General features: G+C 44.3%; 1 protein-coding gene and 1 non-coding gene across 2 annotated transcripts; both read right to left on the reverse strand.

Moving 5' to 3' along the window:
- Positions 1-18,509: 18,509 nt before the first annotated feature.
- EDEM3 (ER degradation enhancing alpha-mannosidase like protein 3) lies at positions 18,510-107,567 on the reverse strand. Its single transcript, XM_056523658.1, is given in 22 exon segments — positions 18,510-23,903; positions 26,999-27,046; positions 33,294-33,479; positions 40,487-40,652; positions 49,653-49,847; positions 52,800-52,953; positions 53,904-54,058; positions 56,360-56,525; positions 58,139-58,263; positions 58,797-58,880; positions 59,349-59,432; positions 62,276-62,401; positions 64,678-64,775; positions 67,836-67,941; positions 69,385-69,519; positions 71,371-71,524; positions 74,686-74,798; positions 82,733-82,772; positions 84,368-84,407; positions 84,410-84,467; positions 92,735-92,780; positions 107,246-107,567. Coding segments are annotated over 22 exon segments (2,787 nt in total). The 5' UTR covers positions 107,377-107,567; the 3' UTR covers positions 18,510-23,526.
- On the reverse strand, positions 39,221-39,408 carry LOC130277943 (U2 spliceosomal RNA). The gene has a single exon (XR_008845646.1). It is a non-coding gene; the product is annotated as a U2 spliceosomal RNA (small nuclear RNA).
- Positions 107,568-125,473: the final 17,906 nt, after the last annotated feature.

Consider the following 125,473-nt stretch of genomic DNA (forward strand, 5'->3'; position numbering starts at 1 on the left):
TCTTTAGCAGAAATCGTCCTTTTCTAATTGAATTCACTTTGTAACAAGAACTAATGATCGGCCTGTGGTTATACCATTGTGAATCTGCTTATTCTATTATGTAGATGGTGCCGCCATCTTGTTTCCAGTACTAAGTATACAAGTCCTATACATCTATTCTACCCATAATATTTGAACTTTTGATGATTCTGTGAAAGTTTCCGTCCTGTCTTAAAACGTACATACTTCTTACTACTGTACAAGAAGTTTGCCTTTTGGTATAATGTTGTGTAGAAAACGTTGCAGCTTAATAATGAACACCATAAGAACCCACTTTCCCCAACCCCCCGGTTTCTTTACATTTTTATAATCTTTAGATAGTTGGCAGCTGAACGGTTATTTGTTCATTTCTTCCGATTTCCCCCATACACATGCGTTCTAGGCCAAGCATGTATCTCTTCTGAGTGGGGATGGAAGCCATTGGCAGTCACCTCTGGTGTTATCTCCCCTCAATCCAAAAGCCCAATTTGGGGAAAGTTGGTACACCTCCATACACATTAGATGGTTGGCCAGCCCTGCTGATAGTGGTGTATTTGGGCAACAGTAAGGGGCGTAGTAGACATCCCTGTGGGGAGAACCGCATGAACCATCGCTAGACCATTTGTGCAGCCCTTAGTGGCAATCAACCATTGTCTGCACATCCCCTATTTACGGGAAGATGAGCAACCAATATCTTTCTTCTTTTTTGTGGGTCAACACGACCTGATCAGCTGACATTGGGGCCTTAACTTTTACACCATTTCCAATGGCTTATAATACATTACAATCTGGCCACAATCTAACCAGTAGGACAATATTTAGGATATGCCAGTCACTGGTAGCACATACAGTGGAACAACCACCAAAAATTACCTGTATGCACAATATATGGTGCCATAATGGTCAAGTTAATCTAATCTGGATAAGGGGGTGGTCTTTCGGAGAGACGTCACTGTACATGTAAAGGTTTGTGCAAAAATGGGATAGTGTTTTCTATGTGAAAGAAATTCAAAAACTGCAAATATAAAATTTAAAGGGGTATTCCGGGCAAAAACATTTTATCATCTATACAAAGGATAGGGAATAAGATGTCTGATCCCGGGGGGCCCACTGCTGAGACCCCCCTCAATCTCCCTGCAGCACCCGCATTCTATGCGGGTGCTGAATCTCCAGTTTCGGAAACCTCCGTGTTTCCGGGACTGGGGACGTGACGCCACGCCCCTTCCATTCATGTCTATGGGAGGGGGCGTGACGGCAGTCACGCCCCCTCTCATAGACATGAATGGAAGGGGCATGGCATGATGTCATGACCACCCCAGCGTTCTAAACATACTGTACGGAGATCGTGGGGGTCCCAGTGGCTGGACCCACATGATCAGACATTTTATTGTATCTTAGGGGATAACATGTCTTGGGATGGAGAACCCCTTTGAAGCATTGAAAATGTTCTTTCTGTGGTTCTAAATAGAGATGAGCGAACTTACTGTAAATTCGATTCGTCACAAACTTCTCGGCTCGGCAGTTGATGACTTTTCCTGCATAAATGAGTTCAGCTTTCAGGTGCTCCGGTGGGCTGGAAAAGGTGGATACAGTCCTAGGAGACTCTTTCCTAGGACTGTATCCACCTTTTCCGGCCCACGGGAGCACCTGATAGCTGAACTAATTTATGCAGGATAAGTCATCAACTGCCGAGCCGAGAAGTTCGTGACGAATCGAATTTACTGTAAGTTCGCTCATCTCTAGTTCTAAAGCAAATATAGAACCATTATCGCTACTGATCTCTATTGACAGTCAGCTTTACTGGTTAAATCTATGGCTGGTTAAATTTGGCCATTTGTTACCTCCCGAGGTGTCACTCACATTACATAGTCATCCATTTCCAGCTTCTCTACGTCTGGTATATGTTGTTTCGAAGGAGAGCGTCAATAAAATGAGAAGTGCGATGTTTTTAAATATGCAAATGCTATAGATTTATATATATATATATATATTATAGATTGTACAATGTAACAGAGAGAGGTTTTGTGAAAACAGAACATATGTTATATAGATTCTTAATTTGGTTATGAAAAAGCTATTTTTGTCATGTTTTATATTTTTGTTTTCCAATGACACTTACAATAATCTAGGACTATGTAAGCTGCAGAATGGACAGACGTGTATAGGAGGGTGAATATATTTTTATAGAAATATATGTTACAGTAAAGAAAATAAAACCATAACTGTCCATCAATGCGTTCTGCAATCTCCAATAGGCTTGGCATCTACTCAATGTTTGTCTCCTATAGTCTTTGAGGTAGTGACATCAGACAGAATACATACATTGGCCTGAAACTAGATGGTCCAAGGATACCGAATAAAGGGTTAAAGGGGTTATTCAGGAAAAAAAAAATAATTATATATCAACTGGCTCCAGAAAGTTAAACAGATTTGTAAATTACTTCTATTAAAAAAAATCTTAATCCTTTCAGTACTTATGAGCTTCTGAAGTTAAGGTTGTTCTTTTCTGTCTAAGTGCTCTCTGATGACACGTGTCTCGGGAACCGCCCAGTTCAGAAGAGGTTTGCTATGGGGATTTGCTTCTAAACTGGGCGGTTCCCGAGACACGTGTCATCAGAGAGCACTTAGACAGAAAAGAACAACCTTAACTTCAGAAGCTCATAAGTACTCAAAGGATTAAGGTTTTTTAATAGAAGTAATTTACAAATCTGTTTAACTTTCTGAAGCCAGTTGATGTATAAAAAAAAGTTTTCCTGGATAACCCCTTTAATAAATTTAGCGCAGCCTTAGACGTGTATGGTTTTAGTTTAAAGGGGTACTCCGGTGAAAACCTTTTTTCTTTTAAATCAACTGGCTCCGGAAAGTTAAACAGATTTTTACATTACTTCTATTAAAAAATCTTAATCCTTCCTGTACTTATTAGCTGTTGAATACTACAGCGGAAATTCTTTTCTTTTTGGAATGCTCTCTGATGACATAACGAGCACAGTGCTTTCTGCTGACGTTATTATAATAATAAGTCTTTATTTATTTATTTATTTATTGTTGTCCTAAGTGGGATTTGAACCCAAGGCCCCAGCACTGCAAGGCAGCAGTGCTAACCACTGAGCCACCATGCTGCCCTTAGCATACATCTGCTATGCACAGTTGCTAAAATGGACAGAGATGTCAGCAGAGAGCACTGTGCTCGTGAGGTCATCAGTGTTCCAAAAAGAAAGGAATTTCCTCTGTAGCATTCAGCAGCTAATAAGTACTGGAAGGATTAAGATTTTTTTAATAGAAGTCTTTTACAAATATGTTTAACTTTCTGGCACCAGTTGATTTAAAGGAAAAAAGGTTTTCATCGGAGTACCCCTTTAAAGGGGTATTCCAGGCAAAACCTTTTTTTATATATATCAACTGGCTCCGGAAAGTTAAACAGATTTGTAAATTACTTCTATTAAAAAATCTTAATCCTTCCAATAGTTATTAGCTTTTGAAGTTTTCTGTCTAACTGCTCAATGATGATGTCACGTCCCGGGAGCTGTGCATGATGGGAGAATATCCCCATAGGAACTGCACAGCTCCCGGGACGTGAGTCATCAGAAAGTAGTTAGACAGAAAACGACAACTCAACTTCAGAAGCTAATAACTATTGGAAGGATTAAGATTTTTTAATAGAAGTAATTTACAAATCTTTTTAACTTTCCGGAGCCAGTTGATATATAAAAAAAAGTTTTGGCCTGGAATACCCCTTTAAGGCTTGTCTAACTTTCATGGCAACATGAAGTTGGCTTAAAAGGTCTACAACTAAAGACCTTGTCAGGCTGGGTTCACACTACGTTTTGTCCCATACGGGAGCGCATACGGCAGGGGGAGCTAAAAGCTCGCGCTCCCGTATGTGACCGTATGCGCTCCCGTATGTCATTCATTTCAATGAGCCGACCGGAGTGAAACGTTCGGTCCGGTCGGCTCATTTTTGCGCCATATGCGCTTTTACAACCGGACCTAAAACCGTGGTTGACCACAGTTTTAGGTCCGGTTGTAAAAGCGCATACGGCGCAAAAATGAGCCGACCGGACCGAACGTTTCACTCCGGTCGGCTCATTGAAATGAATGACATACGGGAGCGCATACGGTCACATACGGGAGCGCGAGCTTTTAGCTCCCCCCTGCCGTATGCGCTCCCGTATGGGACAAAACGTAGTGTGAACCCAGCCTCATACTGTTCAAAACAGTATACACTTTACAAAATACTGTTGTATGAGTTGTCATCCACATAGACTGCTTAAAGGGGTACTCCGGTGGAAAACAGATGTTATAAATCAACTGTTACCAGAAAGTGAAACAGATTTGTAAATTACTTCTATTGAAAAATCTTAACTCTACTAGTACTTACCAGCTGCTGTATGCTCCAGAAAAAGTTGTGTAGTTCTTTCTAGTCTGACCACAGTGCTCTCTGCTGACACCTTTGCCCATGTCAGGAACTGTCCAGAGCGGAAGCAAATTCCCATAGTGAACCTCTCCTGCTCTGGACAGTTCTTGACATGGACAGCGGTGTCAGCAGAGAGCACTGTGGTCAGACAGAAAAAAAAAACTTCACAACTTCCTGTGGAGCATACAGCAGCTGATAAGAACTGGAAGGATTAAGATGTTTAAATAGAAGTAATTTACAAATCTGTTTAACTTTCTGGCACCAGTTGATTTGAAAACATTTGTATTTTTTTTTTTTTTTTTTACCAGAGTACCCCTTTAAGGCTCTTCACATCACATTTGAGGGCTCCACCATTATATACATTGGAACACCTTTTTGAAAGTATCCTGATGTATATGGTCGATTGAGTTCTGAAAAGTGGTGTAAAAGGGGCTTGAAGGGATTTTCTAAAAACAGACCCAATGCCTATCTATAGGAGAGGAGTTTCTGCTCGGTGGGGGTTGGATCCCAATGGTGCCATGGAGTTACGGTCTACCGTTGCCTACTTCTCTTTATAATAGAATTGGATAGAGCCCTGTTCTTGTAATAAACTGCGGTCGGACCCTCACGGATAAGACTCTCGAGTATCCTGCATTGAAGGCAAATGTGTCCTTCATGGGAAAAGCCGATCTGAATTAAAGGGGATCTGTCACCTGATTTATGCTGCCCAAACTACGGACAGCATGAAACAGATACAGCAGCGATGGCTAAGACCTAATGATATAATCTGAAACGCGCGGGTGTATCAGAAAAATCAAAGCTTAAAAAAGTCAGGTAAGTAGTCACAGGGGGCGGTCTCCGTAGCTGCTTTCCATTCAACTGGCCTTGAGTGACCTGTCTCTTCTTTTATGATCATAGGGAGTGAAGCGTCACTCAAGGCCAGTGGGGCAGGAAACAGCCATTGAGGAACTTAAAAATAACCCCCCCAAAACTTTGATTCCTCTGAAAGCTCTGGGCAACGTAAAGTAGGTCCCCGTTCAAAGAATTCCGTAGTGGAATCAGTCAGAAAAATTCCACTCTGAAATCCTGTTGCAGCGGACTCTCATTGTTTTTAATGGGATTCTGCTGCACCATTCACACTGCAGAAACATCTGCTGCGGAAATTCAAATCCGAACCCTATATATATATATATATATATATATATATATATCCATTTTTTTTTGGCACAGACTTAAACACCACAGTTTTCAGACCAGCTCAAAGCAATTTATAGTCGTAAAATGACCCGACCGCGGTCAACAGGTCGTCAGGCTCATTAAAGTTTATTGTTCCGAACGGCTGTGTGCGACCTTCCGTGTTCAGGGTCGCCCCTCGTGACGTCACGCCCGCCCCCCTCAATGAAAGTCTATGGGAAGGGGGCGTGACGGCAGTCACGCCCCCTTCCCATAGACTTTCGTTGAGGGGGCGGGCGTGACGTCACGAGGGGCGATCCTGAACACGGAAGCCCACACACTGCCGTTTGGGCAGCATGAAAACGGGAGAGATTCCCAGAAAAGGGAATATTTTTAGTCCTAGTTAGATTCTTACCTTATAGGGGGGAGATTTATCAAAACCTGTGTAGAGGAAAAGTTGACCAGTTGCCCATAGCAACCAATCAGATCGCTTCTTTCATTTTTCACAGGTCTTTTTAAAAATGAAAGTAGCGACCTGATTGGTTGCTATGGGCAACTGGACAACTTTTCCTCTACACAGGTTTTGATAAATCTCCCCCCTATAGGGTTTTTTGACAGTATTTAGAATATGTACTGCACCGGTCCCACCTTATTTCTGGTACAACATATACAGGTTTCTATAAATTACCATCTGAGCAATAATATAGTAGGATAACGTGAAATTAAGGTTATTTATTGCTTCGGCTAGACAAGTATTTGGCAGTGTTGTGGTTGTATTTTCAATATACTGTCCTTAAAGGGGTACTCCGGTGGAAAACAAATGTTTTCAAATCAACTGGCTCTGGAAAGTTATACAGATTTGTAAATTACTTCTATTTAAAAATCTTAATCCTTCCAGTACTTATCAGCTGCGGTATGCTTGACAGGAAGTTGTGAAGTTCTTTCCAGTCTGACCACAGTGCTCTCTGCTGACACCTCTGTCTGTGTCAGGAACTGTCCAGAGGTTTTCTATAGGAATTGCTTCTACTCTGGGCAGTTCCGGACACGGACAGAGGTGGCAGCAGAGAGCAGTGTGGTCAGACTGGAAAGAACTACACAACTTCCTCTGGAGCATACAGCAGTTGATAAGTGCTGGAAGGATGAAGATTTTTACAAATCTGTTTTACTTTCTGGCACCAGTTGATTTGAAAACCATTGTTTTCCAGCGGAGTACCCCTTTAAGAGGGCTGTCTAGTCATATTGTGACTAGAGAACTGTTGCACTAAACACTCCCATGTCCATGATTTTAGTCTATGACGACGTTGGGCATTATTCCAGTGATCCCGTAGTGCGGGTGCCTACAGCTGTTGCCATCCTACAACTTCCAGCATGCCCAGACAGCCGATGGCTGTCTGGGCATGCTGGGAGTTGTAGTTTTGCAACGCTGTATGGGAAATGTTGCAGTAGTGTGTGGTCAGAGCTACCAATACCATGCGTGTGTATTTATATATATTGAGAAAACATTTAAAAAAATTTAAAAAAACATCTACAGTATGTAACACCAATTGTACATTGTCCAGTCTCTGCAGGTTCCTCGTAATATTAAAGGGGTACTCCCATGGAAAAAAATTTTTTTAAATAAACTGGTGCCAGAAAGTTAAAGAGATTTGTATATTACTTCTATTAAAAAATCTTAAAGGGGTTATCCAGGAAAAAACTTTTTTTTATAGATCAACTGGCTCCAGAAAGTTAAACAGATTTGTAAATTACTTCTATTAAAAAATCTTAATCCTTTCAGTACTTATGAGCTTCTGAAGTTAAGGTTGTTCTTTTCTGTCTAAGTGCTCTCTGATGACACGTGTCTCGGGAACCGCCCAGTTTAGAAGAGGTTTGCTATGGGGATTTGCTTCTAAACTGGGCGGTTCCCGAGACAGGTGTCATCAGAGAGCACTTAGACAGAAAAGAACAACCTAAACTTCAGAAGCTCATAAGTACTGAAAGGATTAATATTTTTAATAGAAGTAATTTACAAATCTGTTTAACTTTCTGGAGCCAGATGATATATAAAAAACATTTTTTTCTCCTGGATAACCCCTTTAATCCTTCCAGTACCTTTTAAGGGCTAAATACTACAGAGGAAATGCTTTACTTTTTAGATTTCTCTGATGTCATAACCATAGTGCTCTCTGCTGACCTCTGCTGTCCATGTTAGGAACTGTCCAGAGCAGGAGAAAATCCCCATAGCAAACATATGCTGCTTTGGACAGTTCCTAAAATGGACAGCAGAGGTCAGTAGAGAGCACTGTGGTCATGACATCAGATAAATCTAAAAAGTAAAGCATTTCCTCTGTAGTATATAGCCCCTAAAAAGTATATTTTTCCTCTGTAGTATATAGCCCCTAAAATTTACAAATCTGTTTAACTTTCTGGCACCAGTTGATTTGAAAAAAAAAAAAATTTCCATGGGAGTACCCCTTTAAGGCTCATTGGTCAGTACTTCAACGCCCCCCTCCTTCACTGTGAAAGGATTATTATTATTATTATTATTATACGACGATCATAAACCTTTTTAGTTTGCGATGAATTCTATTCTTGTAAAATTTTTGTATTCTGATCTTCTTCCATATGTAGATTGTACAAAATGTATTGTAAAACTGCACTGTGATACTTGATTTAATAGATTTTTACAAACACGGGAAAAAAAAAAATAAATGAGATTACGGTATAAATATATATATATATATAACAGAAACAATGTAATTGTATGAAACAAATGTTAATGCTTATGGAAAAAATCTCATGAAGAAACTTGTGTTTTTGCTTTTATAAAGCGAATGTAATTGGTCCTCCATATTGTTTTAAAGGGGTTCATTTAAAATAAAACTTCTTCAGGCTTATAATAGTCTTTGCTTTGTTTTTTTGTTTTTATTTTGTTTTTCTTTTTACGTGTGTACCTGTTATATCCCATAAAAAAAAAAGTGTCCAAGTACCTAATCCTGATCATGTACATATAATTTTTACGTGTGTAGAACCTATAGTTCTCTCACAAATTCCTTCTGTTGCTTACTTGTTTTGTCATTTTGTGCTTTGGAGGGGGCGTGTCCTCACTCTGCATGACTCATCTTCCTCCATGAGTGTTGGGTCTCTTCATCCAATCACTGCAGGCTGCTCTGTAACCCCCTCCTCCCTGCTGCAGTCTGATAGGACAGGAGTGAGCACAGGAGTGCTAGTCCCACCCACACTTCCTAGACCTTTGTCCCAGCCTGTGCTGCAGCTGGACAGGATTATGTTCTGATGGTATGTGGACCCCCTAGTGATCTTGTTTATAAGCCATCATTTTTATAAAAACAAAATATTTTTTTTTAATGAAATATATAAGAAAAGATATAATATTTTGCCAAGATGTATAACATATAAATAGTTTTTGAATCTGACAGTGCCCATTTAAAGGGGTACTCTGGTGGAAAAAGTTTTTTTTTTTTTTTAATCAACTGGTGCCAGAAAGTTAAACAAATTTGTAAATTACTTCTATTAAAAAATCTTAATTCTTCCAGTACCTATTAGCTGCTGAATACTACAGAGGAAATTATTTTCTTTTTGGAACACAGAGCTCTCTACTGACATCACTAGCACAGTGCTCCCTGCTGACATCTCTGTCCATTTTAGGAACTATCCAGAGCAGCATATGTTTGCTATGGGGATTTTCTCCTACTCTGGACAGTTCTTAAAATGGACAGAGAGGTCAGCAGAGAGCACTGTGGTCATGATTAGAGATGAGCGAACTTACAGTAAATTCGATTCGTCACAAACTTCTCAGCTAGGCAGTTGATGACTTATCCTGCATAAATTAGTTCAGCTTTCAGGTGCTCCGGTGGGCTGGAAAAGGTGGATACAGTCCTAGGAAAGAGTCTCCTAGGACTGTATCCACCTTTTCCAGCCCACGGGAGCACCTGAAAGCTGAACTAATTTATGCAGGAAAAGTCATCAACTGCCGAGCCGAGAAGTTCGAATCAAATTTACTGTAAGTTCGCTCATCTCTAGTCATGATGTCAGCAGAGAGCGCTTTGTGCCAAAAAGAAAATAATTTCCTCTGTAGTATTCAGTAGCTAATAAGTACTGGAAGGATTAAGATTTTTTTAATAGAAGTAATTTACAAATCTGTTGAACTTTCTGGCACCAGTTGATAAAAAAAAAAAAAAGTTTTCCACCGGAGTACCCCTTTAAATAGGATGTCTCCTGATAAATGTAACATACAGTTCTATGGCTGGCGGGGCAGGGATAGGTTTTACAGAATTCATCATACATACCAATCTCTGGTTTAGCAACATCCCTGACGCTCTTTCGCTTATGTTGAAGAATAATGGATCCATTTTGAATTTTGGCACGGACTTCAATGACTCGCAAGGCCCCAATGAAAATAGGTTAAGAAGCGCTGGGTTTAGTTGGTACAGTAAGCTCGAGCTCGACGTTTATTTTGGCTACGAAAATAAAAACTGGCAACACAATGAGGAATGTTTGAGGTTATAACAACATCTACCACGAATACATTACTGACTGCATTTGCAAAATGTAAGGTTGAGATCATTTGTGCAGCTTTCCCTCCCCTCAACTGTTCAACGCTGCAATTTCCATAAAATTACAGCACAAGTTGAATCTCATTGCAACTATACATAACCGAATTAGGTTTAATTTGAATTTTGCTGGTTGTAAAATCCACATCGATTTGTCAGACAAGCTGTTGTGAATCCAAAACTTCCATTAAAGGGGTACTCCGGTGCTTAGACATCTTATCCCCTATCCCCTACCCCGGGATCTTGCACGCCGCACCCCGTTTGTAATCAGTCCCTGGAGCGTGTTCGCTCTGGGTCTGATTACTGTTGATCACGGGGCCGGCGGCGTGTGTCGTCATGGCTCCGCCCTGTGTGACTTCACGCTCCGCCCATCAATGCAAGCCTATGGGAGGGGGCGTGACAGCTATCACGCCCCCTCCAGTAGGCTTGCATTGAGGGGCGAAGCGTGACGTCACACGGGGGCGGGGGCGTAACATCATACGCCGTCGGCCTTGTGGTCGCTGGTAATCAGACCCAGAGCGAACACGCTCCAGGGACTGATTACAAACGGGGTGCGGCGTGCAAGATCCCGGGCGTCCTCAGCAGCGGGACTTCCAAGATCAGGAATCTTATCTCCTATCCTTTGGATGGGGGATAAGATGTCTAAGCACCGGAGAACCCCTTTAAAAGAGAAGTAACATGCCCAAAAACGTATCCAGATAGGGGATACGTTTTAGATCATGGGGGGTCTGGCCGTTGGGGTTCCAGCGGTCGGACCCCCCACAATCTAAAACTTTCAGACATGATATATTTCCTTTAAAAGACCAACTCCGGACAGGGGGGGAGTTATCAACTGGTGCCAGAGTTAAAGATTTTTTTTAATTTCTTCTTTATAAAAATGTTAACCCTTCCTGTACATAGCTGCTGTATGCTCCAGAGGAAGTTGAGTAGTTCTTTCCAGTCTGACCACAGTGCTCTCTCCTGCCACCTCTGTCTGTGTCAGGAACTGTCCAGAGCAGGAGAGGTTTGTTATATGGGGATTTGCTCCTGTTCCAGACAGTTCCTGACAAGGACAGAGGTGTCAGCAGTAAGCACTGTGATCAGACTGGAATGAACTACACAACTTCCTCTGGAGCATACAGCAGCTGATAAGTACTGGAAGGATTAAGATTTTTAAATGGAAGTAATTTACAAATCTGTATAACTTTCTAGGTATGTTGTAGTTTTGCAACCACTAGAGAAACCAAGGTTGGGAAAAGGTGCGTTCACGCTGCATAATTCCCGCAGAATTACGTGCGGTGAACTTTAACAATTCCGCTGCTGAAATTGTTCCGTACAAAGAATGAACATGTTTATTCTTTGAGCGGAATTCCGCGAGCACTGCATAGCCGTCAATGGTGACGGAGCCGTGCCGCACGGTCCTACCGCTGAAGAATCTCGGCAGCGGCGGCTGTAAGGCTGAATCTCCGTTCGCGGATTCAACGTGTATTCCTCAGTGTGAACACACCCTTAGACAGAAGAGACTAGTAAACTAACATGCCTTTGCTTCTACTAACTTGGTATTTACCTACCTACCTACCGTATTTTCGCCGTATAAGAAGCACTTTTTCTTCCCCAAAACTGGGGGGGGGAAAGTTGGTGCGTCTTATACGGCGAATACACCCCTATCGCGGCGGTCCCTGCGGCCATCAACCACCGGGACCCGCGGCTAATACAGGACATCGGCGATCGCGGTGATGCCCTGTATTAACCCTTCAGACGCGGCGATCAAAGCTGACCACTGCGTCTGAACGGAAAGTGACACTAACCCGGCTGCACCGGGAGGGACCTTACCTGCCTCCTCGGTGTCTGCTCCGTGCCGGGATCCCCTGCATTCTCCATCGTCATCACATCGTTGCGCACGCCGCCCTGTCATCCAATAGGAGCGGTGTGCGTAGCGACGTGATGGTGGCGACGATGGAGAGCGAGGATACCGGGCAGCAGAGATGTTACGAAGTGACGGGGATGCGGCGACAGCGATGGAGCGACATCCAGGACAGCGGTAACGGGTTCGGATCGGCAGGGACACGTGAGTATTACCTCCTATGCAGTGGTCTTCATTCTGCGGACCTCCAGATGTTGCAAAACTACAACTCCCAGCATGCCCGGACAGCCAACGGCTGTCCGGGCATGCTGGGAGTTGTAGTTTTGCAACATCTGGAGGTCCGCAGGTTGAAGATCACTGTGACCTATACTTTACATTGTATTCTAGATTTTCCTCATTTAAAATTGTGTGCGTCTTATATGCCGGAGCGTCCTATAAGGTGAAAAATACGGTATTTTAGAAATGAAGAGAATCAGGATTTTAGAATATTTACAGAACTTTAATAAATCTTTACAATCAAGTCAAATTACACAATTATATATACACAAGGATTATATACATAATTTTTTTAAACCAGGCTCTTACAGTACATAATATTGTGCCACTGTAAAATATATATATTTTTTTGTTGCCAAACAAAATGCTTACTGTTTATAAAATATAAAAAGGTGAAAACTAAAAACAATTGAAGGTGTACTAATAATCAATTGCGTAAAATATCCCTTCACACACGGGCGCACACGGGGGTTGGCGAGCTTTAACCTCATTATTAGAGATGAGCGAACATACAGTAAATTCGATTCGTCACGAACTTCTCGGCTCGGCAGTTGCTGACTTTTCCTGCATAAATTAGTTCAGCTTTCCGGTGCTCCGGTGGGCTGGAAAAGGTGGATACAGTCCTAGGAGACTCTTCCCTAGGAATGTATCCACCTTTTCCAGCCCACCGGAGCACCTGAAGGTTGAACTAATTTATGCAGGATAAGTCATCAACTGCCGAGCCGAGAAGTTCGTGACGAATCGAATTTACTGTAAGTTCGCTCATCTCTACTCATTATATGTCCTACGTCAGTTTTTTTTTTCATGTGTCTCCAGCTGTTGCAAAACTACAACACCCAGCATGCTCGGACAGCCTTCAGCGTAGTTTTGCAACAGCCGGAGACACCATATTTGGAAAACATTGTTTTATGTAAATGACAAGTAAAGAAGGTAAAATACTCTATTTATGAGAAGAAAATAAAGATAATGCTAGAAGTGCTTCAATAGGTGCCACGTTATTGCCAAAAAAAAAAAGAAAAGTGGAACAAAGATGTTGCTAAGCTATATATACCCCACGGATGGGGGGAAGCAAAAACCTAAAACTATCCAGGGACCTGTGTAATGCGAGTAACCCCTCATCCAGCCAACACTCAAATCCATGCACTGAAGAAGAACGACACGATTTACGGTTTAAGTCCATCCTAAGAGATATCTGGCAGTCTTTTGTTTTATTTCTAGGATTTCGATTTTCGCAGCAGCTTACTGGAATCCATGACAACAAATTGCGCGCTGTCTTCTTAGATAAAGGCGACTACATTAGAGAGAGAGATGTTAGATGACTGGAGACCATAATACACTGCAGAAGTGTTCCTAACAGCGGCAGTAATAGGTCCTGGTGACTCTTTAGCTCCTCTAGATGTTGCAAAACTACAACTCCCAGCATGCCCGGACAGCCGTTGGCAACAGCTCGAGGCATGCTGGTTGGGAAACACCTCTCTACTAATGGAAGTAAGCTAGAATACAGACCTGGCAGGGTTAGTTCCTCATGACAATCTAAGCATTTGTACACCTGATGAAGGGGCGCCTATGCCCAGAAACAAGTCGTGTTTGATTCTACAATTAAAGATTCTTGCAGTATTATCTATTACTATCTGACAGGTGGATTGCGCCGTATAGCCATTTTTTCTGCTCTCTACCAGACAACTGATTCAAGCGAATGTGTAGTCAATCATAATGAAAGTTAAATGGGCACTGTCATTAAAACTAATCTTTGCTATTGCACTCCTTATGGTAAATAAAAAAAATCTTTCAAATGTACTTTGTTTAAAAAAAATATATATATTACTTTTTTTTTAATGTTTTATTTCTGTTTAAAAAAGCTGCCACTAGGTGTCTCCCTATTTGTCCAGAGCACATTTCCCTCCATCTCTTGCACAGACTTTGGACTCCTGCTGGCCTGGCTGAGGTCCAAAATCAGAAAATGCAGTCTGGAGTGCTGAGAGGGGTGTGTATGTGTTTAGACACCAAACGGTGACCAGGCAGAGAGAAGTACGCAACTGAGTGCTTCACTCCCCGTACTGTACCTATAAACTCTGAATGGGCCCATAAAAGAAGTACACAAAGGTGTACGAAAGCGATCGAAGAAGCTGGAAAAAGTACACGGCGGTGTACGAAGGCGGCTTAATTTTTTTAATGGGTTGTCTGGATGGAATAAAATTGTTTATCACATTTACTATAGATAAACAACAAAAAAACTTATATATCTATAAAAAGTTCATCAACAAAATCCCTTCATAAGGCAAAGTTGATATCTGTGTTGGCGGCACCATTGGAGCTTCTACCGCAGATTCAATGGAGCCCATCGGATGCTGTCGGTGTCATGTGACAGATCCGGCACGCTCAATATTATTGTTCTGCTCAGTGACAAACACAGAGGTGAACATGTCGGATCATTCTCTTCCCAATATCTACCATCAGTGAAGACCGTGCGCATAAGACAATCCCACTATCCTGGCCTTTCATCACTATATCCCAACCGTAACCTCTAAACAATCTGAATATCTGATGAAGGTCAATGTCACCAAAAGGCTATTTGAATTTCTTAAGAATTGCTATTAAATAAATGCACCATATGCAACTAAATTTGTATCAAGATTTCTTTTTATATTTAGTAAAGCCCACCATACATATTAGATTGTCACTTAGTCACACCAATATTTGGTCGAAATGTTTGGCCAGCTTTAAATAGGCAGTGTCCTTGAACAAACTTTGCAAAGATCAATAATACAAGCGAACACAAAAAACCTTTTAATATTTCTTATTAGACAAAAATGCTTCTTTCTCCTGTTATCAAGCTTCTTTCCTTTTCTGTATTTCACTTTGAAAATCAGCTCAGCTTTGTCCCGTGTCTGCAAACAAGCCAATAAAAGTCTATAGAGAGGAGGGAGCTCCGCCCACTAGCTCTGGGAAAACTGCAAATTATAGTGAAGCCTGCAGAGCAGAAATCTCGAGGAAAAATACCATAGACAAGTTATATAAATGGCCAGAAATAGTGCTACTCCTCATGTACACACAGGGCAGCTTATCCTAATAAGTCACCTGAAAGGACAGCTACACTTTAAAGGTATTTGTCAATGTAAACAAAAAAGAATATATTTGATACATTAAGCCAACATTAAAGGGGTTATGCAGGAATAGAAAACCAGAACTAATTTCTTCCAAAAACAGAGCCACCCCTGTTCTCACGTTGTGTGTGGTATTACAGCTTTTCTCCATTCACTTTAATGGAACAGAGTTGCAATACCACACACAACCTGAGGACGGGTGGTGCTGTTTTTGGAAGAAATTAGTTCTGGTTTTCTATTCCTGCATAACCCCCTTTAGTGTTGGTTTAATGTATCTATTCCTTTAACCTTTTTGCGAATTAAAACCAATTGAGGTAAGTAAGAGTTTTCTTTACAACCTCAACCATGTAGATACTTAACCACCTCGGCGGGACTTACTGTAGGTACACTGTCACAAACACACACTACATAAGAGGCTCTTGTGGCAGTAACAAGCTTCATGTCCAGTATTAAGCCTTTATTCTAGTTCAGTCTGTAGTCTACAAGAAATAAAAGGCAACGGGGTTGCGCATGCTGAAAAGTGGAACGTTACAGCACAGCGAAAAAACCTAGAATAAGGTATTGATTCGATGTACAACCGCAGGCAAAGCCAACCTGCAGGCTCAACTCGTGTCATGCTGAACGGGCAAATATAGCCAAATGCAGGCCAAAAATCCATTATCCAGATACATGTGACTATTATAAGTGCAGACGCCGGGAAATAAACCGTGGGTTGTGCGGCACACTACACGCCTACTAGAAATAAAAACTGCTCAATAACAGTACGGCAGAGGCATAGGGACAGTAGAACAGCACCATGCAAAAAATATTACTATCCGGAAAAGAAGGGGGGGCTTTCTTCTTGCGGTAGACATTATGTATAATAATAATATAAAAAAAATTGTAAAGTAATAGTAAAAAAAAATAAAATCCTTTAATCCTTCATTCAATAGTCCAGATCTTAAAAAAATAAATAAAAAAAATCTCAACTATTTTGCTAAAATATTAAAGAGGTTATCCAGGAGATAGAGATATATATCTATCTATTTTATTTATTTATTTATTTTTTTTATTGATTTTTTTTTTTTTTAAATCTGTTTAACTTTCTGGAAGATTATAATATATATATATTCTGGCCTGGCATTAATCCCGATTAGCTTTTTATATTCCGTAACTGGAGCTAAGCTGATACCGGGGAACATTGCCTGAGAAGGTGATGTAATGAGCTGATTTGCATATTTTCTATATTATATATATATATATATATATATATATATATATATATATATATATATATATATTCTCCAGAAAGTTAAACAGATTTGGTTACTTCTATTAAAAAATCTTAATCCTTTCAGTAGTTATGAGCTGCTGAATTTGAGTTGTTCTTTTCTGTCTAAGTGCTCTCTGATGACACCTGTCTCTGGAACTGTACAGGGTAGAAGCAAATCAACATAGCAAACCTCTTCTACTCTGTGCAGTTCCCGAGACAAGCAGAGATGTCAGCAGAGAGCACTGTTGCCAGACAGAAAACAACAACTCAACTTCAGCAGCTGATAATTATTGGAAGGATTAAGATTTTTTTAATAGAAGTAATTTACAAATCTGTTTAACTTTCTGGAGCCAGTTGATAAAAAAAAAAAAATTATGTTTTTTCCTGGAATACCCCTTTAAGATACCATATTTTACAAGTATTTTCCAACCGAGGTGCCTCCTGCTTTTGCAGAACTACAACTCCCAGCATACCCGGACAGCCAAAGGCTGTCCGGGTATGCTGGGAGTTGTAGTTCTGCAACAGCCAACACTGTTTTACATTGTTATTTATATCCTAGGACGTCTTATCCACAATATTTTATCACCAAATTAAAAACTCACCCCCCCCCCCCCCCAAATAGTTAAAAATGCACTTAGATGTATATGTCACACAATAGCATCTAAATAACACAGGGAACGGTTGCAGGAGTGAGTGGGATGGTAGAATTCCCCCCGTGGTGTGACATGTATGTATGACGGCTTGGCAGGAATGTGTGGATTTTTCGAGCGGAGAAACGGCGGTTTCTCACGTGAAACGACACGTGCGAGATTAGAGATGAGCGAACTTACAGTAAATTCGATTCGTCACGAACTTCTCGGCTCGACTTTTCCTGCATAAATTAGTTCAGCTTTCAGGTGCTCCGGTGAGCTGGAAAAGGTGGATACATTCCTAGGAAAGAGTCTCCTAGGACTGTATCCAGCTTTTCCAGCCCACGGGAGCACCTGAAAGCTGAACTAATTTATGCAGGATAAGTCATCAACTGCCGAGCCGAGAAGTTCGTGACGAATCGAATTTACTGTAAGTTCGCTCATCTCTATGCGAGATGAATGGGAATGTATGTATAGTACAGACTGTCGTATGTGAATAGAACATTATGGGATATTAAATTCTTACATTTAGCCAAAGATACAGCACAGGTGACTGCAACCACAGCTACACTATATCTACATTATACAATGCATCAGGTTTTACAGACTCCGGGCAACAAAGAAAAAATTCTCTGTGGTGGTAGGTTCTTAAAAAAAAATAAAAAAAAAGTCTAAAATAATAAAAAATACAATTTAAAAAATCCTACACAACTCATTTTACCCTCATCATTGACGCTTCCATGGTAACACTTCCGGTGAGGTCATGTCTGTGCGGATTGCAAGGATTGACCGGTCGTCACTGGAAGACTGGCGGTGTACCGGGAAGCAACAGGATTTTTTTTGGTACTAATTTGCGTTTAGAATTTTGGAAGATCTGAACTTGCTATGAGTGATGCTCAAAACGTAGGTAGTGACAGGTTGGAATAAAATCTTAACTCGACGACTGCTGCACTATAGTAATTTTTTTTTTAAACTTAAAAGGAGTACTCCGGTGTAAAACCTTTTTTTTTAAATGAATTGGTGGTGCCAGAAAGTTAAACAGATTTGTAAATTATTTCTATAAAAAAAATCTTAATCCTTTTAGTACTATTTAGCAGCTGTATGCTACAGGGGAAATTCTTTTAATTTTTGAATTTCTTTTTTGTGTTGTCCACAGTGCTCTCTGCTGACACCTGATGCTCGTATCAGGAACTGTCCAGAGCAGGAGAAAATCCACATAGGAAACCTATGCTGCTCTGGACAGTTCCTGACACGAACAGAGGTGTCAGCAGAGAGCACTGTGGACAACACAAAAAGGAAATTAAAAAAGTAAAAGAATTTCCTCTGATAGAAGTAATTTACAAATCTGTTTAACTTTCTGGCACCAGTGTGTGGGGTGGGGGGGGGGGGTGTTGGTCATAGCGGTTGTATATGGTGACCGGTGTATCTCATGCTGGTCTAAAGTAAACTTTTTCTACTGCACATCTTGGCAGATTTGTCAAGGCCTACTGTATAGTGACAGGGCCGTACGCAGCATAGGGAAATCTACGCCCGCCCCAAGCTGGTGTAGATTATAGCTGTATTTATGCCGGGTCACTGGTGTACATCTTAATAAATCTGGCAGGCCACTGCTGACAGGCCCTCTTGACACCCCACCCGACACTTTTTGAATAGTGGCAAGCATATGTACATAGGGCATAAATAGCTTGATAAATTCCCCTCTTTGAACTGAGCACTACAGTCATTTTCCTAAATTACTTTCATATTAAAATTGGCGCAAAAATACCTAAACAGAGCGCCATTTCCCACCTCCTCACTGCCGCTCGTAACTTGCCATTAGAAGCTGAGCCACTTGCTCTAGCTTCTAGGTAACCGTACAAAGCACAAGACTGTGTAATGCGATTTTACGGCACTTGGTAAAGCGCTTTGTTCAGGTCATTTAGAAAAATTACTATAGTGAACAGTAGCTGCTCTATAGTTATTTGTCTAAAATGTTGTAGTTAATATTTAAGGGCACATTCACACACAGAATCTGCTGCCGATTTGTCTGCTGTGTAAACACCACTGCAGATTTACTGTAGACCCAGTGAAGTGAATAGGAAATTCCGCAGTGGATTATGTATGTGTGAACGTACCCTAAAGATAGATTCAACATCACTACAGAAGAGTTTTACCTTTTTGTATCAGTCCCATTTACAGGGGCTGAAATATCAGAATCTGTTGGAAGGTTTCCCAATGTGGACGTCTGGTAGTCACTGATTATGGTCCTTCGCTAAGATTAAGGTGAAAGACAAAATAAATAAAATAAATATAGACACCCTTTGTCCCTGAAATACAACTAGAAGGAGATTTATCATTCTTTTCACACGTATGGCTTTTATATGACAATTTTTTACTAACTTACTTTTGCTTACATGCGACCTATTTATCAAATAGTCGCACAACCTTGATAAATAAATCGCACGTAAGCAAAACCTGGGAAACCCGCTTACAAAAGCATTTCTGAAAGCAGAAAAATGTTCCCTTATGTTAATAGCCGAAGTTCTTTATCTACCCTTTATTATCAGTAGCGTTGCTAGAGAGCGATGGGGAGGGGGGGGGGACACGTACCGCATCGGGTGACACCCTGACTGGCTGGCCTGGCACTAAATAGCTGCACTTCCACTATCATGGTACAACCCATCCACCCTCCTCTGAAATAAATAAATATTAAAAGCACACTATGCCACACCATGAATATCCGTACTCTAGAGGCTTTTTTGTTTAATTTTGAGCCCGCATTTTGTAATGTTGGTGGGCGGAGTCTTGTGTCGCTGCGCTGAGGCTGGAGTTTACGTCAGGAAGGAAGACAGCGCAGCACCAACAGGCACAAAAACAATAGTGAAGCCACGCAAAAAAAAAAAACAAAAAAAAAAACGGTATATTACACACCCCAAAATCTGCATCTGCGAAATCTGAAGCTGTATTACTATGGATGATTCTTTTCTTTTTTTTTTTAAGGAGCAATTTTAATGCCACATATGGGTTATTTACATAGTCTGTAAAAATTCTTACACAATTATTTTGTGCCTTATTCTATTTTAACACAACATTAATTTTAAAATGTAGTGGGTACGCGAGCATGTACGTGTCCTAAAATTATGTGCAGTGTGTATTTTCAACTTTTTAATTGAGTTATTAGTTATATAATACATTTTTGGGGATAATTAACATTAATGTAGTAGCTTTGTTTCATGAAGCAGAACAAGAACAGTTGTTAAAGTGGGTGTTAATGTCCTTTTCTGCAGACTTTCTGCAAGCCAGGTTGGACCTGGAATACACATGAGACTTTTTCTCTTCATAAATAGCAATTATCGCATTTGATAAATACATGACCACTGCAAAGTAAAAAAAAAATAAATGTATTACTACATGAGCAGATTTCAGAAACGTGCTTTGGAATAAGCAAAAATCAAAAAGTCAGAGCATGTATAGAAAAGTCGCACGTGCGCAAGTATGTACGACTTTTTTTTATGCAAAAAAAAAAATCTACTACGGAGCTTGATAAATCTCCTTCCTAGTTGGCAGCTTACAAGACATAAAGTAGGGGACAAGATCCTGGGGTAAAATGCAGAAGCACTTTTTTTTTTTCCAGTTTTTTTGCAGTTAGGTTTAAAATGAATAAAATGTATACAACTTTACACCACCACTATCAAAAAGTCCAAAACAATAAAACTCGAATACTTTAAATTTGGGAAGGAAATTGTTTTTCAAAATTGGATTAGTTTTGTCATCACAATTTGCAAAGTTTTCTAAAATTACAGCAACGGTTTTAAAAGTTTTTGTACAAACCAGTTAACATGCAAAATATCCTGATGGTGCTAAATTTGTAAAATTTGTATAAGCAAGGAAGCAAGAAAGCTCCTCCCCACCGATGAGTAGCGATCCTATAAGTTAATGTCCAATCCATACAGACTCCATACACCAGCTGCACCTCCTCAATGAGGGTACTGGTTCTTAAAAGTGTACCTCTTACTTAAAAAAAAAAAAAAAAACTTTTCGCATGTCCTAGAGACAAGTGAAACATTTTGATGGGTCGGGGTCTGAGTGTTCAGATCCCCACCGATCATTAGAAAGGGCGTGTGCTGACCGAGACAATCCCTAAGTTTGTCTCGTCAGCACGCTCTTCTCCCAACATATTTTAGCATTCGGTCAGGGTCTGAGTGATCAAAAGTTTTGACATATCTATACAATTATTATTATTATTATTTTTTTTAAGTGATCGGGCACATTTAGGGTGCGTTCACATGCTATAACTAGCAGCGGGAATCCCGCTGCGAGTTACGCTACCATTGATTTAAATGGGTCCACAGACGCAATAGCGTCAGATTTGCGGACTGTCTGCGGACCCATTCAAATGAATGATAACGTAACTCACAGCGGGAAACCCGCTGCTAGTTACTAGCGTGTGAACGCACCCTTAAAAGGCTTCTTTTCTAGCCAAACAGTACCCTGCTCTATACTATGGAGGGGCAAGAAGTCTGAAACAACTGTCTAATGACGAGTGTCTGATTTGGCTAAATCCTGAGACATGGTTTAAAGGGGTACACCGCCCCTAGATGTGTTACCCCCTATCCAATCGCAGCATAGTCTGGCCGCTGGGACCCCCGCGATCTCTGGGCCGGCGATGCAGCGTTACACTCACGGAAGCCCGGGGCTTCGGTGATCGTGACATCACGCCCCCTCCATTCATATCAATGGGAGAGGGCCTGGCGGATAGTACACGGCTGTCACGCCTCCTTCCCATAGACATGAATGGAGGTGGCGTAGCGGCTGTGATCGCCAGTCATCCTGCACAGAGCTGAGTTTGCTTCGTGCATCGGATAACTTGGGTGCAGTGGCAGAGATCACGGCGGTCCCCTGCGGGCGGACCCCTACAATCAGACATGTTATTCCCTATTCGGTGGAGGACCCCATAAAGGCTTCTTAATGAGTTAGACATTGACTTACAGCATAGCTACCTATAGATGTCACTAGAGAGGTTTTATCCCAGGAGAACCAATTTGCATACCTTTTCCCAAGAAGCACTGCTCTGCATAGTGGATCTCCCTAATGAGAACCAGTAACCCCCCCTAAAGAACTGTATAAGTGAAGATAATCTGGTATTAACCTAAAAAGTCGAAGAATTCACATTTATGGGGAAGTCTGGATGGCACCATTATTTTAATAGCAATGCTACACATACAATTAGATTACTTTTTTTTTTTTTATAGAGGCTGCAGAGGATGTGTAAACATTTAAATATAAACACCTGAAAAACAAACCATCCCCTGCCAAAATTTCTAATACTCTTCGATAGCGCTGTTCCTATTCTCCTGTGATGGTCACCTACACAAGGGGATGGATTTTTTGGAGGTTGTACGACAGTGGTCTTCAAACTGTGGACCTCCAACTGTTGCAAAACTACAATTCCCAGCATGCCCGGACAGCCAATGGCTGTCCGGGCATGCTGGGAGTTGTAGTTTCGCAACAGCTGGTGGTCCGCTGCTTTAAAACCACTGTTATATGACTTTGTAAAATATATTAAAAATGCCTTTGTCCAAAAAACGTGTTGCATGTTGATCGGGAAAGGCAACGTTCTGAAGAACACGGCAAAGTATGGCTTCAAACGAATGAACTGATGATATGCAAAAAAGACGAATATGAGAAAAACTGGTCCCTATATCCAACATCTACTTGACTTATTGCAAAGACCGCTGGGAAAAAAAAAACAAAAAAAAACATAAAGGCTTAATTCACCATCGTAATAAATATGCATTTAGGTTAATATCTAATATTAACACCCCCTCCCCCCCCCCTGACTACGCTTTTAATTTGGCTGTGAAATTCTTATTCTTAAGCAAATGTAATTATTTTTTTTAAATAAATAAACCTAACCACGTCCTCTACCCCACAGTTTCAATTTTAGTGAAGGGAATGGAAAGTGTTTTGAGAGAGAAAAAAAAAATAAAAAATAAAAATAAACCACAGTATAGGCATTCACTTTCTTACTGGAGACAAAGCCCTTAGTAGATCATAAAAATAGAAAAATTCATCTTTACTCTTAATTTTTTTTTTTTGAACCGAAGAGTCACAGGATCCATCACGACATTTGAAATGGACATGCCATGGAGACTGTGCATCCATCAGGAAATTAAAAAAAAAATCTACATAAAGACGATGCCAAGTAATTCTCCTTCACATTAGCTGTTTGCAATGAGCTCTTTCCCTTAGGGAAGGCGGTAATAACCTTTCTATAGTGTATATAGGAGTTCCGAAAAACATTTTTGGTCATAGTTCATCCTTATCCATCATTTCGAACGCCTCGATATCTTCTTTCCAGTCGGCCAATATGGACTCTATAGGTTGAACTTTATTGTCCCACCTCTCCTCCTCGGGTTCTCCTGGGTTTTCTGATGGAGTCTGTGAATCCGGACTAATTTCGCTGTGGGGCGGCTTAGTTTCCGGTAAGGGATCTCCATCTGTAGGGTTAAGTGAATGGTCTCTATCAGAGGAATGGAGAACATCAACCTGAGATATCGGTGAGGAATCTCCTTCAGAGTCCTTTGTGTTCACCAGCTCCTCCTGAGGTATCGATTGTTCTTTCGAAACTTGCTTTTGAGAGTCGTTTTCGGAAGACCTCTGTTCTCCGTTTTCACCTTCTAAATCTAAAACAAAAACAAAAAACATAAAGATAAAATAAATATGTTCTTTGAGAAAAACATAAGTAAAGATTAAGTCTTAACTGTTCTTCAGGACTAAGCAATTTAAGGGTCATGCAATCTACTCTGGTAGGGTCAACTTACCTTAAAATGATGCCACGAGTTCATGGCAAATATAGGTTAAGGACATCTTAGGCCCCTTTCACACGATAAAAATACTTCCGTTATGAACGCCCGTTATAAAAAGCCTGGAAATCGGCAGTTATACGGCCAGTACAAAATCACTAACGGCCATTAGAAAATCCCATTATAGTCTACGGGATTTTTCTAATAGCCGTTTTAACCTGTTATCGGCCATTATTTTGTGACGGGCAAATGAACGGGCGAAATAGTGCATGGACTAATTCTCCCGTTACTATCGCCCGTCACAAAATAATGGCAGTTATTAATAATGGGCGATAACGGGTTAAAACGGCTTAAAACGGCTATTAGAAAAATCCCATAGACTATAATAGGATTTTCTAACGGCCGTTAGTGATTTTGTACCGGCCGTATAACTGACGATTTCCAGGCTTTTTATAACGGGCGTTCATAACGGAAGTATTTTTATAGTGTGAAAGGGGCCTTCTGCATCAAAACTGCATCAGTAAGTGGTAGTGTGGATGCAGGTATGCTTTATGCTTCTCAGCTCTGAGATAGAATACATCCCCGCACCCTACAGCCACAACATGTGAACTTAGCCTGAAGCCATTTAGGACCAGGCTGCTGAATGCCTTAAAAAAAGGAACTTATCACTATGAAAAAACCTATTAGGGCACCTGCACCATATAGCTCTATGGGAAAGCGGAGATCGCGGAGAGCCCCAGCGGTCAGACCCCCCGTCGATCTCAAAAAAATAAAATAAAATAACAAATGTAATTACTAAAAAACAGAAAACTGTTCAACATACATTTACGCACGATGTATATTTACGTCCTGCACCGGCTATTGCCATATAATGCGGGGTCAAGCGGTGGCCAGCAACGGCGTCATATCGGGTCGTCCCGGCGGCCATCAACCGCTAATACCGGATATAACCGATCGCGGTGATGCCCGGTATTAACCCTTCAGATGCGGCAATCAAAGTTGACCGCCGTGTCTGAAGTGAAACCGCAAGCATCTCGGCAGCTCAGTCGGGCTGTTCAGGACCGCCGCGGTGAAATCGCTGCATCCCGTACAGTTTGCAGGACACCAGTAGGATCCCTACCTGCCTCCTCGGTGTCCTATCGCGGAATGACTGCTCCGTGCCTGAGATCCAGGCAGGAGCAGTCGATCAATGCCATGTTAATGCATGGAAGTGATCAGTGTAGGAAATCAGTGTGTGCAATGTTATAGCCCCCTACGGGGGCTATAACATTGCAAAAAAAAAAAAAAGAAGGTGAAAATAAAGTGTTAATAAATGTGATTTAACCCCTTCCCTAATAAAAGTTAAACCCCCCCTTTTCCTATTAAAAATAAATAAATAAATTTAAAAAAAAACCTATGTAAATGAAAATAAATATAAACATGTGTTATCGCCATGTGCGTAAATGTCCAAACTATAAAAATATATGGCTAATTAAACCACGCGGTCAATGGCGTACACTTAAACAAAACAAAAAATCCATAATAGCGTATTTTTGGTCACATTTTATACCATTAAAAATTTTTATAAAAAGCAATCAAATCAAAAATGGTACCGATAAAAACTTCAGATTAATTAAAAATTTGCCCTCATAAATCACCATATGCGGAAAAAAAAAAAAAAAGTTATAGGGGTCAGAAGAGGACATTTTTAATAAGTTTTCCTGCATGTAGTTATGATTTTTTCCAGAAGTGCGACAAAATCCAACCTATATAAGTAGGGGATCATTTTAATCGTATGGACCTACAAAATAAAGATAAGGTGTCATTTTTACCGGAAAATGTACTACGTAGAAACTGAAGCCCCCAAAATTTACAAAATGGTTGTCTTCAATTTTGTCGCACAATGATTTTTTTTCCCCCACGTTTTGCCGTGGATTTTTGGGTAAAATGACTAATATCACTGCAAAGTAGAATTGGTGGCGCAAAAAATAAGCCATCATATGGAATTTTAGGTGGAAAATTTAAAGTTAATTTTTTTAAATGATTTTTAAAAGGTAAGGAGGAAAAAACGAAAAAGCAAAAACTCAAAAACGCTGAGTCCTTAAAGGGGTACTCCGCCCCAGGACATCTTATCCCCTAACCAAAGGATAGAGGATAAGATGTCTGATCGTGGGGGTCCCGCCGCTGGGGACTCCTGGGATCTTGGCTGCAGCACCCCGCTGTCATTACTGCACAGAGCAAACTAGTTCTGTGAGTAATGACGGGCGATACAGGGGCCGGAGCATCGTGATGTCACGGCCCACCCCCTCAATACAAGTCTATGGGAGGGGGCATGGCAGCCGTCACGCCCCCTCCCACAGACTTGCATTAAGGGGGCGGGCTGTGACATAATGAGGGGTGGAGCTGTGACATTACGATGCTCCAGCCCCTGTAACACCCATCATTACACACAGGGCGAGTTTGAAAGAAAGATTAAAGTAAGAGTCTTGGGGTAAAAACGTATTCCCTATCTGCAGATCGCAGTGGATCAGACTGCTGGGGCCCCCCGTGATCTCCTGTAGGGAGCCCCGGCTCTCCCCGGGAGTAGCTCCATGGGAGAGTGGAGGTCGTGATGTGCCGCTCCTGGGGAGAGCTGGAGCTCCTTAGGAGATCGGGGAGAGCCCCAGCGGTCAGACCCCCAACGATCTAAAACGTATTCTCTAACCCACGGATAGGGGATACGTTTTTCACCACAAGACTTCTCCTTTAAGAATGGGACAGATGGGATACATTTGTGTATTTTTTTTGTTTAGTGCCCCTCTAACATGCATTATAACAAACATCAAGATGAGACAATAACATTTTGTTCTTAAACGGCTTTAATGAGGGAAACCTGGATCCACGATTTTTTTAGGGTTTTTATGGTGCAGAGTAGTATGAACAGGCCACGTGTGTACATCACAATATGAATAAACATGCTTAAAAGTATTAGGTCACAAAGAAATGCAAGTACTTACTGCTCTCAATAATGTAGTTTGGAACTATTTTACCTTTAAATATAGTGGCTGAAATCCCAAGTGCAGCAGGTAAAAAGGGGAAGAGACATGATGAACATATAGTAAATCCATTTACCATTCCTAAAGAAAGTGGCAAAACAACTAGTGATTTTAGAGGGCTGTAAATACCAATGTGGACCATGTCTGTCCGCCGTCACCCCATTTTTTATGCCTAGGAGCGTAACAGAGTTAGAACAAAAACTTATCGGAGGAAAAGCTAATCTGCCATGTAGAATATTTTTGACTGTTTTGAATAAAGTTCTTCAAATGTTTGTGCAAAATCAACAGATCTGAATAGACGACCAGACCGGGCTACAGATCACAGACCGATGTCAACCGGTGATTTGTTGTGAAATTAACAGAATAGGGAATAACTATTTGATCGAGGGGATGTCCAACCGCTGAGCCAACTCCTGCGATCTTAAAGGGGTACTCCACTGCTCAGCGTTTGGAATAAACTGTTCTGAACGATGGAGCCGTGACATAATAGCCCCGCCCCCTCATGATGCCATGCTCCACCCCCTCAATGCAAGTCTATGGGAGGGGGCGTGGCGGTTGTCACCCATAGACTTGCATTGAGGGGGCGGGTGTGACATGAGGAGGCGGGGCAATGACATCACAAGCTCCCGGCGCTGGCTCAAGCATTTGGAACAGTTTGTTCCAAACACTGAGCAGTGGAGTACCCCTTTAACAATGGGGACATTAGTCTATTATTAGAATAAGTGGCGGGTCACACATGCGTGCTGCTCCCTCTGTTCATTCTCTATGGGAGCTGACAAACAGCCAAATGCTTCTGCAGCTCCCATAGAAAACGAATACATGTCCTGCCTCTCTATTCTAATGGGACTGGGGTCCTAGTTCTGGAGACCTCAGGGAGCCTGAGATCAGACACCCCACAACCAGCTAGTTTTGGGATTTCACCTATTCTGTGCATAGGGAATCACTTTGGGAAATAGAAAAAAAAAAAATGCTCAGGTCATTTACATGTATGGGCAGCTTTAGGCAAACTAGTGCCAATATCTGCGTGGAAATAAGAGATAGTTTGGTATCTAAGGAGGAAGACTTGGAATGTGAGTGGTGGTCCTGAACATCCTGTCCCATGCACGGATACGTGGGAGCCAATAGGAAGAATTCCAGGATGGATAATCCAGACAAGAAATTTGACTTGTTTTAACCGGTTAGTAATTTAAGAGGAATTTACTCAAGTAATTCCTCTAGAATTCTCCACTCCATATTAATTGACATCTCCTCTGCCCATTGACTTTAAAGGGTACCTCTCATCAAATAAACTTTTGATATATTTTAGATTAATGAATGTTGAATAACTTTCCAATAGCATGTTAATGAAAAATATGCTTCTTTCTATTGTATTTTTCCCGATCAGTCCTGTCAGCAAGCATTTCTGACTCATGCTGGAGTCCTAAACACTCAGAGCTGCCAGCCTGCTTTGTTCACAGCCAAACAGGCTGTGAACAAAGCAGGCTGGCAGCTCTGAGTGTTCTCCTTTGTGAACAAATCAGCCTGGCAGCTCGTAGTGTTTAGGACTCCAGCATGAGTCTGAAATGCTTGCTGCCAGGACTGGTAGGGAGACCCCTAGTGGTCATTTCTTCAAAGTGGAAAATTAAATAGAAAGAAGCATATTTTTTTTATAACATGCAATTGTAAAGTTATTCTGCATATATTAATCTATAATATATCAAAAGTTTTTTTGATGAGAGGTACCCTTTAATGTTATTTCTGCTGTCCTGTTCACACTGCAACAATTCTGCTAGCAGAATTCCGAAGCTGAATTCCTTTCTGCTTGAAGAAAGAACATGTTCATTCTTCAAGCGGAATCCGCGAGCAGGATCCAATAGAAGTCAATGGTAAAAAAAATTCTTCCCGTCATAGTTTTCAAGCGTAATTCCAGCAGAATTCCAGCAGAATTCGAAAAGTAGATTAAATAGCCTCCTCCTTCATTCCGTTCGAATTCCGCTTGATGGAGAAGGCAACAATTTCCTGACCGAAAGGCTAGGTTCAGACTACGGAATCTCCGGGCAGAAAATTTCCGCCCGGAGATTCCGAGTGCGTCCAGTGCTGACTGAATCTCCAATAGACTGCAATGTGTTCCGTGCGGATTTCCGACAGAAGAAAGGAAAACGCCATTCTTCAGGCGGAAATTTCCAAGCGGATTTACCGATCACAAATTCCGAAGTGTGAATTTGTGAACGGAAACCCATTCACTACACTATACATTTTAGCAAGCGGAATTTCCGCCTGCAATTTCAAAATGGAATTGCAGGCGGAAATTCCGTAGTCTGAACCCAGCCAAATTATTCCTCGTGAATTTCTCTTTAATTCCTCAGTGTAAACGCACCCTTAAGGTCTCAGTCATGAACTTACAACCAAGACCGTAACAGGTTGAAACGCGTCAAGCGCTCTGTGTGATGTCATGATGTAACTTTAATACCAAACAATACAGAAGACTTCATTTAGTACTTTATTAAATATGTTACACCTGAACCAATACTATCGTTTCCAGAGTTGGCTCAAGCACATAAACCATTGTATAAAGGGTTTAGCAAAAAAGTAATATAGCCACTTATAATAGCCATCTTACTTATCTATTATTTAACTATTTATTTAAAACTATTGATTTATTCTTTATTATAATCATTAAAAAATAAATCCGGCTCCCAAAAAGTGAAAAATAAATAAATAAACGTATTTGATATGCATTAAAAACAAGGTGCAGGTTGCAACATCACGTAAAAACGTGAAACGCCGACGTGTCGGCGTTTCACGTTTTTACGTGACATGTTGCAACCTGCACCTTGTTTTTAATGTATATCAAATACAATGTAGTTTTTATTTTTTCACTTTTTGGGAGCTGGATTTTCTATATTTTTCTATGGTGTTGCTATCAGCGTGGGATACAACCCACGGCCATCCGTGCTCCTGAATACCCCGATGTCACAGATTGCATCCTATTCAGACTGATTGTGAGCTGTCTTGTTTTTCATTATTATTTATATATTCTTTATTATATCTTGTTTGGGGTTAATTGTCTGTGCACCTAGTGCACTTATAGGTGGCTATATGTTACACCTGATTAACTTGAGAAGAAGAAATAGAAGTCCAGCGCAGCACCCGTATAAAAATATGCTCGTCTTTATTGTGGCCCAGGACACGTCAAGGATAGATTAACACCACAGACCATGACATGTTTCAAGCATAAAACTGCCCTTAAAGGGGTACTCCAGCCCTAGACATCTTATCCCCTATCCAAAGGATAGGGGATAAGATGTCAGATCGCCACGGTCCCGCTGCTGGGGAGCCCTGGGATCCCCGCTGCGGCACCCCGCTATCATTACAGCACAGAGCGAGTTCGCTCTGCACGTAATGACGCGCAATACAGGGGCCGGAGGATCGTTACGTCACGGCTCCACCCCTCGTGATGTCATGGTCCGCCCCTTTCAATACAAATCTATGGGAGGGGGCGCGGCGGTCGCCATGCCCCCTGCCATAGACTTGCATTAAGGGGACGGGCCGTGATGTCACGAGGGGTGGAGCCATGACATCACGCTGCTCCGTCCCCCGTATCGCCCGTCATTACGCACAGAGCGAACTCGCTCTGTGCTGTAATGATAGCGGGGTGCCGCAGCAGCGATCCCCGGGGTCCCCAGCAGCGGCACCGCGGCGATCTGACATCTTATCCCCTATCCTTTGAAGGGGTACTCCGGTGGAAAACTTTTTTTCTTTAAAATCAACTGGTGCCAGAAAGTTAAAACAGATTTGTAAATTACTTCTATTAAAAAAATCTTTACCCTTCCAGTACTTTTTAACAGCTGTATACTAAAGAGGAAATTATTTTCTTTTTGAATTTCTTTTTTATTTTGTCCACAGTGCTCTCTGCTGACACCTGATGCCCGTATCAGGAACTGTCCAGAGCAGCATAGGTTTGCAATGGGGATTTTCTCCTGCTCTGGACAGTTCCTGATACGGACATCATATATGATAAAGCAGTGGTTCTTTTGCTTGAAACATGTCACAGTCTGTTGTTCACCTATCCGTGATGTGTCCTGGGCCACAATAAAGACAAGCATACTTTTATACGGGTGCTGCGTGTGTTGGACTTTCTCCAAGGTGGTCCCTGCTGCAGCTGGCATAATTGGGGTGAGCCGATTCCTTGGACTGTGTTCAGATTGATCTCATACAATTGCCATGCATGCCCATCAAGGAGTTGTCAAATGTACGCAATCTAATACAATTCACCTAAAGTAGTTGCCCCACCAAAAGCATTAAATTATTTTAAGGGGTCCCCATCAATCATGAGAAGGGGTGTCCCAAGCCCCCCATCTAAATAGAGCAGCAGAAAAATACCTCTGACTGATGCCATCTGTTGATCATAGGTTCCCTTGTTAATAAACAAACTGAATTGCTTGAAATAATATAGAAATGCTATAATTACAAAATAAATAACTTAAATGGGCGCTGTCAGATACAAAAACTTTTGATATGTTGTAAAGCATGTATAACCAATAGGTTTTGCATTTGCTTTCATTAGAAAATTTTGTGTATTTCATACTGAAAAGCCAGTTCAAACCTCTGCCCCCCCCCCCCTGACTATCTGTGCCGGCGCCGATAGCCAGGGGGAGAGAAGCGGCGCCGGCAATGGCATCATCACCTATGTCATGGACACACTTCCTTGATTGACAGCTGTGAGCGCAGAGCTAGAGGAAAAATCCTCCCACTGTCAGCTTGTTTCCCGCTACTGTCAGTGAGGACAAGCTGGGAGTTGTAGTTTTGCTAATGCTAGGGGAGATGTGAGCAGACAGTATACTGAGGGAGGGGGCGGAGACCTACACAGTGAGTAGACTAGTGAGCTAAATTAAAAGTGTAATAAAAAATAAATAAAAGGTGCTAGACACAAAAATTAGATGTACATGGTCAGGATTAGGTACTGAGTCATATATTAAAAAAATGTTTTTTTTGTTGGATCTGATGGGTACACTTTAAAGGAAATATCCAGTGCTGAAAAACTTATATAAGTTTCAGATCGCGGGGAATCCGACCGATGGGGCCCCCCGCGATCTCCTGTACGGGGCCCCGGCAGCCTGCGGGAAGGGATGTGTTGACCACCGCACGATGCGGCGGCTGACACACCCCATCAATACAACTCTATGGCAGAGCCGGAGCGCTGCCTTCGGCAATCTCTGGCTCTGCCATAGCGATGTATTGAGGGGGCGTGTCAGCCGCCGCTACGTGCGGTGGTTGACACCCGCTATCTGGCCAGCGAGCCGGGGCCCCGTACAGGAGATCGCGGTGGGCCCCAGCAGTCGGATCCCCCACAATCTGAAACTTATCCCCTATCCTTAGGATTCAGCACTGGAAAACCCCTTTAATGTAAATAAGGACCTGTTAAGGATGCTCACATCTGTATTGGATAATCCTGTTGCTTTTATTTAAAACATGTGGACACAGGAAGAATCTTAAAACTTATGGTGGCGTTTCAGTCTTTTTAAATACTTTGGGAAACTCCAGGTACAAAAAAAATATGATGCTTTCTAGGTAAATCATGGACATGTTTTCTCTTAGCAGCGATGAGATTGTCAAGAATATGAAGGCGCTCCGAGTCCTGTTCTCTATCAAGCACAAAGTTAGGGCCTCCTTGGTAAACATCGGTAGCTCAACTGGTAGCTCTGGACTCTTAGGCCATGTTCACACAGGAGAATGTCTGCCTGTAAAATTTCCGGGCGGACTTTCTGTAGACAGCGAGTGCCAGCAGAATATGCCGGCGCTAGTACCACTCAGACATGTGCCAAAGGCTGTCCAGGCGTCCAGTAGACTATATCCGGTCCGCTTCAATAGACATCTACTTACCTTTTTGTCTGAATCCCATTGAATATTCCCAATGTACTGCCTGAATGAAATTTGAGCCTGACCTAATGTGTACGGCCAGTTTAAAGGGGTACTCCACTGGCAAGCGTTCGGAAGTAAATGTTCCGAACGCTGTTTTTGCGCTGCGTGGGTCGGCCACGCCACTCATGACATCACGGCCACACCCCTCAATGCAAGTCTATGGGAGGGGGCGTGGCGGCCGTCACGCCCCCTCCTATAGACTTTCATTGAGGGGCGTGGCCATGATGTCAGGAGGGGCGTGGCTGACCCCCGCAATGTGAAAACAGCGTTTGGAACATTTACTTCCGAACGCTTGCCAGTGGAGTACCCCTTTAAGGCAGTCTGCAGACTAGATATGTACATATCATTAGATTACCTCTGTCTTTGGCTTTATCAGAGAGAAGAACTTCCACTTCTTGGTATTCACGAATTGCATCAAGAATTATATTTCCTTCCTTGCTGAATAAAAACAACATGGGGATGGTTATGTCATCCGTGTTTTTCCCATCACCGGCCATTTGGAATAGCGGAGCTGTATCACTGCTGCTACCGTCATTGTCATCTGTAAAAATAGGAGAAAAAACCATGTTCAGTTAATGAACATGAGATAAGAAGGACGTCTAGGTCAAGCTGCACCCGAAATAGATATTCATGTTTGCCTCTAAAAAATAACAACAATGAACATATTGTTCAATGTTTAAACAAAAAAAATTTTTAAACAAGAATTTTGTTCCTAAATGGCAGCCTGTGACCCTTTGGAAACCAGAAAGTGGATTGTTACAAAAGACTAATAGAACAGTCTGTAAATACCGTATTTATCGGCATATAACATGCACTTTTTAGGCTAAAATTTTGAGCCTAAAGTCTACCTGCGTGTTATACGCCGATAAGCCGCTGCAGTTCAATGATTTAAAGCGGGCGCTTTAAATCAATGAACTGCAGCGGCTTTGCAGGTGCAGAGACCGCCACCGCTGCCAGCTTCTCTGCCCCTTCCTGTCCTGGGGTCTAGAGCCCTGCTGCCGGCCCTTCTCTCCCCCTGGCTATCGGTGCCGCTGCCCGTTCTCTCCCCTGACTATCGATGTCAGCGCCGATAGCCAGGGGGAGAGAAGCGGCGCCGGCAATGGGGCAGCGGCGCCGACAGACAGGGGGAGAGAAGGGGCAGCGGCACCCATTGCCGGCGCCGCTGCCCCGTTGTCTCCCCCATCCCCGGTTGTATAATTACCTGTTGCCGGGTCGGGTCTACGCTGCTTCAGGCCTCCGGTGTGCCGTCCCCTGCGTTGTTGCTATGCGCTGCACGGCGCAATGACGCCACTCGTCATTGCGCCGTGCAGTGCATAGCAACGATGCATGGGGCGCACACCGGAGGCCTGAAGCAGCGCGGACCCGACCCCGGCAACAGGTAATTATACAACCGGGGATGGGGGAGGCAACGGGGGCAGCGGCGCCGGCAATGGGTGCCGCTGCCCCATTGCCGGCGCCGCTTCTCTCCCCCTGGCTATCGGCACCGGCACAGATAGTCAGGGGGAGAGAACGGCCAGCGGCACCGACAGTCAGGGGGAGAGGACGGGCAGCGGCGCAGATAGCCAGCGGGAGAGAAGCGGTGGCAGCAGGGCTCTAGACCCCAGGAAAGGCAGGGGGAGAGAAGCGGGCAGCGACGGCCTCTCTCTCCCCCTGCCTTTCCTGAGGGTGTATTGGGGTATACACATGCACCCTCATTTTACCAAGGATATTTGGGTAAAAACTTTTTTTACCCAAATATCCTTGGTAAAATGAGGGTGCGTGTTATAGGCCGGTGCGTGGTATACCCCGATAAATACGGTAGTAGTAGTATTTACTTTGGGGAACAGCATCTATAGAGGTAAGTAGTTTTTTTTTTTTATTCTTCATTCTGAAAAACACGTTTTCTCAGTATCTGAGGAAAGGGATTTAGGGGTCATTATTTCTGAAGGCTTAAAATATAGAAAGACAATATAAGAGTAGCAGGAAACATTATTAGGGAGAGGTATTAGCAGTACAGAGGGGAGTGCTCATGGGTGTATAGGGAAAGGTATTAGCAGTACAAAGGGGAGTGCTCATGGGTGTATAGGGAAAAGTATTAGCGGTAGAGAGGGAAGTGCTCAAGGGTGTTTTATATTAGAGGGGCAAAGGTTTCTGTGTTAATATGAGAAAGTATTACTTTACTGAGAGAGTAGTGGATGCATGGAATAGTCTTCCTGCAGAAGCAGTTGCTGCAAATACAGTGAAGGAGTTTAAAGGAGTATTCCGGGATGGGAAAATTGCCCATCATAATGCCGGCAGTAAAAAAAATTAAGAGGTACCGTATTTATCGGCGTATAACACGCACTTTTTAGGCTAAAATTTTTAGCCTAAAGTCTATGTGCGTGTTATACGCCGTTACCCTCCCAGGAAAGGCAGGGGGAGAGAGGCCGTCGCTGCCCGCTTCTCTCCCCCTGCCTTTCCTGGGGTCTAGAGCGCTGCTGCCGGCCCTTCTTTCCCCCTAGCTATCGGCGCCGCTGCCCGTTCTGTCCCCCTGACTATCGGTGCCGGCGCCCCACTGCCGGCACCGATAGCCAGTGGGAGAGAAGCAGCGCCGACAGCCAGGGGGAGAGAAGGGGCAGCGGCACCCATTACCGGCGCCGCTGCCTCCCCCCATCCCCGGTGGCATAATTACCTGGGTCGGATCCGCGCTGCTGCAGGCCTCCGGCGTGCGTACCGGAGGCCTGCAGCAGCGCGGATCCGACCCAGGTAATTATGCCACAGGGGATGGGGGGAGGCAACGGGGCAGCGGCGCCGGCAATGGGTGCCGCTGCCCCTTCTCTCCCCCTGGCTGTCGGCGCCGCTTCTCTCCCCCTGGCTATCGGTGCCAGCAGTGGGGCGCCAGCACCGATAGTCAGGGGACAGAACGGGCCGATAGCTAGGGGGAGAGAAGGGCCGACAGCAGGGCTCTAGACCCCAGGAAAGGCAGGGGGAGAGAAGCGGGCAGCGACGGCCTCTCTCCCCCTGCCTTTCCTGGGGGTATATCGGGGTATACACGCGCACACACGCACCCTCATTTTACCATGGATATTTGGGTAAAAAACTTTTTTTACCCAAATATCCTTGGTAAAATGAGGGTGCGTGTTCTAGGCCGGTGCGTGGTATACCCCGATAAATACGGTACATACCTTCCGTCGCTCCCCCGGTGCCTCCGGTAACCCGCTCCGGCCTCCGCCGCGATCCTCTTCCTGTTTGCCGGCGAGTCATACTGCACTCAGCCAATCAGCGGCCGCAGCGAAGTCCCGCCTCGGCCAGCGATAGGCTGAGCAGCAGTGTGACGTTTTAGGCAACGTTAAGCTTGTTAAGCTTTTGTTTGCAAGAGGCAGTGACCAACAGAGGTAAAAAAGGATTTTTTTTTTTGTATTCACCGTAAAATCTCTCTCGTAGCCTTCCTTGGGGACACCTTACTGATGGGCATATGCTCTTGCCACTAGGAGGCGCTGACACTAAGAAAAAAGTCAGCTCTTCCCTGGCAGGATATACCTGCCCACTGGAAGTGAGGAAATCAGTCTTGTCACAAAGGAGTAGGAGAAGCCAACAAAGACAAAAGTCCGAAGGACCCCGTAAAAGAATCACGGAAAAAGACCCAGAAAAGATGATCCGGACAAGATATGGGTGGGTGCGGTGTCACCCTATGAAGGCTATGAGAAAGATTTTATGGAGAGTACAAAAAAAATCTCTTCAATGGGGGGGGGGGGGGGGGGGGGACAACAACTTACTGATGGGACATACCAAAGCAGTCCCCTAGGGAGAGAAAAACAACCACTAGAGAAAGGGAAACAGTCATACTGAACCCACTAGACTGTAAGGCCTGCGGACGAGACCCTAGGCCAGAGATAACAGACGCCCAGAAACTGAGCTCCCGGAAGAGACGGACTAGGACACCAAGAGAAGAGACTGTCCTATGCAGAGACTAAACCTACGGTCCATATAGAGACAAGAAAAAGGTCAACTAGGCAGCCAGACCGGCCAGAATCATCCCGGGAGGTGGAAGGAATCAACCCCAAGGAACACAGAACCAGACAGAGGGCTAGCGCGGCTGGGAAACAAAAATAGTAAAAGGGCACAACAAGAAAACCCGTCCAGAGTTCACCAATCTAAGAGAGCATAGCGGAAAAAACACCAGGAAGAGCAGAGTACGCCTGAGCAGAAGGAGAGTACCGAAGGTGGAGACCAGAAAACCACTGGAAAAAATAAAAAGACGGAAACTGGCTCTAGACAGGTCTGGTGCACCCCTGGACCAGATGGGAGCCAACTGAGCCATCCTAGACATGTCCAAGGCAACAGAGCAGACGCCTGAGCCTCCCTGCACAGGAAACCAGGAAAATACCTGGAGGCAGAGGGGGGCCTGAACTGACTGTCGCCCCAACAGGCCCCCTGCCAGAACAGAGGCGCTCAACCGTCGCAGGACTTCAGAACAAAATCATAGGAAAGCCCGAAGCACACCACACCGAACAGAAGGGAGGGCGGACTCCACATGTGCAGAGGACCTAGCATACGTAGGGACACAGACATGGTTACCTCACGATAGTAGCGGGGTACCAAACTGCAGACACGAAGGAAACCGCAGACATCTAAAAGTCAGGCAGAATGGAAGACACTCAGCACCCAATTCACAACCATATCCCTAGCAGAGCAACGTGGCACTCTTAGAAAAGGGGAACAGAGTGCAGCTGTAGCCATGAAAAGCCATGGAACCTGCAGGAGACTACCACACCCCAGCTGCTAATGGTGCTACCCACCAGGACTGCTGTCGCAGATGCAAGAGATGAGGGATGCAGTTGGGGCAGGAAACATTCAGAGACATAAGAGCTCCCATGAACCCATAGGAAACTGTGTAGAACTTCACATGGAAGGAGTCACCAGACTGCAGTCATGGGAGCAGCAGGAATGGGGGAGGTGACCTGGTGGATTATAAAGCCATGCAGACATTGTCTGGCTACCGGCATAGGGACCATGGCCACACTGGGTCCCACATCCAGAACCACACACTAAAAGTGGCTACCAGCCTAAAGCCATGAGAGAAGCAGGCATGTGGAGAGGGACCTGATAAAGTAGGAAACCCCACGAGCCAGCATGTGGCACATTGCAGAGGGCCCATGGAGCAACATGGGGAGACCCACTCGGAACAACGCCAAGGCAGCGGTTTACCTGAACTTCCGCCACGCAGTAGGAAGTGTATGGTAGTAGACCCCACGTAGCAGTAAACTACAGGGACAGCTGTGCGGCTGACTGGTGGAGGATTCCTGAGCACAAAGGAATACTCCTCAGAACCCTCCCACAGACAGTGGGGCACAGGAGTGTGGCCAAACTTATGGGCGACTCGGTGGTGTAGGAGACCATGCAGACTAAGATTGGCAGACCCTTGTGCCTGCAGGAACCCTCAGACAGAGTCCTCACACCAACAGTGAGGTACGGGAAGCCACAGCTATACACGCGGGAGCCCAGAGATGGGAGACCGACAGCGGCATAAACTGTGCAGACAACGGTCTGGCGTAATGAGTGGGACAGTGTCAGATAGGGAATAACTATGTCACTTGACGCATGTAGAAAGGCAGTGAAGCCTAGAAGCCATGAATAGAATCCCTGTCACCCTTGGAGAACGGAGGAGGCTTAAGAGCTGTGGATTGTATCCCCTTCGCCCTGCGGGAACTTCAGCCGCAGATACATGAGCCCTTGGAGAAGAGACAGGCAGCAGAGAAAACCACGCAGACCACTGTCTGGCTTACTGGTATGGGTCCATGTAGACACCGGGGCACTCCAGCGGTCACCTCGCACTATTAGTGGGGTACCAAAATCCAGCCGCGGACGCGGCAGCAGTGAGAGGAGTGACAGGTGAGACTACTGTCTGGCCTAATGAGAGCAGGTGCAATCCATGGCCACGCAGGGACACTTCCATGGAGACCTCGCACTGGACATGAGGATCCGAGACAGCCGCTACGGATGAGGCAGCCTGTGGAGGAGGGAAAAATTTATGTACACGGCAAGAACACCTGCAGACATGGCAAACATGTCATGACAACCGGTGGTAGAGGAGAAACAGTCCTGACCTTAATCCTGGTATCTTCCAAGGAATCATGAAATCCCATGCACGACCCGCCACAGCGAGTCACATATGTCTCAGAGTGAGAACCCTGGCGAAAGCAGGTATGCCTGAGGCATACCTCAACTGACTCAATGCAATGTGTCATCAGGTCCCGTAGAGGGTGATGGAGACAATAAAGTGGCCCTCGTATACAGACCCAAAAAAAAGAGCCCAGCAGATATTTTTGGTGCACTGTACCTGAAGATACCATGATAGCGGGTCTATGCATGGGGCGATGGAAGCAAGCTTCGAAATCGTCCCACGTTCTGAAAAATCCATTTACTATATGGTCCCCAGATAGGGGACGTATCGGATATTAAACTGATAACAGATACTACACTTGTTCTTAGCCAATAGGCCGAGAAGCGATAGATAGTACAGGCTAAGGCTGTAATTTTGTGTCCCCAGGTCACAAGGGTACATGGAAAAGAAGGCAAAATTTAATTATAGGCCACAAGAGGGCGCCAAACACCACTAAATGGTCTGAGAGACCAGCAGTAGAGATTCACTTTTTTTTTTTTTTGTGTGTGCTTTCCACCTCCTGGGGGGAGGAGGGAAGGAAGGTGGAGCTATGCCCACTCCCCTACCTCCAAAAGAGCGACCAGCCGGGGAGGGGAAATATAACCCCACTTTACTACTGTAACAGGGGACGGGGGACGGAGATATGCACAGAGTCCCTGTCCAGCAACACAGCCGCCGGCACCTGTGAGGGGAAGGATGGCGGAGCGATGTTTTCACCCCACCATAAAGGCTGCGGGTGAGGAGATAATATAAGAGCGACGAGTCCCGATCTGAAGGAGAGAGGACAGGGGCGGAGCAAAGCTGTGAGGTCCCGTCGTTCCGGACAGGAGAGGGAGAGCAGCAGTGCCTGGCTGGGAAGGGTCCCGCTTGCTAGAAGAGACTACGGCCCTGAACCAGGGAGCTATAGGAGGGATACAGCCTCTGACATCCCTGCAGCACGCCAGTCCGGAGAGCTCGCTGCGGGGAGGAGAGGGGCGGCGCTAAGCTCCTTAAGGAGAGGCACAGATCATTCCCTGTTGGGAACCCCAGGTGCTGACCGTTGGCGGGAAGCGGTTAACGGTGCATACTTTTATGTTCCGTGCCCCTTAGCCACATATGGGGAAACAGGTAGTGCCATGCTCCTGAACCCCCATCTGAAAAAAGGAAACAAAAGGGAATAGAAAATATAACTAAACAGCCCTTACTAGAAAATAATAAAAATCTTTCCTCCTACTGACACTAAGCTAAAACTGATTACCTCACTTCCAGTGGGCGGGTATATCCTGCCAGGGAGGAGCAGACTTTTTTTTTCCTAGTGTCAGCGCCTCCTAGTGGCAAGAGCATATACCCATCAGTAAGGTGTCCCCAATGAAGAGCGACTGATAAACAATAGTTCTTCACCAAGATTTAAAAAGCTTCTATGACCAGAAGTGGTTGACAGTACCTACCTATAACAATTCCTCCAATAGCACCAGATTTCTGCACGTTCCTAGCCTTTTCAGCAAACATACATTGTCCTCGCTGCATCAAAGCAATCTTCCCTCTGATGGCATCAGAATTGGTGATCTCCGAGCAGCCGCTGTAAGGCTCAGATTTGGCTACAAATCCACGACACTGTAACAAAGATGATCTGTCATTAGATTGATCATCATAAAAATTTAAAAAAAAAACACCACATTTTTTATATATTTTTTTTCAATTCAGTACAATTCTATTGTCCAGCGTACATGTGACTAGCTAGCAGCATGGTGACGATATCGTGGTGTCATTTCACTGTTATTGCTTGGTTCTTGTGCTGTTCAGCAGCTATGTGACAAGTGCATCAGTACAAAACATTTCTCCAGGGCTACTTTGCAATTCCTGGAAGCCGTCCCATAAAATCATAGCTCCCAAGAGCGGCATTTCCCAACCTAGGTGTCTCCAGCTGTTGCAAAACTACAACTCCCAGCATGCCCAGGCAGCCAAAGGCTGCCTGGGCATTCTGGGAGTTGTAGTTTTGCAACAGCTGGAGGCACCCTGGTTGGGAAACGCAGCCCAAGAGGCAGCAAGGCAGGGAGGTATTGTACATGCACTTACCATAAGGGCTCCCAATAACACACACACTATAGGAGGAGGTGCGTAAGAGTGTCCACTGCTGCCAAAGTGTGGTTGTGACCATACACATAGGCAATGGACACAACCATGCTGGAAGAAGCTAAAACTAAATAATGGCACATAAAAATGAATGCAAATACACTCCTTAACATTGAACTGCACCGAAAAGGAAAAGTAGCGAATTATGGAAATCACAGGATCCATAGACAAAATAAAGGGGTATTCCAGGAAAAAAACTTCTCTTTATTTTAACTGTCCAGAATGTTAAACAGATTTGTAAATTACTTCTATTAAAAAAATCTTAATCCTTTCAATAATTATCAGCTGCTGAAGTTGAGTTGTTGTTTTTGTCTGGCAACAGTGCTCTCTGCTGACATCTCTGCTTCTCTCGGGAACTGCACGGAGTAGAAGAGGTTTGCTATGGGGATTTGCTTCTAAACTGGGCGGTTGCCGAGACAGGTGTCATCAGAGAGCACTTAGACAGAAAAGAACAACTTAACTTCAGCAGCTCATAAGTACTGAAAGGATTAAGATTTTTTTAATAGAAGTAATTTACAAATCTGTTTAACTTTCTGGAGCAAGTAGATATATTTAAAAAAAAAAGTTTTTTCCTGGATAACCCCTTTAAAGGACATCTGCAGTGCTGGGCAAAAAAACTTTTTTTTACCTCATTTAATAGGTCTTTGAAAGACCTTTCCAACGATGTCTCCCCCATCAAAATTGGCCCAGTCGTTCTCCCGTTATCAGCACATGAATTACTGAGGACAAGTGAAAGAAAAACTACATCTCCCATCATGCCTTGTGCTTACTTCCTGTAAGCTGCTGCCCTCCCCCTGTTCTATCCCCCCCCCCCCCCCCCCCGAGCAAATTATTATATTGTAACGCCCCCATCTCCCTCCCCTTCTGCTCATCTCCCCCTCCCCATGCTGCTCCTGTCCAGTGATGAAGCAGCTGCCTCCGTGCTCACTGTAGTGTGGGCTCTGGAGAGTGGAGAGTGAAAGTAAAAATGGTAAAAAAAAACATAATTGTTTGTCTATAAAACTGTCCTGATATTGGTCCCTCCATCTTTTTCACAACTACAACTCCAAGCATGCCCAGTTATTTTATATGCTGTTCGGGCATGCTGGGAATTCCAGTGGTGCCTCCAGCTGTTGCAAGACTACAAATCCCAGCATGCCCTGTCAGCTTTCTGCCGTATGTGCATGCTTGGAGTTGCAGAGGTGACTCCAGCTGTTGTAAGACTATACATCCAAGCATGTCGTGTCAGCTTTCTGCTGTTTGAGTGTATAAAGGAGTTGTAGTTCACCAACACCTCTACTGTATCAGGAGACTCCTGGGAGTTGTAGTTCACCAACACCTCTATTGTATCTCTGTAATCTCCTGGGTGTTGTAGTTCACCAACACCTCTATTGTATCTCTGTAGTCTCCTGGGAGTTGTAGTTCATACACCAGTGTTTCCCAACCAGGGTGCCTCCAGATGTTGCAAAACTACTACTCCCAGCATTCCCTGGGTGGGAAACACTGGCATACACACACACATAACAGGGACTACAACTCCCAGCATGAGTCATTCAGTAGTCCCCCCCCCCTCTCACACACAGAATCAGTATGATATTTATTCCCTGTAGTCTATACACCCCCATCCCGTGCAGTATAATATGTCTCCTTCACACACACGTCCTCCCCTCCCTGCTCTGTGGTTTGCTCTGTGTTTCCCCCATGAAAACTTGAATCCTCCCCATGATAAGTGAGGTCCTATGTAGACAGAGCAGGGGAGGGGGGAGGAGCTGTGGACGTCCTCATTCTCCCCCTGCTTCAATCTTACAGATAGGGGCGTTTCTGAGGATGAGCCTATGGCTGCCTCAGAAAGCACCCGCTCATGCATATGCATAAGCAGGGAGGAGCTGACAGAGGCTAGGGGGAGCACAAACACTGCTGGGAGGAAGAGATCTCCGTCCCCAAGATGGCGGCTGCAATGTAATGAATAGGGGACGGACGCAGGACTACTGGGCTATGCTGGCAACTCTAATATCTCAGAAACGGCTGCATATAGGTAAATAGGACTAATTGACTGAATTGTATAACTTTTGTTTGGGGAACATTTGTGCAGGGATTTTTGACCACTACAGTTGTCCTTTAATGATATGCAAATCATGAAAACAAAAAATAATGATAAAAACATGTCTATGGATTCGGTGATTTTCACAATTCCATAAGTCTTCATTCTTGGTGTTGCAATTTTAAAAACTAGTAGTGATTTATATAGATAAGGAGATTTTTGTTTACTTACCGTAAAATCTCTCTTTCTCGGAGGATCCATTGGGGGACACAGACCGTGGGTTTATGCTGCTGTCTCTAGGAGGTGTGTGACACTATGGTAATAAAAAAAGTCGGCTCCTCCCAGCAGGATATACCCGCCTTCAGGCTCTGAGCTAATCAGTTTAAGTTCAAGAGCAATAGGAGGAAACCAACAGGTCAAAGAAAAACCCAAAACTGTCCGAGAACCAGAAGAAAAAACATAACTGAACACACCCTCGGACAGAGAACCAAAGGAAAATCCCAAAAAGGGCGGGAGCTGTGTCCCCCAATGGATCCTCCGAGAAAGAGATTTTACGGTAAGTAAACAAAAATCTCCTTTTCTCTATCGGCTCCATTGGGGGACACAGACCGTGGGACGTACCAAAGCCGTCCCTAGGGTGGGCAGATAAGTAATCAGGCAGACGGCCGATCCACTGCCGCCCGCAACACTTTACGACCCAGACTAGCATCAGCCCATGCGAAAGTATGAACTTGTAAAACCTCGAGAAAGTGTGCAAAGATGACCAGGTAGCTGCCTTGCAAATCTGCGAGGCCGAGGCTCTATTCTGGAGAGCCCAGGATGCCCCAACAGAACGGTTAGAATGAGCCACAACCCTGAAAGGAGGAATCTTCCCCTTACAGCGATAGGCTTCCGAAATGGCGGACCGAATCCACCGAGAAATGGTGGCCTTGGAAGCAGGTTGTCCCTTACGACGACCTTCCGTAAGGACGAAAAAGGAATCACACTGACGAAAAGAAGTAGTGATGGAGAGAAGACCAAACAGCCCGAACTACATCCAGCTTGTGTAGTAAGCGCTCCTTAGGATGAGAAGGAGCAGGACAAAAGGACGGGAGGACAATGTCCTCCTTGAGATGAAAGGCCGAGACCACATTAAAGCAAAAATGAAGGATCTGGCGGGAAAACAAACTTGTCCTGGTGGATCACCAGAAACTGAGAACGGCAGGAAAGAGCTGCCAATTCAGACACCCTCTGGATGGAGGTGATAGCAACAAGAAACGCCACTTCCCAAGAAAGGAGGAGGAGAGACACCTCTCGAAGGGGCTCAAAGGGTGTACCCTGGAGAGCACTCAGAACCAAATTCAAGGGAGAGGGTGACCGATAATGAGGAACAGTGTGCGTCACTCCTTGAAGGAAGGTCCAGACATGAGAATTAGAAGCCAGGGGCCGCTGGAAAAGAACAGCAAGGGCCGAAACCTGACCTTTAAGTGAACTGAGAGACAACCCCAGTTCCAACCCCGACTGTAAAAAGGGGAGAAGACGGGGAACCGAGAAGGTTACCGGGGAGAAGTCCTGAGCTTCACACCAACGAAAATAAGACTGCCAAGTACGGTGGTAAATTCTTGCGGAGGAGGGCTTACGAGCCTTGAGCATGGTGTGAATGACTTGGGAAGAGAACCCGCGGGCCCTAAAAACCGTGGTCTCAACCACCACGCCGTCAAATGCAGCGACTGTAAATTGGGGTGGCAAAGAGGACCCTGAGAGAGCAGGTCCAGACAGAGCGGAAGGCGCAGTGGAGCATCGTCCAGGAGCCTGACTACATCGGCGTACCACGACCTTCGGGGCCAATCTGGAGCTACCAGAATGGCGGGGACGTCATCTGCCTTGAGCTTCCTCAGCACCCTGGGAAGGAGCGGAAGAGGAGGGAACAGATAGGGTAGGGCAAACCCCGCCCAAGGAATCACTAGGGCGTCCACGGCCAGAGCCTGAGGGTCCTGGGACTTGGACACAAAAGGACGGATCTTCTGATTGTGCAGGAATGCGAAGAGCTCCACGTCTGGAATGCCCCAGAGGTCGCAGAGCTGCGCAAAGACATCTGGATGTAGAGACCACTCGCCGGGGTCGGGTGAGGACCAACTGAGGAAGTCCGCTTCCCAGTTGAGCACTCCTGGAATGTGAATCACCGAAATGGCCAGAACCTTGCTCTCCGCCCAGGTAAGAATCTTGGTCACCTCGGCCATGGCTGCCGCGCTGCGAGTGCCGACCTGTCGATGTATGTATGCCACTGAACGTGGACAGGACTGAAGATGGGACTCCCAATGAAGACAAAAAAGAATAGCCCCTAATTCCAATATGTTTATCAAAAGAAGGGTCTCCTGGGGAGACCAGAGTCCCTGAACCGTCCAATCCCTGAACACGCCGCCCCAGCCCAACAGGCTGGCATCCGTCGTAACAACCTGCCAATGAAGGGGAAGAAATGACCGCTTTTGGAGAAGAAGGGGGGAGCGGAGCCACCAGAGCAGGGACTGACGGACCCTGAGAGGGAGAACAATCTGACGATCGAGGGACAGAGGAGATCTGTTCCATCGAGAGAGAATAGCTAGTTGGAGGGGGCAGTAATGAAACTGGGCAAAGGGTACAGCCTCCATAGTTGCCACCATCCGACCCAGGACTTCCATACAAGTGCGGATGGGGACTGAGACCTAGGTCCAAAGGGAGCGGACCCCCGACCGAAGCACCAGACGTTTGTCCGGCGGAAGACAAATTCGGGCAGAGGTCATGTCGAATCGAAGTCCCAGGAAGGTTAGAGACTGGGTAGGACGGAGGACTGATTTGTCCCGGTTGACCTTCCACCCGAAGCGATCCAGAGTGTGGAGAGTGACGTCCAGATTCTCCAGAGTCTGGGCTCTGGTTGGAGCCTTGATGAGAAGGTCGTCCAGAAAGGGTATCACCGAGATTCCCCTTGACCGTAACAGGCCCATCACTGGCGCAAGGATCTTTGTAAAGACCCGAGGAGGGCTATGAATTGAAAGTGCCCCTCCGGAACCGCAAAGCGGAGGTACCGATCATGGCCAGGAAATATTGGCACATGGGAGGTAGGCATCCTTGATGTCCACCAAAGAAAGGAACTCCCCTTGTTCGAGGGACGCCACCACCGAACGGAGAGATTCCATTCAGAAGTGGCGGATAAGAAGGCGACGGTTGAGACACTTGAGTTCTAGGATTGGTCACACAGAACCGTCCTTCTTGGGGACCACAAAAAGATTTGAATAGAAACCCCGAAACTGTTTCCCTGGAGGAACGGGAATGATAACCCCCTGGAGAAGCAGAGATTGGAGAGCCGCTCGAAATTGCTTCACCAGGAGGAGGAGACCGGGGGGCCTGGGATCGAAAAAAGCGATCCCTCGGAAGGGAGGCAAATTCGATTCGATAACCGTTGGACATGTGTGAGGTCCAGATGTCTCGAAAAAGCAAGAGACGACCTCCCAGCCGAGAAGAGACCGTGGGTGGGGGCCTCACTTCATGCAGAAGTGGGTTTGCGGTTGCCTGATTTGGGCGCAAAATGGCCGGACTGGTTGGAGTCCGACTTCCAAGACGGGCGTCCCCGGAACGAGGGAGCCTTCTTGTCCCGCCAGGGCGCCTGCCCGGCCCCTTTGCTGGAGCCAGAGGTCCGAAGGACCAAAAGGAAAGAGACTTCCTTTGGGAAGTAGGGCGAGCCTTATTTTGGAGGTAACAAGGAACTCTTACCTCCCGTTGCCTCATAGATTATCTCATCAAGGCGTTTGCCAAAAAGACGGCCACCTGTAAAGGGAAGCTCAGTGAGAGACCTTTTGGAAGCGGCATCCGCATTCCAAGCTTTAAGCCACAGAGCGGCGGAGAGCCGCTAGGTGACCCACAGCAAAGGTAGAACGGGCTGACTGCATGGAAGCTGTGCACAGGAAGTCCCCAGCTTTAGAGCATTGGAGAGCCAGAGCAGATAGATCCTCTGGGGGGAATCCCACTAAGATATCCTGATGGAGCTTTTGGCACCACTCCGACAGAGCCTTGGACACCCATGTCGAGGCGAAGATGGGAAGAAGAGAAGAGCCAGCTGCTTCAGAGGCAAACTTCGATAAGGATTCTACCTTCTTGTCCATGGGATCCTTGAAGGCAGCTGCATCTGCCAGAGGCAGTGTAGTCGCCTTAGAGATCCGGGAGATTGGTGGATCCACTGAGGGAGGGGAAATCACCTTATTGAAAAAGTCCTTGTCATATGGATAACGTTCTTGAATTGTCTTGATTCCCGGGAACCTCTTGTCTGGATGTTTCCATGCAGATTCCAGAATGTCGTCAAAGTCAGCGTGAGAGCTGAACCTTTGAGGTGCTTGCTTAGCACGATGAAAGGATACTCCTGGATTGACATCCGCAGATCCTGGGTCCTCTAAGTGAAAGGTGTCTCTTATGGCTGTCACCAATGAATTCACCGTTGCAATTGAGTCCGAGCAGTCCTCTGAGTCAGATGCCGGCTCGGAAGCCTTGTCCACTAGTTCACCAGGGGAATGTGAATGAGTAGAGGCAGTCCTGGAGGGGGGGGGCAACCCTGACCGGGTACACGGCTCTGGCGTGGCAGAGCGGCGACTCCGAGAACGTCCTCTGGAGGAGCGATGTTTGTGCCCAGATGACAGCGAGGGCCGGGACCCACGAGGGGAACGCTCACATCTATCTGAAGACTCAATGGAAGAGTCAGACGAGGCAAACCTAGTACGCTTGTGAAAGCGTGAAGTATGTTGAGACAAGAAGAGGGCTCTCTCAGAGGCCCTGCGCAGGGAAGACCCCTTCAAGGCAGACACCACTTCCCGGGAGGCCTCAGCCACCGAACGTGAGACTTGGGTCAAGTCAGCCATATACTGGGTCAGGGAAGAAAGCCAGGCTGGTGGAGCGGCTGAACCCACCGGAACCAAAAGGGCATCAGGGGGTACCAGGGGGTCTGGGGGAGCAGGCAGGGCAAGTGGGCATGGTAGAGCCAAGCATTTTGGTACTACAGTGCTTACAGACAAAATAAGTCACTGTCCAGGTTTCTGTTTAGAGGGGGGGGCGAACAGCTCTGGATACGGACATTATGAGAAAAAAGGACAGGAACTTTCTCACCCTAGGCTGTGTCCCCCGGCAGCTGCAGTGAGGAGAACGGCTCCGTGCAGCTAGTGTGAGAAAACAGGCCAGCCAATAGCAGAGGGGGGTGTGCCTGAAGCAGAGGCACTAACTAATTGGCCCCCTTCTGACAAAAAATCACGCCCACGGCGCTGATTGGAGGCTATTTAGCGCCTCAGAAGAGCTCCGACAGCCCTGTGGGCGGAGCTAAGGAAGGCAGAGAAGAAACAGTATGGGCGCCCACTCCTTGTCCCGAGCACACATGTCAGCCGCATATGCGCTCGGGGGAACAGAGCGGGTGGCCGATACGCCGATAAGCAAAAGTAAGCCGGTGCAGAGAGCGCCCGGCCTGAACCAGCGCCGCGGCTGTCAGCCGCATATAAGCCGCTGCAGTCTAAACACCGTACCACACACACACACACACACACACACACACACACACACACACACACACACTAGTGAAAAACATATGCCCCCTCAGATGCCACTGCTCCCCCAGAATAAAGGACCAGAATAAAAGCCCATCCCCAGTAAGCCAGCCTATAACCTTAAAAGGTGGGCCAAAACAGGGGGTCTCCAGAAGTTGCCAGTCCGCACCTGAGGAGAAAAGGGGGAAAGTACTTACCTCAGTCAGAAGAACTTACCTAATGAAGTCTTCAGTGAAGTCTTCAGTCAGCTTTAGTTACCTGCATCACGCCTGGCTGCTATGCGCGAGCAAGGCGAGCAGGGAAATAGGGGGACACGGACCCATGAGGTACCAACCCAGGCGCTGACCGTTGGCGAAGGGGGGTGAACAGCGCATATACGCAATGTCTTTGCTCCCTTACTCGCAATGGGGAAACAGGGAACCGGAGTCCCTGAGTTCCCACCTGAAAACAGAAAAGAAAAGGGAATAAAAAAAAAACTAACACGTCCCTATACTAGGAAAATAAAAAATCAGAAGACCTGGTCTGGAGAATGCCAGACCATGTCCACCTCCTTCAGACACTAAGCTTAAACTGATTAGCTCAGAGCCTGAAGGCGGGTATATCTTGCTGGGAGGAGCCGACTTTTTTTTTTATTACCATAGTGTCACACCTCCTAGAGACAGCAGCATACACCCACGGTCTGTGTCCCCCCAATGGAGCCGATAGAGAAATATAATTTTTTATATGTATTTGCATTATGTGCCATGTTAACTCGGAATGCTGAGCCAGGTAACCCCCTTCGAATGTTTCTATTACTCTTTATTTGACCTGGTTTTGCTACTTTTACCACCTTACTACAATTTTTTTTTAACTACTTTTATTTGGATTCCATCAGCTGACCAGATCTAACCCTCATGTCACACACATTGCAGTAGTCTTAATACTTACCCCAGCAACATTCTTGGATAGATCCATTCCAAACTGTGCAGGCCCTGCGGTTAATACCACTCTTCCATAAAACGGGTGAGACACTATTTGCACCGCACGTGGCGGCAGCTGCTGCTCCTTCTGCTGCTGGCTGGAAAGTTCGATCATTTCCTGCATAAAGCGCAAACCATCTTCTGCATCTATAGAACTCGCGGCCTGAAACAAACAACTTATTCATCCAGCTGCACTTTGCAATAGTAAACATAAGTAAAGAAATACTTATAATTAATAAATAAATAATGTGCAGACCATCTGAACCCCTATGTTGAATTTGGTGAATCTTTAGACTTTCTGGTCTAAGTTTGTGCTGCTTAAGTATTAGATGAATGGGATGCAGGTCCACATAATCAGCATTGACCACAATGTAAGTTAAGTCACATGCAACTTGCAAACTGAAACCAAAAATCTATCAAGTTGGATTTTGTGTGACTGTCGTCTCAGAGTCACATTGTTATTTTTTTTATTTTCCATTTCCATTTATTCAATTTAAAACTGTATTTTTCATTTTTGTGTTCCAGTTATTTCTGATTATATTCTCTGTAATTCAAAGGTACACACAGTCTGTGCTTTGCATTTTTATACATAATATAGATAGGATAGGATATATTATATACATATATATATATATATATATATATATATATATATATATATATATATATATATATATATAAAATGGAAATTTCCGCAGCACACTAGGTAGTAAAATCCAAAAAAGTTTTTATTCCATCACAGTGAGGGTGTCCAGAACAACGTTTCAACCAGCTTTCTGGTCTTTTTCAAGCTCAGTCTGAGCATATAAACATATACATATAACAGTAATAATATGCAGCACACCGAAATGTCATGCAAAGTGCTTTATTCCATGTGGTACAAAAGCGACGTTTCGCCGGCCTCACGCCAGCATTCTCTTGAGAATGCTGGCGTGAGGCCGGCGAAACGTTGCTTTTGTACCACATGGAATAAAGCACTTTGCATGACATTTCGGTGTGCTGCATATTATTACTGTTATTACTAAGGAACCAGAGGACCGTGGCTCCAGCATGCGTGCACCCTGCCTACAGATCTTCATATTTCTTGATGTGCTGCTTATTTTTGGAAATATATATCTCACACACACACATATATATATATATATATATATATATATATATATATATATATATATACATATGCACTATTAGATTTGGAATCTTAGACACAAGCCATCTAGATAGATCTGGAACTCTTGTCTGCTACACATTATATATGTATGATGGAATGCATTATTTTACTAAAAACTGTATAGTTTGTTTCCATAGAAGAGTTTTCTATTTTTCACTGATCCATTACAGGTTTTAGATCCATCCCAGTTGAAAATTGTGACCTATCCAATAGCAATCCTTACTTATAAAAAAGACCATAGCTAGACTATCACCATCATACCTATATTTGCGCTGCTGAAGAAAGGACAGTAGTCCTGAAACGTGTCTAACCTGTTAAACATATCTGGGACAAATTATATACTGTATATTGGAACATTGAGATAACAGATTCTCGCTGGCAAACCACAAGGCTGAGCATTCTGAAAAACGTCGCTCCACGTCAGTGCATCATATAATATTGCTGCTACATAAACTGCTGCTATTTAGATGAACTAAACCTCCACTCCAGCCGGAGCGGAGTTTAAAGGGGTACTCTGTTAGTCAGCATTTGGAACAAACTGTTGCAAACGCTGGAGCCGGGAGAGCGTGACGTCATAGCCCTGCCCCCTCATGGTGTAACCATGTGACGGCTTATACAGACTTAAATTAAAACTCTACTCTTCTGGTAAACTATTTCTTTTTTTTAAATCAACGGGTGCCAGCAAGTTAAACAGATTTTTAAATTACAAGTAAATTTAAAAAAATCTTAATCCTTCCAGTACTTAGCTGCTGTATGCTCTAGAGGCAGTTATTTTCTTTTTAAATTACTTTTCAGTCTGACAACAGTGCTCTCTGCTGACACCTCTGTCCATGTCAGGAACTGTCCAGAGTAGGAGAAAATCCCTATAACAAACCTCTCCTGCTCCTGACACGGACAGAGGTGTCAGCAGAGAGCACTGTGGTAAGACAGAAAAGAAATTCAAAAAGAAAAGATCTTCCTCTGGAGCATACAGCAGCTGATAAGTACTGGAAGGAGTAAGATTTTTAAATAGAAGTAATTTAAAAATCTGTAACTTTCTTGCACCAGTTAATTTAAAAAAAAATAATAATTTTGTTTTCCACCAGAGGACCCCTTTAGAGGGAATCTGTCAGTACTGGGGCATAATCAAAGCTGCTGACAGTGTGATATAACTGCTTGTACAAGAAAGTGAATATTACCTTTGTGGTAGCCGTCCACGTTGTCAAAACAGATCATTGTGGTTTAGATCTTCTTTAAAGGGGTTATCCAGGAAAAAACTTTTTTTTATATATCAACTGGCTCCAGAAAGTTAAACAGATTTGTAAATTACTTCTATTAAAAAAAAATCTTAATCCTTTCAGTACTTATGAGCTTCTGAAGTTTAGGTTGTTCTTTTCTGTCTAAGTGCTCTCTGATGACACGTGTCTCGGGAACCGCCCAGTTTAGAAGCAAATCCCCATAGCAAACCTCTTCTAAACTGGGCGGTTTCTGAGACATGTGTCATCAGAGAGCACTTAGACAGAAAAGAACAACCTTAACTTCAGAAGCTCATAAGTACTGAAAGGATTAAGATTTTTTAATAGAAGTAATTTACAAATCTGTTTAACTTTCTGGAGCCAGTTGATATATAAAAAAAAGTTTTTTCCTGGATAACCCCTTTAAATAATCAAGAGGCGTTCGGCAGCCACATCAGTGCTGAGGTCTGGCACGCACCTCAACAATCCTTTCCCCCCTCCCTCCTTGATTAATTTGCATGGCTCTGCCTCCTGAGCCTCACATCCAACTCTGGCACCTGCACCATTGATGGTTTTGACACCAGCGACAGCTATCACTAATGTACAATTCACTTTATGGTACAAGCCTCTATACGACACTAACAGCCGCTCGGATCATGTCTGTAATAAAATGATAATGGAATACACCATACAATCCCTGTAAGGGACCCTTTATATGACGTACCCTTACCTGATTGGCATGCTGGACAAGCTGAACTCTTCCGTCTTTCAGATGTATCAGACTTACACCCATCTTTTTCAGGATATCCAAATGTTCTTGGTTACTAGCCATAAAATCCCTGGCACGTAATGGCGGCCTGATCCCGTTGCTGGAAATCTCATCTCTGGTAAAGGTTGAAGTAAATTTCATATTAGTTTTGAGGTTCTAAGAGGAATTTAAAGGGGTACTCCGCCCCTAGACATCTTATCCCCTATCGAAAGGATAGGGGATAAGATGTCAGATCGCGGGGGTCCCGCCGCTGGGGACACCCGGGATCTCGGCTGCAACACCCAACTGTTGCGGCTTCCGGCAGCGCTGGAGGCTCTCATCCCAACGACCATGGTGACAGGAGATAGTGACGCCACGACTCCGCCCCCGTGTGACGTCATGCCCCGCCCCCTCAATGCAAGTCTCTGGGAGGGGGCGTGATGGCTGTCACACCCCCTCTCATAGACTTGCATTGAGGGGCGGGGTGTGACGTCACACGGGGCGGAGTCACGAAGTCACGATCTCGGGAGCTGAAGCCTCCAGTCGGGAGCTGAAGCCTCCAGTGCTGCAGCCGAGATCCCAGGAGGTCCCCAGCGGCTGGACCCCCGCGATCTGACATTTTATCCCCTATCCTTTGGATAGGGGATAAGATGTCTAGGGGCGGAGTACCCCTTTAAATGGGTAAATAATGTCATATGCAGCACTTAAAGGGGTACTCCACTGCCCTAGCGTTCGGAAAATTTTGTTCTGATCACTGGGTGCAGGCTGTGGGGGTTGTGACATCACGGTCATGCTCCCTCAATGGAAGTCTATGGGAGGGGATGGTGGCTGCCATGCCCCATCCCATAGACTTGCATTGAGGGGGCGTGACATGACATCACGAGGGGTGTTTGACATCACGGGGGCGTGGACGTGACGTCACGTCACAACCCCCGCAGCCGACACCCAGATCGGAACAAAACAGCAACATGCACATCTACATAAACAGCAATTGTGCTCAGAATATTGTATTACAGATGGACCAACAGCATTCTGAAAGATCGTGGGGTACCAATCCACAATAATTAAATCTTTATCTATACTTACAACCGTGAAGTGGTACGGGGACAGTTCTTATTTGCCACATTTTTTAAGGGTTCCCTGATGCTCTGAGCATACAAAGGATCATTACGAAAGAGAATTTGTGTATTTGGACAGGACCAATCAAAGTTGCTGTCATCAAGCTCTGTGTACTGGGTAGTCTGTAAGAAAACACAACTTATTAAAAATTAACCCGTATAATAAAAAATAAAAAAAATAAAAATCTACTACTAAATGTAACTCACAACCCAATGAAACAGCCAAAGTGTAAAGTCATATGAGGAATACTATTTTAAAGTGTACCTGTCAATCAAAAAATCTTTTGACGTGTCACAAGTTCTGATGAGTCAGCAAGACTGCTCTATTATAAGTCTATGGGGCAGTGAGACAAAGATAGCTGGGGAGTAAAGCATGCTACCACACGTGTCTCTGCCCGTTCTCCTAATCAGTGGAGGGGCTTAAAACTGAGCCCTCGACCGAAAAACTTCTCAAATGACAGGTTGACATTAAGTTAAAAACAAAACACAGGAAAGTGACAGCACATACCAAAGGTTTACTATTTTAACCATTATAAAAATAAAAAATAAAAAAAAATTATTATTAATATATATATATTTAAAATAAAATTAAAATCTAAGTATGGAATTATTACATTTTCAGAATTTTTTATATTCATACACATTTTATACATGTTAATATAAAAAGTTAGAGAGAACCTGTCATCTCTTTTATGGTGCACAGACCATGGGCAGCATGAAATGGGTGCAGTGAGCGGGGTCGCAGAACGCTAAGATTTACTCTGAAATGCTCGGTCACTTCGGAGTAATCATAGTTGAAAAAAAGCCGCCTGGCTAAGGCTGCATTCACCCCACGTTTTTGCAATACAGTTCCCATATACGTTTTCAATGTGAAAACCGTATGCAACCGTATTGAAAACCGTATGCCAAAAGATGCATTAGGTTGTGTCTGTTTTGCATCCTGTACGGTTTTGTCAGTTTTGTACCTAAAAGTCTACCACGGTTTTTGGTCCGGGTGAAAAACTGTATTAAACCGTATACGTTTCGTTTTTTTACATGGGAGTCAATGGGAACCGTACAGAACCAAATGTGTGTACAGTTCCATCCGGTTTGCACCATACGTTTTTTGACATTGCACAGTTTTTTTTTTCTTGGGATTTCAATCGAACTAGTGAAACTTTATTCAAAATGGAGTGAAAAGTTAAAAACGTATACTTTTTTTCTTACAAAACGGATGCAACCGGACACATTTTTAAACCGTATATGGTTTTTAACTTAAAATTTGTACACACGTTTTGATACAGTTTATTCCGGTTTTGAGGAATCGGTTTTACATCAAAAACCTGATACGGGAACTGTATTGCAAAAACGTGGTGTGAATGCAGCCAAAGGCTGGGTTCACACTACGGGTTGTCATTACGGTTCCCGTATATGGCTGGGAGGAGGGGTGGTCGGGGCTTAATCGCGGCGCCAAAGGCTGTCCGGGCATGCTGGGAGTTGTAGTTTTGCAACAGCTGGGGGTACCCTGCTTGGGAAACACTGGTCTATGTAGAGGACAGGAGCTTCTTCGTACAGTACATGCAATGTCCTAAAAAAGTAACATGGAGTCGCCCTCACCTGGTGTCCAAAGGAGAAGCTAACCCTGGTACAGGTAAAGTGTACAGAACATGTAATACCTCTCTGTACTGTAGGGGGCGCTATCAGACACCAGTTAGTGCATACACTTCAGTAATACAGGGGTTTTACCAGTAAATTGCCCATTCTGATTGGTCAGTTCTCTCGGCCATTGACAAGTTTCACAGATCCGGACTGTCTTTGTCCAGATTGTCATTGTATGTTGAGTCTGGTTTCAAGTTACAATGGTCCAGAAAAGACCATTGTATGTTGAAACTAATGTATGGTGAGGCCCATGGTAAGTTGAGGGATCACTGTACTGTCCTGTATTCTTGCCCATCACCACATTCACAATTCTGCTGGTCCCCAATGTGGAGAGAGGACTGGTCATATGTCTAGAGCTGCTTCTACTTTGATTCTGGTGATGGGAAGAGGTCATGCTGGTGGGACGCCAATTGATCGGACACTGATAACATATCCTAAGGTCAAGCAAGAACACCTCTACCCACTTAGCTGTGTTTCCATAACACAGAGGGCAAGTTAGTTTTTCTATAGCATGTTGCTCTAATGTTCTTCTATTGCTCTAATGTTCTTTGTAGAAAGATTACACTTCACAGAACAAAGACTGTCAGTGCAGTACAGACAGTCACTCAGCAAGCAATGGTGGAGTCTGCAGAATTGTGAGTGCAGCTCCGGGATTTAACACACTGGATCAGAAGGTTAGTAATGCAATCTAATTGCCCTCTTTTTATACCTCTATGTACTGAAGGTGGACATTTACTCAAATAACACAAAGATAAAAGGGAATGACAAGAATCATTAAATACATACTTTGTTTCTCTTCCCTTCTGTGTGATTTACCGTGGATAACCAGAGCGGTAATAGATGAGCTTCTGTAGTAAAAATATAGTCCTCTATATCGAAGGTAAGGTCTTCCCTCTCCGAAAAAAGCAAGTACAAGTATTTAAACATCTCTGCCAGGAAAAAGGAGTCCATCCTGGAATGAAGCACAGGTAAAAGGTAAGGAGCCGAACCCAGGAAACACTGATGAGATACTTACAACTAAAATACCATTCAACACAAGCAATAAATAAATTGTTTTTCTTCAACATATTAGAGTTTAAAGAGTTAGAGTTGAAAGTAATTTTTACATTTACGGTACTTTTATTATTCTACAAATCATTTATATTATATAATATATGCAAAGATGACAGATTTCTGATTTTATTTTTAATAAAACTGGTGCCAGAAAGTTAAGCAGATTTGTAAATTACTTCTATTTAAAAATCTTAATCCTTCCAGTACTTATCAGCTTGTATGTTGCACAGGAAGTTCTTTTCTTTTTTCTTTCTGTCTGACCACAGTGCTCTCTGCTGACACCTCTGTCCATTTTAGGAACTGTCCCGAGTAGGAGCAAATCCCCATAGAAAACCTATCCCTGCTCTGGACAGTTCCTAATATGGACAGAGGTGTCAGCAGAGAGCACTGTGGTCAGGCAGAAAGGAAATTCATAAAGGAAAAGAACTTCCTGTGCAACTGTCTGGAGCAGGAGAGGTTTGCTATGGGGATTTGCTCCTGCTCTGGACAGTTCCTGGCATGGACAGAGGTGTCAGCAGAGAGCACTGTGGTCAGACAGAAGAGAAATCCAGAAAGAAATACAACTTCCTCTGCAGCATACAGCAGCTGATAAGTACTGGAAGGATTAATATTTTGAAATAGAAGTAATTTACAAATCTGTTTAACTTTCTGGCACCCGTTGATTTAATAATAATTAATAATAATGTTTTCCAGAGAAGTACCCCTTTAAGTTTTTACAGACTAACTAATGGGCTAGATTACACAGAGAAGAGGTGCATAGTTCGAAAGACAGTGCCTGTATACTGTTCTCCAAGTGAAAATATATGGTAAGAATATCCATGTTAAACCATTGCCTGATAGAGAGCAGCATAAGTCTTTTCAGGTTAAATTCCTGTTCATAATGTCAGATATTTTATTAGTGTGTGAGGGGATCTGTATACATGATCCTCATGAGTATTGAGCCTGGGTGTGTGAGAGGAGCTCACTGAGGACGGATCAGAACTAGAGATGAGCGAACTTACAGTAAATTCGATTCGTCACGAACTTCGCGGCTCGCCAGTTGATGACTTATCCTGCATAAATTAGTTCAGCTTTCCGGTGCTCCGGTGGGCTGGAAAAGGTGGATACAGTCCTAGGAGACTCTTTCCTAGGAATGTATCCACCTTTTCCAGCCCACGGGAGCACCTGAAAGCTGAACTAATTTATGCAGGATAAGTCATCAACTGCCGAGCCGAGAAGTTTGTGACGAATCGAATTTACTATACGTTCGTTCATCTCTAATCAGAACCTTCTGCTAGTTCATTAGAACCAACTACAGGGCGCAGTGCTTCTGAGTGGAGATCATTATATCAGATAGGGCGGAGGTAATAAAGGTCCACTGACTGCGAGAAAAATAAGTTGAGAATAATTTTTTTCTTTTTAGGTGATGTTAGATGTGGGCATTTCTGGATTATACTAATATACAAGTTATAGATACAGTGGATAACACAGACATATACTTCAAAGTGAAATCCTACAGTGTAAATCACAAACCTGTCTTCATGACTTCCAGTCCGCACATCTTTTACAGCTGCAAATCCACATGGGACACGCGCATATTTGTTCAGATTTTCAATGATTGTTTTCCCAACTTCTAGGTAGTAGGGATCGCCGGTTGCCTTTAAAAGTTTAAGAAAAAAAATAAAAAATAAATATCCATACATAAAATTCTTAAAATGCTTAAAGGGATAGGGGATAAGATGTCTGATCACGGGGGACCCCCGCAATCTAACATGCAGCACCCACCTGTAAGCACTGCAGGAAGCGCTGGAGACTCTGTGTTATGCCTCCCGGCCACAGGGACGGAATATCGTGATGTCAAGACTCCGTCCCCGTGTGAAGTCACACCCCGCCCCCTTAATGCAAGTCTATGGGAGGGGGCGTTAAGCCCCCTCCCATAGACTTGCATTGAGGGGGCAGAACATGATGTTACACGGGGGCGGAGTCGTGACATCACAATACTCCGTCCCTGTGGCCGGGAGGCATAACACAGAGTCTCCAGCGCTTCCAGCAGTGCTTACAGGTGGGTGCTGCATGCTAGATTGCGGGGGTCCCCCGCGATCAGACATCATATCCCCTATCTTTTGGATAGGGGATAAGATGTCTTGGGGCAGGAGTACCCCTTTAAGACTACATGGTAAAAAGTTCTTACCTTATACAAGAAGTATGTGCTTTCTGCAAACTCCGGTCTTAATGGATGCTGGGCCCAGTGCACTCGGAAATCAGTAGTGAAGGCCTGAAACATGTATACAGTAATATTACCAATAATTTACTGGACAGGTTATAGGCTTACTGGTAGATTAGTATTACTTATTTATTTATCTTTTAAGCTGCAGGAAGAAAACTAGAACGTAGGAGTTGTATAAAATCCATAATATACAAGAACTTCAGAACAGATTTTCACTGACAGAAAATCAACAGATTATGAAAATTTCTATACTTGATAAATATTAAAGAAAAACACTATAGGGACATTAAAGTTGACCTTATACTTTCAATAGCTGTTTTATGAACAGTTGCTCCTTTTTTAACTACCAATACATGTGCACGCTTGCTTTCGCTGAGCATGCATGCATAATCAATAGGGAGAGAAAATAAGCTGCTGCAGGGCCCCTTTAAGAAATTTTACATGTTAAATTACCAAGTAGCACTAGCCTCAAGTTTTATTTTACTCAATCTGGTATACGAATAACCACAATCTTACCTCTGGTAGGAAATTGTGTTTTTTTAGGACTTGATACAACATTTCATGGGTTTCTATAGCTGGTCTTATATCTCCTTTTAAGACCTTTAAAAAGAAAGGGAAAAAAAACAAACAAAAAATAAATAAAATAAAATAAAACATAGTATTAAACAGTATGAAACAGAGGCTCACAAACTAAAAGATTCAACGATTCTATGTTTTTCAGCCTTAAAGGAGTAGTCCAGTGGTGATTCAGTGGTTTACAACTTATCCCCTATCTTAAGGATAGGGGATAAGTTTGAGATCGCGGGGGGTCCGACCCCTGGGGCCCCCTGCGATCTCCTGTACGGAGCCCCGACAGCCCGCGGGAAGGGGGCGTGTCGACCTCCGCACGAAGCGGCGGCCAACACGCCCCCTCAATACAACTCTATGGCAGAGCCGAAGCGCTGCCTTCGGCAATCTCCGGCTCTGCCATTGAGATGTATTGAGGGGGCGTGTCGGCCGCCGCCTCGTGTGGGGGTCGACACCCGCTATCTGGCCGGAGAGCCGGGGCCCCGTACAGAGAGATCGCGGGGGCCCCAGAGGTCGGACCCCCCGCGATCTCAAACTTATCCCCTATCCTAAGGATAGGGGATACGTTTTTCACCACTGGACTACCCCTTTAAAGGGGTTCTCCGGTGGAAAACATATATTATAATAATTTTTTTTTTAAATCAACTGGTGCCAGAAAGTTAAACAGATTTGTAAAATACTTCTATTAAAAAATCTTAAAATCCTTCCAGTGCTTATTAGCGGCTGTATACTACAGAGGAAATTATTTTTTGGGATTTTTTTCTGTCACAACCACAGTGCTCTCTGCTGACACCTCTGTCCATTTTAGGAACTGTCCAGAGCAGTTGAGGTTTGCTATGGGGATTTTCTCCTGCTCTGGACAGTTCCTGACATGGACAGAGCTGTCAGCAGAGAGCACTGTGGTCGTGACAAAAGAAATCCAAAAAGAAAAGAATTTCCTCTGTAGTATACAGCAGCTAATAAGTACTGGAAGGATTAAGATTTTTTTTAATAGAAGTAATTTACAAATCTGTTTAACTTTCTGGCATCAGGTGAATAAAAAAAAAAAAAGTTTTCCAAAAAAAGTCTGTCCGGGCATGCTGAAAGTTGTAGTTTTGAAACAGCTGGAGGTGCGCTGGTTGGGAAACACTGCCCTGAGGAAAGGCCATCAATGAACTAGTCCTGTAAATCCACGCAAAGGGTATGTCCAGTGAAAAATAACTTAACCCTTATCCACATAAGTATCTGATGGTGGAAGGTCCGACCGCTGGGACACCCTGTGATCTCCAGTGCGGGGCCCTTGCTCTTAGGGAAAGTGTGTGTTATAGATGACACACGCGTCATTTACATCTAGGAGAACACGAAAATACATAAGTACAGCGCACAGGAACACCCAAGGCTCAAAATAAATAAATTAATTAATTTAGTGTTTGCTGTTTACAGCACACGCTCTCTAAAACCCAGAGCCAGGTTCTGGGGGATTCCCAGCAGTCAGATCCACCAGGATCAGATACATATCCCTTATCGACAGGATAGGGAAGGAGTTATTTTTTACCGGACAACCCCCTTAACATAAGATACTTAAAGGGGTACTCAACTGGAAAACATTTTCCATTTTATTTTTTAAATCAACTGGCGCCAGAAAGTTAAACGGATTTGTAAATTACTACTATTTAAAAAATCTTAATCTTTCCAGGACTTATTAGCTTGTATATGCTCCACAGGAAGTTCTCTTCTTTTTGAATTATTCTGTCTGACCACAGTGCTCTCTGCTGACCCCTCTGTCCATTTTAGGAACTGTTCAGAGTAGGAGCAAATCCCCATAGGAAACCTCTCCTGCTCTGGACAGTTCCTAAAATGGACAGAGGGGTCAGCAGAAAGCACTGTGGTCAGACAAAATAATTCAAAAATAAAAGAACTTCCTCTGTAGTATACAGCAGCTGATAAGTACTGGAAGGATTAACATTTTTAAATAGAAGTAATCTACAAATCAGTGTAACTTTCTGGCGCCAGTTAAAAAAAATAAAATTAAAAAAAAAAAATTATATATATATAGTAAATTTGAGTAGCCGTATTAGTCCAGTGATGCAAATGAAAATCATAAAATGTTGCAGTATCTTGTACCTTTTTTATTGGACAAACAGCATTTTGTACAGAAGCTTTCGGGATTCCTCCCTTTATCAAGTCCAAAGCAAATCTAAGCTCACAAGCAGAAGACACAGGTTACATCTCACAAATATGCAAGGATTAATACAATAGATGTGGGGAATTCACACTAAGATGGGACATATAATTTTTTTTTTCCAGTGGAGTACCCCTTTAATAGTTAAAGCATTGTAGGTTCTGTACCAAGCTTAATTGATAAGACTGTATTTTTATGCATCCTCGCCCACACTGTTCTATTAGCAGATGTTCTATTAGGGTGCGTTCCCACCTGGTGTATACGCAACGTATTTCACGCTGCGCAAAATTTGCGGCAGCAGCGGGAAATACGCTGTATATTCCTCGCTCACTATACACACAGGGCGGCAGCCATATGTTTGTAGTGAGTTTTGGAGGCGGAGCCGCGCGTCACAGTCACGCCAGCACCCGGCTCCGCCTCTAAAACTCACTACACGCATAGGGCTGCCGCCGGAAAGCCTTGTGTGTATAGTGAGTGAGGAATATACAGCGTATTTCCCGCTGCTGCCGCAAATTTTGTGTAGCGTCAAATACGCTGCATAAACGCCGTGTGGGAACGCACCCTTAAATGGAAATATGTCTGCAGCCCTCACAGTCCAGACAGCACAGGAGACTTACCAGGGGGACTCTAAAGGGTGAGTAACATTCGCTGCAGAGCAGCCTTATTTATAAATGTAGGATTTTACAATGCGGTTTCCTTATGTATCAATTCATACCTGTAAGCCAGGGAAAAACGCAAGAAGGGAATCCATCCACGTACGAGCTGTGAGCATCGGCTTGTGTATGTGAACATCCAGAAGTAGTGGTGGCTGACTTATATACCGCATAATGGCATCATAATGCTGAACAGTGAGAGAGAATTTGTACAGTGTTAATAATAAATAGCTTTAGCTTTAATATAGATTGAGCCAACACTGACTGGTTGGCTCATTGAACAGATCAGGTAGCTGGATGCCAATATTACAAGTAGTGAATCTATTTAAAACTACTGGGATTTGTTCAAAATGTTAAAGGGGTACTCCGGTGGGAAACATTTTTTTCAATCAACTGGTGCCAGAAAGTTAAACAGATTTGTAAATTACTTCTATTAAAAAATCCCAATCCTTTGAGTACTTATCAGCTGCTGTATGCTCCACAGGAAGTTCTTTTCTTTTTGAATTTCCTTTCTACCTGACCACAGTGCTCTCTGCTGACACCTCTGTCTATGTCAGGAACTATCTATAGCAAGAGAGGTTTGCTATGGGGTTTTGCTCCTACTCTGGACAGTTCCTAAAATTGACAAGAGGTGTCAGCAGAGAGCACTTGTGGTCAGGCAAAAAGGAAATGCAAACAAGAAAATAACTTCCTGTGTATTTTACAGCAGCTGATAAGTACTGGAAGTTATTTTCTTTTTTGCAATTCCTTTTTGCCTGACCACAAGTGCTCTCTGCTGACACCTCTGTCAATTTTAGGAACTGCCCAGAGTAGGAGCAAAACCCCATAGCAAACCTCTTGCTATAGACAGTTCCTGACATAGACAGAGGTGTCAGCAGAGAGCACTGTGGTCAGGTAGAAAGGAAATTCAAAGAAAAAAAAAAACTTCCTGTGGAGCATACAGCAGCTGATAAGTACTGGAAGGATTGGGATTTTTTTTTAATAGAGGTAATTTACAAATCTGTTAAACTTTCTGGCACCAGTTGATTTAAAAGAAAATGTTTTCCAGTGGAGTACCCCAATAAATAAATCGGCTTTGTGCAAATGTTAAATCATATGTGGATCTGGACTCCATTGGCACAGCCTGTCACCCAATAGTGGGGAGCAGATCAGATCCCCAGCAGCAACAATAATGCTTACAGCGACCATTTTAATAGTAAATAGTCGGCAGCGCTGATCGTTCTGTGTTGGCCATTAGCAGTGGCCCTTATCTGCTGAAAGCAGCTAGTTATGAGGGGGCTCGAGTCCCGAGCCTGCTCCATAAGCCCTTAAAGGGGTTATCCAGGAAAAAACTTAGAGATAGAGATATATATATATAGATATATCTATATCTCTATATCTATATCTATATCTATATCTCTCAACTGGCTCCAGAAAGTTAAACAGATTTGTAAATTACTTCTATTAAAAAATCTTAATCCTTTCAGTACTTATGAGCTTCTGAATTTAAGGTTGTTCTTTTCTGTCTAAGTAATCTATGATGACACGTGTCTCGGAAACCGCCCAGTTTAGAAGAGGTTTGCTATGGGGATTTTCTTCTAAACTGGGCGGTTCCCGAGACACGTGTCATCAGAGAGCACTTAGACAGAAAAGAACAACCTTAACTTCAGAAGCTCATAAGTACTGAAAGGATTAAGATTTTTTAATAGAAGTAATTTACAAATCTGTTTAACTTTCTGCAGCCAGTTGATATATATATATATATATATATATAAAAAAAAAAAAAGTTTTTTCCTGGATTACCCCTTTAACAGTCCCATGACGTTCGTATATAATACAATGGGTAAACTCTATATATCTTATGTCAGTGTTTCCCAACCATGGTGCCTCCAGCTGTTGCAAAACTACAACTCCCAGCATGCCCGGACAGCCGAAGGCTGTCCGGGCATGCTGGGAGTTGTAGTTTTGCAACAGATGGAGGCTCCCTGGTTGGGAAACACTGTCTTATGTATAAGGTAACTATGTTTAAAGGATTAATGTGTTGCCATAATATAAATGAACACAGAGCCTTTAGTTGAACCAAGGGCTTATTTTTTCCAAGTCTGTTTATTCTGCCTGTATACAGAATTTTAACTCTGTGTGTGACTGTACAAGAGATACATTTTCTTAGATGAGCACTGGACGTGCAATTTTTCTTTATTTACACACACTTTGCACAGGTTTTGATAAATCTCCCCCAAAGTGTATAGAGGAAAAGTTGCCCAGTTGCCCATAGCAACCAATCAGATCGCTTCTTTCATTTTGCAAAGGCCCTTTTAAAAATGAAAGAAGCGATCTGATTGGTTGCTATGGGCAACTAGGCAACATTTCCTCTGCGCAGGTTTTGATAAATCTCCCCCTTTATATTTTTGTATTACGTACAAATTTTATACATTTTGTTTTTTTTCCAATAAACCTACAAGGTTGGTCTCTTTAATCCACCTACTGTATTAAATCTTTCCAAATAGTTGTCATCACCAAGTAGCACGTACGCCTTCAGCAAATACTCATAGTAGGAATCTATGCCTGCACCAACTCCACTGTCTTAAAGAGAGAAAAAAAACTATTTAAAAATGCACATAGGAAAACAGTGTTGTGGCTACATAAGCCGGCTTCTTACATGACAGCGCGCTCAGCCTATCACCGGCCGAGGCGGAACATCGCTGCGGCCGGTGATAGGCTGACGGCTCTACGACATTCCAGTCCCCAGGAAGCAGGTGAGGCCGGTACCGAAGGGGAGTTAAATTTTATTTTGTTTATCTTTTGCAGCCCGGGCATAGGGATACAGCGTGCATAAGGATACAGCTTGTTCGGGTACCGTTCCCGGAGTCCCGTTCGGCGCTGCAAATAAGGGTGACATCCTCCTGCGCCGTGCGGCACCTCCGCACGACGTCAGGTGACGCCTCACGTCTCCCCAGCAACCACGCAGCCCCCATAAAGTAGCTGCGGCCGCGATACTTTACTGAGAGCTTCCGTGGCCATTCCCCGCAAGGCGCTAACAAATACTGGCCAATGCATGGCTGGTATTTGTCAGCGCATTGCGTACCCCCGCACAACCGGTGGCTCACTCCTAGAGGTACGCGTACCACCGGTTGAGAACCCCTGGTCTAGCGCAACAGCTCAAAGCAAAAAAACTTGCATTTATTAACCCCTTAAGGACGAAGACCATTTTGGCCTTAAGGACGCAGAAAATGTTATCTTAACGTTTTCATTTTTTCCTCCTCGCCTTCAAAAAATCATAACTCTTATATCTTCATCCACAGACTAGTATGAGGGCTTGTTTTTTGCGCGACCAGTTGTCCGTTGTAATGCCATCACTTACTTTAACATAAAAGTATGGCGCAACAAAAAAAAATACTATTTGTGTGGGGAAATTAAAAAGAAATCCACAATTTTGCTAATTTTGGAAGGTTTCATTTTCCCGCCGTACAATTTACGGTAAAAATGATGTGAGTTCTTTATTCTTTGGGTCAATACGATTAAAATGATACCCATGATAACATACTTTTCTATTACTGTTGCGCTTAAAAAAAAAAACTTTTTAACCAAATTAGTATGTTTAAGATCCCCCTATTTTGAAGGACTATAACTTTCATTTTTCCGTATAAGCGGCGGTATGAGGGCTCATTTTTTGCGCTGTGATCTGTACATTTTATTGATACCATATTTGCTTCTATACAACTTTTAATAAATTTTTTATAAAAAAAATTTGGGAATAAAATGTTATAAAAAAGCAGCTATTTTGGACTTTATCTTTTTTTTACGTTCACGCCGTTCACCGTACGGTATCATTAACATTTTATTTTAATAGTTCAGATATTTACGCACGCGGCGATACCAAATATGTATATAAAATATTTTTTTTAACACTTTTTGGGGGTGAAATAGGGAAAATGGGGCAATTTACGTTTTTATTGGGGGAGGGGGTTTTTCACATTTTTTTACTTACATTTTTTACTTTTTTTTACTTTTATTTTTACACTCATAGGGGACTATTTATAGCAATCACTCGATTGCTAATCCTGTTCAGTGCTATGTATAGGACACAGCACTGATCAGGGTTATCGGTCATCTTCTGCTCTGGTCTGCGGAAAGGCAGATCAGAGCAGAAGACTCCCGGAAGGCAGCGGAGGCAGGTGAGGGGACCACCGTCTGCAGTGCAGGATGATCGGATCGCCGCGGCAGCGCTGGGGGCGATCCGATCATCTAATTAAGTGACCGCGATGCTGAAGATGCCGTGATCGGTATTGATCACGGCATCTGAGGGGTTAATGGCAGACATCCGCAGGATTGCGTGTGTCCGCCATTACCGGCAGGTCCCTGGCTGCGGTCAACAGCCGGGACCTGCCGCGCATGATCCGGGCATCGTTCCGATGCCCGCGGTTATGCTTAGGACGTAAATGCTTTAAGTACCGCATCACCAGGACGTACATTTACGTCCTTCGTCGTTAAGGGGTTAAAGATAATAGCACGCAGTACAGCAGGTAAGCATGGAAGTGACGCGTTTCGGTCAGAGGCCTCTAGCTGAAACGAGTCACCTCCTCCATGCTTACCTGCTGTACTTCATGCTATTCTCTTTAATAAATGAATGTTTTTTTTGCTTTGAGCTGTTGCGCTAGACTGAAATTTCTTCTTCCATTCTGTATCTCCGGTGAGGTCCACACCAGTCCCTGACGTGGCAGGCCACGCTGGGAGAAGCTGACTACAACGATCTAGTCTTGCTATATCCTGAAGATATGCAATAAAAAAAAAGCCCCAGAAAGACTAGACAGGCTCTGCAGAAGCAGCAACCTATCTGCTCAGCTGCCTTCATACACCCATAGACCAAAGAGTGACCGAGAAGAACAGGATTAGTATAGGCGTCTGGACGATAAATTGCAGGAGTGTAGCAGGTAAAATAACCAGGTAAGTCTATTCAGCATAGATGAAACGCGTTTCGCTGCGCATGCGCAGCGAAATGCGTTGCATCTATGCTGAATAAACCTACCTGGTTATTTTACCTGCAATTTATCGTCCAGGCGCCTATACTAATCCTGTTCTTCTCGGTCACTCCTTCGTCCATTCAACTTCCAGGAAGGCTGCGGACGACTTGGTTTATACCTTCATACACTAAACATTACAACTCCATATGGTAAGCAGCTGTGGTTGGTTTCCACCCCCCCCCCCCCCCCCCACCTCACTTAACCCATAGGCTGTGTTCACATTGTGAATTTTCGCAGTGTGTTTAAAGGGAATCTGTTCGCTCTACATCATGCTTAGAGCCCAAGAGTCAAGAAGGCAGTGCCAAGCCATAGCATGCATGCATAGAATATTCACACAGGTGGCTGAGCATTTGCTCTCTTCAATGAACATCACTGAATCTACCGTACAAGTGTTCTGGACATAGGTACAGGAAATATAGGCGTGATTTACATCTATCAGTGAGTTATGGCATATGCTGTGGATGTGTCATAAATGTCCAAAGGTGGAATAAGCGCTTTAAACTGTCCTGAAACAAACCCATTCTTCTACTTCTGAACCATAATCTTAACTAATACAAGATAAGGATAAAAGATCCCTTGACCTTTCCTGGCGTATCTGGAGCATACTGTTCTTCATATTTACCTTTACGCACCCAGTCTCCTGTGTGAATGTTTATGGTAACACCAACCAAATTACTGCTGCGCTGCCGCTTCTCCCAGATAAAATCCAGGGCCTTTCGTGCATGTTCCTGTTACAAAATAAAGAACAGGCACAAACAATTTAGTGCTGAAACACATTATATAGTAAATATACTTCTAATATAGTATGTAAAGGATGAAGAGAGTAGTGAAATGGTAAGTGACTGCATACAATAAAGCAGTTATAAAGCTGCTCCAGCCTACACTGTCCATCTCTAACCCCTTAAGGACTCAGACAATTTTATTTTTAGGTTTTAGTTTTTTCCGCCTCACCTTCCAAAAATCATAACCGTTTTATATTTTCATCCACAGACTAGTATGAGGGCTTGTTTTTTTGCGCGACCAGTTGTCCGTTGTAATGACATCACTCACTTTACCATAAAATGTATGGCGCAAATTTTACACTTTAATAGCCCCCATAGGGGACTATTTATAGCAATCATTCGATTGCTAATACTGTTCAGTGCTATGTATAGGACAAAGCACTGATCAGTATTATCGGTGATCTTCTGCTCTGGTCTGCTCGATCTCAGACCAGAGCACAAGACCCGTGGAAGGCAGCGGAGGCAGGTGAGGGGACCTCTGTCTGGCATTCTGGACGATCGGATCTCCGCGGCAGCGCTGTGGGCAATCCGATCATCCATTTTAGTGACCGCATCACTGCAGGTCCCATGATCTGTATTGATCACGGCATCTGAGGGGTTAATGGCGGAGATCCGCGCGATCGCGGATGTCTGCCATTACCGGTGGGTCCCTGGCTGTTATCCGGGAATTGCCTTAACGCACATAAATGTACGTTCTGGTACCACCGCACTAGAACGTACATTTACAACCTGTGTCGTGAAGGGGCTAAGTACCAGGTGTATTCCAATGTGGTGAAGCTTAACAGTGCTCTCCCTTGTCTCCTGCAGCTGCATCTCATAAGAAATGGAGGGCATGATAGCTGTCACGCCCTCTCCCGTAGGCTTGCATTTAGGGGCGGAGCGTGACGTCACACAGGAGCGGAGGCGTGAGGTCACACGCCGCTGGCCTTGTGGTCGTCGGTAATCAGACCCAGAGTGAACACGCTCCAGGGACTGATTACAAAAGGGGTGCCGCGTGCAAGATCCCAGGGGTCCCCAGCGGCGGGACTCCCGCGATCAGGCATCTTATCCCCTATCCTTTGGATAGGGGATAAGATGTCTAAGCACCGGAGAACCCCTTTAAGGTTACTTTCAGTCACTCCACTTCTTTATTTAGCATATCAAACACTGAACTGGAAACCATACCTGGGAGTTACCAAGATTTTTCCTCTTAATGCATCTTACACCTCAGAGCATACAGCAAGCATTGAAAATGTACCCCAGATATTTCTATTGTATTCTTAGTTTAGTATTTTTTTGTAAAGAAGAGCAGAAAAATGTAAACTCCACATCAGTTATCTAGATGCTCTTCCATTATGTAAGAAATATTGCTAATAAAAGTGCAAAGAAACAAACGCTGCATAAACAAACCTCAAATATGGCTATTCCAGTAAAACGGCTTAGCGCAGCAAACTCTAGGATCAGGGTCCCAGCACAGGCGGTACACGTGTCTGTCTCAGTTCCCGTACGAGCTTCCGGCCTTCTCACTCCAAACTTCAGATTGACCTTAAGTAAAGAACATATTAATAAATGATGAATGTGTTATTTCTTTACAAATCAGTGGCTACATTTATAGTGCTAGACGTATTTGTTGTGAACAGGCCAATGCAGTACACTACCATTATTAATAGAAGATTGCCAATAATAGCACTTGCCAAACGCTGCACCCTCTCCAGTGTTAACAAGCACCACAGCCCCTTAAGAATGGCATATGGGGGGGGGGTGCCGGATTTTCCACTGTTCTAATATTAATGGTCTATCCTGGGGATCTCTCCTCTGATGGCCCCTGAGAACGAGTGGTGCTCTGCAAGAGCATCAGTCGCCATTAACACTTTTTCTGACTCACAGCAACCATTATCATAACTTCATCTACTTTATGGCCACATCTGCATCTGGGGGTATCCAAGTGAGGGGTCCAATTTTTTATCCCTGCGCAAAGAATCAATACCAAGGGTATCCCTCTATAATGTCATGGCATCTGTTTTAGGCGTTATATGATGTCACATTTTCATGCCTATTGTACCCTGATTAAACCAACCACGTTAAGCAGGGAAAAGCGTCGGGGAAGGTGTTAGGATGGGATTTGTTTCTTTGGGCCCCAATTTTGAAGTAATCTTTCATATATGGCTGTATGATATTCTGATGTTTCAAAAACTAATCAGAATTGATGACTATTAGTTGTGGCTCTTTTGATCCATAGGTAATATTGGAGTAATTATGAGGACTTTTTAGCTTAATCTATTTTTAAATATATGAATTAAAATACTATGTTTTGAAGTTCACTTAGTCCTGTGCATCTATGCTGAGGAAAAGCCATTCATGTTTTTTAAAGACCCTTTAATCCCTCTAAAAATATCTTCCATCTATGCTACAAAACACACTGTGCGGGATGGTACACATTTTACCAAATGGTATGCCAAGAATCTCTATTTTTTCTCTATAACAGAATTGCAATTAAAATGTGAAACATTATACATTTATCTTAGTGTTAGCAGTGTACTGCTGGAATTTTCTTGTTTACTTTTATGCCGAGATACGAGTTCTTGAAGTTACAGGCTCAAGATGTGAGGAGACATTCTGATAAGAACACACTGCCTTCTGAATGCCGCTCACACGTGGAGACCATATGATAGAGGTAAGTACAGTATATAAGATATATACAGTGGAGCTGAAGGTCTCATCGGGCCATGAGGCTGCAGCGCACAGTTATATCGATCAAAATAGTAATATTTAAAGGGGTACTCGGGCCATAAGACATCTTATCCCCTATCCAAAGGATAGGGGATAAGATGTCTCATCGCAGGGCCCCCGCCGCTGGGGACCCCCACAATCTAGAATGCAGCACTCCCCCGTGAGCACGCTGAAGGCTCCAAGTCTTATACCTCCAGACCATATGGACAGAGTATCGTGACGTCACGACTCCACCCCTTTGTGTCGTCACACCCCGCCCCCATAATTCAAGTCTATGAGAGGGGGCGTGACTGCATTCATGCCCCCTCCCATAGACTTGCATTGAAAGGGCGGGGGAGTAACATCACACAGGAGTTGTGACGTCACGATACTCCGTCTCCGTGGTCGGGAGGCATAAGACTTGGAGCCTCCACTGCTTCCTGAAGTGCTCACCGGTGGGTGCTGCATGCTAGATTGTGGGGGTCCCCAGCGGCGGGACCCCCGCGATCAAACATCTTATGCCCTATCCTTTGGATAGAAGAAAAGATATCTTAGGGCCGGAGTAGCCCTTTAATAATTTTAGGAAATATTCTGGTAGCATGTTAGATTATCAGGCTCATCGGTCGCTGGATTAACAGAATATTACTGTATGGGACCTTTAGTACTGTTATCAGGCTCTGGACTTACTCTTGGATATGGAAGACCACTTGTAGTGTTGAAAGCTGGGAGAAGTTTGTAGCCGAGCTCTTTAGCCATATGTAGTAGCTCATCGTTGTACCACAACATCCGCTCCCCCTTGTCTTTTAGCATGATAGCGACAGAGTGTCCTCCAAGAAGTCCCCTAAAAAAAAAAAAATACAACAAACATTGATATTCCTTACATATTGTTGGAAAATTGTTGTTGGAAAATTATTCCTTGGCAAATTGTTATATCTAATAAAGTAAATATATATAACATACATATTTAAAAGGCACTCACTGAGATCGCCCACATATATAAGGATGATGGGGATCTGACTCCTGAAAACCCCATAGACTAGATGACTGAAGGAAAGACTGTGTCCCCTTCATTGTTTACTAGGCAGAGCTCTATACATTTAGTAGCACCTATACCTGGTATGGCAGCTCAGTCCCAGTCATTTCTAGTAGTATTGATATATACTGAAATATAAAAAACAGAAATCCTCTCCATGTCCCCCTCAATCCTGTCTGGCTGTGAAACAACTGGAGCTTCTCCCTCTGTCAACATTAGGGCACAATCAGTCCACAGAAACTGATCTACTCGGCACCGTTCTCACAAATGGGACCCCAGCAATCTTTTCTCAAATGTCAGCATACATTTAAAGGGGTATTCCAGGCAAAACCTTTTTTTTTATATATATACAGCAACTAGCTCCAGAAAGTTAAACAGATTTGTAAATTACTTCTATTAAATAATCTCAATCCTTCCAATAGTTATTAGCTTCTGAAGTTTTCTGTCTAACTGCTCAATGATGATGTCACGTCCCGGGAGCTGTGCATGATGGGAGAATATCCCCATAGGAACTGCACAGCTCCCGGGACGCGAGTCATCAGAGAGCAGTTAGACAGAAAACAACAACTCAACTTCAGAAGCTAATAACTATTGGAAGGATTAAGATTTGTTTTTAATAGAAGTAATTTACAAATCTGTTTAACTTTCCAGAGCCAGTTGATGTATAAAAAAATAAAGTTTTGTCCAGGAATACCCCTTTAACCACACAAAGCCGCCTATTCAGATAGGTAGAAGTGCGTTACCATAATGCACAGAACCCTTAAGCACTCACCACCTCTTCAGATGTGACAAAACTTCATCTTTATTTCTCAGTGAAGCAAGGGAAACATATGCAGCTCACAGTGAAGGGAGCGGAGTACAGGACGCTGCAAATCCTAAGAACAGTGTGACAGCGTTTGCAGCGTCCTGTACTCCGCTCCCTTCACTGTCAGCTGCATATGTTTCCCTTGCTTCCCTGAGAAATAAAGATGAAGTTTTGTCACATCTAAAGACGTGGTGAGTGCATTCTCGTATTCTCTATGCCAGTGGTCTTCAACCTGCGGACCTCTAGATGTTTCAAAACTACAACTCCCAGCATGCCCGGACAGCCATCGGCTGTCCGGGCATGCTGGGAGTTGTAGTTTTGAAACATCTGGAGGTCCGCAGGTTGAAGACCACTGCTCTATGCAGTGATTAGGGCACAATCTGTCTCCAGCCCCATGACTATGTCCCACCTTCACAACATCCATAGGTCAAAAAGATATAGGACAAATCAGAAAACAAATCATCCCCTTTGTTCTTTGCACTGTTTCCATAAAGCAGTCCGTCTGTTTTAGGAAAATGCTAAAATTCCTAAAAACAGGGAGGGCAGGGATCAAGTCCTGGGGGAAATAAGCGTGGGAACTCACCCAAGATTTCCACTCAAGAGCTGGTCCTGCAAGACTCCTGCTAATGAAAACAGTGTCCTGCTGAGGAAAAAGTGCAGAAACTCCATTCCCATGCAGTCCTACAGGACTTGAGCCCTGATAGGAGGACAAATCTACCTCTTGTTTGCTTGTTTCATTCATTTCTAGTGTTCCTTAAAGGGGAATTCCGATGGAAAAAAAGTGAAAAACAAAAGTTTCAACTGGTGCCAGAAAGTTATACAGATTTGTAAATGACTTCTATTTCAAAACCTGAATCCTTCCAGTACTTAACAGCTGCTGTATACTACAGAGAAAATTGTGTAGTACTTTTCAGTCTGACCACAGTGCTCTCTGCTGACACCTCTCTCTCCGTGTCAGGAACTGTCCAGTTTAAAGCAAATCCCATAGAAAACCTCTCCTGCTCTGGATAGTTCCTATCAAGGACAAAAGGTGTCAGCAGAGAGCACTGTGGTCAGACTGAAAAAGTGTACATTATTTCTATTTCAAAATCTGAACCCTTCCAGTACTTATCAGCTGCTGTATACTACAGATTTCCTACAGAGAAATTTGTGAAGTTCTTTCCAGTCTGACCACAGTGCTCTCTGCTGACACCTCTGTCCATGTCAGGAACTGTCCAGAGCAGGAGAGGTTTTCTATGGGGATTTGCTCCTGCTCTGGACAGTTCCTGACATGGACAGAGGTGTCAGCAGAGAGCACTGTGGTCAGACTGGAGAGAACTTCACGAATTTCTCTGTAGTATACAGTAGCTGATAAGTACTAGAAGGTGTCACGATCACACCCTATCGGTCCAGCTAAGACGCTAGAGAGAGTGTGATGGTGCAAGGGTTAAAGCCGCCAGACCTCTGGGTATCCACTACTAGTCCCCGCAAGTCACCAAATTAACCCTTAGATAAACGTGTTTCCACCAGAGCTGCTTTCAGAAAGGTGAGCTCATATATTTAGAGATCAAAGACCAGAGCTGATTAATTAAAATTTAATCTGATAAAAGGTATCACAGTGCTAAATATATACAAATACAGGAACAAATGACATACAGTTACAAAAATATATAAAAGAATTTTGCATGACAAGTTCAGAAAACAAAAATGAAGTTCTTACAGCATGATGGTATAGCCATCCTTTGTGAGTGAGAGTCCAGCTCTTGTCAGCTTTGGGCACAGCTTTGAACCACAGTTGAGCCCAGCATTTTTAAGTCTTATCTGCTTCTTTGGAGGGAAACTCCATCCCCCCCCCCCCTCCCCTCTGATTCCACCAGGTGGGGCATCTCTCTTCCTGACCCCTTATCTGTTTGATTATATGATGGGACCAGAGTGCATGACTTCAAAGGAGATATCAAACAGCCAGACCCCCCAATAAAATTCAACGCACAAAAACAAAGGATACACCGTCTGAATGACCCCTCACCCATGTCTTGGATTCAATAATCAGGCCTTGGGCATGACAGAAGGGTTAAGATTTTGGAATAGAAGTAATTTACAAATCTGTTTATCTTTCTGGCACCAGTTGATTTGAAAAGATTTGTTTTCCACCGTGGTTCCCCTTTAACTTTCTATGTGAACTTACCCCAATACTCGAATGTTTGTCTCAAATACGGACACCACAATGTCATTGTCCAGATTGACGTCATTTATTACTTTTCTAACAGCGTCTTCAAACTCCTGACTTTTGTTTAATACCTGTGAGAAAAAAATAATAGTCACATTAGGCTGTTAATAGTCTCTTAGAGAAGTGATGTTTATGGCTCTTCAGGAATACTATGACAACACCCTGACAATCCACAGTGGTAAAGCCTAAAACAGAAGCAAGGGCCAAACCATCCTTCCTTCTGTACATGGAAATAACAAGAGAAAAATGGAGGACAGCGCCTCGTGTAATTCCGACGGGTCACGTATTGTGTGAAACACAGCAGGTAATACGCTCACCTTACGTGAACCTTGGGTTCATGCATATAACCCCTCCGTGATGGGGTACTGGTGGTTAATCCGGAGCTGCAGGCTGCAGGTCGTGGCCGGGATCCTCCTGGGAGTCGGCAAGTACATAAAGCAGGATACGAGAAGAAAAAAAGGACCTTTGTGCCAGCGCTGCTCGGAACGTCAGAAATAAATGAAGATGCCAAATGTATAGTCCAACGATATTTTAATCAGACACATACATTTGGGGGTGATACAAGGACTAGACGCGTTTCGGGAGTGAGCCCTCCCTTTTTCAATTGTGGATGTATGCAGTCTATTATAACAGTGATCAGTGAGTACAGAAATACATTTAGAAAATGGCGCCAATGAAAATTAACATAAGTCAAAGGTCATGCAAGACTAACATTACATGGTGGTATAAATTGAATACATACAGGAAAACATATTGATCAAGCTTACATATAGTAAAATTGTACTGGAACTGTGTGCTTTCTTTTGTTTGTTGATTGTTTTGATCAAAGGAACATATAGAAACACTGTAAATAATGGTCACTTTTTTTATTTCATTAGCCACGGCTCCAAAACGAGACTCGGGCTGGCTAGTGTTTGAAAATGAGGCTTGGAGGGGTTGCCGTAGTTTGTAATTCGCGCTGAACACAGTGTGTGACGGGCGACCAGAGTATAGATACGCGATGACGTACTATACTAGTGTAAAAAGGTAAGTCAAAAGGACCGCTGTTTGTTGTGAGCGGTCACTGACCAATCAGATTCCAGGGCCGCAAAGGCAGCGACCAACCTGATGATGGATAAGTGATGACGTGGTCAGCCGGTGTTTCGGCTGAATGCCTAGGTTTATGTAGTCACGTGGTGTGTGACGTGACCAATATAGTCCAGGATAAGTCAGCCAATCAGCGGGCTGTAGGAGTGGCGGTAGACGGGATAACTTCAAAGTTAAATGATGGTGTGCTTTTGGCCAATCAGGGGCTTCATTTGTGACGTCACCTGGGAAGCGACCAACCGGATTCAAGCCTACCCAGCAATGTGAAGAATCGGAGATATGGATATGATATGTTGGTTGCTGCTGATATGTGGGAGTCTCAGCCAATCAAACCATCGCCTACTTAATAAAGAAGGTCTGTGACGGATTTTTGGTGTGCAGTACGTGTCCTGACCGGGGAGTTGTTGTAGCAGTCTAAGCCGATTTCAGGACCGCCCGTGCTGATGGTAATGTCTCTGATGGAACAAATGGAAGGTGGGGGACTGGGCATAGCGGATTTTAGGTGGGATTTTCAATATATTCGTTCAAACCCTGGGGGGTAAGAGTTTTGAGCTTAAAAATCCAGTAGTTCTACCTCCTGTGTACATGTTTTTTTTCCTTTTTAAAGATAGCCATATACCTCCCACACCTTTGATTTGGGGGAAGACTGACTACTGTACATGTGCCAAAATTGAAGTATGAGTTCAAATGGAACAGGCCATCACTTTCATCACTCATGCTGCCTGAACCACAAGTTGTCTAAGGGGGTCACAACGGCTTCTGCCTGCCAAGCCGACCTTGATTGATGGATCTCGACTTATAACCAAACCGGGAGATCTCTATCAATCAAAACTGGCGAGGCGGGGAGAAGCTAACGGGAGTCGCCCCATGCACATTTTATACAATGCAGTAAGAGGTCATGTCGTAATTGGTTGTGTCATGAGACTAGCTGTGTCTAGCAATTTGGCTGACCTTGCAGTTTAGGAGAAGAGCTTTTCCCCTGGGGTACAAATGTCTGCAAAACAAATAAATTGAACTACACTATACACTTTGGGATTTCATTTCAGATTTTTGAGTCTTCTGGATCATAGGAAAACCTATTATTAATTTCTCTCATCTTTATTCTCCTTTTCTTTAAAAGGGGTACTCCGCTCAGTCACACCCCCTCCAATATACTTGCATTGAGGTGGCGGGGCGTGACACTGTGAGGGGGCGGGGTTATGACATCATCCCGCATTCGGAACAGTTTGATTCAAAACGCTGAGCAGTGGACTACCCCTTTAAATTGGAGTTAACCAGAAAAATGTATCTTTTCTTAGCTCTAAGGCCCTAAAACATTACGGATTCTCCAAACTATTAAAATAAAATGCTAATGGTTCTGTGTCATATAAGTTAAAAAAATAAAATTAACTACAGATCATGGCGCGAAAAATGAGACCTTATACAGCCCAGTGTATGGAAAAATGAGAGTTAAAGGGGTTTCCAGGAAAAAACTTTTTTTTTTATATATCAACTGGCTCCAGAAAGTTAAACAGATTTGTAAATTACTTCTATTAAAAAATCTTAATCCTTTCAGTACTTATGAGCTTCTGAAGTTAAGGTTGTTCTTTCCTGTCTAAGTGCTCTCTGATGACACGTGTCTCGGGAACCGCCCAGTTTAGAAGCAAATTCCCATAGCAAACCTCTTCTAAACTGGGCGGTTCCTGAGACACGTGTCATCAGAGAGCACTTAGACAGAAAAGAACAACCTAAACTTCAGAAGCTCATAAGTACTGAAAGGATTAAGATTTTTTAATAGAAGTAATTTACAAATCTGTTTAACTTTCTGGAGCCAGTTGATATATAAAAAAAAAGTTTTTTCCTGGATAACCCCTGGTAGGAGCACCAAATTTATTTAAAAAAAAGGTAGCAGAGCATTTGATAAATTTTGTGCAGGTCACATTTTCTAAAATTTCACTCTTCACATACCCCAAAAAGCTAAGCTAAGTCTGGGCTGGTGTAGTTTTAGAGAGTTTTTCGTGGTTTTGCGCTTTTTTGCACCTTTTCACAAAAAGACGCAGTTCATAAAACCCTTCCATATCATGTGTATTGCCAAAATCAGTGGATTGCAACTCAAAATCAGCAGAAGTGTGTAAATTAAAAAAGGCGCAAATAAAGAGCAAATAAACCCTGCTTGCACCTTTCTTGCGCCTTTTCTAAACACAAAAAAAAACAGTCTAAAGGCAATGATAAATGTCGGCCACAGATGCCATCAGTCATTTCACAAGAAGAGTAAGTCTCTCTCCCTGCCTTTAGAGCAGTGTTTCCCAACCAGGGTGCCTCCAGCTGTTTCAAAACTACAACTTCCATCATGCCAGGCATGTTGGGCATACTGGGAGTTGTAGTTTTGCAACAGCTGAAGGCACCCTGGTTGGGAAACACTGCCTTAATAAGACATTACTGCTGTGTTTCCCAACCAGGGTGCCTCCAGCTGTTGCAAAACTACATCTTCCAGCATGCCCAGACAGCCTTCGGCTGTCTGGGCATGCTGGGAGTTGTAGTTTTGCAACAGCTGGAGGCACCCTGGTTGGGAAACACAAATTTAGAGGCAGCACCACCCCGCCCTTTTGTCACGTCACTTCTGGTATGACCGATTGTGACGTTCCTGCCGTACCTCCAGTTCAGGAACAAGTAATACTTGTATGCATATACCGGTAACAGCAGCCCCCCGCTCATACCCCCCTCAGGCCTGCTACGCCCTTAGAACCTTCTTGCCTTCCCCCGCTTAGCGGCATTCTTTCTAGAGGACTCCTGCACCATGGAATACTGCCACAGCATCTTTTGAAAGGGAGAAGGGAAACTCCTGGAGTCCAGATCAACCTTCCTGCTGCTCTCATCTTTATGGTGACGGGATTTTTTTTTAGCTTTTTTCCCTGTCCCTACAGTAAAGAGCGGGCATCATCCTCCTATCACGGTTCCATCAAGAAGGGGGGATACTGTGGAAGCACCAGATTTTTCAATCAGGTGTACAGTCTTCAAATGTGCCACAATCATCACAGCGGCTCAGGATAAAATGGTGCCGTCTAAGGCTAAGTTTCCACTTTTATTTTTATTTATTTTTTTAAACGCCAGAAAGCTCTTTCCTGCATTTTTGTCATTTTTTTTCTGGTGTGTGGAACTGTCCCTCATAGTAGTTTTTTCACTGCCTTCAGGCACCACACACTGGGTCGGATGCTGAGCGCCCGGTCCACAGAGTGTAAGGAGATGAGGAGGGATGTACAGCATCACTACTCACCTCCCTCGGCCGTATAGTATACAGGGGGGCATGGTGTACCCATGTATACTGTACAGGAGCCGGGAATCCCGTCACCAGACTGACAGGACTCCCTGCTCCTATAGTCCCCTTGGTTGGTATACAGTATATACAGCTATCTATAGATAGCTGTATATCGTGTATAAAGAAGACATCCACTTACCTCCCTCGCTCCTGTGCCCGTTGGGTCTGTGTAGCTCCGCCCCCTAGTGATAACTTCATTAGGGGCAGAGCTACAAATAGGAGCCAGGCTGGTAAGTGTGAGGCTCTGTTCACATTGTACGTTTTGTATAATGTAAATAGACCCTTCTGACAGTGTCCTCCCAGATAGGAAGACTCCAGCTGTTGCTAAACTACAACTCCCAGCATGCCCGGACAGCCAAAGGCTGTCTGGGCTTGCTGGGAGTTGTAGTGTTGCAACAATTGGAGGCTCGCTGTTTGGGAAGACATTGCATTATTGGCACTCTCCCCAGTGGAGAGCGCCAAAAATGTAATAACCCATTTTTGTGTTATTTTTTCCCCCTTCTTGTGTCAGATTACAGCGGATTCTTGGACTACGGCAACGTACTGGATTTTTTTTCTTCTAATAAAATGGTTAACGAGGGCTGGGGGGGGGGGGGTGTTTGGTGGAGTGTTTTATTTTATTTTATTTTTTTTAAATAAAATAATTTCCAATGTGTAATGTTTTCTTGTATTCAATTTTCAGGCTTAGTAGTGGAAGCAGTCTTCTAGACGGAATCCATTACTAAGCCGGGGTCGGTACCAACAGGCCCGGCGTATCTAAAATGGCGCTCCTGGGCCTAGGTGGTAACAGGCTGGCGTTGTTTAGGCTGAGGAGGGCCAGTAACAATGGTCCTAGCCCACCCTGGTAACGTTAGGCTGTTGCTGCTTGGTATCTGACTGAGAATGAAAATATGGGGAACCCTATGCAGGTTTTTTTTTTTTTTGTTTTTTTTTAAATAAAAAAAACAAAAAAAAAAAACAAAAAAAAAAACACAGGATTCCCTGTATTTCATTCTCAGCCAAATACCAACAGCCTAACGTTACCAGGGTGGGCGAGGACCATTGTTATTATATTCTTGGCGCTCTCCACTGGGGAGAGTGCCAATAATGCATTGTCTACCCATACAGGGTGTCTCCAATTGTTGCAAAACTTCCTGAAGGGTCTGTTTACATTATAATGTGAGCAGAGCCTCACACTTACCACCCTGGTTCCCGTCTGTAGCTCCACCCCTAATAACTTCATCACTAGGGGGCGGAGCTACACGGACCAGGCGAGGACAGGAGCGAGGGAGGTAAGTGGACCTTGTCTTCTATATAGAGCTATCTATAGATAGCTGTATATATTGTAGATGCAAAAAAGGGTTAACCTACACTGTCTAGCAGTTAAGTGAGCCAGCAATGTGTAGGGTACACTGTATACTGGAAGTAGGGATGCTATGCATCACTCTTTCTCTCCGAGGATGCTGAAAGTATGGCATATTTGCTTAAAAAAAATGCCATATTCCCAGCATGCTGCGATTTTGAAAAACTGCTAGATCGCAGCAAAACGCCGGGGTCAGGGGAAAAAACGCCAAAGACGAAAATTTGGTTTGGCATTTCCCCATTGACTCCTGCTAACATCTGGCCGCAGCGGTTTTCCCACAGAAAAATGCCATGCCCCTTTTTGGGGGCAAAACGCCTCCCAAAAAAACAAGTGGAAACTTAGCCTAAGGGCACGTTTAACACTACGAAATTTCCACACACAATTTTCACAAGGAAATTTTCGACGGATTCCATTTTATCTCACAACGCTGTAGTGAATGGGACGGCACTTTCTGGCATGGACGTTAAAGGGGTACTCCCGTGGAAAACCTTTTTTTATATCAACTGGTGCCAGAAAGTTAAACAGATTTGTAAATCACTTCTATTAAAAAAAAAAAATCTTAATCCTTCCAGTACTTTTTAGGGGCTGTAAACTAAAGAGAATCCAAAAAAGAAATGCATTTCCTCTGATGTCATTACCACAGTGCTCCCTGCTGACCATTTTAGCAACTGTCCAGAGCAGGAGAAAACCCCCATAGCAAACATATGCTGCTCTGGACCGTTTCTAAAATGGACAGAGATGTCAGCAGAGAGCACTGTGCTCATGACATCTGAGGAAATGCATTTCTTTTTTTCATTTCTCTTTAGTATACAGCCCCTAAAAAGTACTGGAAGGATTACGATTTTTTAATAGAAGTGATTTACAAACCTGTTTAACTTTCTGGAGCCAGTTTATTAAAAAAAATAAAATAAAAAAAAGTTTTCCACGGGAGTACCCCTTTAAGTTTCAATTACACTCAGGATCTGCTCTGTATCTCAGAGATAATTATGTAGTGTGAACCAGCCGCCCAATGTCTTTGAGGGGGAACGACCTTGTAAATCATAAACCTTTGACTTCTGCAAATATACTTTGCGCAACTGAAGAACATTTCTGGTTGAAAGAATAGAAAACATTTCCACTATTTACTTTTCCACGACTGAAGGCTGAGTGAATTATACTTTCAATGACTTAAGAAAATACGAACATAATGCATGGGATCAAATACTCTAAAGGTCCGTTCACATCTGCATTAAGCCTCACATCACAGTCAGTGGGGTCTGTTAGACGCTTTTTGTCCAGCTAACCTAGATTCAGCATAATGCCATTACTAAATATCATCTGAAACCATAAAGCAAATGTGAACAGTCTCCAAATCTTTATTTATTTTTTATCATTATTATCATTATCATCATTATTATTATTATCATTATTATTATTATTATAAAATACACCTACAGTGATCCCTCAACTTACATTGGCCTCAACATACAATAGTTTCAACATACAATGGTCTTTTCTGGACCATCGTAACTTGAAACCAGACTCAACATACAATGTACAGACAGTCCAGATCTGCGAAACGTGTCAATGGCTGGAAGAGCTGACCAATCAGGATGGACTTTTTTTACTGGTAAAACACTTGTATTACTGAAGTGTATGCACTGACTGGTGTCTGGTAGCGCTCCCTACAGTACAGGGAGGTATTACATGTTCTGTACTCTTAACCCGTACCACGGTTAGCTGCTCCTTTGGACACCAGGTGAGGGCGGCTCCATGTTACTTTTTTAGGACACTGTGTTCTGTACAGGACCCTTGAAGAAGCTCCTGTCCTCTACATAGACCAGCGTTTCCCAACCGGAGTGCCTCCAGCTGTTGCAAAACTACAACTCCCAGCATGCCCGGACAGCCAACGGCTGTCCGGGCATGCTGGGAGTTGTAGTTTTGCAACAGCTGGAGGCACCCTGGTTGGGAAACGCTGACATAGACAGTGATTACAGCTCCCAGCAGATCTTTCTTACTGTTATATATAAGGATTTGCTTTGTCTATATTACGGTAGTTATTTACTTATTTTTCTTTAATCCTCACTTTTTCCTATTTTTGGATGACATTTTGGTGGCTTCAGAACCAATTACCAGGTTTGCATAGAGGTATGGTTTCAACATACGATGGTTTCAACATACAATATTAATCGGTTCCAGGACGACCATTGTAACTTGAGGGAGCACTGTATTTACAGATTAAAAAAGGTCCAGAAATTAGCATTTGCAATGAAGATGTTAAAAACAAAACAAAGATAACATACCACCAATGTATCCAGTGTATCAATTAAAGTTAAGGAAAACCTACAAAGAAAGAAGAAGAAAAAAAAATTATGTCATTATTGGGCTGGTGCCAAAATTCACTTTTTATATTTTTTGCATTTTCAATTTTATGCCATACAATATACACTTAAAGGGGTACTCCACTGCTCAGCGTTTGGAACAAACTATTCCGAACGCTGGAGCCGGGAGCTTGTGACGTCAAAGCCCTGCCCCCTCATGATGCCACGCCCCCGCCCCCTCAATGCAAGTCTATGGGAGGGGGCGTGACAGGTTGTTCTGTCAGATTTGACAAAAAAAAAAAAGTTTGTTGCATTATTCTCCCTACTAAATCCACAGACACCAAGATGGAACCGACTGTCATTTAATGGGGTCCATAGAGTACAGGTCTGGCAGAGCAGGCATGGTGGAGACACACTGTTCTACATACACAAAAGTCTGTTGTAGAGATTTGACACTGCAAAGACGTTTTCTACAGAATATATGAAAATGTTGAGGTGGTCAGCTGTATCCAATGATGGGACAGCCATTGTCCACTTAGGGTGCGTTCACACGGCCGTCTGTCCTCTTTTTTTATTCTCGTTTTGTTTCCTTTCTTGCAGGCAGTAAATGGATTAAAAACGGTTTAAAAAAAAATAAAAAATCTTATTCATATAAATGGGATTTTTTTTTTACAATTCGTTTGTACCCGTCTGCCCTCATTTCGCCTGATGGTAGAAAAAACAGCACATGCAGTATTTTTTCTTCCATCAAAAAAAAAAAACACGAAAGAAAAAAACGGACACAGTAAATTAAGATTGAAGTCTATGGAAAACGGATGAGTCATCCGTTTGCATCCGTTTTTTTTCAATCTTTTTTTTATCCGTTTTTACTTCTGAGCATTGCTCAGAACTAAAAAAAATATATATATATTATATATATATATATATAATATATTTTTTTTTGGTTTATTAACTGAAGAATAACGGATCCAAACAGATAAAAACGGATAACTTCCATTTATATCATTAATTTTGACGGGAGAAGAACGGGACGGGTCTAGACGGCCGTGTGAACGCAGCCTTATTGAGGTCAGTTTTAGAGTTAGTAAATATCTGTATAGGACTGAGATCTCGCCTTTAGAGCCCGTCTAGGTCACATCCATCATGTAGAGTGACCCGAGTAGGTGTTGGAGCTCTTTTTTTTGGGCATAATGCCTATCCTAAATAGACGGGGGGGGGGACACAGAGATAGCTGTCTATATTGTGTTTCGAAATGGTTGAGCATCTGATTGATAAGGTCATTGGGGGAGATAGTCAAAACCTGTCCAGAAGAAAAGTTGCCCAGTGCCCATAGCAACCAATCAGATCACTTCTTTCATTTTGCAGAGGCCTTGTTAAAAATGAAAACAGGAAGCTGATTGGTTGCTATGGGCAACTGGACAACATTTCCTCTGGGCAGGTTTTAATAAATCTCCCCCATTGAGCTCTACAGATGTCACTACAGAAGGACTAGTCCTGGAAATCAGTCTATGAACATTTGTTTTGCATGAAGTTCATAACTACAACTCCCAGCATGGCGTCATCATTTCTATGGCCTGGATAACTCATTAAAATAAAATAAAAAAATAAAAAACTTACTTTCCCAAAGCATCATCCACATCTCCTCTGCTCGGTTCTAGGCACGTATTCTACCACGGCAGGTCAGAGGCATAAGTTCATCAGCAGGATACGCATGTTGCTGGGTGGCCAAGAGAAGAGAAATGTTACAATGTTTATATAAAATGCAGTCGGGTCAATCATTCAGGGATATACAGCGCTTCTTCATGTTACCATGGACATGTGTGCCGAAATGTGAATTGTTCAACATATGATTTTTAGAGAAGAGGTTTTTTAGAATATTGCACAATCCAATATGGCAGCCAACCATGTGGTCAACAGTCCCGTAATGAAAAATAAATAAAATCAGACTCTGGACAACAGTGGAACCACACACAGCAATTTAAACATCTGTAGTGTCAGCGGTTCCAGAAAATAAGATTTTTTATATTAGGCAAAAATTGCCACAAAAGCCAAGATGGCTGCTAGGCCATGTGTCATGACTTATTTAACATAAGATTATGCACAGCTCAGGGCTCTACCAGTGGGCAAAGTTTAAAGGGGTTATCCAGAAAAAAAACTTTTTTTTATATATCAACTGGCTCCAGAAAACAGATTTGTAATTACTTCTATTAAAAAATCTTAATCCTTTCAGTACTTATGAGCTGCTGAGTTGAGTTGTTCTTTCTGTCTAAGTGCTCTTTGATGACATGTGTCTCGGAATTGCCCAGTTTAGAAGCAAATCCCCATAACAAACCTCTTCTACTCTGTGCAGTTCCTGAGACAAGCAGAGATGTCAGCAGAGAGCACTGTTGCCAGACAGAAAACCAGGGCTGTGGAGTCTGAGGCCGGAGAGTACCTGGAGTCGGAGTCGGCAAACAATGCACCGACTCCTACTAAATTTAGATTGGAATAGAAAATAAAAAGCAAGTTTAAATGTCCCAATTCACAAAAAGTTATAATTAATGACTTCTCTACTATAAGAATAAAGACCAATTCAATGCAGTGCCTCACGTAACCGCAAAACGAACACGTTAAGTGACCGTGAAGAAGCTTTTCATGTGCTTAACTATATGGCACGCAACGCACAATTAGGAGCGGCAATACTTATACTTTCCATAGTGTTGTGTTCTGCTGTTAGAGGGATCCTATGGGTAACCTAGCCTCTCACTGATAAGGGGTTAAGTAAATATGTTTTTTGCAGGACTAGAGACACTTGTATAAGTGAAGGGAATGGAGGGTCAATAGTTCAAGACTGAAGCTGTAAACCATTAGAAAAACTGTGCCATACAGCTAAGGCTATAAAAACTTGTAAACGCGATTGTTAGCTTAAAGGGGTACTCCACACTTAGACATCTTATCCCCTATCCAAAGGATAGGGGATAAGATGTCAGATCGCCGGGGTCCTGCTGCTGGGGACCCCCGGGATTGCCGCTGCGGCACCGCGCTATCATTACTGCACAGAGCGAGTTCGCTCTGTGCATAATGACGGGCGATACAGGGGCTGGAGCATCGTTACGTCACGGCCCGGCCCCTCGTGATGTCACGGCCAGCCCCCTCAATACAAGTCTATGGGAGGGGGTGTGGCAGTCGTCACGCCCCCTGACAGACTTGCATTAAGGGGGTGGGCCATGATGTCACAAGGGGCGGAGCTATGACGTCACGCTGCTCCGTCCCCTGTATCACTCTGTATTCGTCCCCCGAACTCGCTCTGTGTAGTAATGAAAGCGCGGTGCCGCAGCGGAGATCCCGGGGGTCCCCAGCAGCGGGACTCCGGCGATCTGACATCTTATCCCCTATCCTTTGGATAGGGGATAAGATGTCTAGGGGCGGAGTACCCCTTTAAACTTTAAACATGACTATGGCATTCTACTAGGGAAAATCATGTTTTATAATAAATGCCCCTTCCTGGATCCTCCCACTGCCCTATCTTCAGCAGCAGATCAGCACACAAACTGTTCAATACAGTAGACTGTTGGCTTCCCAGCCTGTAGTCCTGTGGTAATGACATTTATGTTGCCTTTCTTTCCTTCAAGGAATGTATAAAATACATTTGCATATTAATACAGAGGAGTCGGAAGTACAGAAAACTCCGGAGTCTGAACATTTATCTACCGACTCCACAGCCCTGCAGAAAACAACAACTCCACTTCAGCAGCTGATAAGTACTGAAAGGATTAAGATTTTTTAATAGAAGTAATTTACAAATCTTAAAAGAAAAAAGAAAATTGTAGGTGCAGCTCACAACTATACACTTACCGAGGTGGAATGGGGTACACACCTATACCACGGTGTGTTGAAAATATCAATAGAAAAATAAAATGGTTTCCCCCACCTCAAGGCTCGTGTTTATATTATTATCTATAAGATAATGCAATAAGACCGTACTTCTATTATTTAATTAAAATTTATCATATGAATTTAAATTCCACTCTCACAGGGCCCTTGTGGGAGAAGAAATATTAAAATACAAATAAAAATACGAAACAGTAAAAACAATGTCACTCAATTGCTATATTGTTTGCAAAATTAGATTCATGGACACCAAAATATCTATTAGATGTAACTGTCCTTTAGATTGTAGCAATGATTGCTGTAATGTTGTTATATTGTCTCTGGTCAGATTTTTCAATATAACTGTGAGCTATAACAAGTGATGCAATAAATGATGATCTATTACCAGTTCTTTGTGGTTGGTAATTACTCGCTGAGCTGCAGATATACTTGCAGGAATATGTGCTGGCATGCACAGGTGGCGGCTGGTCCTGACAGCTCAGAGCCCGGATGATACCGCCCCATGAATCGAGGAGATGGATGCAGAGCCTCGTGGCGGCTGGTCCTGATGGCGAAGGACCCGGATTATGCTGCCCGATGGGATCGAGGAAGTGAATGCAGAGCCTCGTGTTTTCAGCGTCTGACGTCAGAGTTCATGCGGACCATGGGAACTGAGACTGGTTGGACCCAGACTTAGATGCAGGTAAGTCCTGGGGATGGATTGCTCATTCAGAGCTGTGGATAATATCCAGAGTGTAGCTGTCCAGAATCTTGACAGTAAAGTTCTTTAGGCAATGAGTGGCATAAATAACATCAATAAATAACTAGACGCGTTTCAGGGTGCTTAGTAATCTCTGACCCTTTCTTCAGTAGTTGACTACTGAAGAAAGGGTCAGATTACTAAGCACCCTGAAACGCGTCTAGTTATTGATGTCATTTATGCCACTCATTGCCTAAAGAACTTTACTGTCAAGATTCTGGACAGCTACACTCTGGATATTATCCACAGCTCTGAATGAGCAATCCATCCCCAGGACTTACCTGCATCTAAGTCTCGGTTCCCATGGTCCGCATGAACTCTGACGTCAGACGCTGAAAACACGAGGCTCTGCATTCACTTCCTCGATCCCATCGGGCGGCATAATCCGGGTCCTTCGCCATCAGGACCAGCCGCCACGAGGCTCTGCATCCATCTCCTCGATTCATGGGGCGGTATCATCCGGGCTCTGAGCTGTCAGGACCAGCCGCCACCTGTGCATGCCAGCACATATTCCTGCAAGTATATCTGCAGCTCAGCGAGTAATTGCCGTCCACAAAGAACTGGTAATAGATCATCATGTATTGCATCACTTGTTATAGCTCACAGTTATATTGAAAAATCTGACCAGAGACAATATAACAACATTACAGCAATCATTGCTACAATCTAAAGGACAGTTACATCTAATAGATATTTTGGTGTCCATGAGTCTAATTTTGCAAAAAATATAGCATTTGAGTGTCATATTTTTACTGTTTCGTATTTTTATTTGTATTTTAATATTTCTTCTCCCACAAGGGCCCTGTGAGAGTGGAATTTTAATTCATATGATAAATTTTAATAAAATAATAGAAGTACGGTCTTATTGCATTATCTTATAGATAATAATATAAACACGAGCCTTGAGGTGGGGGAAACCATTTTATTTTGCTATTAATTTACAAATCTGTTTAACTTTCTGGAGGCAGTGGAGATATATTATATATTATATATATATATAAATAAATAAATTTAAAAAATTCCTGGAATACCCCTTTAATGACTTTTTGGTAATGGTGCAGCTAATATAAGAGCAGTGGAATAAAAATAGTAATTTTTAACAAAAACAATAGGATGTCCTTTGCAACGTTGTAGCTTGGCCACCTAACAAGCAAGCTGTATGCACAGGCTAGACGGTAGAATTTCTCAACTAGGGTGCCTCCAGCTGTTGCAAAACTACAACCCCCAGCATGCCCAGACAGCCTTCGGTTGTCCGGGCATGCTGAGAGATGTAGTTCTGCAACAGCCGGAGGCACCCTGGTTGGGAAACACTGAGCTAGAGCACAGACGTAAGAGTCAATGTTTAAAAACAATGTTCTGTTTAACCACTTTGTGCCCCAACAATGATAAGAGCAGGCAAGCGAACAATTAGCGCTGCAGAGTGTCACACCAATGCTTGCACCTTCTACGATTTCTCAGGGGAGACTTGCTGGAAAAGAGAGAGCAGGTGCGTCTGTACGAGAGGAAAGGGCTGGCGGGACAGAACAAGATACCGACAAATGAGACCTCGGTATCAGTGCGTGTAAATTTGTACGGTTCTGCAAACTCCATCGTCAGCCATTATTTACTGTACAGTCACTGCAAGTGCAACACCCCGAGAATAAACACAAGTAATACAAGCCAGATGGTGCGTGTCCGGGGATCTCCCTGCTGATCACTGATATCTGCCTTCCACCCAAATGCTGCACTTCACAATACAGGTCAAACAAAAACAATATTTTTTATATTATATATATATATATATATATATATATATATAAATATTATATAAATATTATATATAAATATTATATAAATATTATATATAAATATTATATAAATATTATATATAAATATAATATAAATATTATATATATATATATAAATATAATATAAATATTATATATATATATATATATAATATAAATATTATATATATATATATATATATATATAATATAAATATTATATATATATATATATATATATATAATATAAATATTATATATATATATATATATAATATAAATATTATATATATATATATATATATATATATATATATATATATATATATATAATATAAATATTATATATATATATATATAATATAAATATATATATATATATAATATAAATATTATATATATATATATATATATATACATACATACACACACACACCCATACACACACATATATACACGCATACACACATATTTATTAATTTTTTTCCCCCCCTCCTTTAATGGATCGAACTTTGGCCCAGACTTCCCAGATTGAGAGCAGACACTTTTTGTTGTTTTTTTCTTTTTTTTTATGGTGTTTTAAAGTTTCTCCTGAGACTGACAAAGCAGAACTGAAACCCTAAAAAGGTAGTTGTGTTATCTCCTATGTTCCGAGATATTTACTAAGGTATTTTCTACAGTTTTTGGTACAAAATGTTTCATAATGGCGCAACATTGCCGCATATTGTTTAAACTTTTTTCTTGACCATCTTTGGTGCATCTGTCACGTCATTAAAAGGTCTTAAACTGGTGACACAGTAGTAGGGGGTTAAAGAGGTACTCTAGTGGAAAAATTTCAAATCAACTGGGGCCAGAAAGTTACAGATTTGTAAATTACTTCTTTTTAAAAATCTTAATCCTTCCAGTACTTACCTGCTGAATGCTCCAGAGGAAGTTGAGTGGTTCTTTCCAGTCTGACCACAGTACTCTCTGCTGACACCTCTGTCTGTCAGGAACTGTCCAGAGTAGGAACAATTCCCCATAGCAAACCTCTCCTACTCTGGATAGTCCCTGATATGGACAGAGGTGGCAGCAGAGAGCACTGTGGTCAGACAGGAAAGATCTACACAACTTCCTCTGTAGTATACAGCAGCTGATAAGTAATGGAAGGATTACGATTTTTAAATAGAAATAATTTACAAATCGGTTTTACTTTCTGGCACAGATTGATAAAAAAAAACATGTTTTCCACCGAAGTACCCCTTTAGGACTCAGCCCATTTGGGCCTTAAGGCCTTAAGTTTTTGTTTTTCCTCCTCGCCTTAAAAAAAATCATAACTCTTTCATATTTTCATCCACAGACTAGTATGAGGGCTTGTTTTTTGCGCGACCAGTTGTCCGTTGTAATGCCATCACTCACTTTACCATAAAATATATGGCGCAACCAAAAAAATACTATTTGTGTGGGGAAATTAAAAAGAAAACCGCAATTTTGCCAATTTTGGAAGGTTTCGTTTTCACGCCGTACAATTTACGGTAAAAGTGACATGTGTTCTTTATTCTTTGGGTCAATACGATTAAAATGATACCATGATAACATACTTTGCGATTTTTTAAGCGCAACAGTAATAGAAAACTGTTTAACCAAATCAGTACGTTTAAAATCCCCCCTATTTTGAAAAAATTAAACTTTTTCATTTTTCCGTATAAGCGGCGGTATGAGGGCTCATTTTTTGCGCCGTGATCTGTACTTTTTATTGATACCACATTTGCTTATATAAAACTTAATACTTTTTTTATTAATTTTTTTTGGAATAAAATGTTATAAAAAAAAGCAGCTTTCTGACTTTTTTTATACGCTCACGCCGTTCACCGTACAGTATAATTAACATTTTATTTTAATAGTTGGGATATTTACACACGCGGTGATACCAAATATGTATATAATAATTTTTTTTATTTCCATAGGGAAAATGGGACAATTTACGTTTTTATTGGGGGAGAGGTGTTTTCAAACTTTTTTTTACATTTTTTAACTTTTATTTTTACACTTTAATAGTCCCCATAGAGGACTATTTATAGCAATCATTCGATTGCTAATACTGTTCAGTGCTATGCATAGGACATAGCACTGATCAGTATTATCGGTCATCTTCTGCTCTGGTCTGCGCAATCTCAGAGACCCGAGCAGAAGACCCGTGGAAGGCAGCGGAGGCAGGTGAGGGGACCTCCGTCTGACATGCTGGATGACTGGATCGCCGCGGCAGCGCTGAGGGTGATCCGATCATCCATTTTAATGTCCGCAATGCTGCAGATGCTATGATCTGTATTGATCACGGCATCTGAGGGATAATGGCGGACAACCGCGCGATCGCGGATGTCCGCCATTACGGGCGGGTCCCTGGCTGCTATCAGCTGCCGGGACCTGCTGTGCATGACGCGAACATTGCTCCGATGCTCGTGGTTATGCATAGGACGTAAATGTACGTGCTAATTACCAGCACACCAGTACGTACATTTAAGTCCTGCGTCGTTAAGGGGTTAACAACCACATGGAAGGCATACCATTGTTTGAGGATTTAGTTGCTTTATTCCAATAAAAAAATAAAAAAAATAAAAAGTTATTTTTACAGCGTCCACCAGTGTGGCCCCGGTCACAATGCGTGCAGTCACACTTGCTTCGCCTGGTGACTGACACACAGTGCTCATCTGCCCGCGTATACACTGTCAATTGTGGCAGAGGCGAGGTAAGCCTGACAGATTGGGGAATCATTCCTACACCTACATAGCCACTGACTGTGCATGCAGACGGGCCCTGGGCCATGCCTCTCTGACACTAGCAGATGCTGTTAACATTTTTTTTATTTTTTTTATTAAAATAATGAACCAAATGCAAAAACAGAAGTATGACTTATGTGGTTTTTAACCCATATTTCACTGTGTTTAACAGCTTTAGATAAAGTGACAGGTGTACTTTAAATTGGTCCATTTTCACATTAGTGCCGTAACTGGCACAAAGTGACTCACACTGGCACAAGTAGGCACACAGACACGTGAAAAACCAGTGAAATACACCAAGCTTAAAAGGCTACTCCGCGCCCTAGACATCCTTTGGGGATAGCCCCTATCCCCAAAGGATAGGGGATAAGATGTCTAATCGCGGGGGTCCGTTGCTGGGGACCCCCGCAATCTCGGCTGCGGCACCCCAGACATCCGGTACACAGAGCGAACTTCGCTTCGTGCTGGATGACTGGCGACGCCGGGTGGAGGCTTGTGGCGTCACAGTCCGCTCGTGACCTCATGGCCACGCCCCATCAATGCAAGTCTTTGGGAGGGGGCGTGATGGCAGTCACGCCCCCTCCCATAGACTTGCATTGAGGGGCGTGGCCGTAACATCACGAGTGGGACGTGACCTTGACAGGGTTCCCAGCAACGGGACCCCCTCAGACATCTTATCACCTAGCCTTTGGATAGAGGATAAGATGTCTTGGGGCAGAGAACCCCTTTAAATCTCAACATAAACATTCCCCCAGGTTTGACATTGATTTTAAGCTATATAATTATAATTTATTTTACTTGTTCATTGTATTTTTATATATCACTTTATGTGTAAGAGCTTTATTCTACTCACCATATAATTGCCGTAGGCGTGATCAAACATTTCCAGCACTTGTATCCTGTAAGGAAATAACAGATGTGACTATGGTTATCATCATACTATATATATATATATATATATATATATATATATATATATATATATATATATATATTAGTGCCCATTTAGGTTCACAGTGAGAAAGTTACTTGAATATCATCCATAGGAGACTCCTCTGCGATGGACGATTCATTGTGGATTCATATTCAACAAGAAGAACAGCGCAGCATGCAGCACTATTCTTCCCATCAAAATGACAAACAAGACAAGAAAACCCAATGGACCCAATTAGAAGTGGATCGGATGTGGTGGACGCTGCCGGTGTCCATTGTGGGAGGAGTCTAGTACAACGAAAATTCTGTTTTAATACTCTTATTATGTGAACACAGCCTTACAAGGGAAAACTGTATTTTCCTTTCTCCTTAGCTCGCTAATACTTCTAGGTTATTTTCTTTAACCCGTTAATGAAACAACAATTTTTTACGTTTTTTGCATTTTCCTTTTTGCCTTTTAAAATCATTACATAGTTACATAGTTAGTACGGTCGAAAAAAGACATATGTCCATCAAGTTCAACCAGGGAATTAAGGGGTAGGGGTGACATTTGGAACATTGGAACATTAACTGTTCCAATTTTTTTTTTATTTTTTTTTTTTTTATCATTGTTCCATCTATAGGGCTTTTAGTACCTACTGTACTTTGTAATGGCATCACCCATTTTACCACAAAATGTATGGTGAAGCCAAACAAAATTATTTGTGGGGCTAAATAAAAAAAATAAAAAAAGGCAAATTGCCAAAATTTAGGGGGTTGCATTTCTATGCAGTGCACTTTTTGGTAAAAAATAAAAAAAATTAAATTTACTTTATTCTGTAGGTCCATACGATTACAACGATACCCAATTTATATAGGTTTTGTTCTATTTTGCTAGTGAAAAAAAAAATATTACTTTGTAAGAAAATTGGTAGGCTTAAAATTGTCCTCTTCTGACCCCTATAACTTATTTTTCTGTATACGGGGATATATGTGGGGGGGGGGGGGGCTCATTTTTGTGCCGTGATCTGTGGTTTTTAACAGTACCATTTTTTCTTTTTAATGGGCTTTGTAATCATTTTTTATGAATTTTTTCTGCTATATGAAGTGACCAAAAATGCTTTTACTTAGCGACGCGATTCTAAAAATGTTTTTCGGGACATTGTACTGTACTTTATATTGGTAAATCTTTGTTGATTCATGCAGCATTTTTTGTGAAAAAACTCCAAAATATTGTGAAAAATGTAAACATTTCTGCCGTTTTTGTCATAATTTTTTATGGAATTCACTGTATGTTAAAAATCATGTTCTTTTTATTCTGTGGGTCAGTACAATTATGGCAACAATTTATATAGCTTTTTTATGTTCTTTTTCCCCTTTTCTCAACAAAATCCTTTTTTCCCCTTTTTTGTGTTGTCATGTTCTGACAGCCATAACTTTCATGGCATCTATGGGGTTAATACTAGAGATGAGCGAACTTACAGTAAATTCAATTCGTCACAAACTTCTCGGCTCGACAGTTGATGATTTATCCTGCATAAATTAGTTCAGCTTTCAGGTGCTCCCGTGGGCTGGAAAAGGTGGATACAGCCCACCAGAGCACCTGAAAGCTGAACTCATTTATGAAGGATAAGTCATCAACTGCCGAGCCGAGAAGTTTGTGACAAATCAAATTTACTGTAAGTTCGCTCATCTCTAGTTAACACTGCCGAGACCCGCGCAATCTCGTTACCGGCAGCTGTGGTGGGACCCCAGCTGTGATTGACATCGCGGAGAGCAGGAGATTGCTAGGACGTATGCATACGTTCAGTTGCGCTACCAAGCTAGAAACTGGGACATATGCATAAGTGCTGGGGCGGGAAGGGATTAAAGAGGTACTCTGATGGAAGACTTTTTATTTTTTTTTATTTTTAGGGTGCGTTCCCACAAGGCGTATACGCAGCGCAAAATTTATGGCAACAGCGGGAAATACGCTGTGTATTCCTTGCTCACTATACACACAGGACTTTCCGGCGGCAGCCCTATGTGTGTAGTGCGTTTTAGAGGCGGGGCCATGTGTCAGTGTGACTGTGACGCGCGGCTCCGCCTCCAAAACTCACTACACACATATGGCTGCTGCCGGAAAGCCCTGTGTGTATAATGAGCAAGGAATTTACTGCTGCTGCTGTAAATTTTGCGTAGCGTCAAATACGCCGTGTGGGAACGCACCCTTAATCAACTGGTGCCAGAAAGTTAAACAGATTTGTAAATTACTTCTATTTAAAAATCTTAATCCTTTCAGTACTTATCAGCTGCTGTATACTACAGAGGAAGTTTTTTTTTTTTTTTCCTCCCCCTTTCTGTCTGCCCACACTGCTCTCTGCTGACAACTCTGTCCATGTCAGGAACTGTCGAGAGCAGGAGAGGTTTGCTATGGGGATTTGCTCCTACTCTGGACAGTTCCTGACATGGACAGAGGTGTCAGCAGAGAACACTGTGGTCAGACAGAAATGAAATTCAAAAAGAAAAGAACTTCCTTTGTAGTATACAGCAGCTGATAAGTACTAGAAGGTTTAAGATTGTTAAATAGAAGTAATTTACAAATCTGTTTAATATTTTGCCACCAGTTGATTTAAAAAAAAATTAAAATAATTAAAAGTTTTCTCATTTATTACTTTAAAAAAAAATCCTGGACTGATTAAAAAAATTAAAATCCTGGACTGTTGGTGTTCCTTGAGGACTGGGTTGGGAAACACTACATAGACATGTGAAGAGTTTTGACGAGTCTCTAGGACACACACACTTTACTTTAAAGAGGTACTCCGGTGAAAACCTTTTTTCTTTTAAATCAACTGGTGGCAGAAAGTTAAACATATTTGTAAATTACTTCTATTAAAAAATCTTAATCCTTCCAGTACTTATTAGCTGCTAAATGCTACAGAGGAAATTCCTTTCTTTTTGGAACCCTGATGACATCACAAGCACAGTGCTCTCTGCTGACATCTCTGTCCATTTTAGCAACCATGCATAGCAGATGTATGCTAAGGGCAGTATGGTGGCTCAGTGGTTAGCACTGCTGCCTGGCAGTGCTGGGGACTTGGGTTCAAATCCCACTAAGGACAACAATAAATAAAGCATTATTATTATAATAACGTCAGCAGAGAGAACTGTGCTTGTGATGTCATCAGAGAGCATTCCAAAAAGAAAAGAATTTCCTCTGTAGTATTCAGCAGCTAATAAGTACAGGAAGGATTACGATTTTTTAATAGAAGTAATTTACAAATATGTTTAATTTTCTGCCACCAGTTGATATAAAAGAAAAAGTTTTCACCGGAGTACCCCTTTAAATACATTAACACAAACAGGAAAAAATAAGCTTTTTTTTTTTTTTTTTTGCATATTTCTAGCGAGCAGCCAGCGATATCAGTATATTCAGTGCACGGCTGTGACCATTGCATGGTATTCCTACGAATAATACCAGTGCCACGGTGACCCATGAATTATAGATACTGAAAAGGTATAAACACACGGGTCAGAGACACTGGAGAGACTGATACAATCAGGTGCTTAGTGCTAAGAGAGGGTCATGGCCGCCGTAGTCTGGTCTATGAGTCCGAGGTAACAGACTGCGCTGCCTTCTGTATGATGCTGGTTGTATCTGTTACTCTTTAACCCCTTAAGGACCGGAGGTTTTTCCGTTTTTTGCATTTTCGTTTTTTGCTCCTTGCCTTTAAAAAATCATAACTCTTTCAAATTTACACCTAAAAATCCATATGATGGCTTATTTTTTGCGCCACCAATTCTACTTTGTAATGACGTCAGTCATTTTGCCCAAAAATCTATGGTGAAGCGGGAAAAAAAAATCATTGTGCGACAAAATTGAAAAAAAAACGCTGTTTTGTAACTTTTGGGGGCTTCCGTTTCTACGTAGTACATTTTTCGGTAAAAATGACACCTGATATGTATTCTGTAGGTCCATACGATTAAAATGATACCCTACTTATATAGGTTTGATTTTGTCGGGCTTCTGGAAAAAATCATAACTACATGCAGGAAAATTAATATGTTTAAAATTGTCATCTTCTGACCCCTATAACTTTTTTATTTTTCCGTGTATGGGGCGGTATGAGGGCTCATTTTTTGCGCCGTGATCTGAAGTTTTTAATGGTACCATTTTTGCATTGATAGGACTTATTGATCGTCATTTTTAAATGATATAAAAAGTGACCAAAAATGCACTATTTTGGACTTTGGAATTTTTTTGCGCGCACGCCATTGACCGAGCGGTTTAATTAATGATATATTTTTATAATTCGGACATTTCCGCACGCGGTGATACCACATATGTTTATTTTTATTTTTATTTACACTGTGTTTTTTTTTTTATTGAAAAAGGGGGGTGATTCAAACTTTTAATAGGGGAGGAGTTAAATGATCTTTATTCACTTTTTTTTTCACTTTTTTTTTGCAGTGTTATAGGTCCCATAGGGACCTATAACACTGCACACACTGATCATTGTTATCCCATAGGGACCTATAACACTGCACACACTGATCTTCTATGTTGATCACTGGTTTCTCATAAGAAACCAGTGATCAACGATTCTGCCGGATGACTGCTCATGCCTGGATCTCAGGCACTGAGCAGTCATTCGGCGATCGGACAGCGAGGAGGCAGGTAGGGGCCCTCCCGCTGTCCTGTCAGCTGTTCGGGATGCCGCGATTAGCCGCGGCTATCCCGAACAGCCCGACTGAGCTAGCCGGGAACTTTCACTTTTAGCCGTGCGGCTCAGCTTTGAGCGCGCGGCTAAAGGGTTAATAGCGCGCGGCGCCGCGATCGGCGCTGCGCGCTATTAGAGGCGGGTCCCGGCTTCACTATGACGCCGGGCCCGCCATGATATGACGCGGGGTTACTGTGTAACCCTGCGTTATATCAGAAGAGCAGGACCAAGGACGTACCGGTACGTCCTTGGTCCTTAAGGGGTTAAAGGGGTACTCTCGTGGAAAAATTTTTTTTTTTTTTTTTAAATCAACTGGTGCCAGAAAGTTAAATAGATTTGTAAATTACTTCTATTAAAAAATCTTAATCCTTCCAATACATTTTAGGGGCTCTATACTACAGAGGAAATTCTTTTCTTTTTGGATTTCTCTGATCTCACGACCACAGCGCTCTCTGCTGTCCATAGCAGCATATGTTTGCTATGGGGATTTTCTCCTGCCCTGGACAGTTCCAAAAATGGACAGCAGAGGTCAGCAGAGAGCACTGTGGTCGTGACATCAGAGAAATCCAAAAAGAAAAGCATTTCCTCTGTAGTATATAGCCTCTAATAAGTACTGGAAGGATTAAGATTTTTTTTAATAGAAGTGATTTACAAATCTGTTTAACTTTCTGGCACCAGTTGATTTAAAAAAGAAAAAAAAAAAAAAAAGTTTTCCATGGGAGTACGCCTTTAAATGGGCACGGTCATTAAACTTTATTTATTTATTTTTTAATACGATACAGCAGGTAAAATAAGAATTGTCATTTACTTCCTGTAAAATAAAATAAAAAAAATGTCTTTAGGTTACTTTCCTGGCCTTATAAATCTGGCCACTAGAGGTCTCCCTTCTGGTCCAGACTGCATTCAGTCTTCTCAAAAGCACAGACTTTGGTCTCCTGCTGGACTGGCAGGAGACTAAACTCAGAAAGTGCGGTCTGGCCACAGGCAGTGAATAGCACTCGCTCTTTGCCTGTGTATGAAACTTTGAGAGCCATTGTTATTCACTGCCTATGGCCAGACCGCACTTTCTGAGTTTAGTCTCCTGCCAGTTCAACAGGAGACCAAAGTCAGTACTTTTGAGATGACGGAATGCAGTCTGGACCAGAAAGGAGACCTCTAGTGGCCAGATTTATAAGGCCATGAAAGGGACATAAAAATATTTATTAATTTTACAGGGAGTAAAGTACAAATCTTATTTTACCTGCTGTATCATATGCAAAAAAAAAAAATGATTTTAATGACTGTGCCCATTTTAATGGACCATGGAGCACTGGACCTCATCTGTCCAGTGGTTGTATTGAATCCCGTTGGGATTTTGCTATAAGAATCCACATTACACGCACATTTTTGCTTCCGGTAAGGGTCAGTTCACACTTTTTTTGTTTTGTTTCTACGCTACAGCAGATTTTGCTGCCCACTGACTTCAATCTGCTGCGGCAAATCTGCAGCAAAAATAAGGCCGTGTAAACTGACCCTAAACGTGGGTTTCACACTTGCGATATTGTAACTGCTATAACAGTGGTATAACTAAGTATATTATTTTTTGTTGTTTAGAGCAGACACCTCAGGCATCTTTATAGATTTTTTTTTTTTTCGCCGTATAAGATGCACTTTTTCTTCCCCAAAACTGGGGGGGGGGGGGGGGGGGGAGTTGGTGCGTCTTATACGGCAAATTCACATTAAAACCTGTCCTATCGGGTCGGTCCCTGCGGCCATCAACGGCCGGGACCCGCGGCTAATACAGGAGATAACCGATCGCGGTGATGCCCTGTATTAACCCTTCAGACGCGGCGATCAAAGCTGACCGCCGCGTCTGGTGCGAAAGTGACACTAACCCAGCTGCTCAGTCGGGCTGTTCGGGACCGCCGAGGTGAAATTGCGGCGTCCCGAACTGCTTACAGGACACCGGGAGGGACCATACCTGCCTCCTCGGTGTCTGCTCCGTGCCGGGATCCCCTGCATGGCCAGCATTCTCCTTCGTTGTCATCACGTTGTCGCGCACGCCGTCCCGTCATCCAATAGGAGCGGTGTGCGTAGCGATGTGATGGCGGCGACGGAGAGCGAGGATACCTGGCAACAGCGATGGAGGGCGACATCCAGGGCAGCGGTGACGGGTCCGGAGTGGCGGGGACACGTGAGTATTACCTCCTATACCAGTGGTCTTCAACCTGCAGACCTCCAGATGTTGCAAAACTACAACTCCTGGCATGCCCGGACAGCCAACGGCTGTCCAGGCATGCTGGGAGTTGTAGTTTTGCAACATCTGGCGGTCCGCAGGTTGAAGGTTCAGAATCTTTTTTTTCTAGATTTTCACCCTGCGTCTTATATGCCGGAGCATCTTATATGACGAAAAATACGGTAATTTGAATAGGGATTTATAGAAACAAATCTGCCAAATGTGAACTTTACAAACACTGTGTATTGGATTGTTAATAGCGTTGAGCAGTCTTCAGCAGTATAAGGTGGTATTCACTTAGATACTATATGACACTGCTACTCTCAGTGCACAGTATATTAGTTTACACAGAGGGGCTGTGAAGCCCTGCATAGCACTCACTCTATGGAATCATGACTTGGCCGAGAAGTGTCATTATTATTTGGACACTACCTATTAGAGCCCTGCGCCGGACTGTTTTTTTCAATCACGCTCCCGATGATTTTTGACCAATCCCGCTCGCTCCCGCAGGGTGTTTTCTCCACTCCCGCCCGCTACCCACAACATTTGTGTCCAATCCCGCTAAAATGTTAGTCCTATCCCTCCCGCTCACATAGGAATGTACAGACACTAGGGTGCAATGCTCTGCACATACTCCCTATGTATAGCAGTGTGTGTACATTACTATACAGGTGGGGGTATGTGCAGAGTATTGCCCCCTAGTCTGTAGTACAATGCTCTGCACATACCCCCACCTGTATAGGAATGCACACACACTGCTATAAACCTGGGGGGGGGTCTGTGCAGACTGCAGAGCATTGCACCCTAGGGTCTGTAGAAGACATTACTGCTCTGCAGTCTGCACATATCCCCCCAATGTGTATAGCAGTTGCACTAGTGCAGAGTCCTGCTATACACATGGGGGTATGTGCAGAGCATTGCACCCCAGTGTAGAAGACACTGCGAATAGCAGGGCAGAAAGAGGCCCTGGCTGGGAGGATCACCGGCAGATGCAGTCAGTGCACTTACATATCCCACCGGGGCCACAGCCCAGCGCACTGTGTGTGGATTGTGAGTAAGTAACATTGGTGGCAGAGTGTGTGCAGTCATACAAGCCGGCTCTGACCGACCGGGGGAGGAGACAGGACTGGGAGGAGCAGCAACCCCGGTCACTGAGTCGGACTTATCATATTGAGGCTGCCACAGCAGCTCCTGACCTCCTGCACGTTTTGGGTTGGGTCCCACGGGATCCCGATGCCGACCTCTACTAAGTAGCACTTATGGTCACTTGTACACTATATGGATATGTTCACACCGAGGAATTGAGGAGGAATCATTACGGTCAGGAAATTCAATAACTCTGCCGTCTTCTGCTTGACGTGGAAGTGTTGCGGAATTTGAAGAAGAATTTGATGTGGAATATTACACAGAATTTGAAGAGGAAATCTTGAGCAGGATCAGTTCTACAACCACCAATGGGCTGCCTCTCAATTCTCCTTAAATTTTTTTTTACTTTAATGGGCTTTTACGGGTGGATTCCACCAGAAGAACGGATGTTTATTAATCTGGCGGAATACGATTCCACTTCAGTTTCGCCCGAGGAAATTCCTCTGAGAAGCAGAAAGACAATTAAAGTCAATGGAACGTTTCTTCAAGTTGGGATTAGAGCGGAATACTGGTGCGGAATCAGTGCCTCAATGTGAACATACCCTATAACAGTAAATTTTAGGCTGCATTGACACCATGTTTGGGGCATACAGCAGCCCGGATCCAGAAAGTTAAACAGATTTGTAAAATGACTTCTATTTAAAAATCCGTCCAGTACTTATCAGCTGCTGTATGCTCCACAGAAAGTACTATTCTTTTTTTTCTTTTCTGTCTGACCACAGTGCTCTCTGCTGACACCTCTGTCAATGTCAGGAACTGTCCAGAGCAAGAGGCGGTTTTAGAAATTTCCCTGCTGAATCCGGCTGCTGTTTGCCCCAAACATGGTTGAATGCCGCCTAATGTAGGTAAAACAAAGTACCGCACAGCAAGACCCCTGTGCCCGACAGAAAAGGAGCTGCCTGCTGCCATCTACAATACATTTTGGAACCGTTCCCTATATTATGAAGTTACAATTCCTAGGAAAATTGCAGAACAGTTACAACATGGGAGGACGGAGGACCTTAGACTGTAGGGGCCGGGAGGATTTCTGTAGAAATTACAACTTTTATAAGAAAAGGAAAAAAGAAAAGCAAAAAGGTCCCAACAGCGAACTACTTGGTGCAGTGACTACCGGGCTCCTGGGATTCATCCGACAGCTGACGGACAGAGCGGGGGGATTACTCATGTTCCTGTCATTGTAGAATAGAAATCTGCTTGTATAGGAATTTACACAGCGATCGCTGCCATCTCAAGAAGTGCTTACTCGACTAAATAGCCTTAAAGGGGTACTCCAGCCTTTATTCACAGCATAAGGGTTAAAGTTTCCCGTGGAAAACTTTTTATTTTATTTTTATTTTTTTTTAAATCAACTGGTGGCAGAAAGTTAAACAGATTTGTAAATCACTTCTATTAAAAAATCTTAATCCTTCCAGTACTTTTTAGGGGCTGTATACTAAAGAGAAATCCAAAAAGAAATGCATTTCCTCTGATGTCCTGACCACAGTGCTCTCTGCTGACCTCTGCTGTCCATTTTAGGAACTGTCCAGAGAAGAAGAAAATCCACATAGCAAACATATGCTGCTCTGGACAGTTCCTAAAATGGACAGTAGAGGTCAGCAGAGAGCACCGGATTAAGATTTTTTTTTCTAGAAGTAATTTACAAACCTGTTTAACTTTCTGGCACCAGTTTAAAAATAAATAAATAAATAAATAAAAAGTTTTCCACCGGAGTACCCCTTTAAAAAAAAGAAGTTAAACAGCAAGGATCTAGAGTACATTAAAAAAAAAAAGTAACTTTCAACAGAAATTTTTTTTTGACATGTCAAAATTTTTTTTTATTTTTTATTTTTTTATCAGTCAGGGTCTGAGTGTTCAGACCCCACACGATCGCAATAATGAGTGTGGACACTCAGAACCAGACAGATAAAAACTTTTGATACATCTGACATATCAAAAGATTTTTTATTTATTTTTTTTTATACAGGAAAAGTACAATTTAAAGATTTTTTTCTCATGTCATTTTTAAAGGGAAAATACTCCTTAGGGTCTATTCACATGCACGGAATCCTGCACATATTTGAAGCTACAGATTTAAAGGGGTACTCCGGTGGAAAACGTCCTTTTATTTTTTTTAAATGAACTGGTGCCAGAAAGTTAAACAGATTTGTAAATTACTTCTATTACAAAATCGTTACCCTTCCAGTACTTTTTATCAGCTGTATGGTACAGAGGAAATTATTTTCTTTTTTAATTTCTTTTTTGTCTTGTCCACAGGGCTCTCTGCTGACACCTCTGTTCGTATCAGGAACTGTCCAGAGCAGCATAGGTTTGCAATGGGGATTTTCTCCTGCTCTGGACAGTTCCTGACACGGACAGAGGTGTCAGCAGAGAGCACTGTGGACAAGACAAAAAAGAAATTCAAAAAGAAAATAATTTCCTCTGTATTATACAGCTGCTAAAAGGGACTGGAATGGTAAAGATTTTGTAATAGAAGTAATTTACTAATCTGTTTAACTTTCTGGCACCAGTTAATTAAAAAAAAAAATGTTTTCCACCGGAGCACCCCTTTAACTGTGTTCAATTACCGTATTTTTCGCCCTATAGGATGCACCGGCGTATAAGACGCACCCAATTTTTAGGTGCAAAATCTAAAAAAATAAAGATTTTGAACCCAATAGTGGTCTTCAACCTGCGGACATCCAGATGTTGCAAAACTACAACTCCCAGCATGCCCGGACAGCCGTTGCCGTGTCCCCGTCGCTCTGGAACGTCTCTGCTGCCGGCCGGGTATCCGCGCTCTCCGTCGCCGCCATCACGTCGTTACGCACGCCGACGCACGTACGCGACGACGTGATGACCAGGAAGGAGAGCGCCGGCCATACAGGGGATCCCTGAACGGAGAAGACACCGAGGAGGCAGGTAAGGTCCCCCCCGGTGTCCTGTAAGCACTAACCCGGCTATTCAGTCGGGCTGTTCGGGACCGCCACGGTGAAATCGCGGCGGTCCCGAACAGCCCGACTGAACAGCCGGGTTAGTGTCACTTTCCCTTCAGATGCGGCGGTCAGCTTTGATCGTCACGTCTGAAGGGTTAATACAGGGCATCACCACGATCGGTGATGTCCTGTATTAGCCGCGGGTCCCGGCCGTTGATGGCCGCAGGGACCGCCGCGATAGGGGTGTATTCGCCATATAAGAGGCACCGAATTTTTCTTATACAGCGAAAAATACGGTAATTTACATTGAAATCTGCAGCATCAAATAAGCACAGGATGTGGATGTGTAAATACACCCTTAAGGGGGTGCTCTAGGGAAGAAGCCACTAACAGACTGCCTCAATGACTGCAATAAAGGGGTACTCCAATGGAAAACTATATATCTCAACTGGTGCCAGAAAGTTATACAGATTTGTAAATCACTTCTATTAAAAAATCTTAATCCTTCCAGTACTCATCAGGTGCTGTATGCTTTATAGGAAGTTTTCTTTCTTTGTTTTTGAATTTCTGTCAGGAACTGTCCTGAGCAGAAGCAAATCCCTATAGCAAACCTCTCCTGCTCTGTACAGTTCCTGATACAGACAGAGGTGTCAGCAGAGAGCACTGTGGTCAGACAGAAAGGAAGATCAAAAAGATATGAATTTCCTCTGGAGCATACAGCAGCTGATAAGTACTAAAAGGATTACATTTTTTTTAAATAGAAGTAATTTACAAATCTGTTAAACTTTCTGGTGACATTTGATTTATAAAAAAAAATAAAAATAAAAATTCCCCTGGAGTACCCCCTTAAAAGGAACGTCAGGTACCCTTTATTTAGAATGACACATCAAAAGTTTTGATCGATTGGGGTCTTGGTGACAAGACACCCACCGACCAGGAGAGCGAGATGGGAGAAGCGCATTGTTATGCACTTTATTCCCTGGCTCCAAGTGATCAGTACAAACCAGGGAGTAAAGAGCAAGTATGTACTTCTCCCCGCCTGATCTCCTGATCGGTGGGGGGGGGGGGGGTCGCAGCACTGAGACCCTGACCAATCTAAACTTTTTTTTTTTTTTTAAATATAAGACAGGCACACTTTTAAGGTGGCGTCATGTCTGACAAACAGAGGGCACATTCCAATGATGGAAGGACTTCAAACATAACTATACACATAACAAAGTTAGCAGAAGAATATTGTCGACATCAACCATCTAAGGCAGTGATTCCCCAACCAGGGTGCCTCCAGCTGTTGCAAAACTACAACGCCCAGCATGCACGGACAGCCGAAGGCTGTCCGGGCATGCTGGGAGTTGTAGTTTCGCAACAGCTGGAGGCACACTGGTTGGGTAAAAATCGTGAGTCTATAGAGTATGTGGCCTCCTGACATCTGCCATTGAGGAAGAGAAGAGTCGGGCACGTCGGAGCCTGACTAGTCACGTTGGAGCCTGACTAGTCACGTTGGAGCCTGACTAGTCACGTTGGAGCCTGACTAGTCACCCGCTGACACAGCAGCAGTGATAGCAAAACATTGGGGAAGATGCTGAATGTATATTAGTAATTGTAATGAAATCCAATGTATTTGAACCCTTTACATCTAGCCGGACTATTGCTTTAGTGCCTGATTGTTGTGATGTCAGTGCACGAGACCTACTAATAATTCCATATCCTAAAAGGGGTTACTTTCCAGACCACGTGCCGACCAGCCACTAATCTCCCGCAATAACCCCCCCCCCCCCCCCAATTCCACCTTTCAAAGAGGCACTAACCCCCTCCCTAACAGCCTTTCAAAGAGGCCATAACCCCCAATGCACCTTCCAAAGAGGCAGAAACCCCTGATCCACCTTATACAGAGGTACTAACACCTAATCCGCCTACCAAAGAGGCACTAACCCTGTGATCAACCTTCCAAAGTGACACCTACCCACCTTTCAAGTGAGAACTAACCCCTGATTCAGATTAATCTTCCAAAAGGGCACTAACCCCAGATCCACCTTCCCAAGGGGCACTAACACCACAATCCACCTTCCCAAGGGGCACTAACACCACAATCCACCTTCCCAAGGGGCACTAACACCACAATCCACCTTCCCAAGGGGCACTAACACCACAATCTACCTTCTACAGTGGCACTAAACAACATCCCCCCAATTTGCCTTCCAAAGAGGCACTTAACCCTTTATCTGCCTTCTAAAGAGTTAGTAACCCCCGGATACATATTTCAGAGAGGCAGTAACACCAGATCCATCTGCCGGTGCTGCAGACGAGCCACATCCAGTCCTGTCAGACATTATAAATAGAGTGAGGCCCCAATAATCACCACCAAAGGGATGAAACTGTGGATAATCCCTTGAGTCCTCCAACTGTGTATCCTGCAACCCCTCCCCCTTATAACCTGTACCCCCCTCATAGCCTGTACCCCCCTTTATAGACTACAACCCCCTCATAGCCTGTACCCCCCTTTATAGACTACAACCCCCTCATAGCCTGTACCCCCCTTTATAGACTACAACCCCCTCATAGCCTGTACCCCCCTTTATAGACTACAACCCCCTCATAGCCTGTACCCCCCTTTATAGACTACAACCCCCTCATAGCCTGTACCCCTTTATAGACTACAACCCCCTCATAGCCTGTACCCCCCTTTATAGACTACCCCCCCTCTCATAGCCTGTACCCCCCTTTATAGACTACCCCCCCTCTCATAGCCTGTACCCCCCCATAGCCTGTACCCCCCCCCCTTTATAGACTACCCCCCTCATAGCCCGTACCCCTTTATAGACTACCCCCCTCATAGCCTGTACCCCTTTATAGACTACCCCCTCTCATAGCCTGTACCCCCCCCCCTTTATAGACTACCCCCCTCTTATAACCTACACCCCCTCTTATGGCCTGTCCCCCTTTATAGACTACAACCCCCTCATAGCCTGTACCCCCCTTTATAGACTACAACCCCCTCATAGCCTGTACCCCCCTTTATAGACTACAACCCCCTCATAGCCTGTACCCCCCTTTATAGACTACAACCCCCTCATAGCCTGTACCCCTTTATAGACTACAACCCCCTCATAGCCTGTACCCCCCTTTATAGACTACCCCCCCTCTCATAGCCTGTACCCCCCTTTATAGACTACCCCCCCTCTCATAGCCTGTACCCCCCCATAGCCTGTACCCCCCCCCTTTATAGACTACCCCCCTCATAGCCCGTACCCCTTTATAGACTACCCCCCTCATAGCCTGTACCCCTTTATAGACTACCCCCTCTCATAGCCTGTACCCCCCCCCCTTTATAGACTACCCCCCTCTTATAACCTACACCCCCTCTTATGGCCTGTCCCCCTTTATAGACTACCCCCCTCTTATAACCTACACCCCCCTTATAGCCTGTACCCCCTTTTATAAACAACCCCCCTTATAGCTGTATAGAGGGGCCGGGGTCTCACCTGAGCTGCGCCTTCTCCTCTTTGCTCATGACTCCCTGTGTGGCCCCCACTAAGGCTTGGAGCAGCAGGTAGACGAGCAGCTGTCTCCTCATCCCCCCCAGGAGCCGGGGCTTCCCTGGCGAACTGTCCATAGCGGAGTACCGGGGTGCGGGGAGGCTTCCGAGGACGCTAGTCCCGTTGTACACACATCCTGTCCCGGGGAGAACGTCGCTGGCTGCGCGGCCTGTCAGTGTCGGGGCCGCCGGGGATCTGCAGTCCCCCAGGTGTCACAGCTGCTGCCTGCTTCCGGCTTCCAGCGACTCGCATGACGCGCTGGCACGGAGCGCCTCCTGACCAATCAGCATGGCCGACAGGAGGGGACGTCACGTACGTGACGTGGAGCCGGAGATCCGGGGGGCGGGGCCAGCGGGCGGATCTGGTATCGCAGAGTGAGATGTGTTGATGACAAGGTGGCTGGTGACGTCATCTTCCTGCTCAGCGCGGCCTTAGAGGGGAAGTCCAGTTTGATCCTTTAAGGACACAGACAATTTTTATATTTGTGGTCTCGTTTTTTTTTTTTTTTTCCCGACTCATAACTTTAACCCCTTAAGGACTCAGCCCATTTTGGCCTTAAGGACTCAGACAATTAAATTTTTACGTTTTTGTTTTTTCCTCCTCGCCTTCTAAAAATCATAACTCTTTTATATTTTCATCCACAGACTAGTATGAGGGCTTGTTTTTTGCGCGACCAGTTGTCCGTTGTAATGACATAACTCATTATATCATAAAATGTATGGCGTAACCAAAAAACACTATTTTTATGGGGAAATTAAAAAGAAAAACGTAATTTTGCTAATTTTGGAAGGTTTCGTTTTCACGCCATACAATTTACGGTAAGAATGACGTGTGTTCTTTATTCTGAGGGTCAATACGATTAAAATGATACCCATTATTATATACTTTTATATTATTGTTGTGCTTAAAAAAAATCACAAACTTTTTAACCAAATTAGTACGTTTATAATCCCTTTATTTTGATGACCTATAACTTTTTCATTTTTCAGTATAAGAGGCGGTATGAGGGCTCATTTTTTGCGCCATGATTTGTACTTTTTTTTTATACCACATTTGCATATTAAAAACTTTTAATACATTTTTTATAATTTTTTTTAAATAAAATGTATTAAAAAAGTAGCAAATTTGGCCTTTTTTTTTTTTTTTTTTTTTACGTTCACACCGTTCACCGTACGGGATCATTAACATTTTATTTTAATAGTTCGGACATTTACGCACGCGGCGATACCAAATATGTCTATTAAATTAATTTTTTACGCTTTTTGGGGTAAAATAAGGAAAAACGGACGTTTTACTTTTTGATTGATTTTACATTTTTTAAAAAAAAATTTCACTTGAATAGTCCTCATAGGGGACTATTGATAGCAATGTCATGATTGCTAATACTGATCTGTTCTATGTATAGGACATAGAACAGATCAGTGTTATCGGTCATCTTCTGCTCTGGTCTGTTCGATCTCAGACCAGAGCAGAAGACGCCGGGAGCCGGACAGAGGCAGGGGAGGGGACCTTCTTGCGGTGTTCTGAATGATCGGATCCCCGCTGCAGCGCTGCGGGCGATCAGATCATTCATTGAAATCGCATACTGCCGCAGATGCCGGGATCTGTATTGATCCCGGCATCTGAGGGGTTAATGGCGGACGCCCGCGAGATTGCTAGCGTTGGCCATTGCCGGCGGGTCCCTGGCTGCGATCAGCAGCCGGGATCAGCCGCGCATGACACGGGCATCGCTCCTATGCCCGCGGTTATGTACAGGACGTAAATGTACGTCCTGGTGCGTTAAGTACCACCGCACCATGACGTACATTTACGTCCTGCGTCCTTAAGGGGTTCATAACCTTTATTATGGAGCTGTATGAGGGCTCAATTTTTTATTGCGTAATTTGCCATTGTTATGTAAACAGAGAAGCTTATGAGACTATGTAGTTTGCGTAACTCCTATTAAAGTCAATTGGAGTTATGCAAATTGCGTATCTTCCCGCTTTTCCTGCTTTCGGCTTTAGTGGAGGTGTTTGAAAAAAAAAGCCAATTGACAAGTTGGGACAACCCCTTTAAGTCCATATTAGGACATCATCAGGCGTCAGACAAACCTCAGCCAAACCTCGCTCAGCCCTCAGCCAAACCTCCGTCATGCCTCAGACGTCAGCCAGACAGCCGCTAAAGTTTTCCAGCCTCCCTATGCTAACTGCATAGCGGAGGAAAGCAGAGCATGCGCTCTGAGCAGTACTGACAACTGCGCATGTGCAGGACTAAGCTGCTAATGCTGCCTACTTTAGCCCTACGCTGCCAGCCCTACGCTGCTGCATATGCGCTCTCAGTTTTCTACGAATGGAGGAGAACTTTACATCAACGGCTGATGTCTGAGGCATGACGGAGGTTTGGCTGAGGGAGATTTGTCTGAGGTGTGACAGAGGTTTGTCTGAGGTGTGACAGGTTTGTCTGAGGGAGGTTTGTCTGAGGTGTGACAGAGGTTTGTCTGAGGGAGGTTTGTCTGAGGAAGGTTTGTCTGAGGTGTGACAGAGGTTTGTCTGAGGGAGGTTTGTCTGAGGTCTGACGGAGGTTTGTCTGAGAGCTGAGGGAGGTTTGGCTGAGAGCTGAGGGAGGTTTGTCTGAGGTGTGACGGAGGTTTGGCTGAGACCTGAGGGAGGTTTGTCTGAGGTGTGATGATGCTGATGATGTCCTAATATGGACAAAGTACATAGGGGACTTTTATAGGCAATCATTGGATTGCTTATATTGATCTATTGCATAGCTTGTACAGTAAAATCGGTGCTCAGCTATAACAGTCTGTGGTACATTGGACCCCTGGGAAAATGCTGTTGGTGGTCCCAAGAGCAACCGGGACTCACATGCACTTTTATTTTCCTTCTTTAGATGCCTTGATTCATCATGGTATCTAAAGTGTTAATTGTGGACTTTAGTGAGATCAATGATGTCCACCATTAGTGGTGAGTTCCGGGTGCTGATAGCAGCCATCACTCACTGTCTATGACAGTGGTTTCCAAACAGTGTGTTTTCAGCTGTTTCTAAACTACAACTCCCAGAATGTCGGGAGTGCTGAGACCCCCACCGATCAGGAGAAGGTGCAGGTCGTCTCTCAGCAATCTTTGTCTCACTTCCCCATAGACTTATAAAAGAGCAGCAAGACAAAGACCGGTGAGAGTCAGGTAGTGAACCATGGTACCGCACACTTACCCCCAACTCATTCTCTTGATAAGTGGATGTCTCAGCACTGAGACCCCGACCGATCAATACTTTGGATATGTCCCTAGACATGAATGTCAAAAGTCTTTTTAAGTGACAAGGACACTGTTACGCCGAGCGCTCCGGGTCCCCGCTCCTCCCCGGAGCGCTCGCTTCACTCTCCCCGCTGCAGCGCTCCGGTCAGATCCACTGACCCGGGGCGCTGCGATTCCGCTGCCAGCCGGGATGCGATTCGCGATGCGGGTAGCGCCCGCTCGCGATGCGCACCCCGGCTCCCGTACCTGACTCGCTCTCCCTCGGTCCTGTCCCGGCGCGCGCGGCCCCGCTCCCTAGGGCGCGCGCGCGCCGGGTCTTTGCGATTTAAAGGGCCACTGCGCCGCTGATTGGCGCAGTGATTCCAATTAGTGTCTTCACCTGTGCACTTCCCTATATCACCTCACTTCCCCTGCACTTCCTTGCCGGATCTTGTTGCCATTGTGCCAGTGAAAGCGTTCCTTGTGTGTTCCTAGCCTGTGTTCCAGACCTCCTGCCGTTGCCCCTGACTACGATCCTTGCTGCCTGCCCCGACCTTCTGCTACGTCCGACCTTGCTTCTGTCTACTCCCTTGTACCGCGCCTATCTTCAGCAGCCAGAGAGGTTGAGCCGTTGCTAGTGGATACGACCTGGTCACTACCGCCGCAGCAAGACCATCCCGCTTTGCGGCGGGCTCTGGTGAAAACCAGTAGTGGCTTAGAACCGATCCACTAGCACGGTCCACGCCAATCCCTCTCTGGCACAGAGGATCCACTACCTGCCAGCCGGCATCGTGACAGTAGATCCGGCCATGGATCCCGCTGAAGTTCCTCTGCCAGTTGTCGCTGACCTTACCACGGTGGTCGCCCAGCAGTCACAACAGATAGCGCAACAAGGCCAACAGCTGTCTCAACTGACCGTTATGCTACAGCAGTTACTACCACAGCTTCAGCAGTCATCTCCTCCACCGGCTCCTGCACCTCCTCCGCAGCGAGTGGCCGCTCCTGGTCTACGCCTATCCTTGCCGGATAAATTTGATGGGGACTCTAAGTTTTGCCGTGGCTTTCTTTCCCAATGTTCCCTGCATCTGGAGATGATGTCGGACCTGTTTCCCACTGAAAGGTCTAAGGTGGCTTTCGTAGTCAGCCTTCTGTCTGGAAAAGCCCTGTCTTGGGCCACACCGCTCTGGGACCGCAATGACCCCGTCACTGCCTCTGTACACTCCTTCTTCTCGGAAATCCGAAGTGTCTTTGAGGAACCTGCCCGAGCCTCTTCTGCTGAGACTGCCCTGTTGAACCTGGTCCAGGGTAATTCTTCCGTTGGCGAGTATGCCGTACAATTCCGTACTCTTGCTTCAGAATTATCCTGGAATAATGAGGCCCTCTGCGCGACCTTTAAAAAAGGCCTATCCAGCAACATTAAAGATGTTCTGGCCGCACGAGAAATTCCTGCTAATCTACATGAACTTATTCACCTAGCCACTCGCATTGACATGCGTTTTTCCGAAAGGCGTCAGGAACTCCGCCAAGATATGGACTCTGTTCGCACGAGGCGTTTCTTCTCCTCGGCTCCTCTCTCCTCTGGTCCCCTGCAATCTGTTCCTGTGCCTCCCGCCGTGGAGGCTATGCAGGTCGACCGGTCTCGCCTGACACCTCAAGAGAGGGACACGACGCCGTATGGAGAACCTCTGCCTGTACTGTGCTAGTACCGAACACTTCCTGAGGGATTGTCCTATCCGTCCTCCCCGCCTGGAAAGACGTACGCTGACTCCGCACAAAGGTGAGACAGTCCTTGATGTCTACTCTGCTTCTCCACGTCTTACTGTGCCTGTGCGGATGTCTGCCTCTGCCTTCTCCTTCTCTACTGTGGCCTTCTTGGACTCTGGATCTGCAGGAAATTTTATTTTGGCCTCTCTCGACAAGTTCAACATCCCAGTGACCAGTCTCGCCAGACCCCTTTACATCAATTGTGTAAACAATGAAAGATTGGACTGTACCATACGTTTCCGCACGGAGCCCCTTCTTATGAGCATCGGATCTCATCACGAGAGGATTGAACTTTTGGTCCTCCCCAATTGCACCTCGGAAATTCTCCTTGGACTTCCCTGGCTTCAACTTCATTCCCCAACCCTGGATTGGTCCACTGGGGAGATCAAGAGTTGGGGGTCCTCTTGTTCCAAGAACTGTCTAAAACCGGTTCCCAGTAACCCTTGCCGTAACTCTGTGGTTCCTCCAGTAACCGGTCTCCCTAAGGCCTATATGGACTTCGCGGATGTTTTCTGCAAAAAACAAGCTGAGACTCTACCTCCTCACAGGCCTTATGATTGTCCTATCGACCTCCTCCCGGGCACTACTCCACCCCGGGGCAGAATTTATCCTCTCTCTGCCCCAGAGACTCTTGCCATGTCTGAATACGTCCAGGAGAATCTAAAAAAGGGCTTTATCCGTAAATCCTCCTCTCCTGCCGGAGCCGGATTTTTTCTTTGTGTCCAAAAAAGATGGCTCCCTACGTCCTTGCATTGACTACCGCGGTCTTAATAAAATCACGGTTTAAGAACCGCTACCCCTTACCCCTCATCTCTGAACTCTTTGATCGCCTCCAAGGTGCCCACATCTTTACTAAATTGGACTTAAGAGGCGCCTATAACCTCATCCGCATCAGAGAGGGGGATGAGTGGAAAACGGCATTTAACACCAGAGATGGACACTTTGAGTATCTGGGTCATGCCCTTTGGCCTGTGCAACGCCCCTGCCGTCTTCCAAGACTTTGTTAATGAAATTTTTCGTGATCTGTTATACTCCTGTGTTGTTGTATATCTGGACGATATCCTAATTTTTTCTGCCAATCTAGAAGAACACCGCCAGCATGTCCGTATGGTTCTTCAGAGACTTCGTGACAATCAACTCTATGCCAAAATTGAGAAATGTCTGTTTGAATGCCAATCTCTTCCTTTTCTAGGATATTTGGTCTCTGGCCAGGGACTACAGATGGATCCAGACAAACTCTCTGCCGTCTTAGATTGGCCACGCCCCTCCGGACTCCGTGCTATCCAACGCTTTTTGGGGTTCGCCAATTATTACAGGCAATTTATTCCACATTTTTCTACCGTTGTGGCTCCTATCGTGGCTTTAACCAAAAAAAATGCTGATCCCAAGTCTTGGCCTCCTCAAGCAGAAGACGCCTTTAAACGACTCAAGTCTGCCTTTTCTTCGGCTCCCGTGCTCTCCAGACCTGACCCTTCCAAACCCTTCCTATTGGAGGTTGATGCCTCCTCAGTGGGAGCTGGAGCTGTTCTTCTACAAAAAAATTCTTCCGGGCATGCTGTCACTTGTGGTTTTTTCTCTAGGACCTTCTCTCCAGCGGAGAGGAACTACTCCATCGGGGATCGAGAGCTTCTAGCCATTAAATTAGCACTTGAGGAATGGAGGCATCTGCTGGAGGGATCAAGTTTTCCTGTTATTATCTACACCGACCACAAGAACCTCTCCTACCTCCAGTCTGCCCAACGGCTGAATCCTCGCCAGGCCCGGTGGTCTCTGTTCTTTGCCCGATTTAATTTTGAGATTCACTTTCGTCCTGCCGATAAGAACATTAGGGCCGATGCTCTCTCTCGTTCCTCGGATGCCTCAGAAGTTGAACTCTCTCCGCAACACATCATTCCACCTGACTGCCTGATCTCCACTTCTCCTGCCTCCATCAGGCAAACTCCTCCAGGAAAGACCTTTGTTTCTCCACGCCGACGCCTCGGAATCCTCAAATGGGGTCACTCCTCCCATCTCGCAGGTCATGCGGGCATCAAGAAATCTGTGCAACTCATCTCCCGCTTCTATTGGTGGCCGACTCTGGAGACGGATGTTGTGGACTTTGTGCGAGCCTGCACTATCTGTGCCCGGGATAAGACTCCTCGCCAGAAGCCCGCTGGTTTTCTTCATCCCCTGCCTGTCCCCGAACAGCCTTGGTCTCTGATTGGTATGGATTTTATTACTGATTTACCCCCTTCCCGTGGCAACACTGTTATTTGGGTGGTCGTTGATCGATTCTCCAAAATGGCACATTTCATCCCTCTTCCTGGTCTTCCTTCTGCGCCTCTGTTGGCTAAACAATTTTTTGTACACATTTTTCGTCTTCACGGGTTGCCTACGCAGATTGTCTCGGATAGAGGCGTCCAATTCGTGTCTAAATTCTGGAGGGCTCTCTGTAAACAACTCAAGATTAAATTAAATTTTTCTTCTGCATATCATCCCCAGTCCAATGGACAAGTAGAAAGAATTAACCAGATCTTGGGTGATTATTTGCGACATTTTGTTTCCTCCCGCCAGGATGACTGGGCAGATCTCCTTCCATGGGCCGAATTCTCGTATAACTTCAGGGTCTCTGAATCTTCCTCCAAATCCCCATTTTTCGTGGTGTACGGCCGTCACCCTCTTCCCCCCCTCCCTACCCCCTTGCCCTCTGGTCTGCCCGCTGTGGATGAAATTTCTCGTGACCTTTCCATCATATGGAGAGAGACCCAAAATTCTCTCTTACAGGCTTCATCACGCATGAAGAAGTTCGCGGATAAGAAAAGAAGAGCTCCTCCCGTTTTTTCCCCTGGAGACAAGGTATGGCTCTCCGCTAAATATGTCCGCTTCCGTGTCCCTAGCTACAAGTTGGGACCACGCTATCTTGGTCCTTTCAAAATTTTGTGTCAAATTAATCCTGTCTCTTATAAACTTCTTCTTCCTCCTTCTCTTCGTATCCCTAATGCCTTTCACGTCTCTCTTCTCAAACCACTCATCCTCAACCGTTTTTCTCCCAAATCTGTTCCTCCCACTCCTGTTTCCGGCTCCTCGGACATCTTCTCTGTCAAAGAGATCTTAGCTTCCAAAAAGGTCAGAGGGAAAACTTTTTTTTTAGTGGACTGGGAGGGTTGTGGTCCTGAAGAGAGATCCTGGGAACCTGAGGACAACATCCTAGACAAAAGTCTGCTCCTCAGGTTCTCAGGCTCTAAGAAGAGGGGGAGACCCAAGGGGGGGGGTACTGTTACGCCGAGCGCTCCGGGTCCCCGCTCCTCCCCGGAGCGCTCGCTTCACTCTCCCCGCTGCAGCGCTCCGGTCAGATCCACTGACCCGGGGCGCTGCGATTCCGCTGCCAGCCGGGATGCGATTCGCGATGCGGGTAGCGCCCGCTCGCGATGCGCACCCCGGCTCCCGTACCTGACTCGCTCTCCCTCGGTCCTGTCCCGGCGCGCGCGGCCCCGCTCCCTAGGGCGCGCGCGCGCCGGGTCTTTGCGATTTAAAGGGCCACTGCGCCGCTGATTGGCGCAGTGATTCCAATTAGTGTCTTCACCTGTGCACTTCCCTATATCACCTCACTTCCCCTGCACTTCCTTGCCGGATCTTGTTGCCATTGTGCCAGTGAAAGCGTTCCTTGTGTGTTCCTAGCCTGTGTTCCAGACCTCCTGCCGTTGCCCCTGACTACGATCCTTGCTGCCTGCCCCGACCTTCTGCTACGTCCGACCTTGCTTCTGTCTACTCCCTTGTACCGCGCCTATCTTCAGCAGCCAGAGAGGTTGAGCCGTTGCTAGTGGATACGACCTGGTCACTACCGCCGCAGCAAGACCATCCCGCTTTGCGGCGGGCTCTGGTGAAAACCAGTAGTGGCTTAGAACCGATCCACTAGCACGGTCCACGCCAATCCCTCTCTGGCACAGAGGATCCACTACCTGCCAGCCGGCATCGTGACAGACACTTTAAGTAACAGGGGCCAGGGCGTACATTTATGTCCTGAGTCGTTTAGGGGGTAAAGGGTTAAAAGACCGCAATCAGCATGATCGCAGATGTCGGTAATCTATATATATTTAAAACTCAACGTGTGTGTGTGTGTGTGTATGAATGTATGTTCGACAAAAACTTCCAAACGGCTAAAGATATTAACATGAAACTTGGCACACATGTTACTTATATGTCAAAAACAAACATAGGATAAGGAGATTTTTTAACACTTACCATAAAATCTCTTTCTTGAAGGATCCATTGGGGGACACAGACCGTGGGTGTATGCTGCTGTCTCTAGGAGGCTCAACACTATGGCAACAAGAGAAGTCGGCTCCTCCCAGCAGGATATACCCGCCTCCAGGCCCTGAGGTAATAAGTTTTAGTACCAGAGCAAAAGGAGAAGACCGACAGGTCAAGGAAAAAACACGAACTGTCCGAGAACCAGATGAAAATATATAACTGGACACACCCTCGGACAGAGAACCAAAGAGAAACCCAAAAGGGCGGAAGCTGTGTCCCCCAATGGATCCTTCGAGAAAGAGATTTTACAGTAAGTGTTAAAAAATCTCCTTTTCTCTATCGGCTCCATTGGGGGACACAGACCGTGGGACGTACCAAAGCCGTCCCTTGGGTGGGCAGATAATCAGACAGGCAGACGGCTGTTCCACTGCCGCCTGCAGCAGTCTACGGCCCAGACTAGCATCAGCCGATGCGAAGGTATGAACCCGGTAGAACCTCGAGAAAGTGTGCAAAGACGACCAAGTAGCCGCCTTGCAAATCTGCGAGGCCGAAGCTTGTTCTGGAGAGCCCAGGATGCCCCAACAGAAACGGGTAGAATGAACCACAACCCTGAAGGGAGGAATCTTCCCCCTACAGCGATAGGCTTCCGAAATGGCAGACCGGATCCACCGAGAAGTGGTAGCCTTGGAAGCAGGTTGTCCCATATGACGACCTTCCTTAAGGACGAAAAAGGAATCGCACTGACGAAACGAAGAAGAGATAGAGAGGTAATACCTAACAGCCCAAACCACATCCAGTTTGTGGAGTACATGCTCCCTAGAATGAGAAGGAGCGGGATAAAAGGACGAAAGAACAATGTCCTCATTGAGATGAAAGGCCGAAAAAACCTTAGGCAAAAAGGAAGGATCTAGCCGGAAGACAACCGTGTCCTGGTGAAGCACCAGAAACGGAGAACGGCAGGAGAGAGCTGCCAATTCAGACACTCTCCGAATGGAGGAGATAACAACAAGAAAACGCCACTTTCCAAGAAAAGAGGTGCAGGGACACTTCCCCAAGGGGTTCAAAAGGTTCACCTTGGAGTACCCCCAGAACCAGATTCAAGTCCCAAGGGGGAGAAGGTGACCGATAAGGAGGGGCAGCATGCGCCACTCCGTGAAGGAAGGTCCAGACATGAGAATTAGAAGCCAGAGGACGCTGGAAAAGAAAGAAAGGGCCGAAACCTGACCCTTAAGGGAACTGAGAGACAACCCCAGTTCCAATCCCGACTGCAAGAAAGAGAGAAGACGGGAAACCGAAAAGGTAACAGGACACAAGACTTGAGCTTCAAACCAACTAAAATAAGACCGCCAGGTACGGCGGTAAATTTTTGCTGATGGGGACTTATGAGCTTTGAGCATGGTGCGAATGACTTGGGAAGAGAAACCGCGGCTCTCAAAACAGGGGTCTCGACCGCCACGCCGTCAAAGCAGGGACGGTAATAGGGGTGGCACAGGAGACCTGAGATAGGAGGTCTGGACCATAGGGAAGGCGCAAGGTTAAGTTGTTCAGGAGCCTGACCATGACGACGTACCACGCCCGCTGGCCCCAGGCTGGGCCAATAGAATGGCGGAAACGTCCCACTGAGAGTTTCCTCAAGACCCCGAAAAGAGAAGAAAGGGTACAAATAAGGTAGGGCAAAGCCCGGCCACCAAATAGACAAGGTAGGGCAAGGCTTGTCCAAGAGAGAGGAACGCTTCGGTTGTGGCGGGACCAGCAGAGGTCCACGCCTGGAGCGCCCCTGCAGATCACAGCAAACACCCCTGGATGTAGGGACCAGTGCCTTGGACGACTGAGGACCGGCCGAGAAGGTCACATCCCAGGACGGCCAGACTGAAGATAACTGAGATGGCCGGAAACCCGAGTTCCGCCCGGGAGGGAAATTCCCAAGAAGCAAGCGAAGAAAGAATTGGCCTAGGCCCCAAAATGTTGAAGGGGAAAAAGTTTCACGGGGGGGCAAAGACCCCAGACCGGGCGGTCCCTGAAAACACCTCCCCAGTCTGAAAGACTGGCAGAGATGGACAGGAAGGAACACCCCCGAAAAAAATGAGGGGGAAAACTAAGCCACCATAGAAGGGACCAACAAGACTGACGAGAGAGGACGATCTTGCGGCCGAGAGACAATGGAGACCTGTCACACTGGAAGAAAATCACCAGTTGAAGAGGTCGGTGATGAAACTTTGCAAATGGCACGGCCTCCACGAACGAAACTCCCCTTGAATCATGGACGCCAGCACCGAACGGAGAGACTCCATTCGGGATGGGAACGCAAGATGCTGGCTGAGATACTCGAGAAACAAGACTGGGCGAACAGAAACGCCTTTCTTGGAGACCACAGAGAGGTTGGAATAAACCTCGAAAACGTTACCCTGAAGTTGCATGTCCAGGCATCCCGGAGGGTAAGAGGCAACCAACCACCCGAGAGAGGTCGGCGGGTGGGGGCGACCCTTCAGGCCGAGGAAAGCCTACGGGGCCTGATGGGGCCGCCAAACGGCCGGAACGGATAGACGACCTCCGGGAGGAATGGGATCGGAAAGAGGAGCCCTCTTCCCATGAAGGCGCCTGGCTGGACCCTTTGTTGGTACCCTTGGTTGGTACCAAAGGTCCGCAGAACCGGAAGGAGAACTTAGGATGGGAAGCGGTTCTGTGAGTCTTACCAGAGGTAATAAAGAAATCTTTTTCCGCCCGTGAAGGTCACTTCCTGAAGGTGGCGTCCGCATTCCAGGCTTAAAGCCACATGAAGGGACGGTGGCTACCAGGTAGCTTGTGGTAAAGGCAGCACAGTGGCTGCGCATGGAAGCGGAACACAGAGCATCGGAGAGCTTGATTAAATAAATCCTCCGGAGGGATCTTGAAGACTACCCTGGCGGAGTTGGAAGACCATACTAAAAAGGGCCTTTGACACCCAAGCAGAAGCAAAAGCAGGAAAAACCTGCTGCCTCAAGGACAGAGATTGCCAAAATATCCACCTTCATGTCCGCTGGATTCTTGAAGGCAGCCGCATCAGACAACGGCCGAGTAGGCGCCTTAGAGAGGCGGGAGACCGGCGGATCCACAGTTGGAGAGGAGGTCCACCGAGCAATAAGGTCCTTGGCGAAAGAATACCGCGCTTGAACCTTCTTCGTTTCCTGAAGCTTCTTGTCATGGTGACTTCAGGTGGATACCCGCAGGGCGTAAAATTCAGCGTGAGAGCTGAAAGTCTTGAGTGCTGGTCGGGCACAGAGAAGGAGACTTCTGGAGCCACGTCCGAAGTTCCTGGGTCCGTAAGATCAAAGGTGTCTCTTATGGCCGCAACCACTGAGTGCACCACATCAGGCACATCCGTTTGGTCCTCTGAGTCGGAGGCCGAATCAGAAACCTCATCCACAAGTTCTCCAGGTGAATAGGAACGAGGCAAGGCAGCCCTGGAAGAAGTTGGGCACGATGAAAGGAAACTTCTGCACCACGTCCAAAGTTCCTGGGTCCTTTAGCTGGAAGGTGTCTCTTATGGCCGCAACCAATGAGTACACCACATTAGGTACGTCCGTGCGGTCCTCTGAGTCAGAGGCCGAATCAGAAACATCTTCCACAAGTTCTCCAGGTGAATGGGAACATGTGAGGAGGCCCTGGAAGAGAGAGGGAGACTGACCTGGTACGCGGGTCTGGAGAGCCAGAGCGGCGACCCTGGGAGCATTCTCTAGAGGAGTGACGCTTGCTACAGGTCGGAGTAACGGGGCGATGCCTGCGAGGAGAGCGCTGTGCCTGCCAGAAGACTCGGGGGATGAGTCAGATGACACACCCCTATGATGCTGTGAGAGCGTCAGAATAGGGGGAGAGCGGGACCCTCCGGAGGGCCGGTGTAGGGAGGGCCTCTCCAAGGCAGTCACCACATAATAGGAGACCTGAGCCAAGTTGGATATAGACTGGGAGAGGGAGGGAATCCAGGCTGGAGGGCGGCCGAACCCACCGGTGTCGGGAAGAACAACCGGGGTAGAGTAGCAGGGGGATCTGGGGGAGCAGTGGAGAAGGCAGAACAAGTGGTTCAGCAGAACCAGACAGTTTAAAGTTACAGTATTGACAGAGTAAAGGAGTGGCTAACACTCCAGTTAACTGTTTAGAGGGAGGCCGTTCTGGGCCTCTCTCACCCAAGACTGTGTTCCATTTCACTGCTGATACAGTCTACTTATCTTACTGTTTTACATGCCTTGAAATCCCCATAGACCACAATGGGCCTATTTAACCCCTTAAGGACCAAGGACGTACCGGTACGTCCTTGTTCCTGCTCTCCCGATATAACGCGGGGTTACACAGTAACCCCGCGTCATATCACGGCGGGCCCGGCGTCATAGTGAAGCCGGGACCCGCCTCTAATAGCGCGCAGCGCCGATCGCGGCGCCGCGCGCTATTAACCCTTTAGCCGTGCGTTCAGAGCTGAGCCGCGCGGCTAAAAGTGAAAGTTGCCGGCTAGCTCAGTCGGGCTGTTCGGGATAGCCGCGGCTAATCGCGGCATCCCGAACAGCTGACAGGACAGCGGGAGGGCCCCTACCTGCCTCCTCGCTGTCCGATTGCCGAATGACTGCTCAGTGCCTGAGATCCAGGCATGAGCAGTCATGTGGCAGAATCGTTGATCACTGGTTTCTTATGAGAAACCAGTGATCAATGATGAAGATCAGTGTGTGCAGTGTTATAGGTCCCTATAACACTGCAAAAAAAAGTGGGAAAAAAAAGTGAATAAAGATCATTAATCTCCTCCCCTATTAAAAGTTTGAATCACCTCCCTTTTCCAATAAAAAAAAAACACAGTGTAAATAAAAATAAACATATATGGTATCACAGCGTGCGGAAATGTCCGAATTATAAAAATATATCATTAATTAAACCGCTCGGTCAATGGCCAAAGTCCAAAATAGTGCATTTTTGGTCACTTTTTATATCATTTAAAAATGAATAAAAAGCGATCAATAAGTCCTATCAATGCAAAAATGGTAAACTTCAGATTACGGCGCAAAAAATGAGCCCTCATACCGCCCCATACACGGAAAAATAAAAAAGTTATAGGGGTCAGAAGATGACAATTTTAAACGTATTAATTTTCCTGCATGTAGTTATGATTTTTTCCAGAAGTCCGACAAAATCAAACCTATATAAGTAGGGTATCATTTTAATCGTATGGACCTACAGAATAAAGATAAGGTGTCATTTTTACCGAAAAATGTACTACGTAGAAACGGAAGCCCCCAAAAGTTACAAAACGGCGTTTTATTTTTCAATTTTGTCGCACAATGATTTTTTTTCCGTTTCATTGGGCAAAATGACTGACGTCATTACAAAGTAGAATTGGTGGCGCAAAAAATAAGCCATCATATGGATTTTTAGGTGCAAAATTGAAAGAGTTATGATTTTTTAAAGGCAAGGAGCAAAAAACGAAAATGCAAAAACGGAAAAAACCCCGGTCCTTAAGGGGTTAAAAAAATAAACCACAAAAAATTAAGTGTCAGCTACTCATAGCAGCCGGCACCCTCCATCAATCCTGCTCAGCTCCCGCGCTCGCTTTATAGTCCCCAAGCATGTACAAGTCATAGAGTCATGGCAGAAGAAAACATTAGCTGGGGCTTCTGCAAGTCCCTCTCAGCTGAGACAATCCCAGTAATTTTTGGAACAAATGTTCGCATTTACCTACATATTGAGGGGCGCCATTTTGCAGAGAAAACCTTTAACCCCTTCCTGTTGTGAGCCATAAATGTTGGGACAGTGTGCGAGGAAGCAGGCTCAGCACCTCAGCCTGCTCCATATGCAGAGGGTGTCAGATTTTTACTACTGCCAATGTTGCACTGCAGTGCAGTGGGATTGAAGCTACTGTTAATCTTGGTTTTAACCACATAGAGGCTGCACTAAATTTGCCTACCACAATGCCATCTGGGGGTGCTGTTGGGTCATGGCGGTCAGAAGCCTAATGAAGGCCTTCAGGTCTACCATGTTAGTACTCCTATTACACCCTGCTTGATAGAAGGATGTGATTGATCACAATGTTCTACTATACAAGTATTACATCTTACATTGATTGGAGCGTCTCTGTATGGAGGTTAGAGCCGTGACCCCAGACTAAACCTGCAGCCTAAAATCCAGTGGTTTTCTGTGGATCAGTTTCAATGTGACGCCCCCTCCCATAGACTTGCATTGAGGGGGCGGGGCATGACGTCATGAGGGACAGGGCTATGACATCATGAGCTCCCGGCTCAAGCGTTTGTAACAGTTTGTTCCAAACGCTGAGCAGAGGAGTACCCCTTTAAAGCACTTTTCTTTATAATTTATCATCTACATAAACTAAATATGTATTACTGAGCTGTTGTTGTCCCTCATATTACTACTAGGGGTAACTGACTGCCATTAAATGGCTCTGCACATCATCACACCATCAGGGGACAGTGTATCCCTCCACAGCAAAGGCAGGATTGAAACACTTACCTCAAGGCCTCCATACTTGAATCTGACCATCCTAGGATCCCAGTCAGAACCTGAATTAGTCACTAAGGATGATATAGTTCCAGTCCATAGCAGTGTAGCTGCTCATGGTTGTCGGCAGATCATCTCTGTCTGTCTGTGCAGTCCGGAGCCTGTAACCACTGCTTCAAACACCTCCTAACAGCGTGATCCAAAAGCCCTCGATTTTGAGCAATTTGTCGAAATGACCATCTTGCTTCTCTCAGTCCAAAGAGCTCCCGCTCTCAAGGGCTGAGAACTGTTTAAAATATCTTCAGGTGCATTTCTAGCAGTCAATGATCTGTCACCAAGAGGTACACTGCCTGAAAGTAGCCTCTGAGATCTAATCAGACCACACCTGCATACATAAAAATGCACTGCCAAAAAAATAAAGGGAACACTTAAACAACACACTGTAACTCCAAGTCAATGACACTTCTGTGAAATCACAGTGTCCACTCAGGAAGCAACACAGATTAACAATCAATTTCACATGATGTTGTGCAAATGGAACAGACAACAGGTGGAAATTATAGGCAATTAGCAAGACACCCCCAATAAAGGAGTGGTTCTGCAGGTGGTGACCACAGACCATTTCCTGTGCTTCCTGGCTGATGTTTTGGTCACTTTTTAATGCTGGCGGTGCTTTCACTCTAGTGGTAGCATGAGATGGAGTCTTCAACCCACACAAGTGGCTCAGGTAGTGCAGCTCATGGAGGATGGCACATCAATGCGAGCTGTGGCAAGAAGGTTTGCTGTGTCTGTCAGCGTAGTGTCCAGAGAATGGGGGGGCTGCCATGAGACAGGCCAGTACATCAGGAGACGTGGAGGAGGCCGTAAGAGGGCAACAACCCAGCAGCAGGACCGCTACTTCTGCCTTTGTGCAAGGAGGAGCACTGCCAGAGCCTGCAAAATTACCTCCAGCAGGCCACAAATGTGCATATATCCACTCAAATGGTCAGAAACAGACTCCATGAGGGTGGTATGAGGCCCCGACGTCCACAGGTGGGGGTTGTGCTTACAGCCCAACACCGTGCAGGATGTTTGGCATTTGCCAGAGAACACCAAGATTGGCAAATTCACCACTGGCGCCCTGTGCTCTTCATAGATGAAAGCAGGTTCACACTGAGCACATGTGACAGAGTCAGGAGATGCCGTGGAGAACATTCTGCTGCCTGCCACACAGCCTTCCATGTGCTTGCCAGAGGTAGCCTGACTGCCATTAGGTACCAAGATGAGATCCTCAGACCCCTTGTGAGACCATATGCTGGTGCGGTTGGCCCTGGGTTCCTCCTAATACAAGACAATGCTAGACCTCATGTGGCTGGAGTGTGTCAGCAGTTCCTGCAAGAGGAAGGCATTGATGCTATGGACTGGCCGCCCGTTCCCCAGACCTGAATCCGATTGAGCACATCTGGGACATCATGTCTCACTCCATCCACCAACGCCACATTGCACCACAGACTGTCCAGGAGTTGGTGGATGCTTTAGTCCAGGTCTGGGAGGACATCCCTCAGGAGACCATCCACCACCTCATCGGGAGCATGCCCAGACATTGTAGGGAGGTCATACAGGCACGTGGAGGCCACACACACTACTGAGCCTCATTTTGACTTGTTTTAAGGACATTACATAAAGTTGGATCAGCCTGTAGTGCGGTTTTCCACTTTGATTTTGAGTGTGACTCCATATCCAGACCTCCATGGGTTGATAAATTTGATTTCCATTGATAATTTTTGTGTGATTTTGTTGTCAGCACATTCATCTATGTAAAGAGGAAAGTATTTCATACGATTAGTTCATTCATTCAGATCTAGGATGTGTTATCTTAGTGTTCCCTTTATTTTCTTGAGCAGTGTATATAATTTACATGTTGCATGCTGAGTTTTGCAACAATTCAACATTCCTAAATGTGTTTTTTTTTATCAATAAGTGTATGAACTATTAAAATATCAAATAAAGAGTCAGAATTGCTGTTTTGGCACCTCACCTCTAAAAATCATTAAGTGGAATAACATTTAATGAAATAGTCATATTAGCTTAAAAATAGTCCAAATAAAAATTAACGCTTTCCCCACCAAAAGCAAGCCCCCACACAGCGGTCTGAGGAGAAATAAAAACATTTGGAGTGTCAGAATATGGTGATGCAAAATATTTTTATGTATAAAAGAAGTAAAACATGTCCAAAATTGGTAAATTTGGTATCACTGATCTGCCAGTAATTTTACAACACAGCGAATGCTGTAAAAATGCTGTAAAAATTTAAAAAAAAAATGTTAGGAATGTGTTTTTTTTTTTCAATTCAAACCCCAAGTTAAAAAACTTTTTAATGTAATTACTGGGATTAAATGATGCCAGTAAAAAGAAAATTTTTACAGCAAAAATCAAGCTTACACATGGCTTCCTAGTTAAAGGTGTACTCCAGTACTTAACTTATCCCCTATCTACAGGAGCACAGAGCTTGTGT

Source organism: Hyla sarda, chromosome 6, assembly GCF_029499605.1.
Source record: "Hyla sarda isolate aHylSar1 chromosome 6, aHylSar1.hap1, whole genome shotgun sequence".
In the NCBI taxonomy this organism is placed as follows: domain Eukaryota; kingdom Metazoa; phylum Chordata; class Amphibia; order Anura; family Hylidae; genus Hyla; species Hyla sarda.